The sequence below is a fragment of the Onychomys torridus genome, chromosome 5 (genome assembly GCF_903995425.1).
Source record: "Onychomys torridus chromosome 5, mOncTor1.1, whole genome shotgun sequence".
Lineage (NCBI taxonomy): Eukaryota > Metazoa > Chordata > Mammalia > Rodentia > Cricetidae > Onychomys > Onychomys torridus.
The window spans coordinates 104,325,414-104,469,592 of NC_050447.1; the positions used below are offsets into that span (position 1 = coordinate 104,325,414).

Genomic DNA, 144,179 nt, shown 5'->3' on the forward strand with positions numbered 1-144,179 from the left:
ACTTCCCTTCTCTGCACTAAGCTCAGATGACTGAAGAAGTCTAATGCATGTCCCAGTCACTGCTGCTCCAGCAAAGAGTACACAAGGTGAGTGGGGAGAGGAGGGAGCTGAGGGTAGCTCTCTTCCTCTTTTGACCTTATTCAGGCAGTGGCTAGAGCAGCCCTTATTCCATAGAATCACTACAATGCCACTGTGCACACCAAGAGGTATCAATCCAGAGAAATAGTGGTATCTTGAGCCTGGACTGCCCCCCACAAAGACACATGAAAGGCCCATAGTGCCATTGGAAGGTGGCAGGATTTTTAGGAAGGTTCTAGTAGGAAGTCTTCAAGTCACTAGGGGTGTCCTCAAAGGACACTGTGGGAATCCAGCCCCAATGCTTCCTCCTCTCCCTCCTCCTCCTCCCCACTTCTCTGCCACCATAAGCTTCTTCTTATCTTACATACCCCCTGCTATGTGCTGTGTCGCCAATAGTGCCAAGCAACCATGAACTGAACCCCTGGGCCAAATTAAACATTTCTGTTATTTCAGGTCTTCTGTCCCGGTGATAAAAAGCTGACTAGCAGAAGTACAGACGGCATTAGACAAGGCTTAATACCAATAATAACAGCAGCAACAAAAACGCTAAAAGTAAGGAGCCTAGTGGGGCTTTGTCTTTCCCGTCATTTTGGTTTTCAAGTTCATGCTTTATGAGGTATGCATGGTAAACAAGCATGGCTTCAGCTTCTCATACAAGGAAGCTGAGAGGTAAATTACCTTTTCCTTCCTTCCTTCTTTTTTCCTTTTCTTTCTTTTCTTCCCTTCTTTCCTTCTTTCTTTCTTTCTTTTCTTTCTTTTCTTTCTTTTTTTTTTTTTTTGAGACAGGGTTTCTCTATGTAACCTTGGCTGTCTTGAAAATTGCTCTGTAGACCAAGCTGGCCTCAAACTCAGAGATCCATGTGCCTCTGAATCCCAACTGCTGGGATCAAAAGCATTTGCTACCACCACTTGGCTGGTAAATTACTTTCTTAAAGTTAAGTGGTGCCATATAGAGCTGAACATTGACCCATGAGGAATGGCTCTGCAGTCTGTGTTGCCCTAATAGAAAGGCTTGGAAGGGAAAGTTGAGTCTTGAACTCACTGTATGCAGTGAATAGGTTGTTCTTATGTAAGTTCTCTTAGGACCACACTATCAGCTGCTAGAAGATGCATTAATTCTTTTGGACTTTGCCTCTGCTCTTTTTGATGACACTGGAGTTGGACCCAGGGTCTCAAGTGTTTAGAAAATGTGTGGCCACTGAGCTCTACCTCTACCAGTCTAGGAATCTTCATTAATGATGGTAACAAGAAAAACAGTGCCTGTAGCAATAGCAAAAATATGGAATCAGGCTAGATGGCTGTCAACAGAAGAACAGATAAAGAAAATGGGCATTACATACAATACAATTTCAATCAATTATAAAGAATAAAATCATACCATTAGCAAGAAAATACATGGAATTAGAAATGATCACGCAAACAAAATAATTCAACTCAGAAGACAAACATTATATCTCTCATATGTGGAATCTTAACATATATGTACACATGTGTGTATATATATATATTATACTATATATATAATATTATATATCAACACACACACACACACACACACACACACACACACACTTACTTTGTGGAGAGCAAAGAACCAACAAGATGAGGGTAAGTGTCCTATGTCTTGTGAATATTAGCAAAACACTAATAAGCGTCCATAAATGTTATAACAAAAACCATTATTTTGTATACCAATTAAGAATGTTTGAAAAGAAAGTGCCTGTTGTAAACTGTAGGGTTCCCTGGAGAGAGACATGTGTATCTATGGAGGGGAGAAAAGGGGATGGAGGTAAGGATGATCTCTCCCCTGCTGACACAGGCAGAGTCCGAGCACTGGAAATTTGTTGCTTGGCCCAAAGCACTTCCGTCTCTTTTCCCTCGCCTTTCCTGTTTCTGTGGAGCTGAAACCTTTGCCATGGATAGTGAGTGCCTGCATAGAAGCAAGAAGGTGAAGAGCTTGGATCAGCCTGGGAGCCGGGCCACACTACCCAAGTCCCCAGCTAAGTCTGAAAATAATAGCCCCCCCACCCCCAGCACAAACCTTTGATAAGTGAACACAAATATCTTCCCGTTCAGAAAGAAAAATTAAGAGAAAGAAAAGAGTTTAGAAACTTTCCTAGAATGAATTGGTTTCCCTCCAGCAGCTCCCTGTCTCCTCTCTCAGTGACCTCTCGCTCTCACCCTCTCACTCTCTCCAGCTCTTTGTTTCTCTTTCTGTCTGTCTCAGGCAGGGCCTGTCTCTCTTTGTCTCCTTGTGGATGCCATCTGTCTCTGTCTCTGAGCCTCATTTCTCGGTTTTTTTCCCCCCTGACATCAAAGGGCAGAAAGGAAACTTACCTTCTGTAAACTGACCAAGAAGACAGGGCACCCACCCACACATTGACAAGTGTGAAGAGGTGTGGTTAGTCACTTTACAGAAAGAACTTCCTACTGGGGAGAACGGACAGTGAGAGGTCAAATTATCCATAAATCTAATCCAACAAGAGATGAGTGGGGTCTACAAAGCCAGGTTAGAAAATAAAATCGTTGAAGGATAAGCACAGGGCCAACTTCACCAATCCAGATTTTTGCCATCATGGCGCATTCACACCACGTCCTGGGAAACATGGGTGGTAGGGAATCCAATCCACAGTAGGAAGAAGAGTGTTCTGGAAAGAACTGTTAGAGTCACATGGAAGCTTTGTTTCTGCCTCAGAAGCCACGTGGACAGAAAGTGCAACTGTCTGGCTCTCCTGAGGGTGGAGCTGGCTTTGTTTGGTCTGAATGTTGTTTTCTCCTCATGGCATAGACTCGCGGTCCATCTTCATACCCACTCCCCATTTCAAGGCTGTGCTCATGCCCAAGAGGCAAGCTCATTTCAGACCTACTGGTTCTGATGGGGCACAAGAAGCCTGTTTGCTGCTGGTTCCGTGCGAGCACCCACACAAAGCCCAAGGAATTGCTGGCCTGTCATCCCAGATCCACCACTCTTACGCTTTTCTTTCTTGGTAATTTTCTAGACCCTTAGCTAATCCGTCCCCATTCCTATTATCATTGGACTACAAATCACCCAGACTCTAGGCATAACTGTTCAAGGTAGCAAATCACATGTTCCTGTGACACTTTGGTGCTTCTAGAAACTTCTAGAAGATTACTGGCTTGATTTCTGCATTATTTTTTTATGCGTCTAGACCCAATGTTTCAGCATCTTGTGTAACAGTGTCCTCTGATATTGAAAATTCCCATCCTGCAGAGAAGCTCTTTCAGCACCAGGTAAACAACTCAAAATAGTTTCTGAGAGTCCCTGAAACTGACTAGATTCATCAGGCTCACATGTGCCAGAGGAAGCAGTAAAAGGATGAGAGTACACAACCTGCGAAGAAGACTCTGAGACCAGACCAACGCCTGGAAGAAACAGAGATCAGCTGAGTTGCCCGGAAGAGACTCTGACTTTAAGACCAGAGTCATCCCCAACCTGTTGAACTGACTGCAGACTATGCACTGGACTCCAGGCCCCCAGGTTTCCCCATGCTGGGGTGGGCTTTTGTGATGCAACTGTCTTTGAGTCATTTCTGCTCCTGTATTCCTGTACCCCTCCCCATATTCCTGTAAATAACCCCAATACAGCCCATTGGTTCACCAAGTTGGACTTTTTTGGTGTGTGTACTTTGGTCTGCATTTCCTATCAGGGGTGAGTAGACTTGTGTGTTGCATCTTCACAGGAAAAGTTTTGACACACAATACAACCCTAAACTGGGCTTTCAGCATAGAACAAAATAAAAATACCATTTCTTTTGAACACAGTGTTTGATAAACACCTATCCTAATTGCCACTATGAACATGCTGCAGTGTGTTCCTGCCCATCCCATCCTCATTTCTAACAGGAGGACTTGGGATGATACACTGTTCTTGTGATGGGTGATTTGATGGTCAACAAAAAAAATCTTAATGCTTGAACATCTATCAATCCTACTAGGAAGAATTTTAGCCTTCATTTTAACATTAGATATGTACCTTAAGTGCTTAAATAGCATACAATTTAAATTTGATACCTTATAAAAAGTTGTAAAGTATCTTACAGCTTTCCAAACACCAGAGAAACTATGCAGCTGCTAGATTTTATTGCAAGTTTATTCACTGCTTGAAAAATGTTAATGATATGTTGATAGTGCGTGAGATAATATTCTATTGAATTGTCTTGTAAAGACATAATTTATATGTAAATAGAAAAATTAAGAGTCCAAACTGAAATGTTAATAATACTTTCTCCAGATTATAGTCAATTTAAGTATATTGTTTTCATAAAGTGTTCTCTATATTTTCCATATCTTTATTATTTGTTTGTTTGTTGAGTCACTGTGTTGTCCTGGCTAACCTGGGACTTGCTATGTAGACCAGGCTGTCCTCAAATTCACAGAGATCTTCCTGTTTCTGCCTCCTGAGTGCTAGAATTAAAAGTGTATGCCACCACAAAATTAGAATTTTTTTAAAGAATTATTTATTTATTATGTGCACAGTATTCTGCCTGCATGTGTCCCTACAGGCCAGAAGAGGGCACCAGATCTCATTACAAGTGGTTGTGAGCCACCATGTGGTTGCTGGGAATTGAACTCAGGACCTCTGGAAGAATGGTCAGTGCTATTAACCACTGAGCCATCTCTCCAGCCCTAGAATTTTTTTTTTAAATAAATGTGCTGGATGGCCAGAGGTACTACTAATTTTTTAAATGTTTTGCTATTTTCATCAAAATGTTTTTAAAGGGATTAGTATTGGCTCCAGAGCCCCAAGACCAAATTCTCAGTGCAAAGGAGATTTATTTGCCCCAGAGGAACAAAGGGTAGGAAGAGGATGAAGGAGAGGGGGAAAGGAACAAGGGAGAGGGGGCAGGGATATCTGTCCCAGAGGGGAATAAAGGAGTGCCTTGGATAGAGAGGAGACAGATGAGACCCATAGGCAAATGGCGGTTCACAAAAGCAAAAGGAGAAATTCCATGGTAGGATGAGATGTTCATTTTTAATTGGAATTGTCAATTAGGTGAGCCAAAGGGGGCTTTTGATGATAGCTGGACCTTGGTAGTCAGCCTCAGGAGGAGGAAGTGGCCTAATGAGTTAACAGACCTTGGTGGCTGGCTTTAGGAATGTAATGTAATAGTTTCTAGCAAGGCAGTGGGAATGGGGGAGAAGGGAAAGCCCACCAGAATCATGCCTGCCATGCTCAGGCCGGCTAGAGTCCCTTCAGTTTTCCTAGTTTCTTGTTGTCTTAACACAAACTGAGTCACCTGAAAAGAGAGAACTTTAATTAATTAATTAATTAATTAATTTAGGTTTTCCGAGACAGGGTTTCTCTGTGTAGCCTTGCACCTTTCCTGGATCTCACTCTGTAGACCAGGCTGGCCTTGAACTCACAAAGATCCGCCTGCCTCTGCCTCCCAAGTGCTGGGATTAAAGGCGTGTGCCACCAATGCCCTGCTAGAGGGAACTTTAATCAAGGAATTGCCTTCAACAGATGGGTCTATGGGGCATTTTCTTGATTAATTATTGATGTGGAAGGGCCCAGCCCACTGTGGGTGGTACCATCCCTGAGCAAGTGGTCCAGTGGGGTGATATTTTATTTCTGCTGAAATTTGATATTTTATTTGTATGTTAATAAATAAAGTTGCCTGGAGATTGGAGGTCAAAGTGAGACATAAGCAGAGTCAGGCGGTGGTAGCATACACCCTTAATCCAATCGCAGGCAGGCAGAGTCTCTGTGTAGTCAAGGACACAGCCAAGCATGGTGACATGAGCCTTTAATCCCAGTACCAACCATAGAGACCTGGAGGTCTGTATAGACAGGAAGTGATGCAGAAGTCATGTGGCTGGGCTTATAGCCAATGTAAAGCCAGAATCCTGTTCTTCCTAGGCAATAAAAACATGGGTTAGATGGGAAGAAGCTCTCTTTGTGGAAGCTACTGCTTGTGGTAAGCTAAAGGTAGTCATGGCTATTGCTCTAATCTCTTTGGGTATTACCTTTATATTTGGCTCTGTGTTTTTATTTAATAAGACCATTTAGAAATTCATCTACAGTCCTGGATTCTATAACAAAGCAGGTTGAGCAAACTATGGAAATCAAACCAGTAAGCAGCACTCCTCCACAGCTCAATGCCTGCTTGCAGATTCTTAAGCTAAAATAAACCCTTTCCTACTCAAAGAGGGCTCAATGCCTGCTTGCAGATTTTTAAGCTAAAATAAACCCTTTCCTACTCAAGGTGGTTTGGGTCAGTGTTTTATCATAGCAATAAAAATGTATCTAGAACAAATATGTTCATTAAAAAATTTAATTAAATGAAAGGTACATAGGAATGTTTTTAATTTTAAGACTAAATTATCCTTCAATGAGGAAAGCTGTGTGGGGAAAACATGTGGTCACCATTATGAGAGATAATAAAGAGTGACATGAGAACTCCAAGTGCTTTAGTATTTCTAGGCCCTAGAACTCACATTTCATCAGATATAGCCAGAGCATCCTTACTGTGAAACTACCAAGAGAAGTGGCCATTGTATTCATCTTGCTTGTCTGGTGCCTGGAGAACTCAGATGAAGATTAGTTCTTGACCACTCTGGGGCCTTGGCCCTTATCCTTCTGAGAGGAATAGAGATAGTATGTCATAGTTTTCTCTGTATTGTTGGTGGTGGTGGAGGACACCGACAGTGGGCCAATAGAGAACTGTTATTTTTGCAGAAGCAGGTAGTAACTACAATTTCTATGCAAATCCTCAGGATGAACTGATATTAGCAATGTTAAGTACTCTTTCTTACTGTCTCAGTCAACTTTTGACAGCCTTGCATGTCAACCAGTCAGACAGACAGACATAAAGCAACTTCGGGGTTGTGAGACAGCAGCTATGGGTTATTATTTTATGACTCCTATGCTGTTTTCTACTAAACTAAAATGTTTATTTCACACCTCTCATGGTTTCAATTTTAACTGAATACAATTTTCTCTGTGTTCTTGCCTTATAAATATGGCCCTTTGGGTAACCCCTTAGCCCTTGAGTATGACCCTTTTATCAGCCCTTGCCAGAATCCTTCCCAAAGCCTTAGAGAATTTCCTTATACTTGTATCCAACATGTGAAAGAAAACTTTAAAAACTTTGTAAAATCATTTTATAATTCCTAATTCCCTCCATACATATGTAGAGTTCTTAGAGTTCTTCACTGAGTTGATTATAATAGCTACTTTTCCTTTTCAAAGAGAATGAAAAAAAATCTCTCTCCCTACCTGCTCACTAATGTATCTAGCAGCACTGTTAGGAAGGCTGCTAAGTTAGAAAACACGTAACACTTTACCTTGCCTTGCATGCCATACCAACCTGCTAGGCAAGAAGGGCCCACTGCTACAAAAGTGGCATAACTCTTATGAGGCTAACCAGCCACTCTGTGATTCGATTTGAACTCTATTGCTTAGGAGAGAATGAATACCTAGAATTGTAAACCTGAACAGCTTTTTCAAGTATGGTTGAGAAAGTGTCACCCAGATACCTAGGAGATTAAGGTTAACACTGAAGATCACTGACCTCCATTTATTAACAGTAGCATGCCAACTAAGCATTTCCATTCTCACAACCCTATTCAAGCTGGAGTAGTACCTACTTCTTAGGAGTGGCTCTGTGGAACATTTTTTGGCCTCCTGAAATTCATTTAGCCCCCTTTGAAGGTACCTTAAAATTTGTGAGCCTGGATGTAGTCATTATGAGACCATTAGTTCTGTTCTTGTGAGCTGCTTGTTTTTCTTTATGGTTCTTAGTTGTTCTTTTGCAGATCTGCCAGCTTAAGTCATGCTGGGATCAAGAATAATGGGCTTAAACTGTTTGTGTTCCTGGAGTTGCATCCATGCCAATGGATACCCACATGCTCCAGAAGAGAATTTGACCTCACTGCTGCCGTTGTTGCTGTTATAACAGCGGCGACCACTGCTACTACTGTTTCTGGGATTGCCATTTCATAATTGGTTACTACAGATAGCACAGTGGAGACCCTGGCAGCAAAAGTAGCTACCACAGTTAATTAATCTTTCATTCTATTGGGCATGACAAATTGAAATCAATAGTTATATATATTTCAATTGGCTTTGAAAGTTATAAATTTACAAACTCAAGTTCCATTTGCTCTTGGGATACCATCTTACAAGGTCTCCAATTTGCAGTAAGGCTCGTTGAGGAAGGGAATGGCTCAGTTGCCTTTAACCTACTGGCTATGTGTGGGTTAAACTTCTGTTGGTCTTTTCTGTGTCGAACACACAGATTGCAAGCCCAGTGCCACTTAGAGATCTTTGGCAACAGTAAACTCTGCAGCTCTCACACAATTGAGTCTGTATGTTAATGAGTATTCAGAGATGGGTAATACCTGGGGGGCGCTCACCAACCTAAGACAGAACACCTGTGTGGCCTGGACAGGTGTCTCCATGACAGGTAAGGTGACCTGCTGATGTCCCATGCAACCTAAGTCAGAAGCTCATTTTTTAGTAAAAGTGGAGGAGGACCTGTAGGGTCCTGACCCCCATTTTGGGTAACTGTTGCATTGCTTGCCAACCTTGACCTTGATATCCTCCCTATGCTAATTCCCTGTGAGATTCCACCATCCTGAATGCTTAAGGGAAGCTCCTTGTCTATGTATCCAGCATATTGGGCATTAACAGCTTAGATGCAAGATTGTAAAACATCAGAAGCAGGGTTGAAGACTTAGCTCAGTGGTAGAGCACTTGCCTAGCAAGCACAAGGCCCAGGGTTTGATCTTCAGCTCAAAAAAAAAAAAAAAAAAAAAAAAAAAACAGAAACAAACTTCTGCTATCTGGGGTTCTCCCATTGTGCTGTAAGCCTGTATTTAAGGCCTCCTCCCTCCTTCAATAAACAGCATTAAGCATTAAAAAAAAAAAAAAACCAAGAAGAAGAAGAAGAGGGGATCAAGATCATGATGGGGAAACCCACAGAGACAGCTGACTGGTCCTAGTTGGAGCTCACTGACTCTGGACTGACAGCTCGGGAACCTGCATGGGACCGAACTAGGCCCACTGAATGTGGGTTACAGTTGTGTGGCTTGATCTGTTTCTGGGATCCCTGGCAGTAGGGCCAGGACTTATCCCAGGTGCATGAACTGGCTTTTTAGAGCCCATCCCCTGTGGTGGGATACCTTGCTCAGCCTTGATACAATGGGAAGGGGATTGCTCTCCTTCAACTTGGTATGCCAGACTTTGTTGACTACCATGGGAGGCCTTACCCACTCTAAGGAGAGGATGGGGGTAGAGTGAAAGGGAGGTGAGGAGGCGGGAGAAGGGGAGGGAAGGGGAACTGGGGTTGGTATAAAAATGGAAAATTTTTTACTAAATAAATATATTTTTTAAAAAAAGAATTGTAAACCTGGTCAAAAGCTATGGCTGAAGCGATTATCGGCTGTAGGAGAGAACTTAATACTGTTACTTTGCTAAGGTGACATGGTGTCACATCATCTTTTAAACATTCATGTTTATACTCATAGGCAAGTGATACTCTCAGCCTTGATCAGATAATCTTTCCTTCATAATGAATGGAAGTGAATGAATGCAGACACTCATGGTTGCTCAAAATGCTGAGAATAAGTTACGGTTAAATGTGCAGCCCTAGAGAGGATTATTTATACCACCCTTTCTAAGGCTTGGGGAACATCTCAGAAGATGCAGCAGAAAAAATATAATGCCCAGATGGTTGGGAGAAAAGCTGTAAAATGCTATTTTCTGGACATGACATTACAGTTGTAACACTCATAGCAGCTCTGGTTGCTAGCACTGGGCCTGCAGAAGGCTAGTTCATTGTCTTCAACTGTGTGCCTGCTGGTGATCTCACCATTCTCCAGTGGATACTTCCACACTCATCGTCAGGTGGATGCCCCCAGTTAAGTCTAGTAGATCACAAAACAAAACAAAATGACATGAATGTTAGAAAGGGACTTGTGTGTGGGGGTGAGTGAGGGAAGTGATGGTGGTGGAGGGAGATAAGAGAAAATGGGGTGAGAGCAATCAGAATGTGTTACGTCGATCTGTGACATTGTCAAATGCTGAGGATATCTGTATGCTGTGAATGTGTTGCTCTGATTGGTTAATAAATAAAGTGTTGATTGGCCAGTAGCCAGGCAGGAAGTATGGGCAGGACAAAGAGAGAGGAGAATTCTGGGAACAAGAAGGCTGAGTCAGGAGACACCAGCCTGCCGTCCAGGGAGCAGCATGTAAAGGCAACAGATAAAGCCATGTAGCATGTGGATACATACAGATTAACAGAAATGGGCTGAGTTTAAGTGTAAGAGCTAGTCAGTGGTAGGACTGAGCTAATGGCCAAGCAGTTTTAAATAATATTAGCCTGTGTGTATTTATTTGGGTCTGAGTGGCTGCAGGCCCAGGCAGGACTGGAGATAACTCCAGCTACAGTCAAATAATAGATTTAACTTAAAAATATAATGTGTGCTCATTATATATTTATACAAGAGTTTTATTTTACAGATATTTTTTAGATGGGAGTCTCACTGTATAACCAAGACTGTCATCAAATTCACGATCCTTCTGCCTCAGCCTCCCAAGGGCTGGAATTGCAGGTATGTGTACCATGTTACCATATGTGACTTTATTTTTACCCCTTTTTAAAATGTATGTAAAAGAAAATCATTATTTAAACCATTTTATCACTACTCATAACTCTTCCCTTTTTCACAGCTTTGTTACTTTCTGAGATTGTGAGAAATCTAAAACAGCCCTAGAAATCACATGCCTGTGACTGGCTGAGACAATCTGACAGTAGAAAAGTATACCAAAGGACAAATGTTCTACCATGAGCAGATTCACTGTGAGAAATGTGGAAATCTAACTTCTTGGGTACTTATTTGGAATTATCAAATTTTCAGACTCACCTCATGCAAACTTTTAGATTGTGTAGGGCTTTTGAATTGAGCCATATGAAAATATTTTCTAAGTTAAAGTGGACAAATATCAACAAATCTAAATGATTCAATCTAGTATACACACACACACACACACACACACACACACACATATATATATATATATATATATATTCAATTTAGAATATATGTATATAATGCCTATGTGCTAAATACATATACACACATACAAATTCATATACACATTTACACTGAGCAAAACCTTAAATGATTAAAGAGTTCTATGGGTTACTTGGCAATGAGCAGAAAGTCATACAGACTTTATGCTTTATTTATTTTCTGTTTCTTTAAGCTCTCCTTTCTAAGAGCTTTGTGAAATGTCATGAGGGGAGGTGATTCAGTGTTCTTGGCATTTGTAAGCTCAGGAACTGGGAGAGCATAAACCCAACTGTTGCTCTGAAATGCAGTCACCCCATTAGGAGAGAATATCTCCGTCAGTTTTTTGCTTGTTTGTTTGTTTTTTTTGTTTTGTTTTGTTTTTTTGTTTTGTTTTGTTTTTTCATTTTGAGAGGTCTTACATGTTCCATTCATGATTTGAAATGAATATGAGATGGTTGAGTTGCAGCTTAAAGTTCTGTCTTACTTCTGGCTGCTTTGCTTCAGGCTTTGAATAAAAATACTTTCAAGAGAGGAATTTCGTTTCCCTTTCTTTTTAAGAATCTGAACAATCTCTTCCTACCAAAATGGAAAAGTAGAGAAAATATGGCTGTGATTCTTCTTCTGGGGGTTCCAGAGCTTTTGAGTTTGGCTCTCTCTTACATTTCACACCCTCACCCCCAACCACATAGCAACCCACGCTCTCCCACATCCACCACAGTTTAGGATGACACCGGCTTAGGGGGGGGTGATATTTATGCTGCTCTTCCCACTTGTGTTGAGTCATCTTCACATTCTTGTCTTTGAATGTCACTCTGCCATGTGTGTGACATTCAGGCACACGTTCTGGTCCTTGAAAGCCTGTTAGCCCATTAGGACCTGTCAAGGAGGAGGGGCAAGCACCGCTTAGCAGGGACAAGGTTTGTGACGTTTACTACTGAGTAGAGAGGAACTTGAGTTTCCTCCAACTATTAGGAATAAAAACTTGAGGGAGGAGGAAGAGGAAGAGGAGGAGGAGAAAAGGCTCCTTAATGGAGTAGTCATTATGGAACATGGAATAATTCACGAAATTCACATTTAAGGTCCAGCATGATAGAGAAGCAAAACAGAAAGAGGACAGACATTTTATTCAATAATTTAGAGACATTATTTGCATACCATAAATCACCTTTTGAAAGCATGAAACTCGGTGGTTATCATACGCAAATTGTTGTGTAGCTCCCATCACTGCCTAGTGTAGGCTACTTTATTTTAATCCCTTAGTACATCTCATATCAATTACCACTCAGCCCCTAATTTCTCCCCCTTCCAGTCACTGACGATTAGTCATGTATTTTCTGTATCTCTGGATTTGCTTTTTCTAAACATCTTCCGTACATGTTTTATATAATATGTGACCTTTTATGTCTGATTTTCTTCACTCAGCACAGTCTTCAGAGTTCACCATGTTTAGCATATTATTAGACCATTATTTTGTTTATGACTGAATAGTACTCTATTATGTGAATCTACCACATTTTATCCATTCCCTCAGTTGATGGACATTTGGATAAGCCTCTGTTCTATTATGAAAGATGTTATTAATATTCATGTACATTTTATATGAACATACCTTTTCATTTCTTTCAGACATATGCCTAAGAATTTCTTTTTAATTTAAAATATTTTTTTGATTCTTTGAGAAATCCATACACTGTATTTTGATCATATTCATGCGAACTCCTCCTGTCAACTCCTCCCTGGTCCACCCCAAGTCCCTACCACCCCCAACTTTATATCCATTTTTAAAAACATAATGTATTGGCTCTAATTTTGTGCTGTTCATGTACTCATAGGTGTGGGGGTGTGGGACCTTCCACTGGAAAGTGGTCAGCCTTGCAGGAGCCACACCCATAGAGAAAACTGACACTCCTTCAGCAGTCATCAGCTACCCACAGCTCTGCAATGAGGGATAAGTTCCTGGCTACTCCACCATAGACTGTCGACGGGCTCCATCTTTGTGGCTCTTGGGCAAGCAACCACAGGAGATCTTGAGCGCAGTTCTGCGTTAACCATTGTCCACTGAACAAAGAAACTTCTCTGATGATGTTTGAGAGCTTCACATTTCTGGGCCTGTATCTTGAAGGGAACCCCTTATTCTTTCTTCTGGAAGCTTCTGAATTTCCAGTCTAATCTATCTACGTGGAGTTGATTAATGTCCATTTTTCCCAACACCATTTGTTAAAGATGCTGTCTTTTCTCCAACACGTTTTTGTTTTTTTTTTTTGTTTTTTGTTTGTTTGTTTGTTTGTTTGTTTTGCATCTTTGTCAAAACTTAGCTGTACCTAGGAAGTTCTAAGTCAGGAGAATACTGCTTGATATTGTGAGCTTCTACCCAAAGTGGATTCACCATTTCACATTGCCACAAAAAATCAAGAGTGTCCAGTATTTCTACATGCTTCCTGAAGCTTGTCATTATCTGTCTTATTGTTTACAGCTATCCTAAGAGGTAGGAAGTAGTATGTCTTTGGGGGTTTTCATTTCTCTTAATGGCTCATGACTTTTTTCATTTATTTGTCAGCTAGTTATACATTATCTTTGGGAAAATATCTGAAAATGTTATTGCCTGTTTTTTTTTTTGTTGTTGTTAAAATGGTTTCTCTCTTTAATATTGAGTTGTGTTTTATATTTACTCTGAATGCAAGTCATGCTGAAACCTTTGGTTTATAAACATTTTGAAATCTCATTCTATAGCTTTTTTCACCTTATTAATTGATTTTTCAATTGCAAAATAATTTCATATGCTTTAGGAAATTCCTCTTGAATTAAAACTTTTTTTATTCCATTAGACTCAGTAACTTGTTGCAGGCTTTTGTATCTGTATTGACAATGGGTGAGGTCTTTGCAGAACAACCTCTCAATTTTAGCCAGGCATGGTCACACACCTACAAAGTCATGTCAAGAGAACTGTGAGTCTGAGACCAGTCTGGGTCAATTCATTTTCAGTTCTGGCCAAACATGATTAAGTTTGTTCTTTTATCCCTTATGTTTATGAATCTTACCTAATGTATGTATGTGTATCTATCTATCTATCCATCTATCTATCTATCCATCTATCTATCTATCTATCCATCCATCCATCCATTTATCCATCGATAGATAGATAGATAGATAGATAGATAGATAGATAGATAGATAGACAGATAGTTATCCGAGGCTGGAAAAAGGCTCAGTGGTTTAGAGCACTTGCTGCTCTTGCAGAGGACACAGCTTTGATTCAGGTGAATTCAGGTGCACATACATACCTTCATGGCCATAAAATAAATAAATAAAACGCTCATTTTATGTCTCCTAAGATTGTATAGTTTCAGCTCATATGACAATGTTTATGACTATAAGTTAATTCTTACACAAAAAGGAAGTCTAATTTCATTTATTGTTACTTGGCAGTCAGTTATTCCAGACTATTTATTAAAGATTTTCCCCCTTGAGTCATCTTGGAAACCATGCCAAAATCAATTGACCACAAATGAGAGTTTATTTATGAGCTCTCCATTCTTTTCTACATTTACATCCTTAGCTGCATGCTAGTACCACACTCCATTGCTCACTGTAACTTCTGACAGGCTTTGAAACCAGGATGTGTGAGTCCTCCAACTTTATTTCTCAAGAGTGCTCTGGATTTTCTATATCTTTTGAATTTTCTTATTTTTTTTTTTATTTTTTTGAGGTCAGCTTCTCAACGTATATGAAATGTATACCAGAGCTCTGAAAAGGCTTGTATTGAATCTGCAGGTAAAATTGAGGTGTGTTGTCATCTTAACAACTATTAAGTATTTCCTTCTGTGATAATGGGGTGGCTTTCCATTGACTTAAATCTTTGCTACATCTTTAGTGTTCTTTTACACTTTATATTTTGGTCTAAACACCTTGTGTTGTTGTTGTTAAAAGTATACCTCAAGTATCCTGTTCTTTTTAACAATACTGTAACTGGGGTTCTTAATTTTATTTTTAGGTTGTTCGTTGATAGTATATAGAGCAGATTTGTTTCTGTGTATTGATCATGTACTATGTAATTAATTTGTTAATTATAATGGTTTATTTTGTAGATTTCTCAGGATTCTACCTATAAGACCAATCTTCTACAAATAGAGATAGTTTTACTATTTTCCATTCGATGGTTTTTTCCTCTTTTTTTTTTTTTTTTTAAAGTCTATCCTTGTTTGATCCTTCAGTACACTGTGGGATTAAACATTCTTGTCTTGTCATGTTCCTGATCGTACAGACACTCTGTGTTGGGGTGTTTGAGAAAGCATCCTTCCTTTCTTAGTTTTTTTTTTGGGGGGGGCAGTTATTGGGAAAGTTATTAGATTTTGTAAATGCCCCATCTCTAGAAGGACACAGGGTTTTGTTGTTCTATAACCCCTATTCTATTAACTGATTTTTTTCAATAGCAAAATAATTTCATATTTCATCAAAATTCCTCTTAAATTAACACTTTTTATCTTGTGACAAAAGAAACTGAATTTTTAAATTGAAATTCTTTTTGTGCTTTTTTTTTTTTTTTTTGGTTTTTTCGAGACGGGTTTTCTCTGTGTAGCTTTGCACCTTTCCTGGAACTCGTTTTGGAGACCAGGGTGCCCTCAAACTCACACAGATCTGCCTGGGTCTGCTTCCCGAGTGCTGGGATTAAAGGCATGCACCACCACTGCCCAGCTTCTTTTTGTGCTTATTTTTGAAATTGTATTTTAATTACAACATTTCTCTTTTCCCTTTCCTCCCTCCAAATGCTCCCATGTGCCCCTCCCTACTCTCCTTCAAATTCACGGCCTCTTTTTTTATTAATTGTTATGCATGCATATATGTATTTGTATATATATGACATTATATGGACTCAACAGCTTATATTTAGGAATATATATGTGTATATATGCATATATAAACATACATGTATATACATATATATAATTATATACACACATATATAATTCCGTATGATGTTACTTGTATGTGTGATGCATGTATGTTTTCAAGGATGACCATTCGGCAGTGGACAAACAATTGGTGTGCTCCTCCTCCCTGGGAAGGACATGTCTCCCAACTTTACTCAGTTTGCCCGCAATTCTTTGAAATGAATATCTTTTTGTTTGTTTGTTTTTGTTTTTGCTTTGAGATAGGGTTTCTCTGTGTAGTTTTGGTGCCTGTCCTGGATCTTGCTCTGTAGAATAGGCTGGCCTTGAACTCACAGATATCTGCCTGCTTCTGCCTCTCAAGTGCTGGGATTAAAGGCGTGCGCCACCACTGCCCAGCCGAAATGAATACCTTTTCCTATGCTACTTGACTCAGTAGTTCATTGAGGACTTGTGTGTCTATATTCACAATGGATATGGGTTTGTATTTTTCTTTCCTGTGGTATGTGGCCTGGTGTTGATGTCTGTAACACTGGCTTCCTGGAACCAGTTGGGAAGTACTCCCTAATGTTCCCTTTTTTGAAAGAGTTTATGAGAGGTTCTTGTTAGTCTATTTGAAATATTAAGAATTTGCTAGCGAAGTCACTTGAATCTGATCTTTTGGGGGGGCACAGGAAGGGGGGTTTTCTTTTTGTAACTTATTCAGCCTTCAGACTTCTATTTCTTCCATCAGTTTTGGCAGCTTATATCCAACACACGTATTAAAATCAAAAAGCTTATTTGAATTTCCTTTTCTCCCTGTCATTCACTCATTTTCTTTATTAGTTACGCTCTTGTCTTGTGAACAGTGACAAAAGGGGAAAGCAAAACTCTCCCATATTACAGATCTGTTTAGGGTAGTTTATCATGGCTTCCTTCCACATACCCGACCTCTTGAATCCTTTCTGAAATTCCACTATGAAGAAACAGAAATGAAAGGAGAGATATTATTCTGCTGAGATGTGAATCCACTTTGCAAGGTCTCATGGGTAAAAGAAAAGAAGCATCAAATGTCACCAATTGCCCTGGCTCAGGAGAACACTGGAAAGCACTCCTAAAATACAATGTAATTGTTAGCAAAGCTGTGATGATTCATAACTTCAACAGAATTGAGACCATGAAGTTCCACACTTCCTTCCTCATTAGAATTGTTCATAAGAGAAATGCTACTTCTTTGCTGAAAGCTAATTGCAAGTTTCTTTCCTCTCTTTTTGAATAAAATGTTTCATATGTTGATGGAGAACCACTTTCACAGAGAACAAAGTCAAGATCGCACATCTTTTCATTCAGAGTTACTGAACAGATACAGATTCATCTTTTTATTCTTGCAAGAGAGGTCTCAATTCTGTTATTTAAAGGAGGATACAATAGTTACTTTTCTTCTGCTGTGGTAAAACTCCATGACCAAGGCACCTTATAGAAGGAAGGGTTCCCTTGCAGCTCCAGAGGGATGAGCATGGCAGACACCAGCAGGTATGGCAGCTGAAGCGGAAACTGATGGTTCACATCTTGAACGGCAAGCATGAAGCAGAGTGAACTTGAAATGGAGCAATTCTGTAAACTCTCAAATCCTGCCTCCAGTCTCCAGTGACACACCTCTTCCAACAATGTCTCACTTGCTAAGCCTCTCCATACATCATCACCAACTAGGGGCCAAGCATTCACATGCCCCCAGTCTATGGGGGACATTGTCATTCAAACTACCACAGGGGATAAATCATTCACTCTAATGTACCTTTAAAAAATCACCACCAGGACAGGTACCAAAACTACATAGAGAAATCCTGTCTTGAAAACAGAAAAAAAAAAAAAAAAGAAAGAAAAAGAAATGGCCTTTAAAATTGAAAATGCTCAAAATGAAGTACTGATGATGTAATGTATAAAGCAGATAAATATGAATTTTTAGTACACTGAATGAGAAAAATGAATAATGTTTAGATCTCATTCAGAATTTAAATATGTTCTAAAAGCTATTCTACATATCCAGGTGAGCATACCAAGTTGCCTAGGAAAATAGAATAATTATAAAAATTAATTGCTCAAAGAGGCATAGTAAGTCCTCGCCCTGTAAACCAGACTGGCCTCAAACTCAGAGCGATCTCCGTGGCTCTGCCTCCCGAGTGCTGGGATTAAAGGCATGCACCACCACCGCCTGGCTTAAAGGCTTTTTTATACTGATAAATATATATTAAAATATGTATATAATTTTACATTTAATCAATAAAAAACTGACTTAATAACTGTCCTTTGTTAAAAAAGACCATAATTTATTTTGATATATAATAATGTGCAACACAGTAGAAAAGAATCATGTCAGGAAAGAGCAGCAGTAGGTCATCACAAGTAACAGTTTGGATGTGAGAGATTTTGAGAATTCGGCAGGCTTACATGATGACTTCATTCCCTAATGCACTGTAAACTATCACAATCAGTTCAAGGACAGCTCTGCCTTGATTCTCAGAATCGCTTCAGAGCCAATAACATAATAAAATCTGAATGTGACTTCTAAGTTATTTATTGCCATGGTTCATTTCAATGGACAAGGTGTTGACATTTTTCTATCACCTAATACGAATGAGTCATCATAGCAAAATTGTTTTTGAAACCCGAAGGTAACATTTGAGCTCTCTAATACACAATTAGTTACCAAGTATTATCCAGTTTCTATGTATCACTTATTATGCTAAGTACTTTACAGATATTTGGCTGATAGTTACAAATAACTTCCGAGGGCATTTTGTCATCCCTGTTCTACACTGATGAACACCAAGGCTTAAAGTGGAAAAGCAATCTTGCTAGGCCTGCCAGGTATGCATTGCAGTCTCATCCCAGGTTACTTATGCTTCACTCTGTCCTCTTCCCCATTCTGTTATCCTGTCTTGCTACTTAGCTAGCCTACCCAGTAGAAAATCCACTTACGGTAATGAGAGTTAAGCCATCTCTAAAATAGTAGCAGAAATAGTACAGATTTGCTTTAATCCTCAACTGAATATATTTCAGGGATTGGGAAGGGGAATCATGCATAGAAGCAGGTTTATTACTTTGTTTGATACCAGGTAGATATCAGGGATAATAGAATATTATCTCAAGTACAAAGTGTGGCTCACTGTAATACATGTTGTTTGACAATCATAACTTATCAGATTTCCAATAATCTCTGTATTGTTTATATTTTTGAGGAAGTGGTAAATAGCAATACTTTTAATCATATTATTATTTGAAATTACCCCAAACTAATGTCGAATTAAAATTTGTGAAACCACAAAAAAAATAAAAAAAATCACCAACAACAACAAATGTACTTTGCTAACTTGTATTCAAACTGAAGTGAGAAAATCTAACCCTCTCAAATGAACTGCCCCGTTTGCTCCCTGAGCATGACAATGCTTGTCATAACATTTCACCTCAATTATTACTTATACCTTGTTATACCAAAATGATTTCAGACTTATACAAAAGCTTCAAAACTAGCATCTATTGTCCCCACATCCCCATCACCTAAAGTTCCCATACTCCCTTTACCTAGAGCCCCCAAATGTTAATTTCTTGCCAGATTCACCTTGTGTGCATTAATATTTTTAAGCAAGCTGTGATCTCTAGGGTGGATTGAGGAATGTGGGTTCTTATTTCACCATACAGTAAGTATCATCCAGCTCTTAAATGTACAACTCTAACAGGCAGATCTGTTGCTGTTCAGACCTCACCTCTTGCTTTCCAATCCTGTTTCAGAACATCTTAGACACATTATCTCCTTATACTAATAAAAACATTGAAGGGGCTGAAAAGCCTGTTTTTAATTATTTCATAACTGAAACTAAAGCAATTTGAGCATATCAGTCTAGTACTGTAAGCCACACACAGGAAGCCCAAGTTTAGTGCGGAGTCTAGTTTTAGAATGGTAAGCCAGGTATTGTTGCTCTCTATAAATCAAGGCTGTGACTCATGAATTTGCATCAGTAGCTTAACTCAGATATGAAGCAAATTAAGGACAGTTCATTTCTACCTGTGGCAAAGTGACTGTCTCAACATGTCACATATTAACAAAACCCACAAAGACGTAGAATGCCATGAAATAATTAATTGTTAGCTTAAGAGAAATTATAAAGATATCATATGGACACTATAATTATCTTTTCTTTGCCTAGTTCTTTTTATCCATAGGCTTCAGTTGCACAAAATTGGATTACTCATTTTCTTTGGTCCATAACTGGTTTTCACTGTGGATCCATACATGACCCATTTTCATTAATTGTTCTCATTTACTTATTTCTAATAACATAAAAAGACCCATAAACCCTCCCACCAACATACAAGCCAGGGCTACAATAACTGAATGCTAGTTTACTGGCCTACTTTCTTAATCCCTGCTTCTCCTCATCCGACATTTAGAATGGTCAGTCTTACCCTGGACCCTTTGCTCATCGTCATGTTGTTTCTTCTGTTTGAGTCTGGGTGTTTTGCTTATTGGCTTGTTGTTATTTTTGAGACATAGTCTCATTGTGTAGCCCATGCTGACCTCAAACCCACCATCCTTGCTCCTTGGCCTTCCTAGTACTGCGGTTATAAACACCATACATATTGGTTTGGTTTTTTCTCCTCATTTCAATATTGGGAATCAAACCCAGGACTTTGTGTACACTAGGCAACTACTCCATCACTGAGCCTCATCCTCAGCCCACATCTTTTTTTTTTTTTTAACTTTCACTGTGCATCTTTTGATTAGAAAGTTAATTGCCTTATTGACTTCAAGTCTCCCGCAGGTCCTACCAGGTTGTGCCTTACAGCCTTGCATTGGAGGGAACGCTTTTGCTCATCAGTTTGGGCATGACTCACTCTACATTTATCCATATGACTAGAAAAGTCAGAAACTAATCTCGTTTCAATCATTAATAAAACCAATTGACATTTCTATGGATCAGCTTGGTAACGTCACACTGGGACCTCCATGACATGGTAGCTCTAGATACTGTTTCTGAACGATATCCAGGTCTGGCAGAGGCCAGTTGGAGGCAGTAGGGGGGCCCACAGAGACTCCATAGTTAGGCCTTATTCCATCTTGACTCAGAGTCAGGGAGTCTGAGTTTGCTTTGCCCCGCAAGACTGAGTAATAGGATGTTTTGCCCAAAGGTGTGGTTACCAGGTGTTTTATACTGCAAGGCCTAATTACAAGATGCTTTGCCATAAGGCATGGTTACCAAGTGTTTTGAAAATTAAGGAAGGGTCTATACTTGTTTGTACTTTGTACCTTGACCTTAAAAGGAGGAGGTCTTTTGCCTCTCCCGTTGCTGGTGTATAAAAAGCCTTATTAGGATTAAACTAGAGGTGACTGTGGTATTGACCCAGAGCCCTCCCAAAGCTATCCTGTGTCTTTGTCTTTTTCTTCATCTACATCTCTATTTGTCCTATCTATTCTTTCTTAATCCTTACTCCTCCTTTCAAGGACTTTTTGACAGGTCGGGCTGGTCCCCAACAAAGCAGCACCATGAGATGTCCTGAGTGGCAGCCAAATTGAAAATCTGTACAGAGTAAGGAGGCTGAGTAGGGACACCCTGGTTCCAGGAGGCTGTGGGTGCTGATTTTGAGGCAGCAGGTATCCCAGGCCAGGCTGAAATACAGTGGTAGATTAAAGACACTAAGTGTACTTTCAGTTCTGCCATGAACTAGCTGTGTGACCTTGCAGACAGTTTTTACTCCTCTGGGCCTCAAGTTCCTCTTCTGGGGAATAAATACTTCAAAGTTCTTTTAAAGGTCCTTCTAGTTGAGGAACCTAGGGAAAGAGCGGTGAAGAACCTGTCCAAGGCCCCGCCGTTCCTCCTTCACCAACTTGGTCACAGGATCAACATCCATTCCACAGAGCTCTCCCTGTGCCTCACCACACCATGAAATATTTCAGTGTTCTTTTCCATCTTACTTACTACTGACTTGCCTGCATGGGGGCAAGGACGTGCTTTGATTGTGAACACCAAAGGCATGTACTGGAACTAACTTTAGCCAAGGTAAGGACTTGCGAGACACAGGGGCAACAAGTAGCTCATAAAGTCATTGGCAACAGTCCCACTGGGACTCAGCACAGTACCACGCCTCAGCTGGAGTGTGGAGGAAAACCAGAAATGTGTTCACCCATCTCACTGGCCAAGGGAGGGTTCAGAGAAGAGGATAAGGAGGAGAAGGAAGGCGGGAGAGGGAAGGAGGGAAGAGGAGGAGGGAGGGAGGGAGGAAGAGGTAAAGGAAGGGAGGGGAAGAAGCCATTTCACTCCAGTTGTCTCCTTTCTTCATTCTCTACTTCTGCTCAATTCGCTGCTTGAGAAAACATTTTATATGGGAAGAGATGCCTCCTTTCACTCTCTATTCTAAATTCCTAAGACGGGTAAATGACCAATTTTGTGCCTGTTCCCTTTGCCTCTGTCCTAATCCACTGACTAAAGTGGAGGTTGAGGAGGCCTCTGGCCCATCGACTCACAAGATTGGGATGGGAGAGACTCCTCCTGCCTAGGAGAGATCTGGCCTCCAACTCTGTCAGGGCCCATGACTAGTGCTGGTTTACTCCAATCTCTGAGCCCTGAATGAGCACTCATTACATGCGTTCTGAGTCAATGCACAAATGATGATAACCAACTAAAAGTGAAATTTCTGGGAAAGAGAGGTTCACCAAGTGAACCCTACCTTCTTTAAAAAGAAACTAAAAGGATATTAACTGCAGAACATAATGAAATGAGGTTCCTAGAAGGCAGTGAAACTTGGCACTAAACACTGACCCCACCACTGTGTTAGCAGCATGCAATAGACCGACAGAAGGCACGCTCCTGCTGGGGGCCTGCATTTTCTCCAGAGCAGACGAGAGGGAACTGACAATGGGATGACATTGTTTTTGACTTTTCAGTGACTTTTAGGGGTTCTTACAGAGTCTCACATCCCTTTAAAAGTTCTGACATCAGTCAGGAACAGACAGACCCCACAAAAAGGATGCTTTAGAGTTTTCTTCCTCCTGGTTACAACCTTAAAGTCTGAAGAAAGTATCTCATGGAAAACGGTGACATTTAAGAGCTCAAATGAGCCTAATCCAGCAATCAGCCCTTCCTCATTTTAAAAGAGGCTCAACAACTCTCTATCAACTGGAGGCAGGGGACCCCCAACTTCCTGTTCTGGGGATTATCAATCTTCAGTCGTCACTAATGTTGCATGTGTACAGTGCCTAAGGGTTCACATTTTTTCAGAGCTTAGAGTTGGACCCAAACCCAGTTTATATTAGGATCATTCATGGTTTAGTCACCCAGGTGCTGGTTTTGACCTAGTCTGCAGTTGGGCCTGGTGTTCACATGTCAAATCATCGTATTTACACTGCTCTTGGGTAGTGATTGTTGGACTTGATTCGTGCTGGTAGCTCTGGTTTGGCGAATGAGTGCTGTATTGGAACTGATGTTTGCAGTCTGACTCTTCAGTGGACGCCCGATAGAGAAGACAGATGTTCATTTGTTCAGACAGCCATGTGGGCAGCACAAGAAGGCATAGCGGAAGGAGAGCCGTGACATGCTGTGTTAAATTATTCACACTTACTAGATATTTACAGAAATATTTGTATCACATTTGTATGAATGTATCATATTTAGTGTCACGTTATATTTAATATTATAAAACACAAACTGACAAATGTTCATTTTCCCTAGATTTCATCTTGTTCAAGTCTTTTTTGTTTTTGTTTTTGTTGTTGTTGTTTTTTGAGACAGGGTTTCTCTCTGTAGCTTTGGAGCCTGTCCTGGAACTTGCTTTGTAGACCAGGCTGGCCTTGAACTCACAGAGATCCACCTGCCTCTGCCTCCCGAGTGCTGGGATTACAGGCGTGAGCCACCACCGTGCGGCTTGTTCAAGTCTTATGATGCCTTCTAAAAGGAAGAAGTCATTGATGTTGTCTTCTTTAAAATTTAAGGTAATCATCTTTTAAAGGAAAATTGTCAGTAAAATATATTTATATATTTGTTGTTGATAAAATATATTTAATCCTGAAAGTGTAAATCTAATTTGGAGCTCCATAACATCCTTCCTGAGTGCATATTTTCACTGTATAGAGAAGTCCATTGAGTTGTACAGACTTTGGAGTCTATAATTTTGGTGTGTGATGTTTTTAACTTATTTTCAAGTTTTTTAAAGTAAAGTTTACTTTAAAATTAAAATAAGTAAAACAAAATTCCTCGTGGATAAAGGCTTTGGGGAAATTTTTCAGCATCCAAATTCCACCCGTGTTACTGTAGCACACCTATTAGGAAAGTCAACACATTTTTTTCCCTCTAAAGCATTGGAGGTATTCTAGAAAAAAAAAATCATACTTCCTTAAACAGTTCCCTTTTAAAAATTAACTTGATCTTCCTCTGACTGCTTTTGGTTGACTAATTATAAGAAATCTCCCCATGATGAAATAGTTCCAATTTTGATTTTATCATAATGAGGAAAAGGAAACTTCCAATTTTTGGCCCTTAAGAAGCTACCAGTACTTTACACAGACAGCCTTTCCTTGAAAGAATATATTTCCCAAGATACAGAATTGTTTACATTTAGACAATTACTTATTCAGCTGTTTAAATTATAAAGGTATTTCTAAAACTGATAAAGTGGACATGATTGAAAGACTAATCTTATAAGTTAAATGCTAGCAAGAAAAATACTGGAATAGAACTAAATGTTGCTGCTATAAAATTATTCCTTATTTTTAAAAAAATATACATCCAGGGGTTTGGAGGATGGGTTCTGGGATGGACCTCTAAGAGACTCTTTGTGTGAGCATATGGGGTGAACAAGTCCTTTAGAAATGGTCCTAGAAATGCCCTTCTAGCTGGTCAGAGATGTATGTGTTAGTGTACCCACAAGAAATCTCTAACCCCAAGCACTGTGTACTTCACTGCACATAAGCTAGGCTTCAACAGAAGAGCCTGTGTAAGCAAGTGGCATAGCATGGCTGTCCAGGCTTCCCATCAGCCTCTGCTCTTGTTTCTGGCTCTAAACTCACCAAGCATTCAGTTCAGTGTGGTGGTATTGTGTTCTCTAAAATATTGTGCACCCTAATAAATTTATCTGGGGTCAGAGAACAGAACAGCCACTAGACAGACACAGAGGCCAGAAAATGGTGGCACTCACACCTTTAATCCTAGCATTCCAGAGACAGAAATTTGTCTGGATCTCTGTGAGTTCAAGGCCACAAGGATACAGCCAAGCACAGTGACACATGCCTTTAATCCCAGAAAGTGAGCCTTTAATCCCAGGGAGTGACGGCAGAAAGAGAAAGATATATAAGGCGTGATGACCAGAAACTAGAAGCATTTGTCTGGTTAAGCATTCAGGCTTTTGAGCAGCAGTTCAGCTGAGAGCCATTGGGATGAGGACACAGAAGCTTCCAGTCTGAGCAAACAGGATCAGCTAAGGAATTGGCAAGATGAGGTAGCTGTGGCTTGTTCTGCTTCTCTGATCTTCCAGCATTCACCCCAGTACCTGGCTCTGAGTTTGATCTTATTAATAAGACTCCTTAAGATTTGTGCTACAGTCATCTTCTTCACAAGTTTCCTGAGGATGGTTGGCATATCTCCACATATGTCTTTGTCCACTCCTGACATTCTCTGCCAAGAGGAGGACTGTCTGTTAGTGGACTATGCAGGGTGCTCATATACATTCCATCCCAGCCCCTCACCTGATTAACTTGGAGAAACCTAAATATATAGCTGTCCCTCTTCCTTCATCTTAGTCTCATGAACAAGATACCCATTGGAAGCCTTAGTTCAGTAGAAAGTCTTGTCTGGTCAGATCTCCTCTGAGCTCTATCAATTACCAGTTCTAGAAACAGCTTTGGATTAGTTTTGGATGTGGTTTGTCACTACCAAGACTCAAGTAGAAACTGGTCGCTCATGAGGCAGTACTGGACGGTGAGGCCTGTAAGAGGTGATTAAGTCCTTTGTTAAGAGTGATTAATGCCATTCTCATATGACTGGATCAATCCTCGCAGGAACAAAATAGTTATCTCAAGAGTGTATTGTTACAAATAACCTCCCCTTGTATGTGTCCATTTGTGCTTCCATTGTGAGTTACAACAGCATGGGGCCCTCACTAGAAACCAAGCAGGCATACATTCTGAACCTCCAGAAACCTCCAGAACTGTGAGCAAAATGAACCTCTTTTTTTTGTAAATGACCCAATCCCAGATAAGGATGCTGTGACATTGCCCAAGATGAAGTGGAAAGGCCATGCTTTTGTGGGAAAGCCTGTGCTTGTCTGTAAAAGTGTTACACCTTTATCACTACTCAGGAACTCATCAGTCTTACCTCTTACATAGTTCCGGGTAGCAATTAGGCTCCTACAGACCCCAGCATTGGAAAGAATCAGTAAAAATATCTTTTTTCTCTAAAACTAAACCTGCCATACCTGATTTATTTCAGCCAGGGGAAAGCTCGTTACAGAAAGATATAGACTGGTTTTCTATTTGTTTACTTTTAAATATCTTCCATTCTTAAGGAACATCAATCCCACTGTTGTGGTTTGGGTTTGAGAATGCGAATTCATCATCTCCCTTTCCTGTAGAGGCTTTATAAATTAGTTGAAAAACAAATGCAAAAATCAGATACAATGAATCAAACTCTTGACTTGGATATAGGGTCCAAAAGATCTTAAGGGAATTCACCCAAAGCTACTCTTCACAGGCAAGACAGCTGTAGCCTCCCACAGCAAGGACAGCACCTGGCTCCTTGCTCTTACGTACACCACAGAGGGGGAGGACAGGTGCTTCCTGTTTAAAAAATGACTAGAGAGAGGAGGGTGGGAGAGACAGAGAAGAGGGAGTGCACACCAAAGCGGAAGGAGAGCAGTGACCTTACAGAGCAGCCCTGTCCCCTAGTGAGCAGCAGAATTAGCCACATGTACTGAGGGGGTGGGTACAGTGGAAAAGACAAAAGTTCCCTTTACAACTTCACAAAGTGAAGAGTGTCTTCTCCTGGATGGAGCAGAAGCAGAGGGACAGGGTAGTTACAGGTCCTGTAGAACGTTGTGACAAGGTCAAAGCTGTAATCTGACTTGACTACTGAGGTTTTGTCCTAGGGCACTAAAATCTGAAATCCAAGAAATATTAGATGCAGATTTGTGAAAGTCACTTAATCTCACCTCAGTAAGTACAATGCCACCAGGCCAGGGTGGGCATTAGCAGTGTTGAGTGACACTAGAGACCGAGGGCCTCTGTAGACAGGCAGCTTCCTCCTTTACTTCCTCCCCTTTTCTGCTTGTAGACACTAGGACCTCTCTTGATTTTTGGTGTTTGCATGTTCCTTGTCCAAATGTCTCCTTAGGCGGAGAGGAAACAGAAGGTGCACTTTATCAAAATATATCGTATGTATGTGTGAAATTTTCAATCATTAAAAAAGCAAGAGAGAGAGAGAGAGAGAGAGAGAGAGAGAGAGAGAGAGAGGAGAGAAGAGAAGAGAAGAGAGAAGAGAAGAAAAAAGAAAAGAGAAAGGAAAGACACTGAAAGCCAAAGGATTTTATTTATTTGTTAGAATTATTTCAATGGGGGTACTGGTGAGGGGGAACTAGGGACATATCTCACTTGGTAGGATGCTTGACTAGCATGCACAAGGTCATGAGTTTAATACCCAGAAGCAGGTAAAAACCAGGCATGATAGCACATACCTATAATCCCAACATTCAGAGACAGAGGTGGGAAGATCACGGGCTCAAGGTCATCCTCAGCTATGATCTACCAGTATGAGACCAGTCTGGACCATATGAGACCTTGTCTCAGAACAAAATAAAACACATCACAAATCTCTCAACATTTTCAGTGTGCTATATGCTATTCTAGGATTCTTGTAAGGAAGACTGAACAAAACTGAGCTCACATTCTGATGAGAGCTGTGGTGACCATGGGATTTATCTTTAGAAAGAATTTTGCCTACTCACATTTGCTGTTCAAGCTTTCATGTAAACCAGAATGTCAGTAAGCCGGCTACAGCCACTTGGAAGGTAGCGAGACAATTGTTCCAAGGGATAATTGCTGTAGAGGAGGCAAGAGATGTAGATAAGATGTTGACACAGCAGATTTATACAAGTGACTTGCCAGGCTTGAGAGTAGCCTTTTTTTCTCCTCACTATATGAGTGAATCTGCCTCTGCCTCTGCCTCTGCCTCTGCCTCTGCCTCTGCCTCTGCCTCTGCCTCTGCCTCTGCCTCTGCCTCCTTGAAGCGGGGATTGCAGGCATGTGTTTCATTCTAATGCAGGAAACACAGCACAACCACAAATTAACTACTTTTTTAGTGATGAAAAAAAGAAGCATTGAACTCACATCTTTGCTTTGTTTTAATCGGGTAGCCAAAAGGCAGTAGCAAAGGATTTTTAAATATTGTTTGTTTGCTTGCTTGTTTTTTGAGACAGGGTACACTTTATAGGCTGGCTTAGAAATTACATTGCTCTTGTCTTGATTGTTTGGATTATAGGAATTGTACAACCAGATTTGAGGAAAAATGTTGAGATTTATATATTTTATTATTTTATGAGTATGAGTGTTTTTTGCCTGCATGTATGTATATGCACCATGTACATACTTGGTGCCTGCAGAGGTCCTGGGACTGGAGTTACAGATGGTCATAAACTGCCATGAGTACTGGGAATTGAACCCATGTCATTAGGAAGAACAGCAAGTGCTCTTTACTGCTGAGCCAGCTCTCCAGCCCCAGATTTAAATTTCTATTGCTGTAAAATACTCAGGATATAAAATCTGCCGCCATAAGCACTGGTAAGAGTAAAGGTTGGCAGCATTAGTTACATTCACAGAGTTGTACTGCTACTGTCACCATCATCCAATGCCAGGCTTTCCCAGCTTCTTGAACTAAAATCCTGTACCCACTAACACAAACTCCTCTTTCCCTCCATATTCCGGCCCCTGGAAAGCACAATTCTACTTCTGACTCTACTAATTTTCACACTCTAGGTAAACACTGACATGTTTAAACTCATAAGGGGCTTTCTTTGTTTAGAAAACTCCCAAGATTCATTCATATTGCAGCATGTATCAGAGTTCATGTGGAAGACTGAAAAATGTTCCATTGTATTGCTAGACCGGGTTTTGTCTATTTTTTGGCTGAGGGACATGAGATTTATTATAGGGCTTATAATAAACACTGGGATCTGAATGTCTGACCCAATGTTTTCAGTTCTTTGTGGTCCGTGTCTAGAAACTGAATTGCCAAATTGTAGGATAATTGTACATTTAACCTTGTAGGAACATCACACTTTTTCCACTATAGTTGCAGCATTTTAAATTCTCATCAGCAATGTATATAGATCCAGGATTACCCATGTCCTCACCAGCACTCATTTATTACAGCTTTGATTAGCATGTCCCTAGTGATTAGTGGTGTAAATGTTAGTGACTCATGACCTTATTGCCCATTTATATATCATCTTTTGAGAAACATCCTTTGCCTTTTTTTCTCCTTTTTTTATTTATTATATTTGTGTTTTAATTTTACACATCAGCCATGGTTTCCCCTGTCCTCCCCCCTCCTGCCCCCACCCCCACCTTCCCCCCAGCCCCTCTCCTCCAGGACCAAGACTCCCCTGGGGATTCAATTCAACCTGGTGGATTCAGTACAGGCAGGTCCAGTCCCCTCCTTCCAGGCTGAGCAAAGTGTCCCTGTGTAAGCCCAAGGTTCCAAACAGCCAGCTCATGCACTAAGGAGAGGTCCGGGTGCCACTGCCTGGGTGCCTCCCAAACAGTTCAAGCTATTCAATTGACTCACTTATCCAGAGGGCCTGATCCAGCTGGGGGCTCCACAGCTTTTGGTTCATAGTTCATGTGTTTCCATTAGTTTGGCTATTTGTCCCTGTGCTTTTCCAATCTTGGTCTCAACAATTCACATTCTTACAGCCGGTTGTGGTGGCTCATGCCGGTAGGATTTGCTGAAGGAGGAGGATGCAGGAGGATCACGAGTCCTTTGCCTTTAAAAAAAAAAAAAAAAAAAAAAACAACTCACTGGACTTTTTGCCTTTCTCTTTCTGACAAAAATAAATACTTGAGTTCTAGGAGTTTTTATTTCAAGACTTATTTTTATTTTCTTTGATATTTTAAAAGATTTATTTATCTATATTTTATGTGCCTGAGGTTTTGCCTTTATGTATATGTGTATACTATGTATCTTGTGCCCTGTGCCCAAGGTGGCCAAAAGATAGTGTCAGGTGCCCTAGAACTGGAGTTACAGACAATTGTGAGCTGCCAACTAGTATTGGGAATTGCACCCAGGTCTTCTGCAAGTACAAAAAGCATTCTTAACCACTGAGCCATCTCTCCAGCTCACTATTCTCCTACTTCTCCTTCAAAGTTTTAGGTTCACAGGAAAATTTAGAGGAAGGTAAAAGATTTTCCATATGTTCCCAGAGTCCACCATTATCAAAATCCTTGCACAGGTGATGCACACAGTTTATGAAAGGTAAAAGATTTTCCATATATTCCCAGGTCCACCATTATCAAAATCCTTCCACAGGTGATGCACACAGTTTATAAAAGGTAAAAGATTTTCCATATATTCCCAGAGTCCACCATTATCAAAATCCTTGCACAGGTGATGCACACAATTTATGAAAGGTAAAAGATTTTCCATATATTCCCAGAGTCCACCATTATCAAAATCCTTCCATAAGTGGTGCACACAGTTTATAAAAGGTAAAAGATTTTCCATATATTCCCAGAGTCCACCATTATCAAAATCCTTGCACAGGTGGTGCACACAGTTTATGAAAGGTAAAAGATTTTCCATATATTCCCAGGTCCACCATTATCAAAATCCTTCCACAGGTAGTGCACACAGTTTATGGACTCACATGGGACATCATAATTAGTAGTCCATAATGTAATTTTGGTATTGTGACTTCTACAGGATCTGCCATTTCATCTATTTTCAATTCCATAAAACACCTCAGTGTTTCTAAGAGTTCAGTGGTTGGGGCTCTTCATTCAGTTTGTCCGTCCATCGCAGTCAAGTTGGATGCACAGGAACCAGAATCTAAGTTCTTTTCCTTGTTGCAGTCGTCCTGGCATCTTTGTGAAAGAAAGTATTTTCCTCCCATTGAGTGAAACTGGCACCTGTGTCAAAAGCAATTGGCCATAGATGGTGGATTTAACTTGGGATCCTCACTTCTCCTCTGTAAGTCCACGTGTTTATCCCTATGTCAATTCAACCTTGTTCTGCTTATTGCATCTTTGATGGAAGTTTTACGTAGGAAGTATGAGTCCTCTGTTATGGTTTGAATGTGAAATGTCCCTCACAGGCTCATGTGTTGGAATACTTAATCCCCAGGTGGCAGTGCTGTTTTAGAAAGTCATAGGACCTTTAAGATAGGAGATATGACTGGTACTGGCATAGATGGGCCATGCTGATGAGCCTTTGAAGGCAGCACCCACTTTTGCTTCCTGCCCAAGCTCTCTGTGTCTTGGTCCTTGACATTAGTTTCTATGGCTCTGTGGGCTGAGCCCATGTCAAGGAGGACTTGCAGTTCCTCAAACCAAGAGATAAAATACATGTTTCTTCCTTCAAGTTAAGATAGGTTTTTCTTTTCCAAGATTATTTTGGATACGGTGGGCCACTTGAAATTCTCTGTAAATCTCATTATCAGCTTCTCCATGTTCTCAGTGGATGCTGTTGGAATAAAGAAAAGAATGGCATAAACTTGTGTGGGTATTAACGTCTTAGCAATATTACATTTTCTAACCCATGAGCACAAGATGTCTTTGTACTTTTTCAAAAAAGAATGTTTGTAGTTTTCATACAAGTCTCCTTGGTTAAATTTATTGGCAGGCAATTGTATTGTAATAATATGTTTGTAAACTGGATTTGTTAATGTGGTGGTTTTGATTTTTCTTTGCTAGAATGTAGAAACATACCTCATTTTTGTGTATTGATCTTATAAACTCCAACTATGCCTCCATTGAGGACATGAGAAAGATGATACTGAATTATAGAGAATTTCAAGTGGTCCACAGTAGCCACAATAACCTTGAAAAAGAAAACTTGTGATCTAGTAGATTCTTCCAAACTTTAGCTGCGTGTGTCTCCTGTCTGGCAATGGTTTACTTCTTCCTTCTGATTTCCTTGTTTTCTTTTGCTTGATTTCTCTGACTAGAATCTGTGATGCGAAATACAGAGGTGAAAGCAGACGTCCTGTCTTGAAGAGAAACAGGAAAATCTGGAAGGGAAAGCCTTTTCAGTCTTCCACTATTGAACTGGACTCATCTGCATTTTCCACATATGCCTCTTAACATACTCAAGAAGTTCTATACAAACTCAGTTTGCTGAGTTGTTTTTAATCTTGAAACCATGTTCAATTTTACCGAATTTCCATTTGCACCAAATGAGATGATCGTGTGTTCTTTTTTCTTTGTCTCATTAATTTTAGTTTTTTAGTGGGCATACAAAGTGATGGTCATATATACATCTCATTAAGTTGTTCCTGTTCCTCACACTGCCTGTCTCCTCCACCACCTCCTCCATGTTCTACTAACTTAATAAATTTAATATAGTGATTACTTTAACTATTCTTCAACCACTTTTGCCCTCTGATTCAATGTGTATTCCTTCTAATATGTCATATGATTTCATTTATTAGCATTAGGTTGTTGCATCTGCATTTTTGAAAGATAGCTGTCTGTAATTACCTTGTGTTTTCTAGTTTTACTATGTAATGCTGAATTTCTACTGTAAGTTAAGATGGGTTTCCTCCTCCTCTGCTGTCTCCTCCCCCTTGACCTCCTCCTCTTTCTCTTTCTCCTCTTCCCTTCCTCCTTATTTTGTAGCAGTTTGTAAAGAATTGGTATTGATTATGTAATAGAATTCACTAGTGAAGCTGTGTGGTCTTGGACACTTTATTGAGAGGTTTTTCACTGTTGATTCAATCTCTGGTGACAAATTTGTAGCAATTTTCTATTTCTTTGTATGTCAGTTTGGATAATTTTTGTTTCTAGGAATGTGTCCATTTCATTTAATTAACTTATCTGATTTAGTGGCACACACTGTTCCTAGTATTCGTGTATAATATTTAATTTCTGCAAAACTGGTACTAATTTCTCTACTCTCATTTCTGACTTCATTAATTTGTGTTTCTATTTTCCCTTTTTCTGTCTCAATACACACTAATTTTGCTGAAAAGTCAACAAACTGTGGAGTTTATTGACTCTGTTTTTCTGTTCTCAGTTTCACTTATCGCCACTCTAATCTTTGCTAGTTCCTTCCTCCCTCTAGCTCTGCAGACACAAGCTTAGTTTATTCTTCTCATGGTGTATATCCTCAAGATGTAAAGGTGCTTTGTTCATTGATGTTTTAACAGGCACTTGGAGCTATAGAATTGCCTGTAGGCTATACCTTTGCTGTGTTCTTAAATTTGATGGGCTGTTTCCGTTTTCAACCACTTCTGATTATTTACCCATTTCCCTTCTGATTTCTTCTTTGACTCTGTTGTAATATAAAAGCAGGTGATTAATTTTCACACACTTGTGAATTTTTCCATCATTCCACCCTGCTCTGGTTTTCTAGCTTCATTCCACTGTGGTTGGAGTAGACATGGTCTGTCTTGGAGAATGTCCCATGTACACTTGAGAAGAAAGGCATATTCTGGATTTGCTGGGTGCTTTGTATGACTGTTGGATTTAGTTGGCTTTTCATGTCATTCAAGCCCTCCGTCTGCAAAGTCACCTTCTGTCTGATTGGTGCATCCATCATTTTATGAGATATTGAAATCTACAACTCCTGAATATTTCTTCCTTCAATTTATTAATTTACTTCATATATATATATATATATATATATATATATATATATATATATATAATTGCTTTTGAACCAACTCATATGTTTGAGCCAACACAAAAGTCACTATTAAATTTTCCATCTGTCCCAATATTCTTGAAGATCACTCATTGTGAAACTATAGATTAAATATTTTTCTTCTCTCTAAGCTCTCTGCTCATCTCCTTAGCTTATTTTTCTGCTGTTTTTAAATTGTTACTTTGCATGACCTCTCAGGAGTCACCCGAGGATGGGAATTGGGCAGGGGGCAGCAGGAAGGGAGGGATTTAAAGCATAGCATACTGGACTGGAGAAATGGCTCAGCAGTTAAGAGCACTTGCTGCTTTTACAGAGTACTCAGGATTTATTTCCCTGTGCCCACATGACAGATTACAACCATCTGTAACTCCAGTTCCAGAAAATCAAATGCCCTTTTCTGATCTCCATTGGCACCAGGAACACACATGGGAACATAGATACAAGCAAAACATATGCATAAAATAAAATAAATATATTAATAAAATAAAATGTAGCATGCTGAGGCTTGAAAAAAATGTCTCAGTGTTTAAGAGTGCATATGGCTCTTGCAGAAGATCTGAGTTCTGTTCCCAGTACCCACATTATATAGTCCACAGTCATTTGCAACTCCAGCTTCATGGGATCCAATGATCTCTCCAGTTCTGTGGGCACATATACTTATATGTGTATATACCCATTCCTGAATTGATATACACATAATTAAAAATAAAATAAATCTTTAAAAAGAAGTTCTATGATAAAAGTTGGAGAGTATGTACATATTTATTCATTTCCAGGGCTGTAGAGATGGCTTTAAGACTATACACATGCTTACACACATAGATGTAGACATATGTCAAAATGGAAAATTATACCTTTCAAGTATCTACAGGTTATTGTGTATCAGCTATACCTATTTCTGAGAAGTTGTTACTAATACACTGAGGAATAGCCTTTTAAAATAGACATACTAGTGAGCATTCTGCAATGGGGGAAGTTGTGGAAACCTCTGACAGAAAGCTGATGCTCATGGTGCTGTTTTGATGGCATCTTAAAATTAAATGTAAAGTCAAATGCATGAAACTGATATTGGGGGAATTTCAAAGTGATATCTCCCTGTAGACTAGTGTGAACTATGTAATGTGGCTATGAGTTGGAGACACCAGTGTGAACTTATATGTTCAGCTAAGAACACATGGATAGATATAGAAATGATTATAGGTATTCACATATGTCATGACTCTGAAAGGGGGTGCAATTGAACAGAAGTGACTGCGCTCCATGCTGCCATGATTTCTAAACACTCTTCAACAACAAAAAAAGAGAAGGGGTAAAGGAGGGGAGGAGAGAAAGGAGAAAAAAGAAAATATAACCAAATGTTTAATACCAAACGACTACAAATAATTCACCCTGTGAATCCAATACAATCACAAGTAAATATCAGAGAAACCCAAATCAGGGAACAATCTACAAATACCTGATAAATTTGTCTCACAATTATCAAGGTTGCCATAAATAAAATCTGAACATCTTTCATAGATGCTTTGTCTTCTGGGACATGTGATTGTATTCCATTCTTTCTACTCCTTTGCTCCTAATAAGTAGCATTTAGGGAAAAGGAGGGACAATATTACTATGGGGAAACTGGAAAACACTGGTCTGTGTGGTTGCCAAGGTCAACATCATCAGTGATGAGTCATGTTGAAAGAAAGTAATCCCAGGATGATACAATGAGAATGACACTTCACCCCATGTTCTACTCTTCAGATCTGTCAACCCAATATAACCACAAGTAAATATCAGAGAAATCCAAAATGAGGAACAGTGTACAAAATACCTGACCAATGGGTCTCCCAGTTGTCAAGGTTATCAAAACAAAGTCTGAAATTGTCTTACAGACCAGAAGAATCGGCTAAAAGTGATGATGGTATTGTTCATATGATCCTGGAACAAAGACAAGACATTCATGAAAAACCTAATAAAATCTAAATAAAGTATACCATTCAGTTAGAAGTGAAGGACCAATGATAGGTTTTAAGTTTTGGATGCATAACATTATATTAGTTATTTGTTTCATTGCTAAAATCATATGTCTGATAAACAACTTAAAGGAGAGGATGGACTTACTTTGGGTCACAGTTTGAGAGTGTATTCCATTATGAGGATAAAGGCACAGAGGCAGGAGTAGTTCTCAGCTATGGTGTCAGGATTTGAGGCTTACATCTGGGTGAATCAGTAAGCAGAAACCAGAAAAGAAATATGGTAGAGATGTAGACTCCAAAGCCACCCAGTAATCCAGTTCTTCCAAGACAGCACTACAATCCAAAGGCTCCAAAACTCAAAGCAACATTACTAACTGGGCACCACAGTCCACATGGTGGGAAAGGCTTGGCAGCAGGAAAGTGAAGTGCCTGGTCACACTGGCCTGCAGTCAGGAAGCAGAGAGACTGGAATGCTGGAGCTCAACTTGCTTTCTCCTTTGCATTCAGTCTGGCACCACAGCCCACAGAACGGTACCACCCACGTTGAAGGTAGGTCTTCCCAACTAATCCAACTGCAAAACTTCCTCACAGACATGCCCAGATGTTTGTCTCCTATATCCTTTCAAGTTGACAATCAGTATTAACTATGTTATTGATTAATATTTTGTAGGCGGTTAATATTCTTTACCTCCTATGAGATTTCATTTTAGGTCTCCCAGTTCTATTTCATGGGCAGATGTGTCTATGTCCCTGTTGTTTTTTGTTTGCTCTTGACTGATAACTGATACAGGAGGGCCCAGCCAACTGCAAGTGGTACCGCTCCTAGGCAAAGATGGTCCTGGGTTGTATGAGAAAGTAGCCTGAGCAATCCAGTAAGCAGCATTTCCCCATGGCTTCTGCTCCAGTTCCTGCCTCCAGGATTCTGCCTTGAGTTCCTTCCATGACTTCCCTCAGTGATGGACCACCTAGTGTGAGATGAAATAAAAAGTTTCCTCCCCAAGTTTCTTTTGGGCATGGTGCTTTATTACAGCATTAGAAACCCTAACTAATATGCTCTATCTTTATGAAATTAGGAAACATTGGACCTCCAACTTTTTATTTCTTTTCCAAGATCTTTTGGCTCTCTTGGGATCCTCACAATGTTGCATGAATTTTAGGATGTAGCTTCATATTTCTGGAAAAAAATTAAATTTTGTAGGAGTGACATTAAATCTGTGGATCAAGTTGGGTAACACTGATATTTGTGTAAGCCAGTCATTTGTATCTATAACAAAATACCTGAAACCAACAATAACAAGAAAAACCTAAAGGAGGGAAGATTTATTTTGGCCCGTGGTTCCAGAGATTTTAATCCATGGTCCAGCTATTTTAGGCCTGTCATGAGAGCATGGGCAGAACAAATATGCTCATCTTATATGTCCAGGAAGCAGAGAGAGACAGAAAGAAGAAGGAATTGGTGACACGAGACACATTGAAAGGTAGGGCCCAGTGACCTACTTCCTCGAGCCAAGTCTATGCCCTAACAATGAACTCACCGACAGATTAACTCATTGATGGATAAAGCTATCACCTTCAGAATACAATCAGCTCTCAGCAGCACCACCAGCTGGTGCTTAAGGCTTTAGCATAGGCCTTTTGGAGTGACAAAATATATCATAACAATATTAAGTCATAGTCCATAAACATGGAGTGTCTTTATACACACACACACACACACACACACACACACACACACACACACACACACACACGTAAACTTCAACAGTGTTTTGTAATTTTATTTACAAGTCTTTAATCTCCTTGGTTAAGTTACTGATTATTTTTTTATACCTTTCAATATTATCAATAATGAATTTATTCACTTGATTTCTATTTTAGGTTGCTTATTTTAGTGTATAATCTTTGTATGTTTACTTTTTTTAAAATGCGTGAGTGCACCATGTGCATATCTGCTGTCTAAGGAAGAAGGTATTGGGTCCTCTGGAACTGGAGTTATGGGTGATTGTGAGCACTGTGTGGGTGCTGGGAACCAAACCCAGGCTATCTGTAAGAGCATCAAGTGCTCTTAACTATCGAGCAATCTCTCCAGACTCTGTATGTTGACCTTTATATATTGTTGTCTATATGGTAGTTGTAACTCTTTTAGATCCTATTTGGTCATGTTGTGCTATTAAATTTGTTTCTATAGAACTTTGCTAAGACTATTCATATCTGTCTTTATAATAGCTATTATATAGTTTTCTTATAGTGTTGTTGTCTGGCTTTGGAATTCATAAAATAGTAGCATCTTGAAATGAATTAGTATCCTTTTCCAATGTTCTTGAGGGGTCAAAGGATGATTGGTGGTATTTCTTTAAATATTTGGTAGAATATGTCAATGAAGCCACCCTAGGCTTTTCTTCAATGGGAGGTATTTGAATGCTGGTTCAATCTTATCACATTATAGAGTTTCTTCATGATTCATTCTTGGAAGGCTTTGTGTCTGTGGGTGTTTGTCCATTCATCTAGGTTATCCAACCTATTGATGTCTTGTTCATACTTCTCTTTTATAATCTTTTATCTTTCTGCAGAATTGGCAGTAGTGACCCTGCTGTCATTTCTGATTTTAGTAATCTGAGTCTACATTCTTTTGTTCTTAGTCAATCTAGTTAAAGTTTTATTGGTTTTTGTTGATCTTTTTGAAGAGCCAACTTTTGGCTTCCCTGATTTTCTCTATTGTTTTTCTATTCTCTATTTTGTTTATCTCTACTGTAATCTTTATTATTTCCTTCCTGCTGCTGGCTTTGGGGTTAGTTTGTTCTTCTTTTTCTAGTTCCCTAAAGTATAAATTTAGGTTGTTGATTTGAGATCTTTCTTAATGTAAGCATTTATAGCTATAAATTTCTGTTCAGCAGTATTTTCACTACATCCTGTAAACTTCAATGTTATATTCTAACTGCTCTTGTCATTTCTTCCCTGATTCATTGTTTTTTTCAGAGTGTGCAGTTTAATTTCCACATACTTGTGAAGTTTTCAGTTTTCCTTTTGTTTTTGATGGAGTGAGGAACAGTGCTTGGGGTCAAACCAGGGCCTCTCATAAAGTAGGCAAGAATGGTGCTGGAGCTAGACCCTCAGCATTCTTTTTATTGATTTCTAACCTCTAGTGTGTCCAGAGGAGACATTTTGCTGGATACAAATATTCTTAAATATATAGAAATGATTTTGATGACATAACATACAGTCTACCTTAGAAAACATCTCACATGCTTTTGAGAAAAATATGTACTCTACTGTTGTGAGGTGAAGTATTTTATATCTCAGCTTTTGGATCTACTGGATTCACAATGATGTTTGAACCTTCTGTCTGAATGTCTCATCTTTATCATTGAAGTGTGTTATTACTGTAGAATTATGATCTCTCCCTCACAGAAGCTCATGTTTGCATCACGTATTTGGAGACCCTGGAAATGTTTAAGATTGTTGCCATGTACAAACTGTTATTAATATGAAATTCTCTTTTGGCCTCATACATTTTTATAATCTTTTTTGTGTGTTATCAGTATATTTCTTCCAGACCTCTTTGGTTAATACTTACATGGCACATGTTTCACTATTTTATTATCAGTATTTTTCATTTATTTGAATCTAAAGTGTAGATAGCATATAATTGGATCCTACTTAAAATTCTACTACTGCCTGTCTTGGCATTCAAGAAATAAGTTCATTACATTAAAGAATTTTCTAAACAAAGACTTACTTTAGCCTTTTTTCTATTATTTTCTATGGGGCTTATGGGGTTTGATTCTTGCCTTCTTTTTGGTTATTGGGTATTTTTGTGTTTATTTTGTACATAAATGCTCTAGTTGTATTTTGGGGCTACCATGGATCTTACACTCAGTGACTCAGCTTTCTAACGGTTGGATTTAGATTTGCACCTGTTTAAGCTCTAAAGCACACAAAATTCTGTTTCTGTACAACTGTGGCTCCACCTTTAAGTTGCTGATGTTACAAAGTGTGCATACTCAAGAACAAGTCCACACAATGTTTTTCTGTGTGCTTGCCTATTGGGCTGAACAGAAAATGGAAAGGGGAGTTAAAAGAGCAAAATTAACTTATACCTGCTTTTACAATTTTTCATATAAATGAATTCTAGCAGAGAGATTTATTTCCTCTACTGGCCTCAAATTCTGCCTAGCATTCTTACATTTTTCTTAAAGGACTTCAGTTAGCGTTTCCTGCCAGGGACACACAGTAACAGATCTTCTGGCTTTTGTTTCTCACAAAGCCTTTGTCTCACCTTCTGTTCTTTAAGAATGGTTTTGTCAAATGCAGACTTCTCAGTCAACTTTTTTCTTCCTTTCCAGTGGTTGGAATATCAATGCCTCATGCTATACAGGATTTTGGAAGAATGTACACAGAAATTCCTAGTGAGGATCCCTTGCCTGTGTTTGGTGATGTCTACAGTTTTCAACATTTTCTTCCTCTTGACTCTCAATAGTTTGTCATAGGTCTCTTTGAATTCCTCCTAATAAGATTTATTTGGTGTTGTGGGATGGTCTTTCTGCATACTATAAATATGTGTTGCTACCATTGGTTAATGAAGAAGCCACTCTGGCCTATGGTAAGACAGGTTATAGCCAGGTGGGAAATCCAAGAGAGAGACAGTGAGAAGAAAGGTGGAGTCAGGGCAGGTGCTATCCAGCCACTCAAGAAACAAGATACCAGTAGACTGGTAATACCACAGCCACGTGGCAAAATATAAATTAATAGAAATGGGTTAATTTAAGATGTACTAGCTAGCTAGCAATAAGCCTGAGCCATAGACCAAACAAACAGTTTGTAACTAATATTAAGCCCCTGACTGGTTATTTGGGTACTGGCAGGCAGGGAAAAAAGCTTCCAGTTACAATTTTGGGCTTGTATATTCATATCTTTCTTATATTTGGGGGCTTCTTAGCTACTGATCCTTTAAGTAACTCTCTCCCATTTTCCTCCTGGGTTTCCATGATGTGCATGCTGGTCTGCACAGAGATGTCCATCCAAATCCTGGCTCTCAAGCTTCTTCTCCAGTGTTTCTCTTTCAATTCCTGACTCGGTAATTACAATTATCCTATCTTCAAGTTCACATTTGCTTTTGACCCTTTGTTGTGACTTTTCAACTCCAGTACTTAAAAAAATAATAATAATCTTTTTTCAATTAAGAAATTTTTTATTGATTTTATATACCAACCACAGATTCCCCTCTGTTCCCTTCCCCTGCCCCTCAGCCTACTCCCCTCAGCCCACCCCCCATTCCCTCCTCCAACAAGGTAAGACCTCCCATGGGGAGTCAGCAGAGCCTAGTACATTCAGTTGAGGCAGGACCAAGCTCCTCCCCCTGCATCAAGGCAGTGCAAGGTGTTCCACCATAGCTAATGGGTTCCAAAAAGCCATCTCATGCACCAGGGAAAGATCTTGATTCCACTGACATGCATACACCTGTTCACAACCACACAAACACATGTTAATAATTAAATGTAATAAAATATTTTAAAAGTAAAAGCTAAATGAGCTATATATCTTCTCTTGAGCCTATTAGAGACCTGAGTACACAGAAATACCTTGTGCAAAGACAGAAAGGACCTTCTGAGAATGGTGCATCAAATGCATTCTCGACTTCTGATATTCCCCATTTATGGTGGATATATTGGGATATGACCTCCTTACAATTCTAGGATCATCTTTAACTTAGGACACTTCAGATTTATTTCTCTACAAGTAGAACATTTCAATGATGATGTAAAAACAGATCTTCAAGTTTGTGCATGAGAATCTTTTTAAATTGATCTTGCAAAGTTCATAGGTTTCTCTCATATAGTTCATAAAATATGTATTATTCTGTAAATATATATTGGGGACTTTTTTGACCAATAAAATACCCAGACAGATGTTACTGTGAGGTAATTTGGGGAGTATTGGGAGCCATCTCTCAAAGAAGCTGTGTCTCCCAAAGACTGTCTTATAGGCATGGTTAGGATAATCAGAACTATCACATATCCAAATTAAGATGGATTGTTCCAAGTTAAGATATTATAAGCCCATTCTCAGGTCATTTATTCATCATACATGGGTATCATCAAACTCTTTTCAAAATATGGCATCATATGCTTTACTTTCTCAATATTTACTATTGTTTTGAGCTTACAATATTCAAACATTAGGCAAAGAGGAAGCCTCCTGTGTGACATGATAATATGCTATACAGTGGCACTTGGGAACTTTGCCTTCAAGCAGGTCTCATCACATCAGGGCTCAGTTGGGGACATTGGAAAGCACCGTGTCTGCACAGATTCTTCATTCAGCACTTTATCTTCTCTGCCACCATATGCTAATGTTGGGACGCCAGCATTGAGGTAATGATGACCATCACATTCACATTTTTCTCTGACCTGCTTATTTCCCAACACTTGTGTCAATACTCTATAAAGTTTAGAATGTTAATCATGTGTTTAAAAATGAGGAAAACAACATGCTGTGACCTAGCCATGGTGGTATGTACTCATTGCCCACACCTACAGGACAAAATAATCACTTGGTGGGCATTCAAAACATAATGATTTTACTACAAGCTACTCAACGAAGGAAGTTGCCGTTGAATTTAATGGTTTTTTTTTTTTTTTTACTTTTGGTTTTGGTTTTGGTTTTGTTTTGTTTTGTTTGCTTAGAACACGTCTACATTTTTCACTTGGAGTTAACCCAGAGGCATCCATTATTTTTCAACAGAACCTGTTTTCTGTCTTTGGGCATGGGCCCTATCCATGCAGTTTCCCCAAGCTAGGAACCCAGAGTCACCATTGGCTTCTTCTCACTCACTTCCGACTTACAATTAGTCTCCGGACCTCGTGAGTCAGCTGCCTTATCTTCTTCAGCCCCTGCTTTTCTCCCCCACCCCTGCTGTCCATCTTTTTTAATTTTATAATTTAATTTAATTTTACATATCAGCCACGAATTCCCTTGTCCTCCCTCCCCCCAACCTCTCCCCAAACCACCCCCCATTCCCATCTCTTCCAGGGCAAGGACTCCTCTGGGAATTCAGCTCAGCCTGATGGACAGCAGGAAGAGGGGACGGGACCTGCTGTCCATCTCGATTGAAGGCCTTCCTGACTTTTCTGTACTGGTTTTCTCACTGATACTTTCCCTTCAGAACCAATGTCCTACCTTGGTCTCAAGGTGTTCGTCCTATAATCCAAATCTTTGCAAGGTTTCTGGCATTGAGTTTGGGAGCACTGAGGACATGTCCAGGCCTCCCTTCCATCCCTCTCCTGCCTCCATTATTGATACTTAGACCCCAGAGGCACAGAATCTCTCTTGTGAGCAGGCTTTTGTAGAGATGTTATTCCTTTTGGAACTGTCCTTTTCTCAGGCTTCCTTACCTAGTTAGTGACTGGCCCTCATGGGTTGCAATCTTGACTGGTCGCTCTTAGGTAGACAGGCCTGTGTATGAATGCTCCCTTGGTCATTTGCTTGGCTTCCTAGATCTTAATTTTCATATTCATTAATAGGAGAAAATAACAGCAACCTTATGAGACTGTTAGGAACTAAAAGAATAGTAACTATAAAGGACCTGGTAGTTTAAAATACAACACTATGAGACCTTGAAGATACAGAGAGGAAAATGCCATGTTGTATCAAGTCCCACCCAATGACTTTGTTTTACCTTAACTGCCTAGATAAAAGCTTTGACTCTGAATTCAGTCTCAAATGTTAGCAAATTCTTAGGTCCTAGTTTAGAATTTCAACACATGAATTCAAAGGCACACATCAGCTCAACATTATTCCTCAACTCCAGTTCCTACTGGGTGCCAATCCATCCATGCTAACCCATCCATTCTTTCTCTTGTCCCCATGGGCTTGGACAATCAGTAACCACCGCTGGTTTGTCCTTTGTCTGCTTAGGTTCTATCAAGCCTAGCCCACCAGTCATTAAGTAAATCCTCTCTAAAGTTCCCCAGTCTCTCTGGGAGAGTTCACTTTCCTGCCTGGATGCTGGAGCATGCCTTTCCCACTCTACTCCAGCACTTAGTGATACAACTGACTTCTCCTCTATGTTCCTTGTGGGGTGAAAAGTTCTTTAGAAGTATAAACTGTGATGTTTACCTTTGTATCTTTAGGTCGAGCCATATCTGCCGTATGCAGATAATCAACATTTGTGGAATGATTTCTGCACTAACTACCTCTTCATACTAGCCTGGCACTCTCCTCCTCACTGACAAAACTACAGAAGCTGAGTTTAGAGTCTGATGACTCTCCAGTGTGTCAGACATGGACCCTTTGGTTGCTATAAAATCAGAAGTGGGAGAATTTCTGAGGAGGGGCCAGGGATAGAGTGAGAACCTGGGACAGCAAACATTTCAATTTCTCCTTACTTTGTGTGGCCTGAAAAAAAGTCACTTCATACTTCAATAGCCAACCGGTTTAGACTAGACTGTGATGATCTGTAGAGACCTTCTAGTTCTATGATTTGATTTCTGTTAATGTCTGCAAAGACAAATTTGGTGATTTAGATGATTATTCCTAATCAGGTCCTAAAGCTGGGTTTTCCTCCATACATGTAGGATAAAAGGTTTCTCTTCAAAAGGCTGAGCACTGCCAACTTGCACCTTTATAATAAACTGCTTTTACTATCTAAATGTGTGACTTCTCTAAAGTCCAAAGGTTTTTCTTAGCGATGTACCTCTGAGAATCCCATGAAAGGGAAGGTAAATGAGTGAGGATGGGAACACACAACCCCGCCCCTCAAACAAAGAGCACATTTTATACAGCGCTTATTCTTCTGGGCATAAGACACCTGCCTCACTCCCTTCGTTATAGTCCCTTTGGAAAAGATCATTTATGGACTAAGATCTCCAGAACACAACATGAGGATGTGTCAATCTTATATTTCTGACCATAAATCACCAAAGTTGTTGAACTTGAAACACATATGGGAGTGTATGTTTGAAAATTTCTTGCATAGAAAAAAATCAGGGCCATGGATACAGCTTTAAAGCGTGGCCAACTCAAGATACATCAGATTATATAGAAATTAATTGTGTACATATCCTTCTTTCCAGTAGACTTATCAATGGATGTGTACTAAGCATGGGAGAAGTTTTGTTTTTATTTTTGTATCTCCAAATTCTGACACAAAGCCCAGAACATTAAATATTGGTTGGTTGAATGACTATAAAAGATCCTCAGGTGCTTGGAATGGGCACCGTGCCTGGTGCATTTGACACCAAGTCAGTGAGTGAGCTGTGGGCAGCAGACAGCAAAGGGATTTCAGTAAAGATGACTAATTGAGGCATTTGTGTGCTAACCCACCACACTGTGGCACTCTGAAAGCCTGTAGGAGCCTGTTAGTTTTCTTTTCAAGCTGTCGTTTTAAGCACCATAGCCTCAATTTGACATCATCAGGCTCCTGGGCTCTCTCATGCTGATTCAGTGGATGGTTTCTAAAGAAAACACTCACATGGAAGCAGACATGAATGTTGGCTTACTTTGACAGAGATCAAAATACATTTCTCCCCATCAACAAATACTGATAGCCACTTTCCTAAGCCAGCCAATATTTCCTTTCTGGAAAGCAGAAGGGTTCTCAGCACGTGTTCCAGGCCAGTGTTGCCAGTGATGTTCAGTGATTGCAGACAGCCATTCTCTCCCCACATTTTACAGGTAAGATTTCCTTAAATGAAAAGGAAAGTGCTTAAATGATTGTTTTGTTTCTCATTTAAAGATAATCCCCATTTCACCAAAATGCACCATAGATATAAGGAAACCAGCTGCCCTGTATTGCTCAGGACCAAAGTGGTTCCTGGGACACTAGATTTTCTGTTTGAAAATCAGGAAAATGTTTACCAAGCAAGAACAAATAAGTCACCTCACATGACAGACACCCTCTATCAAGTCAAAGAGTCTGATAAACCAGACTTCAAGAAATATTACTAAGTTTAAAATAATAGGGGGTAATCTTACAAACAAAACCCACATTTACATATATTACAAATATCTATATAAAGCAATGTATTATATATCTTTAAAGAAATACAAAAAAAGTGGTAAGGGATTACTTATGCAGAACTTCTACATTTAATAACTAACTAGATGGCAGGTGTCCCGTTTAAAATGTTAGCTCTGCACACCACTTCATTAGACACTTGCTTCTGTTGCTCTATGGTGTTCAGATACACAACTGCAGACTTTGAAGTCAACACTTCTACATGCCCTAAAGTGCTAGAGTTGCTATCAATCAAGAGAGAACTAAACTTCCTTTTGCTGCAAGAAGTAGCTGCCTGCCACGGTGTGGGGAAAATATCAGCAATGCCGAGAGCCTGCAGCTGTTTGCTTAGTAGTTATGGACACTACAAAACAGCAAGAGTTCTTCTTAAATTATGCTCATCTGTAAAAACACTGTGATGAGGAAAGATGCCGCATACCACCCAAGTTATGTACCAGGCCATCTTCCGGATACCCACTCTATACCTGCATATCACCTGCCATTGGGCTGCCATTCAACCCCTTGGAAATCATGAAGGGGAACTGCTACTTCAAAGTCGCAGGTTTTGTGTCTGGAGAGACAGAGATCTTACATCACCTTGGAGACAGGATGTAACTTCATTTGAGAAAAATCACAACCAGAGACCCTTTAGTGACATACAAGAGGAAGAAAATATTCTCTTGGACGTTTGAGTGAAGTAGAAGAGGAGTTGAGGCTATTACAAACCAAATATGAATGTTCTAGTCTGTTCAGTGACACAAGATGTGCGAGACAAATAGGAGGTCATTGCCACAGTCCTCTCGGGGCCTTGTGGAAGTCTAAGAAAAATCAATACTAATTGTGTGTGACTCAGGAATACCGCAGACCCCCCTTGCTTAATTCTCTGGGCACCAGCTTTCGTTGTGCTGGTTGGTAATCTGGATAAAGGTTATGGAGGTGTGACAAAGCTATGAAAAGTCCAGAGCAACTAGAACTTTAGTGATGGGAGGTCATTTCCAGGAAACACGAATTACTGGTGCTATGTGGTTGCTCTGGGTGAGATTGTGTCTTTTGGGCCCTATCCTTGAAGTTAGGCAATGCTCTGTTAAAAAAAAAAATTCTTTTTTTAAAGATGTATTTATTTATTATGTACACAGAAGAAGGCGCCAGATCTCATTACAGATGGGTGTGAGCCACCATGTGATTGCTGGGAATTGAACACAGGACCTCTGGAAGAGCAGTCAGTGCTCTTAACCTCTGAGCCATCTCTCCAGCCCTAAAAAAAATTTCTAAGGGTAGCATAGTGGTTAATGGATTTTTGGCCCATCATCAACCTGAGGTATGTTCACTGTGTGATGAGTTTCTTAAACTTATAGGACTTCAATGATGACTGACTAGTCAAAACAATGATAACTATTAACAAAGGTAAAACCCAAGACAGAATGTTCAATAGCAACAGTGTTATTTCATGCTAAATGGACTTCCCCATCACAGTGAGTGAAATTTCTCTTGGGACATTCCATTATCTCAGGAAAGCCCCTCCTCCCTCTAGCCCCATCCAGGCTGTGTATATGCCTTCATTTCCAATTCAATTTTGGTTTCATATAGCACAAATTTTTTTTTTATAAATGAGCAAAACAAAGCTCGAGCCCTTCTTTTGGGAGGAGTTCCAAAATGACATCCAGTAGACAAGTGCAAGATGGGTAAGGCAGCCAGAACCACTTCGCAGAACCACCCTGAGCCAAGGCACCCCTTGCTGCCTGTACTGCTAGGCTAGCCTCTGGCCCCTTTGGGCATGTGAAGAAGCAGAAGTGAGCCTCAGAGAGGTGGCTGCCTGTGCAGGTGCAACATGTGCCAAGGATGGAGTCCTCTGACCAGGAACACTTAGGGGGTATCCCACTCTCCCCCACATTGCAGCATCTATGGTCAGTTTGAATAGGGTTTGATGAAGGTCTAGAGACCGTGCCTAGTGTGCTGAAGAGAGGCAGAGTTGATAAGCCTCCTGGTTGTGTCTAAAGCCCAAGGGAGTTGGAGTGGTAGCAGATGGGTGGGTGGGTGGTAAAGCAAGGTTCAAGTTGGACCTTATGTCAGTTCTGACCTGCCAAATACCAACATCAAGTCAAATATTCTACAGGGACTAAGAAGACATCAGTGGTTCAGATATTGCTAGTTGTTTGGGCATAGTTACCAGCCATAAGAAGGTTTTGTTTACACATTATACATTTCAAAGAAACAAGTTCATTGTTGCAGAAACTTTCTGGGCAGGCATGGAGAAGGAGTTGGGTCAAACCATTGGGAAACCAACCACAAACAATATCTAAGATGGAAGCAACAAGGCCAGACAAAGTTTCTCATCCAAAGCTCAGACAACAGACTATCAAGGAGTGGAGCTTCAGAAAACCGTGGGGTCTGACACATCAGCAATGCACCAAAGAGTGGAGCCCAGCAGTGTGGGAAAGCACCCTTGCAAAATTAGCAGTCTCCTCCTCAGTCGGCCCTCTCCTCTTCTCTCTCCCCTCCCTTTCTACTGCCTTTCCCTGCTCTCCTCCTTGCTAACTCTCTCCCTTTCTATACTAAAGTCACATTGTATCTGTCTTTTTAAAATGCAAGTCTATAGGAGTTTGGTCACTACCAGATCATACAGCTATCACTCTATGGTTCTAGGGAACTGATATTGCTGTGGGGTCGGGGGAAGGCAGAGTTGAGTGTCCTCCACTTGGGAGACATCCTCCCAGCACTTGGGAGGCAGAGGCAGGAAAATTACGAATTTGAAGAGAGCCTTGGCTATAGAGAAACTTGGAGGTTAGCTTGGACTACACAAACTTTCTCCAATCTTGGGCTATCTCAGACAAAAAGAAAGTAAAAAAGGAAGAGGAAAGGGAAGGTAGGAAGCAGAAAGAGGAAGACAGGGAGCTTCAGGGTTGACAGAGTGTCTGGTGTATAAATGCATGAATGATTAGTGAAACTCATGCCTGAGACAATTGAACAGATTCCTGACTATGCTTCTTTCCTTAGCCAATGGAAATTTCCCCAGACTGGAGTTTTGAATAAGAAAGGCCCCCATAGGCACATATGTTTGGATTCTTGGTTCCCAATTGGCGGAACTGGTCAGGAAGGAGGTGTGTTATTGGGGGTAGGCTTTGGGTTTAAAAACACCAGGCCATTCCAATTAGTCTACTCTGCCTTGCACTGTGGATCAAGATGTAAGCTTCCGGCTACTGCTCCCATGCCACACCTTCTTGCCTGCTGCCTTGCTCCCAGCCTACCATGAGGTCATAGACGCTACCCTGGAACAGTGAGCCCCAAATTAAACACTTTCTTTTATAAGTTGTGTTGGTCATGGTGTCTTATCACAGCAATAGACAAGTATCTAAGACAGAAATTTAACATCATCCTGGCTGTGTTCCTTTCCTTATCTAACAAATTTTCTCCGATTAGGAACCTATTTTGTGTGCTGGATGCCAAGTTCCACAACAACTTTTCCTGGGAATGGCAGTATAACTCAGTGGTAGATTACATCTGAGGCCCTGGCTTCAATCATCAACACCAAAACCAGTAAGTAAATAAACAACTGGCCTCTGCCTTCAAGAAACTACAGTTTTGGCAATGGTTGGTTGTGCTGACAGTACCAGACATATAGTCTATGACTGTGTATTAAAAGAAAAGCATCGTTTTTCCACCCACTATTAGGAACTAGTGTTCTGTATTTGCAGGACATTGATTCATAATCTGCTCACAGTTTCATTCCTTCCAGGTTTTGCCAATATTCCTGGACTTTACAGGTCAATAGGCTTTATTAACACTCAGAGAAACGCCTGACAGAACCTCCCTAGATCCCAAGCCCTTCTCACTGCTCCACCCAGGCACCTGGGAACCAGGCCTCTTAACCCTCTCCTATGAATCACAGTGCACATACCTAAAGTTCTGAGATCTGAGCTCTGTAAGCCTCTTGTCAGAAAGAAGGAAACTACATTCAGAAGGATGACTGAGGGCTGGAAACAGGTGGCCTTCTGAAGGATGATGCCGTCCTCTATAGAGGCCAACCCTGTGGCTAGGCTATCATGTAGGCTCAGAGGCCTCAAGTGGCCATCTGAGCATCTCTCCTCTGGACAGAGCTGCAGTAACAGGGAAAACAATCTGTGCTTTTGCTTCGGGAGTTCTGGGCTCTGCCTTATTTCTTCTTTCCACACTAATTAGTATCTGTCTGCCTTTCTTTTCCTTTTAGTGCTTGGGCCAAGGCATATTGCACAACTACTCACTTGAGTAGAGGTTTCTCTGAATTCTCTGAAATTATTAGCATACCTAATGATCTGACTTGCTGTCTTGAACTTCTGCTTGTGGACTTTTATACATCATGACAAATATGGGCTGGTCACAAGACATTTATTGTGTCATGAATACTTCACACATCTGTGATGCTGGCAATGCTGAGGGCAGGGGAAATGGTAGGAAGAAAGGTTATGGACGTAATCCTTTTATGAAGCGGAAATCCACTTGGCTCTGGCCTTCACAGCTTTTGTGAATGAGTGAAAACTCAAGTGAGCAAACACATTCCACACTGGATATGAAGTACACTAGGTTGGTTTAGATTTCCCTCCTTTTCATAGTCAGAAGCTACAGAGAAAAAAACTCATAGAACTGCAAGAATTCAAAACCAGACACTAATCATACTGTGATGCAGGGAGGGAGGATTAGGTTCTAGAATGAACGTAGGAGATGAAGAGAGACAGAAACTCTTGTAAGGGATCTCTCTCTGACTCTCTCTCTCTCTCTCTCTCTCTCTCTCTCTCTCTCTCTCACACACACACACACACACACACACACACACACACACAACCACATTCTATTGACTTCTGATGTTAATCATCCTCTTCTCAAAAATGAAATTTAAGGATTTGAGATGAGTTCTGGGCATGTGAGTATTCTAGAAAGACCCAAGGCAAATGCAGGCAAGTGCTAACTCTGTCAAGAGGCAGGTGAGCTCATGCTCTAAGCTATAGTCCTAGTAATATTAATAACAACAATAAAAGCATAGGCACACAAAGAAGTATTCCAAATGGATGGCAGAAGAAAAAAAAACATGTTTTGTGTTTGTCACTTATGTGTGTGTACCAAGTTGTGAACTAATTGTGCTTCGAGAAGCCTGCCTTTCTACTGGAAACAATGGTCAGCGGAGAGTGAAGGAGACTAAGCAATTGTCTGCTTGTCTTTGTAAACTCAGATTCTAGTGGACCCATTTTAAGGAGGAAAATGCTGAGAAAGTGCATCATCTTGCCCAAGGTATTCCTAAGGGTTGGGGATAGACGGTGGTCATGTGGTTCCCCTAGTAGAGTCCATTGCCTATGCTGCCCCCGAGCAGCAGGAGTGATGGCATGATGGCAGGATGGTGCAGGGGGAAAGAGGGCAGGCTGCCCAGGGAGCAGGAGGAAGACATGAGGGGGACAGGACGGAACAGTCCCATAACAAGGAGCAGAAGCAGGCCACAGTCTCCCCCTGTGGGCAGCGACAGTGTGAGTGCACATTAGGGAGGTAATGCCTCTTATTGCCCAGGACACAAGACTGAGCCAACGAGCGCTTCCCTCAAGTTTTTAGCACTCTTTAGGAACTCTTAAAATATTTTTGTATATGTTTGCCTATTTGTGTGTGTGTGTGTGTGTGTGTGTGTGTGTGTGTGTGTGTGTGTATGTGTGTGTGTATACTCACAGGTGTGGTCAAAGGACAACTTACAGAACTTGGTTCTCTCTTTCCACCATGTGGTTTCCAGCGACTGAATTCAGATAATCTGATTTGGTAGCAAGAACCTTTACCAGCTGGGCCAGCTCAACAGAATTTCTTTTTTCCTGGTTTTTGTTTGTTGGTTTTTTAGAACCTCTCCACTGGTTTCTCAGCCAAGAGTCCCTTAATCAATTTAACAAATGTTTACTCTATTTTGTGCTTTTTGCTATCCCGGGCCATCTGGCAAAGTAGTGAATAAGACAGAAAGGCCCTTTTCAGGAAGTTGCTGTCTTATGAGATAGGTCAATATTAAGCAATTAATAATTTCTGATCATAGCGCTATGAAAAAAATAAGATGCAGTCATGTTATAGCTACCTGAAGTATCCCGTATAAATTTGGTGGTTTAGTGGAAAGAAGAGTCTCTAAGACGACCTTTGTTCTGAGACCTCAAAAGAAGGTATGCAAAGACTTGGAGATTGAGATGTCAGTAGCACAGGACCCTGGGCAAGATCAAGCTAGGAAGCCGAAGAAAGAGCAGAGCAGCCTCTGAGGCTGGTCCCAAGTGGACAGAGGGGTAAATGATACAGGGCCAGCAAAACCAGACTGTCACATCAGCTTGAAGCATGACATGTCTTCATTCAACAAGTACTGAGTATCTACTGAGTGCAGGGCATTGTCAAGAACACAAAATGAAAACGAGAAACTTCTAGCTCAGTGGTTCTCAATCTTCCTAATGCTCTAACCCTTTAATACAGTTTCTCATGTTCTGGTGACCCACCCCCACCATAAAATAACTGTAATCTTGCTAGTTATGAATCCGAATGTAAATATCTGTGTTTTCTGATGGTCCTAGGCAACCGCTGTGAAAGGGTCGTTCAGTCGCCAGGTTGAGAACCACTGCTCTAGCTGAAGGCTTTTCGCATCTGTAAAAGGAAATTTAAAATTTAGGATGGATGATTGATGGACCTCAAATAATTTTATTACATGCTAGAATGCAACCTACTCTAGACAAAATCGCAAAACAAGTGTGTGGGGTAGGAGACTTTCTGGGAGCAGTCATTTCACTCAACACATTTCCCCGAAGGAGACCCTCAACCATTTACATCCTCCAGCGGCCTTCCTCTCCTAGACCAGCCAGGGTCCTATCTTGCAGAGGTGAGTCACCTAGCCCACCTTTCCCAGAGCGTGCTCCTTCTCGGTCTGGGTTGGGTGGGGCAGGGCCACAGGAATCCCCCGCCTAAAACTGTTGGCTCAGAAAACCCAGACAGGGGAGCCCCAAACCCAGGCTCTGTTTAGCACCTGATTCACCCAGGGAGTCAAGGCCCTAGACACTGCCGGTAACTGGCATCAGGGAGCCCCAGGGGAAAACGCCTTTGGGGACTTGGGTACCCCCTACCGCGGCGACCGCCTCCACCCGCGGCGCGCTTGCGCGAACTTGCGGGCTTAGGTGCGCGTGCGCGCTTCGCGGGCGTCCGGCCGCGGGGGCCAGGGCCGCTGTCCCCGACGTGCGCAGGGCCGGCCGCCATGCCGTGTCTCCGGCGGAGCGCGCTGCGAGCGCCGCCCTGGCGCCGCCTCCCGCCGCCCCGCCCGCTCGCCCATGCACGCGCCGGCTCCTCCCGCGAGCACGGAGCGGAGAGCGCGGCACGGCCATGGGGAGTGGGATGAGCCAGGTAACGTCCGGGCCCGGCCGCCCCTTCCCTCTGCGGCTTCCGCCGCCGGGCCCGGCCCGCACAGTCTGCCCTTTGAGAGCCAGGACCCGGGGCTGGATGTGGTCTGTCCCCCTCCCTTGAGACCGGGCCCCTTGACGCCTGCCACCCACAGCATTGGTGAACCCGGGCCAGATGGGCGGTTTCTGTAATTTCCTCTTCTCTTCCCCAGATTTGTGTGCGCGTGCACAGATAAGCCGCTCTAGTGGGGAAGTTCACGGAAACCCTAGAACTGACCCGGCTTTTGGTGTCTGGAGCTCGTTGACCCTAGGTTATGGGGCTTCCGTAGGCTGGCTACCTGTTGGCTGGCTGTTGTATGCACTAGGCCTTTTGGAGGATCTTTCCTTGCCCCTGATGTGGTGCTAACCCCCTGGGCCAGTTTCTTCACCCCCCACCCTCTAGGCTGAGGATGGTCTGGCGGTGACAGACAGTCCTCTGGGGTCTAGTTGCGTCAGCCTCAAGATTAAGGAACTTACTGGTTTAAAGGGAAATCTTACTATGGGTCTAGATACCTGGGACTAGGACAAGTACTTCTGTACAAGTATTTTTTAAATATTCTTGTGTTTGGTGAGCTTCTGGCCTTGTGTCCCCACCCACCCACCCACCTCATCTCCGTATACATTCGCTGTTTATGGGCTATAGTGGTGTGGCTTGCTTTCTCTGTTCTCTTCCCTCCTCTTCACCCTTCACATTGGTCACTGCTTTGGGGTGAGGGCACCGCAGAGGTTTAGTCATTTCCATGAGAATGAATGTCGTGGCAGCGATCCAAAGTAGGGGGCTGAACGTGTCCCTAGTGGACTGGTGCGTGCTCCTTAACTCTTTCCACAGTCCCCACGCGTTTGCCTGTTGTGAACCAGTATTCTCACTGAGGTATTTTGGTGACTAGGATTTAAGTCACTGCACATTTCATGTGCCAGTGATCAGAAACTCCCTCTCTTGGATGTGTGCTTGCATTGTGTCCCCATTAGTGCGGGGATCCATCAGCACTATGACCAGTGCAGACCTCAGTCTGGGGTTGGGGGCTCGGTTGCTTTTTCACTGACTGTGGCTGTGCCTTCACTTTGCTTTGGCATTTCTAGTTTGTTCCAGTGGTCACTGCCCCTTTCTGCACTTGGTTTCTAGTATTTTATATTATAATTGAAAGAGTAGATTTAGGTATGCAAATGATTGCCCAAGGAATATTAATTTCACACTTCATAGCAAAAGTGGTAGTATTCATATTCACATTGTGCTATTTACCTTTCAAAGTAATAGATTTCTTGGCTATTTTATTATCATAACTATCTTGTGCAGAAGCAATTTCCAGTGTAGAAATGAAAAACTATAGGTACAGAGAGATTTATATGCTTCAGTGGTTCAACACATACTGTGTACTGAATGTGGGCCAGGTGTTGTCCTTTTGGGGACAGAGGGAGGAAGCCAGTGCAGATGACAGAGAAGTCCTTCACAGACCTTCTTAGTAGGCCATTGCTGGTCTAGTAGAAATATGACATGAACCACATCATTTAAAATTTTCTAGTAAAATTTCTTTGAAATTTAGAACAGGTGATCATCTTACAAATATTTATTAAACTGAGTTTATTTAAAGCATTTAAATATGTAACCAATAAGTAAAATTATTCTGCAGTCTTAAATTCTCATTAGGTACTTGGTACATTTTCAATGCTCAGGAACCACTGGCTGATGGCCAGTGCACAACAGAGATTACTGTGTCTCTGTACCTGTCTGTGCATGTGTGGTGGTGGTGGGGTGCCCACCTGGAAGACTAAAGGCCCTACAGATAATTTCCAGAGTGTGGGGAAAGTAGATATCATTCTAAAAGGTGGATCCCTACTAGAGTAAACATGCTCAATCTGAAGTCAGAGGGAATTACCTGAATTACAAGTCAAGGCAGTGACGAAGTAAGTTGTTGGAATCAGGTGACCCAGAGCTTTAACCAGAGTTCTTCTGTGTATTGCTGTGTAACTTTAAATGGGGTTCCCTTTAAAAGAAAGAAAAGAACAGTTTGTTTAGAGATTCAGCAGAAGGTGCTAATGTTGGAGATGTGATTCTAAGAATATAAATAAAATGGGTGATGCCTTAGAATTTAAGAGTGTCACTTAGAAGGTGTTTATATGAGGTTCTTGGGGCAAAATCTCTCACCCTATACAAATTGGTCATCTTTGGCAAAGAATTACGGACTAAGCAATGTCTCTCCACTCTGACTCTTTGAGGGACTAGCAGTTTTTAGGCCTCATGGTAGATCTTTGTCCCAGTGTCCTCTCTGTTATTCAGAGGACAAACGGGAAATGGCCTATGTATTCTGTCCAGTTAAAGATGAGAGAAAATAGCAACAGAGAGCAAGCATCTTTGAGCTTCATGTTATGTACTTGTAACACGCTCTGAGGAAGCCATATTCCTCTTTGTGCAGACTGGGAAAGGAGATTTGAGGAGTCTAGATAAGACAACTACATCCTGATGCAAGAGGTGGTGGAACTGGGTTTGGATCCCAGTTCCCATTGATTAGAGGAGGGTAGATCTCTTTCCTTTGACCAGGGCTGCCAGTTTGTCTCAAGTAGATCCTAAAAATATCTAAAAATAACCAGAACAGACCACCACAGATTAAGATTCATTGTAAAACAAAGTCACTCTCTTCCTTCATGTTTGACTTTGATAAAGGGGGTGTTAAAGGCAGATATCTCCAACTGTCTTTGTGTAAGTCCCAAGTAGACATTCTGAGCTGACCAGAATTGCAGTTGCCAGTGAGTCTATGGTACCTGGGCCCTTTAGTAGTACTTTGTTGCCCTGGAGTAACTTGCTTGTTCTTCACCAGCTCCGTGAAGAAGTGCTGTTCATTCCATACCTATTTTGCACACGAGGCACATGAAGCTTAAGGAAGCAGGGGCAGGAGCTGAGAATCTGAGTTTGCTTCTCAGCATCTGTGCCAAAAGCCAGACATGGTAGCATGTGCTTAGAACCCCAGCCCTGGAAAGGGGGAAATAGCATGATCTCTGGGGCTTGCTGGTCAGCCAATCTAGCGAAATTGAGACCTTGTCTCAAAAAATAGGTGTAGAGTAATTCATGATTAAATTAAAATTAGCCACTTCTGCCCTGCATATCTACACATGTTCACATACCCCCATACATGTATAAGTATATATGTTCATGCACACAAATACAAATACATGTACACACGAGATGCTGGCCAAGTTACCCACCCGATGAGTGAGTGGCAGAGCCTGGACTCAGAGCCAGTTGGTCTGGCTCACAACCAGGAAGCAGATAGCCTCATGGTATGACTGAGGGGCCAGCCTAGTAAATGCTTCTGCTAATCAGCACACTGTTGCATGTCTTTTTTGTGTGGAGTCTCTGAAGCCAACTGACCCAAAGTTTTCTCAAGAGTTTGGACCAACACATTTTATTGTCTCTTATTAGTCTTAAATACTGCAATACATCATTAAAAACAAAGAAAGGGGGTCGGTGGTGGCACACACCTTTAATCCCAACACTCAGGAGGCAGAGCCAGGCGGATCTCTGTGAGTTCGAGGCCAGCCCGGTCTACAGAGTGAGATCCAGGACAGGCTCCAAAGCTATAGAGAAACCCTGTCTCAAAAAAAAAAAAAAAAAAAAAAAAAAAAAACCAAAGCCACAAAAACACTCTCTTTATTAGGCATGATATCAGGAGCGCTGCCCCTCTCCCCCATGCTTCTGTGCATCCTTTGATCAGCCTATGACAATGACAGGTGGGCAGAAGCTGTGCTGTTGTAGGTCAGGAAAGGAGGACCTTCTGCCTCTGACATCTGTCCTCCAGTGACTACCAGTATTGTTTAACTCATGAACATTCACCTGACTGGTCTGGTGGCCTCTTCCTCCTCCTGTGCCTTGCCTGCTGGGCAAGGATATTGTCCTGACATTTTGTGGGAATCCTGCTATGGCATCAGTTGGTATTTTGCATGAGAAGCCTTCAGTTGCTAAGAGGGCAGAAGTGTCAAAAGGCCTGATTTTTCTCTCCCTGGATTTATAGATACTTAAAACTAAAAGGCCTTGATGGTTGGCATAATCCAGTCTCTGTTTTCTCTAAAATGGGTAGAACAATGCCTCTCCAGTTACCACTCACACTCTTGGGAGAAGCAACAGGGAATTTGGGGGGGGGGGGGCATTTTTACAAACTGTAAAGCATGAGCTCTGTGATTGATTAGTGTTCTTGGATTTGTCCACTGATGAGTACAGGGATGTGTCAGGCTTGGGTATGACTGACATCTGTTTTAGAATGACTTTCTCTGTGAGAAGATAAAGGAGTGAAGGAAGAATTACCATTCCAAGGAGATATGTGCCCCCAGTGTAGAGAAGACTTCCTCAGCAACTGCCCAGTTTACACTGGGCTTTTATTTGTTTGCCATGCAAGCCTCTGTCACTCAGAATGAGCTAAATGGCTTTCCAGGCCTCTACCCAATGGATGGCATTCTCATCCTCCCCTACACTGGGACAGCCCCAAATCTCCAGTCCCTGATGTTTCTCCTGGGGGCAAACTTGTTTTTTCCAGTTACCAACCTCTGACCTAGTGTTTTCTGTTTTAGAATTACCGACTCATTTGACCTGGGACTGGGTAGTTATCAGGAGTGGACTTAAACCTGTGGGAAGTTCTGTTTCAATGTAAGAAGGGGCTGGAAGTCACACACCTTTGTCCTGTTACAGTGTTTCCATCGTACCTGGGCTGTGTTTGTTATTCATGCATCCATCCATTCACTGTTGAAGTTGTACTACTCCACACCTGCTGCTGGCAGGCCTAAGTGCTGGTGCCTGTAATGGGGTAAAGGTACCGAAACAGGAAGATGCTCCCCATAGGCATTGGTTCCAGTCCTGGGGGACACCAGTTTAGCAAGTGGTTGGATTAAATTAAACAGTAATGTTTTCCTATAACCCCTGGATCTTGTCTTTACTTATTTTTTTTCAAATCTTTTTTATTTTGGTTTTTCGAGACAGGGTTTCTCTGTGTAGTTTTGGTGTCTGTCCTGGATCTCGCTCTGTAGAACAGGCTGGCTTTGAACTCAGAGATTTGCCTGGTTTTGCCTCCCCAGTGCTGGGATTAAAGGCATGTGCCACTGCTGCCCAGCCTTTTTAAATCTCTTGTACTGGGGATTGAATTTAGGTCCTCGCATATCCTAGGCAAGTGCTCTACCACTGAGCTTCATCTCCAATCATTTTTTTATTTATTTTGATTCAGGGCCTTGCCATTATGGTCCAGGCTGGCCTTGAACTGGTGGTCCTCCTGCCCTGGCCTCCCAGGTAGCTGGGATCAGAGGCATGTACTACTCTTTTCTGCTTTCCCATTACATTTTTATTTCACATTTCACAGAATGGATGCTTAAGTGAGTGTTGTAATACTACACAGGCCACGAGAAGTCTATGATATCTCACTATTCACAGAATCCACCAGTTTTTCAGAAGTCCTTGGGTTTGGAACTTTGACCTTGGAAGAATCCAGATACCACACCCACTCGAAATTCTGCTTTGTGCCAGCTGCTTTGATCAGGAGTTTCTCTCTTACATCTTTTAGCATGGAGTGTTCAGATTTTGTGGCATCCTGAAATACTAAGAAATATTTAAAAATAAATTCCAAACATTTCCTGCCTCTGAAGCAGAATTCATTTGCATATAAGTATGTTTTGAGGCAAAGTATTTGAGATTTTTGCCCCTTTGTGAGGCTGATATTAGAGCTGAGTAATGTATGGGTGTGAAGATACTGATCAAGAGGAGCTCCGAACCCCTGGGATCGTGTGATCCCAAAGTGCTTCTGCCATTTAGGGTTCTGCTTTTGTTACATTGTATGTTGTCTGGTGACAGACAGGCATCTTCTGACCAGGGGCTTCCAGAGAGTCAGTTCCTCTGTGGTTTGTATTGTTGTCTCGCCCATTCCCTATTAAAGTCCCCATGGTGGAAAGGGTATGCCCTGCCTTGGTTTGAACATGGTTTGTGGCTTACAGAAGTGTATGTCAAATCCTGGTCCTCAATGTATCAGTGTAGAGAGGTGGTGGGTCCTTTAGGAGGCGTTTGAGACACAAAGCAGAGCTCTTACCAGTGGATTGGGCTTTCTTCCCAGGAGTGGAATTCAGTCTCTCTTCCACATGCACCAGCTTGCCTTCCCACCACAAGCCCTGAAGCTGGACAAGGTGCTGGGGTCATGCTCTGGGATTCCAGAACACCGAGGCAGAATAAACCTCTTCCCTCTGTAAACTGCTCAGTCTTTGGTGCTCTGCTGTAGCAACAGAAACAGAGCAGACTCCTGCCTGGCTCTTCAAGATCAGTCCAAAAGTAAAGAAATAGAAGCTCTGGGTACTGATAGCTGTGGTAAAGAAAACAGACAAGACAATAGGAGAGTGTGTGTGCTGAGGAGTTTGGGACCAGAAGAGACCTCTCTGGAAGGACTCCTGGGTAGATGATAGGGGAAGGCCACCCAGCAGCGAAAGACTGATGACTCCAAAGGACAAAGATGATCAGGACCAAGGCTGTACTTACTCTTCTAAGGAAGTAAAACATCCAGGTCACGTGATAGACTTTTTTTCCAACTTGTCTTTGCTGCCAACCAGGTAATGATGTCTGTCCTTACTCCCTGTTTGTGTTCGCACTGGTCTTCTGTGTTGTCCTGTGCTCTGTGGGCTCCTCTACAAGCCATCTTTCTGCTGGAAGGTCATTCCAGTTGATTGACTTCTTTCTTTCTCTGTGCTCAAGGGTTACCGACCATAGCAGTATCAGCCAGGTAGGTGAGTCAGACTTAGTGAGTGTCATGTTTAAATTAAAAAGCTGTCTGCTTGAGAAGTTTGCCCAAGTACTTTTTAATCTGTCGGGAGCCAGTCTTCCTTGCTTTTGTTTTGTAATTGTATGTGGGAGAGAGCCAGAATCCAGCTGCAGTAATGGGTGGGGCCTATCTAGTGCAGCTCAACAAAGTCTAGCTCATCGTCCTTTCTGGAAAACAAAGTAAAACAGCGACAGACACATTCTGTTCTTTCCTTACAGTTTAGAAATGCATGTCAAATCCTCATCTTCCATTATGTTCAGTAAACAGCATCTTTATCTACTCCTTCTCATACTCTGCTTTACCTCTTCTCTGGTCCCCTGCTGTCTTCCAGGCTGGCCTAGAGCTACAGATGCTCTTGTCACTATCCTCTGCATGGAAGAGAGCAGGGGCCCAGAGATCACTGGCTGAGCCTGCTTTCAGCTTTGCCACCTGTGACTTTTATGCCCCTCTTTCCTTGTTTACTTCTTCCCACCTTATTGATGTTTGTTTATTCACTGAAGACATCTTTACTTGTCTACTTGTGGCAGAAACAATCGGATTTAGGAAACATGTAGTCAGTCAGCCCTTGGTATCTGGTTCAACATCCATAGAGTAAATTAAATCAACCTTGGACTTTTTTTTTAGATTCTCTATTTTTATTAAGGTTGATAGTTTTTCTGTCAACATTTTAAACATTAAACTATAATTACATTAATTTCCCCCTTCGTTTCTTCCCTCCCTCCAACTCCTCCCATATGCTTCCTCCCTTATTCTGTCTCAAATTCATGGCCTCCTTTTCTTTAGTTGTTACTGTTGCATGAGTGTATGTGTGTGTGGACACACACCTAAATATGTAAATACTACCTGCTCAGTCCTTCTAGTATTATATATACATATGAACTAATGATTTGACAACAACTGAACAAAATTTCCAAAATCCAAAATTTGTATTTATTGTGCCAGCCTCTTTACAGCCTGTTTAACCTCACAAAGCTTTCGGCAAGAAATGTAAATCTCTCCCTGGCAGAAAGAACTATCAGGATTAAGTTCCTCCATGTCTTAACCCTCAGCCCCATACTGATGGGTACCTTCTCCAGTCTCATCCACTTCCTAGATGCTGACTGTGATGTACCTGTTAATACAGCTGCAAGGACATGCAGCCTGAGTCCACTAACACAATCATAGCCTACCATTTTACAGATCGTGGGTATTTTCGGAGCATTTGTTGCTTAAGCACCATTCACCTGTGTCTTATTCCTACACTATACAGTTAGGCCTGTGATGGTTGCTTTATCCCGAAGATGGATAACTTTCTTCTCAGCGTTGATTGTAAATATCTCTACTTCTATATTGTTAAATTGTGATGGACTGCAGCCATTTATTGGTCCAGTATCACAGGATGTGTATCTCAGCCAAAAAGCTATGTTCTGCAGGTGGCCTTTAGTATTTGTTGTCCCATCCTAATAAAGATGGGAGACCCAAGGGATGGGAGATGAAGGTGGAAAGGCTCCAGGCAGCCAAAAGCTGCCAGGGAACCTCAGCTTGCTGCATCTCTGAGGTGAACATGCATTATTATATTGTTTTACAACAGGAATGCCATGGTACCTTGTAGTCAAAAGTTTTCTCCAGTCCCACCCGGCCCTGTGGCCCCACAGCCACTTATAAAATAATCACGCAGAGGCTTATGTTAATTACAGACTGTATGGCCAATGGCTTAAGTTTCTTGCTAGCTAGCTCTATCATCTTAGATTAACCCATTTCTGTTAATGTATATTTTGCCATGTGTTCCATGGCATCACCAATCTGCTGGCATGTTGCTTCTTGGTGGTGAGCTGGTGTCTCTCCCGCCTCTGCCTTTCTTCCTGTCTCTCTTGGATTTCCTGCCTAGCTATAACCTGACTTGCCATAGGCCAGAGCATCTTCTTTATTAACCAGTCATAGCAACATATATTCACAGCATACAGAAAGACTATCCTCTAGCAAGTACCTATTCCCCTCTGCTTCATAAAAATAGGGACCTTGAGAGGCTGGCCCTGAGGAGGCAGGGGGCAGGAGGACTGTGTGGCTACACCATCTACTCATGTGCAGAACCAGCAATCCAAGAGTAACTAGATGGACATAATTTTATTTTCCAGAGCATTTTTGTAATTGGATTTTACTGTCTTTGCAAAAGACTGAGAAGGATTTGCTTGGTACTTTGAAAATCATTGGGTGTTTGTGAAAAATACCATCTCTATATAGCATCTTACCCCTTTGAAGTCTTTCATGGGGGGGGGGATGGGGAATTTTCTAGTCCAGCAGAGAGGCAGGGCTGCCATAGCATCACTGAATGGGGTCACAGAACACTGTGGTGCTTAGTGGCAGTTGGCAGTGGACACTGTGTACAAAGATCTTGGCATTGAGGGTGTATTTGCCAAGGCAGTAAGGGAAGTGTATTGAGAAGGGTGATGTTCTCTGTGAATGCCCAGAGCACCATGCCACCCTGGCCCTAAGCTCAGGGAGCTGAAGGGAGTTGAAAGGTTACAGTCTAACCCTTTGAGTCAATTTCCTTAGTAGCTGTGCTCAAGGAAGTGCTGGGAATTGGGTCTGGTAGGTGAGGCCTGGGCCTGGGAACCCTGGGAGCCTCACCTGTTGAGGCTGCAGCACTGTCCACTGGCACCCTGTGACAGTCATGCCTGTTTCTCTCTTCCAGATCCTGCCTGGCCTGTACATTGGCAACTTCAAAGGTGAGTGACAGCTCTGGTATGGGGGTTTTGTTTGGTTGGTTTTTGGTTTTTATGGTGGTAAATACATATCTATCACAAAATTTACCATTGTGACCATCTCTATACAGACCATCTCCAAAAGCTCTGGAGTTTTTTCACGTGCTTGTGTAACTATCATCCACCATCCATTTCCAGAACTTTCCTCTCTTCCCAGATTGAAAATCTGAGCCCCTGGCCCTCCAGAGCTCAGTGGGTTGCGAATATTTGACTGGTTTGTGACATGTCTGACACTACCTAGGTGATACCTTTTTGAAGGAACCCAGGAAGATTTCAAACTTACAGGATTTTATGGCTAGTGAGCTACTGTGCACACATGCACAGCTCACTGCCACAGTGACTATGGTTGTGAGGTTCCATTTAGAATGCCCAGTGATTTGAGGTCAGTAAGTACCAAAGGTCCACTGTCCTCTTCCAACAAAACTGATGAAGGATTTTGGGCATGCTCGCGTCCATGGCTCAGCTTCATGAGAGAGAGTGATCCCAGAGTAGTAGCCATGCTGGCACACTCTGATGCAGCAGACAGGGGCATGTGTGGCAGCAGCACTGGCCAACCTTGTTTCCTTGCCTTCAGGGACCCACTAGCCCATCAGGTCATGTGTGGTAGAGTGGGCCTCTTAATTCACAGATTTACAGTTTCATCACCAAACCACAATTTGAAATGGTAAGCTCTTAATAAAATATATGTCATGGGTAATGAAAAATAAATTATGGTCATAGTTGCACAATTCTAAATGTACTAAAAACCACTGACATATATGTTTCCTCTTAAAAGGGTGAGTCTTGTAGAGTGTGAGTCATACTTTTACTTGACCATAGCCAAAAGGCTGAGACACCATTGTGTATTACAGTACAATAAAGCTAAATCACAGTTTAAAACAGACCATTAAGTATATTGTCCTTCAGTATCTTCTAGGGGCTGGCTCCAGGACCCCTCACAGAAACTAAAACCCCAAATCAAATCCTTTATTTAAAGTGATGCAGGACCCTCGTAGAACCACAGTTTCAAGATGGGGACTAGCTAGCCACAGGGCAGCCAGGGTCTTCAAGGCCCTGGCTGGCTGGAAGAAATCTGCACCCCACCTGATACAGTTCTGCTAAGGTGGAATCTAGCAAGCAGGCTAGACCCTGGCTTGTGGGAAGACTTCCATGGGCTACTTGTGTCTTGTGGCACTGGGTAAGTGGGCCGCATTATAATGAGCAAATATTCAGTGGAGAAATGGGAGAGGAAGAGAAGTGGAATAGTCATGTGCTGTGGAGAGAGACAGAAAGGAAGAGATAAAGATGATGAGGGACAGGCTGATGTTGAAGGCCTATGTGCCACCTGGGGCCATGGTGAAGGCAGTGAAGAGTAGGCTGATGGGAAGGTCTGCTTGCCACCCAGGGCCATGGTGATGTCTGGGCTGGGCTGCTGCCAAGGGCCACATCTGGGTCCGTGGTCCTACAGCAGCCAGGGTCTGTGTTGTCCATGGCTCCTGTTGCCATTGAGGACTATTCTGATTCCAGTGGTCTGGGCCACAGCCTGGGGCTGTGTTGGGGTTCAGGGGCCAAAGTGTGCCAGTCTGGGTGGCCTTTCCTGCCACTTTGGGACCATGGTGACAATCAGACCCTGGCTGATGATGAGGACCATGTCTGGGTCTGTGTTCCTGCAGTGGCTAGGGTCTGTGCCTTTTAGCCTAACAACTGTTTGGTCACTGTAATTACATCTTTTTTAAAATAATAATAATAATAATAATAATAATAATAATAATAATAATAATAATAATGAGCCCTGTTGTCCTCTCTATACGTAAACCATCTCTAGATGGTTCCCTAACACAGGACAGGTGCTGTGTGAGAGTTGGACTGTATTGCCCAGGGAACAGTGATGAGAACAAGTGTCTGTATATGTTCAGTCCAAATGGAAGTTTTTCAAACATCTTTGGTCCAAGTTTGGTTGAACCTGTGGATATATTTCTCATGACTACAGGGAGGCAACTTTGTGTGAAGTCAAACAATGATTGCTAAAATTGAAATCTTGTAGTGGGAGATTCTCGTGTTTAGTGAAATAGCCAGACTCAGAAAACCAAGTGTATCCTCTCATAGAGAAATGGGTTGAAAGTGGAGGGGTTAGTACAGAGACGGGAGATGAAGGCCGGGACAGGAGTGGGGAGTGGGCTGCACATGATTGAAATACTGCATGTGCATACATCAGATGTCGGAGATTGCAGATTACTTTCTGCAAATGATATCTGCCAGTAAGTTTTTCTTAAAATTTAAATCCTGATGAACTTAGACTCTAGAGGATCCCTGAGAAACAGAAGTATCTGCCAGTAAGTTTTTCTTAAAATTTAAATCCTGGTGAACTTGGACTCCGGAGGATCCCTGAGAAACAGCAGTGTCATGAACCTGCTCCATTGCAGTCTGTGGACCCCAGAGGCTACAGCTTATCTGCTTGTCTAAGCTGTGTGTGTGTGCAGGAGGAAAGTAGAGAAGCTCAACCTTGATGTGAATGTATGGGTGGGTGACTGGGGATTCCTGAACCATTCCTTTTGTTTTTAGCCTTACTTATTATTAGTGTATTTGAGGTGTGTGTGTGTGTGTGTGTGTGTGTGTGTGTGTGTGTGTGTGTGTATGCTCATGCTACGGCACTAGTGTAGAGGTGGAAGATCAACTTTGCAGTTCAATTTTCTCCTCCCTTTACACGGGTTCGAGGGATTAAACTCAGGCTGCCACGCCTTCCAAGCAAGTGCCTTTATCCTCTGAGCCACTTAGCCAGCCCTTCTAAACAGTTCTTCCTCCTGCTTGTGTTGGTCAGCTTTTTGTTTCTGTAACAAACACCCAGAGTAATCAACTTAAAAAAAGGAAAGGTTCACTTTGCTTTATGCTGAGGAGGTTTCCATCCATAGTCAGTTGATCTGTTGCTTTTGGAACTGTGGCAGCATGTCATGTTGGGAATGTGGGGAACAAGTTGCTTTTTACCTCATGGCAGCGGGGAAGTAAAAGAGACAAAGGAAGAGACTAATGTCCTCTTATCTTCTTCAAGGCCATGGCCTATATGACTTAAAAATCACCCCTTGAAGGACCCATCACCTTCCAGTAGCACTAAACTGAGATCAAGCCATTAACACATGAGCCTTTGGAAGGCATTCTATACTAGATTCTGTAGGATGACATGATTCTAAGCTGTGTTACCCGACTTATGATAGTGGTGCTGGGCTGTGGCTGAGATCACTGAAGTAGAAAGCTGTAGCTGGAGTTCTCCTGGTCCTGCCTGGCCCAGTCAGGACAAATCTCTCTCAGCTACCAGTGCCACAGCCGCTCAGACCCAACCAAGTAAACACACAGAGACTTATATTGCTTACAAACTGTGTGGCCGTGGCAGGCTTCTTGTTATCTACTTCTTCTATCTTAAATTAACTCATTTCTATTAATCTATACTTTGCCACATGGCTTGTGGCTTACCTGTACCTTACATCTCGCTGGTCATGGTGGCGGCTGGCAGTGTCTCTCTGCCTCAGCCTTCCACTTCCCAGAATTCTCTTCTCTGCTTGTCCCGCCTATACTTCCTGCCTGGCTACTGGCCAGTCAGTGTTTTCTTTATTAACCAATCAGAGCAACACATTTGACATACAGACCATCCCACAGCAGAAAGCTGCTTTGCACACTGGGATTTAAAGCTCAAGGTGGTTGAATCAATGAGGAGAATCTTCAAATTAAAAACAAACATTTTAATATTACATTTAAAGACCTTTTTCCCAACATTGCCAAATGTTTAGAGAATTTAGTGCTTAGTTTTTGCTCTATCCCAGGGCTTGTTGGGAATGTAAATGACTTAGTTTGACTGTAGACCTGGAACTAGACTGGAACCCAGAACTAATCTTTCTGATGTGCTGCCTAGAGAGATTGTGAATGATAAACCCTTAGATGCACATGCACGTGCACTATAGAGAAGAGACACTCATTACTCCACATCTTAGTCAGTGTGATTACTACTTGCCCCACAAATGCATTTCTGGTTGTACATGTTTGTACAAACTGAGTTTCTAGTGTACTTAAATTTGGTACCTCCATTGTCCCCTTGCCCAACAGGCCCTGGGCGTTTTCCCATGTCACCAGACATTCTCGAGGACCACCATCATCGAATACCTGCTTTTTGGTTCTTTTTCTCTTGTATCCCTTTGAAGAGCTTGGCTTAGGTAGGCCAAGGACTCAGAAGAGTGGGCCTTCTTCTTTCTTGCTGGACTGTTGTAGATTAGCCAAGATTTCTAACTCAGAGTATCCCCAAATTAGTCTTCCTCCTACAGCTGGAAGTACGAGGTGTCTCAGTTCCTGAGGAAGGTGACTTAGTAGCCAGTTGGGAATTCTGTGTGGGAAGTCTGGATTCTTGTTTGTTTGTTTGTTTGTTTGTTTTTGCTGTAATGAGGATATGGATATTGTAAATCATAGTCCTATCTCAAGCTTTACTCCTGTCAGGGTAAGAACTGTCCAGTGTGTTCTTCTGTCTCCTATAGCAACTGGGTCCTTGGATTTTACTTTCCACTTAAGTTATTATTCTCAGTATGTTTTTTAAAACATACTTATTATATGTGTCTCATGTAAAAACATACTAGTGTACTATATTATAAGGTCTTGCATTTCCTTCTTTTAACAGCTTCCCAATTACGATATTTTTTAATCTGAGTACTATACTTGAGCTCAAAAGTTGTATCATTCAGAAGTAAATTAAGGCAAAATACATAAAAGCAGTAGACCTAAATTTGTTAATCTGGAGTATTCTGGATATGGTCAGTTATGAAGTATTAAGAAAAAAACTGCAAGCCATGTGCTATTTTCTGCGTAGACTTTAAAAGTGATGAACTCATAGAGACTATTAAAATGTCTGTCTCTCATCTTTGATGGCAGATGCAAGAGATGCAGAACAATTGAGCAGGAACAAGGTGACACACATTCTTTCTGTGCACGACAGTGCCAGGCCCATGGTGGAGGTAAGAACTGTGTGTGTGTGTGTGTGTGTGTGTGTGTGTGTGTGTGTGTGTGTGTACACTCTGTAGATGTGTACATGACATTAGTAAAAGCAGCTGTATTATGGCACTGGTATGTTCCTGTGGTCACTGGCTGGATTACATTTGTACTCAAGTTAAATTTACTCCTGTGCCCACTTGAGGACACCCTGTGGCCTGATGGAGAAGGGGGCCTTGTTGTACCCCTGCTGTATTGCTTGCTTGGCTTTTTTTCTAAATGCCAGAAACTAAACTGATATTCCATTTCCTGTTGAATATGAAGGATATTTAAAACATAATTTATGGTGGTTCATACCTATACTCCCAGCACTCAGGAAAGAAGATGGTTTTGAGTTCAAGGCCAACCTGGGTTACACAGTGAATTCCAGCCTGGCTTAGGCTATAGAGTGAGACCCTGTGTCAAAAAATAAAGTAAAATTCAGGCTGAGGGTGTCTTGGTGGTAGTGTAGCCTAGCACACACCAAGATCTAGGTTCCATCGCTGGAACTACAGGTAAACAGATAAGTAAGACGTATTGCTGCTTTCAAAATGATTTCTGTCTTAGTTGGATGCTAATGAATTCAAGTTGCTCATTTCCTGATGCTTTCCAAAAAGTTCTACTACCATTTGTGTTAGGTAAAGGACAAAGGAAGGCAAACCATCCCTGGGATTCTCCCAGGCCTGGTCTAAATGGTATAGAGCTATTGTTTTTAGGTTTAGGGTTAAACAGGGTGTGTCTGATTGCACACTAATTCCAAAAACATCTTCAATTTTACCCTGATGGACGGTTTGAACTGTTGCTCAGGACAAAAATCTATTTCTGTTTCTGTTGTGACACAGCCCAGGTTCACCTCTTTTTAGAAAACAATGCCTGTGTGGTTGTGACACACGTTTTTTCTACTTTAGGGTGGGGTATTGGGAAGGGAGGGGTGCTTGTTCTGAAAGGAAGTATCCTGGTTTAAGCTGCTTTCATTGAAAGTCATATCATGCAAGAATAGGTAGTATTTATTTATTTCCTCAGCTTTTGGAGCATCCAGATTTTAGCCAGTACAAATCAGTCTAAAGTAGATATATAGAGGAGAATGGAAGCCGAGAAGTAGTTCTGAAGCATGACTGCAGCAGCTGATCACTGCTGCCCAGATCCCTCCCACTGCATCTTCCCAGTCGGAAGCTCACACTTCCTTCCACTGTTTCTATGTGTGTTTGTTCAATGAGGATGACATAACACTTTTTTTTTTTTTTATTTTCAAGTCTGGCATTTACTTTGAAAATAGTTATTCCATTTTTTAATCTGTTAATGATAGTTTGTGTTTAAAATGTAGAAAAGTTAAAATGCTGAGTGGTCATGGCTGACTTCCTCTTAAATCACAAGATGAGGCTTGAGGTTTCCTTTATTTTAATAAATTGCATAGCCGTCCTTCCCACCCTCACCCACCTTGCTATTGTCTACTCATTTTAATGGAATACATTGCCATATGAACATTGCTCTAAATCTTTTAGCTTCCGTCCACATACAAGGTCTTGAAGTGATAAATGTAAGACAAACTCCAGCCTTTCTGTCAAAATCCACTCCCTTCTACACACAGAAACTGTGGCTGGACTGGAAAGCAAGGCAGGTGGGATTGTAACCCAGGTATAAAGAAGACACTGTTTGCATGAAACCTCAGAGTTCGAGGCAGCTGTGGGCCTCCATTCGTAACACACTCCATGTCCATTTCATTCTGTGTGTTTTGTCTGTAGGGACAGCTTTTGCCTTTACACAGAGAAGAGGGAAATGAAGGGAGAGAGGGAGGTCAGTGTGCTCCTTTGTTAGTTTTCATTGTTTCCCCAAAGCATCATCATCTTACACCCACAGTTTGCCAGCCTGTGATTGCAGAATCCTCAGAATATTCTGCCATAGTCATTGGATACTATTATTACCTCAGCTTGGTGCTAAGTGCTCCTGTGGGTTTTCATGTTTGATTTTTTTCGTTGTTTATGTCATAGGTGATCCCTTAATAAACTGTTCAATAGCCTCTGCAGCTGCATGTGTGGGGAGTTATGTGGTGTGATGTGTACACACTAATGAAGTTACTGGAATTCCAGATGTTTGGGCACTTTGTTTAGCCATCTTCTCTCTGAAATTCCAAGCTCAGCTCGAGAATCCATGGCCTAACCTATCTGGAGAAGAGGCTAGGAAGTTATTGGTGTGTGGTCTTCCATAGCTCTGTGTTCTGCTGGCCCTGATCCTTGAAGGGAAGTGGGGCAGGAATGAAATAGGGGTGGGAGTGTGTACAGGGTTACATAAGTGGGCTGAGCAGATCCTCTGCTTAGGGACAAGTCCTACCTGAGGGTAGAAGAAGGGTGGGAGAAAAAAAGAGGCAAGACTGCATTTCCTGAGAACTTCAAAATCAGGCATATTTATGAAATCCCCTAGCCTACTCTGGGCAGCCTTTCTCTGGGGTGGACAGGAAGTAAGGAGGTGGTCTCTTCCCGAAATCAAGAGATTTTAGTCCCACAACATGTAGGCAGGATTTTCAGAAGCATGGCTGCCAGGGAGCCATAGATGGGACTCTATAGTGTGGGCACTTCTTGGGTCATCTCAATAAATACCTCAAGAGTTTTAAAGCATTGAAGCTATTATCATCAAGGACTTTAGTCTTTAGACCAGCTTTTAATTGCAAGAGAGGACAAGTGAGAGCATGTGGTCCCATCACTGAACATGCTTCAAGTATTGATGAGGGAATCTGAGAATTCTCTGAGGATAAACTGCTGTGGGTATGGAGTGTGATGCTTTGGGGAAACAAGTTTAGGAAATTCAGTATGCCAGAGGCTCCTGTGAAAATCCTGGTTAGGTGGAGAGGATAAACATTCACAAGTTGCAATGTAGACACATGCTTTCATTCTCTCTGAGCAAAGATCTTGAATGTATGCATGTTGATGTAACACGTGGCCTGCTCCAGTCTCGTGTAACTATATGATCAGAGTGGCCAAAGAGTGCTCAAGCATCTGCCACGCTAAGGCCAGAGAAACAGTGCCCAGACCCTGCCAGCTGAGGCTGCCTTTGTACAGATTGCACCTCTCCACACTGCTCTCCTTCTGTGGCTGTGAGATCTGCTGCCGGTAGAAAGGAAGGCTCTGTAGTTCTAGTACCTGTTGAGCATAGCTTCTCTCTGAATGGAGCTGTCTGTTTTCTGTCATAATTTCTAACTAGTACCGTGTCCTCCTAGACTACATCCACCACAGGTCAGATGAAAACCTGCTTAGTCATGATGCATTATAGATTTTATTTTCCAACCAAATAAGGAGCTTGTGTTTTTTATTTTAGCTTGACTACATATAACTTGTCATTATTTGGTTAATTTTGGAGAAAGTTCCCAGAATAACACTTGAAGTATCTAACATTCCTATCAGAGTGCCTGAAGGGAAAGACAGGAAGCCACTGATCTCAGGCCTCCAAAGTGGCTGAGCCACTGTCTGGTCATCAGTGGAAGCAGATGATTCTGCTGAGACAAGGTTTGTGTAGCCACTGGTGCATGGAATAAGATAGTCCAGGAAAAGAAACCTGGAACTCCAATTATGCCCCTCAGAAGAGTTTCTGAGCAGGCCTTAAAAGAATGAAGACACTTTGCTTGCTTACTTATTGAAACTCAAGAACTATCCCAGTTCAGGAAAGCTACAAATCTCAGTAACTGCCTGGAGGAGGAAAATCGAAGAGAGAAGGAAAAAAGTCATGCTGTTGTGCTGGAATGGAAGTCAGATACAAGGCAGACAAGCAACCACAGCTTTAGAGAAGGAAGCCCAGTGTCAGGGAAAGCAGCTTTGAACACAGAAAGAAGACAAGGAGAAGTTGGTCTTCCTTAGTAATTCAAGAAGCTGCACAGAGCTGTACAGCTGTAGCCCTGTAAGCTACTGTGCTGTGGACAGGAATTCTGGGAAGGACAGTCTCTCATTAAAGGACTGATTCTTCTGCCTGTTTCTAAGGTGAGCATGCCTTCCTAAGACTGGTCCCTTGGCCAAGGAATTGGCCAAGACCAACTGGACTGTTAGGTCTCTACCCAGGCCAGAGATTCTGTTCTCTTTACCAGAAGTTTTCCCTTAATGGGCCTTTGTTGCTACTTAACCCCCACCCCTGTGCCCCGTCTCTGAAGAGGTAACCCTGAAATCACTTTGGAACCAGGTCAGGCTCAGAGCAGAATGGAGACCCTCAACAACATCATAGAAGGGACTGAGGAGATGGCTGGGTCAGCACAGTGCTTGCTTTGCAAGCATGAAGACTTGAATTTAGATCCTGCAGTGTCCACCTAAAGAATACCAGATCCAGCATTGCATCCACTGGAAAGTTAGAGACAGGAGGATATCTGGAACAGGATATCTGGAGCAGGAGCTCCAGGTTCACTAGAAACTTTGTCTCAAAAAAGAAGGTGAAGAGTTATAGGGACATCTGACATTGACCTCTGGGCTCTGCTTGCACACACATATACATGCACAAACATGGACACACATTTCACACACACACATTAAAAATAAAGCAGCACATAGACTTATGGACATTACTTACTAGAGTAACCCCAACTTCCTCTGGGATTCTAAAGAGCTAGAATTCCCTTTCTGTTCCTACTGCCCACCCACCCCCACCCTTGCTGTGTGTGTGTGTGTGTGTGTGTCTGTGTGTATGTGTGTGTGTGTGTGTGTGTGTGTGTGTGTGTGTGTGTGTTGCTGGAATTCAAATTCATGCTAGGCAAGTGCTGTAACACTGAGCCACACCCCAAGCCTAGCTACTGCTTTTTGTCTGACAAATCCCAGCAGAACTGGGTTGGATCCTACAGATGATCTCTCCTGACTTCATCATTGGAAAAATAAAAAGCCTGAAGTCATCTGAGCCCAATGCCTGGTTTTGGTAGTTTGATGAGAAGCTAGTCTTTCTGTCCTAGGCTAGAGACTTTTTCCTGGCATGCTCCCTGTCTCAGTCCTTTGCTGCCATGGCGGTTGCTTCCAGTGGCAGTGTTCAGAGGTATTTCCACATCCGGGAAGTGTGTACCTGTCAAGCTCTCACTAGCAGTGTGTGAATGTGCCATTTCCCAGCAACAGCACAGTTTTATTGTCTAAGCATGTGTTAATTGTACAGACTAAGGGATTTCACCGTGATAGTCCCATGCTGGATTGTAATATACTTTAACAGTAGTCATGACCCTCTTGTGTTCTTTTATCCTTTTCATTTAGCAAAATTTCTGTTTTGTTTTATTTTTTTGGCCAAAGTCTTATTCCTTACAAGACCCCTCTTCCTCTCGAAGGCTGGGAGTCAATGGCATATTTGCTCCTTGAGCGTCTAGCATGTGCCAGGCCAGGGACAGGCACTGAAGATACTGAAAGTGGGACCCCCCTCCCCCATCTGCCTTGGCAGTACCTTTAATGCACAGACAAGATTCTGTTCTGATTATTTTGTAAGTATTCACAGTGACTACAGCCTAGTGAGAGAAGAGCTGTGGCTCTAGGTAGGTGACAAATCAGATAGACAGTAGACCTGAAGACCCAAGGGTGAGTTCTGTCCTCCATCCATAAATCTGCACTTACTGCACTGAGCATGCGTTTGAATGACTCTAAGCAATGACTAGGTGTTGTTTGAATCTTAGATGGTCTTTTAATAAAAAAACCCAGAGCCAGATATCAGGGTAAAACCTGAAAGACCAGAGAAGCAGAAGAGCCAGCCGCTAGTTCTTACCTCTACAAAATCCTCAGCCTAAAGAGAATTAGTTCCTGTTTTCTCATGCTTTATATACTTTTCTCTGCCCTGCCATATCATTTCCTGGGATTAAAGGCATGTGTGCTTTGCAAGCAAAGGCATGAGATCTCAAGTGCTGGGATTAAAGGTGTGTGCCACCACTGCCTGGCTCTTTGTCTAATCTAGTGGTGGGCTCTGTCCTCTGATCCTCAAGCAAGTTTATTAGGGTACACAGTCTATCACCACAGCTAGAATTTGTATGATCTGTTTATGGTGTTATGGCCAGAAGAAAGCTGGTAGAGAAAACCAGAATGTAAGCCCTTCTGCATGGCTCAGATACCTCCCTGGTATCTTTTTGATCCTCCAAGACTTGCAAGCCTAGCAAGCAAGCTGCACATTCCTTACTTGTTATGATGTGACTTATCTGGGTGACTGTCAGAAAATGGACCCTGACCACGGTTAGACTCTGAGATCTTCTCTCTATACAAGCAAGGGTCTTTCTCCTGGACACAATCATTTAAGACTGTGTTTTGGTGTCAGTCATTGAAGTACATGTTACTAATGCGTTTATAGGCAGAAACCATCAACATATAGATTGATTTTGAATAAAAAAAAAATCGAGATCTGTATTTACGATATTTAGGGTATAAAAATTCTTGATCTGACTCTGTGCTTGGGCAGTGGCTGGGAATTGCCTGCACTTATTGTTTCCTTATTGGGTTGCAGTGATAGTGTTTGTAGTCAATAAAATGCTTGCAGAAGGAATTGAGTTTTATCCCCCGAACTGATGCTAAAACCAGGCATGGTGGTACCTATGTGTAATCCCAGCACTAGGGTGGCAGACAGATCCCTGGAGCACACTGGCCAGCTAGCCTGGTCTTGTTGGCAAGCTCCAGGCTAAAGAGAGACCTTGTCTCAAAAAAATGGTGGACATAACCTGAGGAACAATACCTGAGGTTGTCCTCTGACCTCCACTTATGATATGCTCAGACATGTGCACCAGCGCGCGCGCACACGCACACACACACACACACACACACACACACACACACACACACACAAAAGAAGTGTTTCATTATTTGAGAGACTAGCATGAGCTTGGTGTCTTCAGAACCTAAAGATTGCTTCAGCATTGAGGAGAGGTGAAAAATAGTAATTTTTTTTCCCATCAGAAACTCAATATTGTTTGTAGATGCTGAGGAAGTAATATTGAGCAATGAAAGGTTTCTTCCTTCCCCTGAGAAAAGAAACACAACCCTGTCTTTCTGATTTAAAAATTTCAGAGTTTGTTTCATTTTTCGTTCTATGTATTTGACAAAGCACCTGCAGGAAACAACTACTTTTCACTATTAATAGAAACGCTTTACAAGTGCTCTCATCCCCTCACACAGCTTCTGCACAGCGAAGATTTTAATTTTGCATTGATGAACTCAGTAAAGAAACAAAATCTACATACATGTATGTTACATGTTTGACAGGTAGATTATATGAGCTGGAGTTGGTTTGAATGTTTTTGGTTTAAAGCTTGAGTTTTGTATTTTTGAACCCTTTTCATATGTATGCATTAAATAATAACCATCATGCTTTCATAGGTAGGCATTCCTTCCTTCCTTCCTTCCTTCCTTCCTTCCTTCCTTCCTTCCTTCCTTCCTTCTTCCCCTCCCTCCCTCCCTCCCTCTCTCCCTCCTTCCTTCCTTCCTTCATTCATTGTGTGATAGGTTCTCACTATGAATCCTAGGCTGGCTTAAATTCCTTATTCTGCCTCAGTCTCCTAAGTGCAGGGATTCCAGGCATGTGCCACCATGCCCACCCAGATTTATTCTTAATGGTTCTGTTTTTATTTACTTTAACACTAAAGGTACTTTTGAGCTATCCTTACCCAGCATCTAATTTGGTGGTTTTGCTTTACTTGACTACTTGTGTTTATTCTGGTATATTGTTATCTACATGACTCTACACTGTCTGCATTGACACGCCTCTTTATGAGGACATACTCACCAGGGTGAGGTGCTGCCACTGTTTGGACAGGCCTGTCTTTTGACTGTGGGGCTAGACTCCATGGCTGATAGGTCCTCTGGCCCTATGTCCCTCAGAATTACTCTTAAGAAGGCATTTTGTTGGTTTCTGAAATATGAAGCAAGCCAGAACCAGTGTTAAATGGTGTTAAATTAAGGGAAAGTAATGCTTCTGTTGCTCCTCTTCTTGCCAGTATGGTTCAAAATGATAATGCATGAATGGAGTGAATGCTGATACAGTCCAACCTCTTCTCCCAGCCTCCAGTAATCACCACCATATGCTCACTTCCCTGTACAAGAGAAAGAGATCACATGGTACTTCTCTGTCTTTGTCTGTTCTCCTGTCCTTCTAAATCCCCATCTTAGGCTTCCTTCCATTTCTGTAGTGTCTCCTGTGTGTCCTTGGTTGGGACATGAAACTTGCCTGTCCATGACAACATGTGCTTGATGGTCAAAGATCATGCATCTTCATAGCAGTCAGTCCACAGAAGCTTTGCCATGTTCAAGGTGGGCACATGAGGTTGAAGGAGATGGTCTCAAACTTTGTGGAGCCTCCAGTGAAGTCATAGTAACTGAGTTACATTCAGGGCAGCAGCAGTGGGTGTTCTGGATGAGAAGCTACCCAAGCATCTACTCAGGTGTTACCTCCTCCTCTGCCTCTCTTGCCTTGTGACTACTGCACTTCTCTGTGTTTAGGACATAGAGACCGAACAGGCAGAGCGTATGTGAGTGTGCAGGCCTATGGCAAGTTGTGGAAACTGTAAGTCACATTTCTCCAAGCACGAGGAGAAGAGACTCCCAAAACCATTCCTTTTAAACACACAGTGGTGTGCAGATGTTTGGGTGCACTGAAATTCATGGACACTGTTGGTAATGGTAGAGCAGTGGAGCCAGTCTCAGCCCATGCATATGCAAAAAATACTTGAAGCCAATTCCAAAAGAGGGGATGTCTGTATATATAAAAAGAGCTCATTAAGAAACAGAAACAAATAGTAGCAAAGATCTATAATATGATCTCATCTGTATAAAATTCAAAATTAGCATTATATTTCTATTACATAGGGTCTGAAAGGATCATACGAGACTCCCAGGAATGGAATATTGTTTTCTTTATGTTCTCTTACTCCTTAATTTATTTGTTGCAATAAGAGCAGTGGTTCTCAACCTTCTTAATGCTGCGACCCATTAATACAGTTTCTCATGTTGTGGTGACCCCAACCAAAGGATTATTTCATTGCTACTTCATACCTTTAGTTTGCTACTATTATCAATTGTAATGTAAATATCTGATGTGCAGGTGGTCTTAGGCGACCTGTGATGGGAAGGAAGGTTAGTAAGCCATGCTCTTAGTGCCTGTGATAATAAGCTTATGCAGGCTTAGCTTGAAAAGATTGTGCACTTTTATCACTGTGTGCCATGGACTCATGTGTGATATGGGGCATCAAACATCCTTTGTGGCCTGTGGTCAGCAGATACAAAGAAAGTATATCATCCACTTCAAGTTGTCTGAGTTTTCAAAGGCAGAAGCTAGCCCAGGACATGTTTGTAATGATGGAGCCTTTATTTTGAACATTGAAACAGTGTGTTTCTACTGGATTGAGTGGACATAAGAATACATTGGTGCTCTTCTTTCAGGATTCACAGATTTGCCAAGTGCTGCAGCTCAAAGCGCTGGCCCAGGGTTCCTCTTTAGATGGCCCCTGTCTCCACCAACTTGGGTGATTTTGTTTCTTGTTAGCATTGCACACAAGCACCAAAGTACCTACTGGTAGTGAAGTCCTTTGGGAACAAGCCCCTGTTTGCCCTACATTATTTTCTGGTTGATGGTTATTTCTAGAAACCTTAGCTGCTTCTCACTTCTCTAGGAGAATTTCAAGATGTCATCTAAGAATCAGTGGTACCTATTCTGCTCAGAGATTACAGTGCCTTTCGTGTGTTAAAGCAAATTTGTTTGAAGTCAACTCCAGACTTAAATAGATATGACTCAAATAGAAATAATTACTGTAAGGATCGAAAACTGTCTAGTAATTGCTCTTTCTTGAATCCAGCTGTCTGGGTTTCTTATTCAGGGGCAGCCAAGTAGAGAAGACATTGACTCCTTTCTGCTACTTATCTCCTGCTAGCAGCTTACTTGCAAATGGAACACTAGTATGATAAGGCTGAATGGGGCAGAAGGAAGACTGGAGCCCCAAATATCAGACTGACTCTCGGTGGGAAAAGTTATTTAAACATCCAAAATGAGGAGATTTGTGTTTGTCTCCTGGCAGTGTAGCCAGGATTTCTACAAGCACCTTGTCCCTCTCCTTCAGACTTCTCTGTAATACTCCTGCTCACTAACCTGCCATGTATAGGGAATGCAGATACAAAGAGAAATAAGAAGGGGTCCCACATTGATGCAGGCTCATAAATCTTCACAGTGTTACTGAGTTGCAAGAATGTAGCAGATGTAAGGGGCCCCTAGACACCCAGGAGGATTTGGCAGTGGGCAAGATTGTACCAACCAAAAGGTAACAATTTTGTTTGGTCCTAAAAGATAATCAGTTTGCTAGGTAGTGATGGTGAGGATGGTTGGTTGAGTTCAGATGTGATTCCTAGTAAAGAACAGTGCACATAGTGACATGGACATGCAGAGGCAGGGTGTGTCCAGGCCCACATGAAAGGTTCAACAGAGCAGATTGCAAGGGTGGACAGGCTGGAAAAGCAACCTCAGAGTAGATCAGTTGCTCATCAGGCTTAAGAGTTGTGTGGGAATTAAAGACTTGCCCAAGATTTGTGCACCAAGTCGAGTGACTCAGACAGACTGCTTTTCCAGTAGTGTCAATGCAGAAATAGAATGGAAGGAAGGAGATAGATGTCCTAGAGACCCTTGGAAGCTCTTGCCTTATTCCTACTTAGAAATAAGGGTTGGTTTGAGCTGGAATGCTAGGGAGTCATAATTGTTTTCTAGAAATAACAGATCAAATTGGATCTGGGACTCTCCCACAAAATGATACAGCAGTGTTGAAAATGAAAGAGTGGGGAAAGATTCTGAAGCAAAATGACCTAAAAGAAGGAGGGACTAACAGTAGTAGTCTTATTAGACATACACATGATATGTATAAAAGCAAAGAGGTCAGCTACATAAAGAGCAGAAGGAATAATCCATCAGAAAGTTTTAACAACCATTAACCTATAGCCACCTCATAAGCAATTTCAAAAACTAGAAAGTCATTTCTCAGGTAGAGTGGGAAGGAATTATCTAGTGTTTAGTTATGGGGTGGGGCAAGGGAGGTGTCAGGGTAGCTTACATAATAGCTTCTTGGGGCAGACACTTGGGCCACTGATGAATATGCACACCCTAGAGCTCTGGGTAATGTGCTCCTGCTTTATTCCAGCGTTGTTAGAAATGTAGGTCCGTCCATTCCTCCAGAGAGAGTGGAGGTTGGACACACATATTTGAGCATCTTCTCTGTAAAACTATGTAGCCACTGCATTGGTTCTGAATCAAATCACATAAGAAAATACCAAGACACATGACTGGGAAATCATGTTTGTTATACTATGGTTTTTGACGCATAGGAGAGGATGTCATCAGTCCCCAAATTCACGCTGTGAGGTAGCTGTGTGTGTGTGTGTGTGTGTGTGTGTGTGTGTGTGTGTGTGTGTCGTTCCTATTAATCCCTTGTACATTCTGGTTTACCTCCATTCTTCTGGTTAGTCTTTGGGGTTCTCTGCAGGTACACCACAGGGTACTCTCACCTGGACCAGATGTAGGATTTACATTTTGTTTCACCTCAGGCTAAGAATCTCTAGTTCCTTTGTAATGGACCTCACCTTAGGAGACCCTTTTCCATCTGGCTATTACAGCAACCGAAAGAGAGGAGTTATGTTCCATATAAAGCAGATGGGCAGGATTTAGTGGGCATGTGATGTCTGTTAAGGTGTTCAAAGGGGAACTGGCTCAGTTTGGCGGAAGTAACCAAATAGCATCTACAGAGGGACGTGTGTCTCTGGCCCTGGGTCAGGACAGTCCAGTGTATGGCTGGCAGACACCAGGCCCCCGAGCACTGTGATGAGCAGGCCATAGTCTATCCCAAGGGCTCCATGTATTGCAGGCTCTTTAGGAGGAGGCCTCAGAATGTACATTCAGAAGTTTGAGTGGCAAGTGGAAACTCTAAAGTGGTGAAATGCAAAATCGGCGCTCAAGGTTACTATGAACACCATATTGTTCATCACCATAGGTGATTGTTTAAGTGGTCCAGGTTTACTTAAGAGTAGTTTAAGCAAATCTGCTGTTTTGGGGTTCTCTTAATTCATTGCTAGGTAGTGACACAGGTGGATCAGTGTCTGCCCACACCTGCAAGGGAAGTGATGCAATGTTATTTGAAATTCTGAGTCTGAAGCAATAGTGCCTACTGGTTCCTCAGTGCAGGCCAGGCAAACAAGCTGTGTCCAGATGCTTTTGAAATGTGCTCCCCTCCCTGTAGCCTGACTCCCTGAGATGTTCTGGGGACTTGTGGGGGAGTTGGGGGGGGGAAGGAAGGCATTCAGGCCGGGATATGCATTGAGACATTGCTGGTCTCCTTCCGGTTGTTACCACAACTACAGCAGATATCAGTTTCCAGCCTTGATCATAAACCAGGCAAACTGTTGGCCACCTCTTGGCCTCTTTATGGGAAAGTAAGCAGTGCAGGGTCAAAGTTATAGAAAGCCAAACTAGATGGTTCACAGTGTGCCCAGTATCTTAAAACCTCTCTTTTTTTCTCTTCCTCTTTCTCTCCTTCCCTTCATCCCTTCCGTCCAATTTTCTTCTTTTGTCTTACTAAGGATTTAACCTAGGACTTCTGCAAACTAGGCAAGCACTCCCCCACTAAATTACTTATCCAAACCCTTTTCAGGCACAGTCTCATTAAGTAGCCCAGGCTAGACTTGAATTCATTCTAGTCCAGTCAGGCCTTGAACTTATGATCCTGCCTCAGCCTTGCAAGTAGCTGGAGTTACAGGACTGCACCACCAAGTCCAGCTTGGAACTTCCTTTTCTTCCCCCAGACTCTCTTGAGGTTGAAGTGAGATGAGCCACAGTGCACTTTGTTCTTTTGACAAGAACTGTGGCCAGTGCCAGATCTAGGAAGACATAGGTGAGGACCAGGTATCTTCCTTGTTACTCGGTAATGCTAGGGTGAGGTAGTTTGGGTGAACAGAACCAAGCCCAGACATTGAGACTCCCACTCTTAGGAACTTGCTAGCATGATGTGGCAAATATAACCTAATTTTCATAAATCAGAGCTCCCTTTCCAAGGAGCCAGCTTTGTGGTCCCAGGGAAAGGCAATTAGTTACTTACAAAGGATGGTGAACTTCAGCTGCATTGTGTTGTGAATTTTACCCTCAAGAAGACTGTCTCATGGCTAACCCAGTATGAACAGGTCTCTTGAACATCTCTTTTTGTTTTGTTACTCTTTATATTTGAGATTCCCTGTCTCTTCTGATGAAACTGATCTTCCTGCTTCTGCATGAACAATGATGTTACAACCAATGTCTCTAACTGGTCATTCTAAGATCCTGGTGACCCTCTGCCTCTTCAGTGGCCACACTGCTATCTGCCCTGGGGCTTTCCCAATGTGAGCTCTGCCCAAGGCGGCCTGGGGCTTCTGTCTGTGTCCAGTGCTAGAGCATACAGCTGTTGAAATAAAAATAGCCTATCACTGCTCACAGTGGAAGAGGGGAGGGGTGTGGTAAAGCACTGCCCCAGCAAAGGGAGGCCCTAGGATTCTGTGCCTAAGCTAAAAGACGAGGTGCCCTTCCAGGTGCACCTAGCAGTTGTAAACCTCAGGCAGTACCATGACAACCATGGCAGCATTCACATTTAACCACATTGCAGAAGGGTGCTGCTCTTTATGTGGAGTAGAAATGATAGAATGCCACCCCAACCTTACTTCTCCATAATTGCCCAGCTCCTGAATCCTTTTCTAGTCTGAAAGCGTCTTGCCCTGTTCATGTGGTTGCTAAATTTGGCCTCTACTTTTGGGAGGCTGAACCCCACCTTCAAGGAATTGGCTAGCCCTTAAGAGCAATACCCAATTCGAGTCAATGTTTACCTCCTGAAACATGTCCAAGGTGTGGCCCAGAGAAGGAACAGAGAGCCAGACTAGAGTGTATTGGATGCTGTTTAAAACGGGCTTTGACTGCACTGTACACATCCATTCCTGAAAGCAGGGGTAGTGATACAGCCGGTAACTCCGACCATCGCTGACTGCACAGCCTTCACAGGCAAGGCCCTCTAAGAACTCACTGGCTGTTCCACACTGTGGCCTGTGCCCTCTGAACACTTGTGCTTAAGGGACAGCCATGTCTCACCAAGAGAGTGAGGCTGGCTGGGCAGGTAACCCTCCTGGGAACACAGCTGCTGGTTCACTTCCTAGTCTGTGTACAGGTGCTGTTTGCTGATAGCTGAGCAGATAAGTAGGACAGCCATCAGTGAGAGCCACTAATGACACACCTGGTGTCAGCCATGTTTTCAGCGTCTACTGTGTACTGGCCTTTGGGGTCTTTCACATTTGATCCCATTTCCTCATGTTATAACCCCCCTCCCACTGAGTAGCAGAATAAGGAAGAGAACGGAGCGTAGCTATTGTTTAAGAAGGGTGCAGTTCTAAAACAACAGTATGCTGAGTCAGATACTATGAAATTAGAAAAGAAAGTGAGCCAGGAAAATGAGCTTCATGTCATCTGAATGGGTGTGTGAAAAGGGTCTGCCTAGACCAGGGCTCAGTGCATGTTTGTCTGTCAAGACCAGGAGAGTAAGGATTTGGGGTTTGGAGGTTCTGTTAAAGCGTCTCAACTCTGCTGTGAGCATGGAAGCATAGGTTGTATATAAAGAAGAGTTTGACTACCTAGGCAAACACAGGCCTCAGTTTGCCCTCCTTGCCTTTACTGTCAGTGCCTCAGAGGAGTGGGCATGGCATGACTCCAGAGGCCAGCTGGCATGGAGCTTGAATGGCTTCTGAGAATGTATGAATGAATGGATTTGCATTATACTGATGTTGCAATTTTCCATTCTTTTTGAAGTTAAAATATAATTACATCATTTTCTCCTTCCCTTTTCTCTCTCCAATCCTTCTATAATCCTCCCTTTAAAATTCATGGCCTCTATTTCTTTAATTGTTGTGTTTTGTATACACATACATATATATGTTTGTATCCACATGTGTATATTCATATTCCTTAATATATAAGTACAACCTGTTCAGTCTGTATAATGTATATTATTTCAGGGCTGACTACTTGGTATTGGATAACCAATTTGAAGGCTCTTTCCTAGAGAAACCCATTTCTCCTGCTCTCATCATTCCTTAGTTGCCTGTAACTCTTTGTCTAGAGTTGATGCCCCAGAGATTGCCCCCTTCCATGTTATCATGTCTGTTGGTGGCATCCTGTTCGTATCTTCTCTTGGAAACCATTGCAACAAATGGCGACCATTACCGAGAACCACAGCCCATCAAAATGTAGAGAACAAGTGACCATGTGGTACTCAGCCCCAACTGATACATTGGCAACACATCTGCACCTGAAGCTTGGGGATCATAGCAGAGAAGAGGTGGCAAGATTATAAGAGCCAAAGAAACAGGACATTTCTGTGGAATTTTGTTTCATAGAAATTTCAGAAAACCTAGATCCATGAAGTCTCATTATAATGGCTGCCTAAATATTCCATTCTTTTTTGTTTTGTTTTGTTTGTTTGTTTTCAAGATAGGGTTTCTCCGTGTAGTTTTGGTGCCTGGCCTGGATCTCGCTCTGTAGACCAGGCTGGCCTCTAACTCATAGAGATCTGCCTGGCTCTGCCTCCTGAGCACTGGGATTAAAGGCGTGTGCCATCACCGCCTGGCAATATTTCATTCTTAATGAGCATGTTCACCGTATGTCCTGTTGAGACCATTAATTAGCATCAGGCAGTGAAAGTTGAGGTTCAGGCCTTCTAAGATGAAGGTATCAGTGTGGCTGCATGGAACCATTGTTTCTAAAGCCAACTCCAAGTTTCATAGCCAGTTTAGGGACTGTGCCTTTAGGACATGGAGGTTTAAAATTTTAAAGATGCATCTACCTTTTGAAGCATCCTTTTCTTCACTTAAAGACCTTTGTTGCTGATTTTCAAGGAGGAAGAGCTAAGAGACTGAGAAAGCAGTGACCACTGTGAGAGTTTGGGATAAAGCCACCCAAGCCTGGCATGCTGGGCTAAGGCTTCTACATTCTGGGGTCTTGGAGACACTCAGAACACAGAGCTGGAGTCTTTGTAAGTCGTCAACACTGTGTTGAAGTTCTGCTGAGGAAAGGCCATTGGGAGAAGCCTGTGGAAAAGGAATCATAGAGACTATAAACCACAGAGTTCAAGGGAGGAGAACAGGGACTCATGCAATCCAGTGGCCCTGAGCAGGCCAAGCTGGGGGTGGAGAGAGCAGATTTCGATAGGCTGGGGCTGTGGACACTACTGTTCTTGAAGTTGGATCTTCTTTACTTTTCAGATTCAGAGATGCTACTGAGTATTTTTTAGGCAAACATGGTCAGATAAAAATGTATCTTTTACAAAAATAATGTTTTCCTCAATGATTTTCTCCTACTCGTTTCTTAGCAGCCATTCACAATCACTTTTTGATGTGATCGGATGGCGCTACCCTTCACAAAGGTACACTGCAGGATACCTGGGTTTGGAGCACATGTTAAACTGGCCCCAGATTTTCTGAGTCACCGCTGGTCCATCAACTAACCCTCCCACTATAGCAGACCTGGAAGAGATGGGGAGGTGGGGCAGCCTGGATCTCCCTCATTGCCTTCCTATAATCAATCCCATGTGGGCCAGAGGAAACCCCTTGTAACTGAGGCCTCTTTGGTCTTTCTTTGAAATACCTTGAACAAAAATAAACATCAGAATCCTCTTCTGTCACTCTGACAAGTCAAATGTGTGTCGTTATTTGACTAACCTGAAAACAGCAGCAGGTGTAGAGGCTTCTGATTTGCATCTTGGCTCACAAACCGAGCCCAAGGCTAAATCTTACCTCTCCACTCTGACCTTCCCACTCCCCCAAACCCCACTGAGGACCACAGTGTTCTTGGAAGTTGTTATTTGTAGTATATTGCCTAAATTTAGCATGCAGGAAGAATCAGTGGCAAATGGGTACTTTCAGAAAATGTCTTTTCAGTTCAGAATCTAGACTGAAGGCATGCATTATGGAGTGTTACTACAAGGCCCTGTTTATCTCCAGTGATGGTTTTCTTTAGTAATTCCATTGACATTTTGCCGTGATACTAAAAATTTAAAAAGGAAGTGACCAAGAATCTAGACCTTACCTATTCTTTATTTTCTATACTGATTTCTAATTGCTTGTCAAATGACACTTAGAGTGTTCTTAGATTATTCTTCCTGGGGATATAACCTTGACTTATACTTTTCCTTTTAATACAAAGTAATTTTTTCAGCTGTTATGGGCTATGTGTAAATTCTTAGATTGAAGAAAGACATCAATCCAAACTCATGGACCAGACACTGCATTTGGCTTGCATACATACTTGGCGCGATAGAGGTGCCAGTTCCCAGTGCCTCTCTGGAACAGATGCCCTTGCAAGGAGGAGGCCTTATGAAGGAAACCAAAGTGGCCTCACCCGGAATGTGCATCTCGTGGAAGTTTCCAGTCAGCAGTTGTCATCTCTTGGGTCTGTGGCCTCCAAGAATCCAGTTTTCAAAGGTTTTCTTACCTTTCGGTTTAGATGAAATGCAGAAGTACTCAGATCCAGAGACAGAGGTGAGAATGGTCATCTGCAGGGGGAATAAATAGAGAAGGAAAAAGAGTTGGTATTTATGGGAACCAAATCTGATTTGGGAAGAAGAGGAAGCTCCAGATATAGATGATGGTGACGATCTACAACTATGAAGATGTTCACTTGGGAAAGATCAGTGTGGTCCCTGGTACAATGGCTGTGTCTGTTGTCATGGGTATTTAGAAGATGAGACAGGGGCTTCCCTTAAATGCACAAGTAAAGGCCAGCCTGGGTAGCATAGAGAATCCCTACTACAAACAAACCAACCAAACCTGGTGGCACAGGCCTATAACTACAGCTACTCTGGAGGCTGCAGCAGAAGGATAAAGTTCAAGGCCAATCTTGGCAACTTAGTAGGACCCTGTTTCAAAATAGGAAATAAAAAGAGGGCTAGGAATAATGATTAGGTAGTAGAGCATTAGCCTAGCATGTAAAAGGCCTTGCCTCAATATCCAGTTTTGGCAAAATAATAATAATAATAATAATAATAATAATAATAATAATAATAATAAATTTAAGGTCGTAAATTTGCATTATGTATGTTTAATTTTGTGGTGCTGATACTGATAGTCAGTATGCGTCTTGAGTGTTTCCAGGCTTCTAATCCAAAGGATTAAAAGTGAGTGCTTACACAGATTTGTAAAAGTATCAAGGAAATTATTTAGAACAAAACAGCAGAAAAGATCAGAATACAGTGAAAGAGAGCAGGGCCATGAGGGTACAGATACTCAAGGGCCCCTATTATTGTTCAGGGCTTCCTTTTATGGACTCAAGAGAAGAACTTTGGTTCCTGGTGGGTATAGTTTGCATGGTTCTCTACTGAGTGATAGATTATCTGTTTTTCTACTGTGCATGTCCCCATATGCATCTGATTTTAATTATATGCATGCCCAATTTTGCATAGGCATAAGATGGTAAGTAGAGGATTCTCCCTGGAAGTATACTTGAGCATACACAGTTTTTTCCTTCATACTAAATACATTAGGAATATACTTGAATAGAAACTGTCGAAATTTTATTGTATTAGGGGTAGAGTAATTTATACTGTTGTTCAAAAGAGGAAATGTACATGTAGTCCAGTGCAGGTGGGGATCCAGTGTTGCTAGATGCTTTATTTAGAGAGGACTATGTGTACATAATACATAGAGGTAATGGATCTAGGCTGCCCAGTGCATTCCTAGAGAGAGCAGGTGTGTATAACCCAAACCAAGTAGGGTCAGATTACTAAACTATTTCCTTTCCTGCCTCAGTTCTGTGGGTTGCTGTTACCTGTGGAACACACTTTTGCTATGTGATTTGGGAGTTTTGATTGTTTCTGTTTTGAGACGGTCTCGTGTAGCTCAGGCTAGCCTCATACCAGCTAGATAGCTGAAAATGGCCTTGAACTCTGGTCCTTCTGCTTCTGTCCACTAAATACTTGCTTGTTTGGGAAAGACCTGCTTACCAGGCCTCCTGGGAATCTGAATGGGCTTGTTTATCAAAGAAAATATGCCATATTTGTAGGAGGGAGACCCTTGGATCACCCATCCTGTCTCTGGTACTGAATTCTAATAGTGACATCTTTTATTGGCAGCTAAAATAACTTTTCCATTGTGTGGATTTCTAGCCCCTTCCAGAACTTATTCTCTTTCATTTGTTTTTAATACTTCTACAAGGATTCAGTTGTGTTCTTTGTTTTTTAGACAGGTACAGAGTATTTGTACATATTTTGCCACATGTATATAATGTGCAGTAATCAAATCAGCCACATGTGGCACCTCCATCCTCTCTGCTGCGATCTTTACTTCCCTGCCTTGTTCTGGAGTCATTGTCTCCAACATCCCCTTTGCTGTTACCAGGCTTCTCCACACCCCCTCCCCTGCCTAATATCCACTAGGCCCCTCGTATGAGAAGAACAGCTTTAGCTCCTGTGTGTAAGGGAGATCCTCTGTGGGTCTGTAATGCCCTCAGGGCCCAGCCATGTTGCTGTCCAGGTAAGATGGGGTTCTGTTTGTAAGTGCTTCCTTTAGCTTCCTTGTGAGAAAGAGAATGACTGTGCACAGCTGGATCTTTTGAAAAGCAGGTCACCTGGATTCTCAGCAGACACTTACTCTGGGTGTGTGTTTGGGGGGGGGGGTAGTTTTAGAAATTGTACTTGAAACAAGCAAGAGTTTGGCCTCTTTCCTGGTTTTGTGATCAGAAGCTTGGCCCTGCTTCTCAGGTATGTGCCTGTCTGTCATTTTAAGTGTAATTTTTAGTTTCAGTCCAAAGAAAGGCAAAAACCTACCTTTTAGTGGTTATTCTACTTGCTGAAACAGAAAACTGAAAAATGGTGGAACTTTTGAGACAATGACAGTTTTGGCTTATTCAGATCAAGCCTCTGATATACTTTCTGAACTTTCTTCTTCCTCAGTGATGTCTGTTGATGTAATTTCTCTCTGAACTTTCTTCTTCCCCAGGGTTGTCTATTGACGTAATTTCAAAACCCAAATACAAGAATTTCAGCAGGAAGCTTCTCAGGGTAGATCCCTCAGAACTCTCTTACTCCTCCTGTCCTGAGTTTTTTGGCTTTTGTACCATGTGGTTCCTGGGGTGATAAATATACAGCCTGTGTCGTCTCCTACTGTGGGCACCGAGTGCTGGCACCTTCCCTTGTCTCTGGATTATGGTGCCTGCCTCACCAGTATTGCTGCTGTTCCTGGTTATGTTGGGCCACTCAGAAGGCCACACAGGACAAAGAAATGAGCTCTTCCTATGTTCCTATGGGAACTGTGGCTCCTAAAGCACAGGCAGCTCACTAACAATTCTTGTGTTTCAGTGCAACACAAAACTAACTGCTCTGGGGTTTGAAAAGTTGTGACAATGATGTTCAGTAGCTCCATGAATGTTAACTGGCTTCCCACTAGCCACTATTGAAACACTATAGAAAGTGCTCAATTTTTATTTTTCTTTATTTTGTAAGAATTTTATTTCAAGGAACAGAAAACCAATTTTATTTTTATGTGTTTCAAAATTTTAGAGGGAACATGAAGCAGAAAATATGTAACAAACACTATACTCCTGGAAATGCTGTTGCTATTTTTACTATTTGTAGATTTTTTTTAGATTGTTGATGTTTTTTAAGGTTTTTTTTTTTTTTAACCTGATTTTTGCTGTCCTTTCCATAATGTAAGTAAACGCATCCTACCTTTTATCTGTCTCTCTGCAAAGCTCTCCAGAGCACAATCCTCTATATAGATCATAGAGAGGGAATGTCTGTTCCGCTTAGTAGTACAGGGTGATTTTAAGTCAGCCCAGCTTTCTGGTGGCGCAGGGGTCTCAGTGCTGCTTTCTGAATTAGTAACTAACTGTTAAAAGCTGTGCACATGTGCAGGCATCTGACGCCCTTTGGGTAGCTGTAGTTCTGCCTTCTGTGGCCTCAAAGATATCTGTGCTTTGTTAATGACTAAGTCACGATAAATAGATGCTCTTGGGGGCCAGCAGCTAAACCTTTGTGACGGTTTTGACTCCTTCCATGACTAGATTTGCATATTTCTTATTGTAGGTCATAGTGAAGTGGTTTGTGTTCTGTTTGAGTATCACTAGAGCATATGTAGACAACGTGCCCTTTGCATGGCCTAAAACCTAGCTCTCCTCCTTCCCTGATGGCACTTACCAGCACATGCACACCCTGCATTCTTCTCCTGTCGTGATCTCTATGGAGCTGATTAGCACTTATCCTCAGCATGCAGACTTGGAGTGAATGCCTCCCACAGCCCAGACATCAATCATTCCAGGAATTTAGCTGTTCTTGTGGTTATACACACAGTCTTTGATGCTGTAGCATCTTGTCCTTTTTTCTCTGTCTTGCTTTAACAGCACAGGGTACTCAAATGTGATTGAGAGCCACACGTTCGTCTTTACAAGTTAGTGAGGAGGAAGCCAAAGCTGCCACCTGCCCATCTCAGCCATGAGGGCCAGGAGCCTAGAGTGACAGACAGCATGTCACTTCATTATCCTGGGGCTCACACAGAGAGAATGCCTTCCACCTGCTTCCTATGGCTGGTAGATTTTCCTGAATACTGGGCAGGTTCTACTTTGTGGGCCCAAGCGTATTTCCTTATGTGCGTCAGGTAGCACAGAGGTAAATGTGGCCCTATCTGGCATAGCATACAGGAAGCAGAATGATTCCCACTTACCTGATAACAAGTGTTCAAGGCATATGCTTTAGTAGGCAGAATGCTCCTGGCCTAAACTCTGACCATTCTCTTCATTGTCTCTGTTTTTGTTTATCATCTCAGTACATAGATTCTACTAGAATGTTGTGGCTATTCATCACCATGAGGGAGAAGTAGGCATTTCTGTGCTGTCCTGGAGGGGCCACTTAGCCCTTTGCCTGACTGGAGTTGCCAGGCTGAGGTTGCTGTAGTACACTTGAGAATCCTGTGCTCTGGAAGTATGGTCTGCCATGGGGATGGAGGGAGTATGTGGGAAGAAGAAATTCACAAGCTTTGGGCCTGACCACCTAACTGCCAGATCTCTCACTCAAGAGCAAAAAAAGAATGAGGCACTCCCATTTAGCTGTAGGAAGCAATGGGTGTGTGTATTCGACAACAGGCTTGTTCATCTCAGTGGAAGAGAGTACAAAATGACTTTTTTTTGGCAGAAGTACTTTCTTTTCTAGTGTCTTACCCATCAAATGACGCCATGATATGCCCCTAGGTTTGGAAGAGTGTTAAGTGTTTAAAATAACTGGTCAGCGTTCCTAGCATAGCACGGCTTCAGGAGCCCAGGAAACCTGAAGAGAGGCAAAATAGGCTGGAGGGCTGGCAAGTGGACATACAAAGGAGAGCCCATTGCCTCCCTTCCCTGTCCTGTCAGCAGATCTTCCACACTCGGCAAAGCCCGTTTGCTCTCAGGTGGGATGCTCCTATGAATAATCAGAGGTAGACTTCATCTTCTCCAGGACTCAGAAGCCTGTACAGAAAGATGCAATAACTGCTGTTTATAATGATTTTCTTTCAAATAATGATTAAATAAGTTGATTCTTTTTTCAAAAGTTGCACAGAAGTGATGAAGGAAAATTGATTTTTATTTTGAGTTTTTTCTCATGCTACCCCCAACCAATAATAGCAGATGGGAAGGGAGGGGGTTGTACCATTCAGGTATTTATTTGCTGACAACATATCACACTCTGAGCCAGTTTCAGCAGAAAAGGGCAAATTAATAGGCAGTTGGAGGCTCATAGTTTGTTCATAAGAGCTAGAGAAATGGGTTCTATGCTAAAGTCCCAGAACCAGCTCATCTTTCCCATTATACAACTGTCGGATGTGCTCTGCCTCCACCTGTACCAGCAAAGCATGAGCTGCCATGCTCTGTCCCTTCTGCTAGCTCAGAACTTGCCTTTTTGTAAGCTTCCCAAAACTAGAGGGCCTGGTGCTGAGTCTGCACCAAGCATAAGGATGGGTCGGCAAGATGCCTATACTGTAGTTGTCTAGTTACAGCTCTAGTGACCCTCCCGGGTGACCAGATCAACACTAAAAATTACAGAAAGACTTGAAGTAAATCTAAAAAGCAGGTTGTTTTATAACTTCCACTCCCTAGGAACTTGGCTGCATTTGTATCATTATTGTGCATCATGCTGACCTCTCACACTAATTAGTTCTTCTCTCTGGCTGTCCAAGACAAAGTGACAAGATTCTGTGACATTTGGCAGATATAAGAGAAAGTTCACGAATGGTTCATCTATCCTTTACCATATTTATTGGTAAAATTATTAAGGCCACTCCACGTAGTTAAAAGGGAGGTTTATTTTGTGGGGTAACGTACAAATGAAGGGATAGGATTTAGGGTCTGGCAAAGGTATGGCACAGTCTGGTAGTGTTCTCTGGAGAACTCTGCTCGGTCTACCTCCTGCATCCAGCATCCCAGAACCAAGAGAGAGCCCACCTCTCGATCCTGGGTCTTCTGCTTCCTCCTCCTCCACCCTGCCTTGTGGGCGTGACCATTACCAAAAGCCTCAATGGGGGTTGGAACTTCCAGGCCAATGCTGGGATGGCTATCCACTACATCTCCCCCTTTTGTCTAAATAAGAAAGTTCTAACCTAATACAAGACTATATACAAAGAGATGGTTATCAAATATTGTCCAGGAGTAATGAGGGATAATGACCTAGATAAGTTGGAATTACAATAAGTGCAAACAATATCAAGCAAAAAACACATAGTAAAATCCAGGGAAGTCTAGAGCATGGGTAGGTGGCATGTTACAAAGATCATTCCAAAAGGTGTCCTATCCTAAAGAACCTGAGTCTAATACTTAATATATTCTATCTAAGATATTATATATGTATATATACTAAGTTGTAACTATAACTGCTAATCTTCAACCTCATCAAAGACCTGAGAAGGAATATAATAATACCTGAGAAATGGGAGAAGGATGCAAGCAACTTTTGGGAGTCTTGCAAGAGTAGACAGAGATACCTGGCAGCTTGGACAGTCACCTAATGTTTCTCAGCATCATTGGTGCATTCAAATTGGCTACAGGCCTAGAGTATCTGACAGACCATTTTCAGAAGCAGGAATTCTGAAAGACCATCTTACCCTGTCTTGGCAAAGTATAGTGGTCGCTTTCCTTGTGTCCCGCTTGTCCAGAAAGGACAGCATTTGTACTGTCAGCAGTTGAGGCAAGGGCAGTTCTTTGCCCAGTAGGCCATTTTGTGCCAAGAAGACAAACTTCCAAATGGAAATGTCTTAGAAGCCCAACATTCTCTCAGGATTAAATTGGTGCTGCCAGAAGCAATTGTGTCTCACGTCAACAGAATTCTAAGTTATTTAAATGCCATATTCTCTAGGTCCATGAAGTGTTTGAAGATTACCTGTCCATCTGACCTATGTATTTATAAATCTGGATAAACTAACTAACATAAATTATAGAGATGACAAGCATAGGTGACAATAACTCTATAAGTCTTATCTACGTAAACAACCTCCTTGCTGGCTTGCCAGCCCGGCTAGCTCAGTCGGTAGAGCATGAGACCCTTAATCTCAGGGTCATGGGTTCGTGCCCCACGTTGGGCACCAAATATTAGTGAAATTATTAAGGCCACTCCATGTAGTTAAAAGGGAGGTTTATTTTGTGGGGTAACTTACAAATGAAGGGATAGGTTGTAGGGTCTGGCAAAGGTATGGTGCAGTCTGGTGGTGTTCTCTGGAGAACTCTGCTCAGTCTACCTCCTGCGTCCAGAGTCCCAGAACCAAGAGAGAGACCTCCTCTCAATCCTGGGTCTTCCACTTCCTCCTCCGCCCTGCCTCGTGGGCGTGACCATTACCGAAGCCTCAATGGGGGTTGGAACTTCCAGGCCAATGCTGGGATGGCTACCAACTACACATATTCCATTCCAAGGTTGCTGTTGACATTGAAGATTTTAGAATGACAATGTCCATCTTTCCTGCAGAGAAGTAAACCAGTTCTGTTTCTCTTTATATACCTTGGGTATAAAAATCATCCCCTCAAATTAGGGGGAAATAAATATGTTAGCTTACCACACGAGCTTGTAGTATTGTTCTGCAAAGCAAGCAACATTGTTTCCAGGATTTAAAGGCCTAGTAGTAGAATTGTAATGCTTATAATACTAAAATTGACATAGGAAGCTATGGCATCGCATCATAGTTGTCAGCTCTTTTGAAGGTGCTGACTAACAGTGCCTCCTTCTGAGAATCCTAAAGTAACATAGACAATATGAGAACAAGTGTTAGGATGAGTTGTGAACTTTAACACTGAAGTGCTCAAAGCCTGTTTTTAATCCCTCAAGTTTTGTCTAAATTTGTGATATTTGCTGCTTATAGACCAAAGTGTGAATATTGACATGCCATGGAAAAGAATCAGGAACCTGAATTAAAGAGTGTTTCCTTGGTTCCTTGGCAACAAAAGATGAATAAAAACTTCTCCTTTTTATTTTCTTGTTTTTTGACCTAAGTAAATGGTTCCTTTTAATACTTTACTCCACAGTGTAGTATTTTTTTAGTTTATTTATATATATATTTTTTTATCTTTCTACAGGGAGTTCAATACCTGTGTATTCCAGCAGCAGATTCACCATCTCAAAACCTGTAAGTTTTTTCTGTATTATTTGGAGAAATGAAAAATAAGTACAGTGTGTGGTTTCATGAATATTGGGCTGACTGAAAAGCCAACAGAGGATTCTGAAGACAAATAAGTAAACACTTGTATGAGTCTGTGGAGTTGCTAGTGTCCCTGCATAGCCACTGCCCTGAGGAGGGGATGAGTCAGCAGAAATCAAAACTTTCTCTGGGCCAGGGTGAACTGAGGCGGAGGTACCTTGTTATTTTTCAGTCTTAGTGTGGAATCCAAAGGCTGAGTGTCCACAGGAAGGCTCTTTTTCAAAAGACCTGAAGTCTCATGAGATGGCCCAGTCAATAAAGTGCCTGCTGTACAAGCTTGAGGACCAGAGTTCAGGACCCCAGCACCCATGGAAAACCCAGCACAGGCATGTATTTATAACCCCAGTGCTAGGGGCCTAGAGATAGATTGATCCTCAGAGCTCATTGCTCAGCTAGTCTAGCCAAATTATTGAGCCCCAGATTGAGGGAAAGACTTTGTCTCAAAAAAAATAGGTGGGGGATGATAGAGGAAACATTGGTCATCAACCTCTGGCCCCCACATACTTGTAGCTCTGTGCATGCATAGGCACACATAGATACACAAAGAACACCTAGAGTACAGAGAAGGTGCCTTAGCCAGTAAAGGGTTTGCCTTGCAAGCTTGAGGACCTCAGTGCTGATCCCCAGAGCCTATGGAAAATGCGAGGTGTTGGCGAATCTCTGGAAACTCATAGGAGAGATTGGCATGCATGGTGAGATCCTAAGCCAACGAGAGACTCTGTCTTAAACAAGAAGTGCAGGTACTTGAGGACCAACCAATACCCAAGGAAAGAAACCAGCAGCATTAATTCTAATATTTTATTAACCTAATATCTAAAATATGGCTATTATATTTAAAAATATACATGTTAAATCTAAAAATTCTAAAGCTACTTCATACCCATGCCTCCATCCTGTAACAGCAGTCTGGTGTGTATTTTCTGCCCTGAGAGCTCTTCTCTGTTTGGACAACTGCAGTGTAGGCGATCTGTGCTCACATGTAGTTTATGTGCTTCCCCTGTTAGATAGTACAGACCTCAAGCCTGACTGACAGTGACCTCCTCTTTCTTGTTTACCCAAGGCCAGACTATTGTGTTTTCATAACCGAATAAATCTCTGACATCATTTTAGTCCTGCTTATTGTTTTTTCCCTCCAAAATATGCCTATGCTTTATGTGTGTGTGTGTGTGTGTGTGTGTGTGTGTGTGTGCGCGCGCGCGCGCGCGCATGCGCGCGCACGCGCGCGCGCATGAGTGGGGGCATGTGTGTGCCATGCTGTATACTTGGGAGGTCAAAGGATAACTTCCAGGAGTCTTTCTTCTTTCATTCTGGGTCCAGGGATCTAATTTAGGTTTCAGGCTTGTGCAAAAGCATCTTTATCCACCAACCTGTCTCACAGGGTCTTCTCTGTCATTTTAACCATTTAAGAGGGATTCACAAATGTAGCTCACCACATTGAGCAATGGTGCAGCCTTGATAGGATGGGATGGAGCATTGGAGATCTGGTTATAAGTACAACAAGCACCCTTGGTCCCAAATTAGGCCTAGCAGGGATAGGTCATAGTTTCCTCCTCAGGTCTACATTTGACCATTGCAGGCTGAGATGCTAGGAACTCGATCACTTTACACATCCCACTGAAACTGGCCTCTGATTCTCTGGCTGTCCTGACCCGGATATCGGGGGCCAGCATGACAGCCCTCCTGGAACTAGTTGCTATTGTTTTACCAAAAGTGCCCCAGATTCAAATGGTATTTTTGAGTCTGAAAGGCCGCAGGGTTCATCTTCCATTGTACACAAGTGCTGGTGCATACAAATCTATGTCAGGGACAGACTACATACATACTTGTGTTTTCTGTTCCAACTGACAGGCTTCTCTAAAAGATGCCGGAATGTCAGCTATCCTTAAGTCTCCACTGCCAGAGGACAGAGAAATCATAGGTCAGGCTGTAACTTTATAAGACCTACCTATTGCAGGAGGGGCAAGGGCAGGTCTACAGTTCAATGGGTAGCTGGACAGGGGACAGGGAATAGAGTGAGAAGAAAGCACTGAGAAAGTGGGAAGTTGGAACAGACATATTCTGCCCAGGCCAGGGGTTATGTCTACCCTGACCCTTGATGTTTCAAAGAGAGGTGAGGCTTTCATACTGAGAGAGGGGGAGGCAAGATTTACCAGGAAAACAAAGTAGTAGCCTACCCTGGAAGGAGAAGCAGTAACTTTAGAGAACTTCCTTGGTTACCAGTCGTGTCAAGAAACAGAAGTGGTTGGAAGGGCATGGTCCCTGCGGAAGGAAGTGAGGCGCTGCCTTTCTCCGAAGACCACAGCAATCTTCTGCCCTTGTTTTGGTGACTATTTTTGGAATGACTGCTTCACTCTCCTCTCTAACCACGTTCAACAATGCTGTTGAATGTGTCAATACCTGATTGGCAGGAATCAAACTGGAACCTATCCTAGGTATGTGCTGTCAAGGCACATGGCCCCTGGTCTTTGAGCAGCTGTAAGATTTTAACTTTTCTAGGAGCTAAGTGCCGTCTTTGACTTCCACAACAGTGGTCTAATACCAGTACTGACAGTCCTGTACTATAGACAAGTGTCAGAAAGTCCTGCATACTGTGGGCAAGTCATTTGAACTAGTCTACACTTAAATTCTCTCATCTGAAAATGTCCCTCTCTAGGATTTGGGGAGGCAAAAATCATACGTACATGAGCATATCTCTGAACTCCAAGCACTCTGAAAGTATGGATCTATTCACTTACTACACAGTAAGTGTCTTCAGCATTACAGGAATGACAGTTGAAATAGGTGAAGTTTTGTTTATCTGCTGCCAGTGAAGGTGGTTGAGTGTCTTCATCTCTTTTCTGTTCCTATAACAGAACATCGGAGACTGGGTAATTCATACAGAAAACAAGTAAGTTTTATCTCACAGTTCAGGAGCTTGAAGTCCAAGATTGAGTGGCCACATCTGTTGAGAGACTTGAACTACTTCCTAATATTGTGGTGGAAAGACGAAAGGAGTGAGCGAGTGTGTAGGGAGATAGAAGCCTCCTTGAGTGGCAAGTGCTTAAGACATTCATAAAGGCTCTACGTAGGCCCGTGACCCAGATACTTGATACCTGGCCTGTCTCCCAGAACTGCAAGATTTAGGAATGAAGGGTCCAGTAAACACATGAGGGGGAGAGGCATTCAGACTATAACAGTGAGTGTGATTCCATGATAGAAGCAGTTGGAATGCTTGCCTCAGGATGATCTAACTCATTTAGGGTTTCCTGTCTTTACTACTCACTAAATAAATTTGAGGAGTTCACAATGAACCTTCCCTTTCTACATCACCAACTAATATGGATGGATCAGTATCTTTTTTATTTAAATTTATTTATTTTTAACATAGATCTTTTTTAGAAAAGTTTTATTTATTTTAATATTATATGTATGGGTATTTTGCCTGTTTGTATGTCTGTATACCAGGTACATGCAGTGCCCACAGGCTAGAAAGATGGTTTTGAATCCCATGGAACTAGAGTTGTTAGCTGTCTTGTAGGCACTGGAAATTGAACCCTGGTCTTTTAGAAGATAAGCCGGTCCTCTAACCACTGAGCAATCTCTCCAACCACTAGATGAATATTCTTAATGTTTTGGGTAAACAAAAAAGCAAGAGAAAACTTGAGTGGTTTGTAAAACTTGCTATTGGTAACTCAGACACTTATTAACAGGCAGTCTTCCATCTGACCACATTAGCTCTGATGCTTGTCCCGTCTTCAGTGACAGACCAAGTCCTGGAAGTCTGTACTACTCACTCTTTGAAACTTAGATGCCAGTTTTTAAAATGATTCTCGACTTTGGATGAAATGCTTTATGTCCTAAATCTTGGACTGGGGACACACTCTGTGGTAGAATGCTTACCCCCAGCCGGTAAGATAAAGATGAAATATTTCTTTCTCTGCAAAGCCCTGAACAGCAGGAATTCCGGCTGGCTCTGCTTAGTAAGAAGTGTGTGACCTTTGACACTTCAGTCACCTGATAGTTGCTGTGAACTGCAGGAAAGTTGGTTTTCTGTCTTGGCCTTAATCCTGGAGAATCTCCCCCATCTGACCTTCCATGAACTTAAAATGCAGAAACCTGGTTTGAGATAACATTAGCTCAAAATTTTAGCTCAGTTCCCCCAGCCACCTAGCCTGCCCAAGTCAGGAAATATAAAAGTTCAAGTTCTTCGTGTCCCAATAACCTCACAACCCTAGTGTGGTATGTTTTGCATGATGTTGTCGTAATAGAGATATGCTAGAGTGGGTGTTGAGTGCACACTGTGCATGTGTGTGTCAAGTGGCCCATGCTGGGGCTTAGTACATACAGGTTTGGAAGCCCGTTTGCGTTTGTTTTCTCTATGGGTTCTCTAAAGCAAGTCATTTTAACCTCATTTAATAATCTGTCCATCTCCTTGGAGACTTAGAGTATTGAAATGATTATGAAATTGGGTATTTTGTTAATTCTTTAGTGTTTGTAAAATAAGGTTGTATTCTCTCTGTATTCAAGTAAGGAATGCTAATGCATTTTGAAAGTAGATGCTTAGATATGTATTCACTTGCATTTGCTTATTCTGTTTTTTATTACACATTAAGTTGGTAGTTGTAATCAGACAGCACTGAATTGATAATTCTTCCCTCCTTTTCTGTGAAGTCTGAAGGAATTCTGACATAGGCTCTGGACCCCATAGCATTACATCATTACAGCAGTCTCTAGTGTTCATGGCTTCAGAGCCAAGCAGGTGTCTGTGTTTCTTGAGGGCTTTGGAGAGGTGAGCATGAGCACTACACAGCTCTGTAGGGCATCAGGGAACACCCTGGTCTTAGCTCGCTTCCTTGTCATTTTGTCCATGTATAGCTGATACTGTCTGTGTTCCCATTTTTCTTCCATTTGCTTTTTTTCTACTTCTATTGCTAATGGACAGTTCTTCAAGATCAGAAGTAAGTGAGCCTTTGCACCACTGTAGCTGTGCTTCCAGATGGTTCTTGAGGTCTTTGCATTCCTTAGTGATCCTCTCCTGCTCCTAGGATAGATGGAGAACTCTAGAAAGGTATAATCACTGTTTGCTGCAATATCCATTGTTCTACTCAAGCAAGAGTCTTCTGGTCTGAGACTGTCCTTGTTACTCTTGAGTTAAACTGGTGTGTGTGTGTGTGTGTGTGTGTGTGTGTGTGTGTGTGTGTGTGTGTGAGAGAGAGAGAGAGAGAGAGAGAGAGAGAGAGAGAGAGAGAGAGAGAGAGAAATGATGCCATGTTAAAGGGTAAAGAGATGTTTTTGTTTTCTTGGGGGGGTGGTTTTTTTTGGTTGGTTGGTTGATTGGTTGGTTTGTTTTTGTTTGTTTTGTTTTTGTTTTTGTTTTTGTTTTTGTTTTTTTGAGACAGGGTTTCTCTGTGTAGCTTTGTGCCTTTCCTGGATCTCGCTCTGTAGACCAGGCTGGCCTCGAACTCACAAAGATCCGCCTGCCTCTGCCTCCCACTGCCCAGCTCTTGGTTTTTTCGTTTTTTGTTTTTGTTTTTGTTTTTGTTTTTTGGCCAGAGCTGAGGACCAAACCCAGGGCCTGCTAAATCCCCAACTCCCCTCTTGTTTGTTTTTTAAACTATCTTTTTAAATTAATATATTTAGCAAAATGAAAAGTATGGTATACACATCCTCCAGCTCTTATTTAATGGGGACAGTTCCTGAGGCATAAAGTTTGGGAGTCACTGTTTGAAGTGTGAGTTGTCTGTGTTTAATGCTGGGGGGGGGGGTGCCTTCATAGTTCTAGCTGAGAGATGAGCAGGGGAGCCTGGGGTATCTGGACCAATTTGGCCCCAGGAAGAATATCCCAGCATGGAGTGCTCAACCCCTTTGCTTTAAAAAGGAGGGGGGACCATAGGGTGCTTGACTTTGCTGGGATTTTCTCTACACACACTTGGATTCAATTGAAGAGGAGAAACATCATATATGTCTGTGGCCTTTGCTGGCAGCACAACCTCATTTGATAGCACTGGCCTTGAAGTAAGACCCACCACCATTCCAGGTGGCCAGGTCACTGAACTCCAACTCCAGTAACCAAGTGCTGAACCTAAGTACTGTGTCACATCACACTAGTGACCATGCATCTAAGATCATGGGTCTTAGAGCAGCAAGAAGTCTCCACATCAGAGTGTCATGTGGTATGGCTTACAAGCTCCATCCACCATCTTTTATTGAATTCTCAGAAGTTCAGCAAGGCCCATCCGGTCACTCAGCCTCTGAAATGGAGAGGAGTGGTTGAGGTACTGGTCAGTGAGAAGTAAGAGCACGATTTGTACTCACTAGGCTCCCTGCTTAATCCACATGAAGAACATCTCTCCACCAGAGCTTCCCACAGCCCCTGCAGTGTTCTCTTAGGGCTATTGGCCCTGTTGGGTGAGTCTCCTACACCTGTAGGCATGCTTCCTTCTGCATGTAACACAGACAAGCCTGTAACAAACCTCTGTATGGAAGTAAAGGTTCACTGCCAACCAGATGAAGAGCACAAAGAGGGAACTGTGTTCATGGAAACAGCATGTGGTGGGATGGTACTACAGAGCTGGGCTTCTGCCTCAGACTGCAGTTGAAATTCAAGAACCCAGACTGTGGGTATTTCCCACTGTGGAGGAGGGTGTTTAAAGACCAGAGCTTGGATTTATGTCATTTTTCCCTGGAAATAACCCACACACACACCTCTGTCTGCCTCACCCAGTTTTAAACCAGAGCAGCATTGGGCCAGCCCACCTCCTGGTCTTTCTTGTAAAAGGCATTTCTAGGAATATCTGCCTGGCTTGGCTTTGTGCCTGATTTTTGTATCTGAGTCAAGTCTCATGGTGGAGTTCTACATCATTTCTCTGGGCATCATTGTGCACTTAGACTGAGACAGTTGGTGTCTCCATTACAGATGCCTGCCCTGGAGCTCTATAGTCCTTACCCCCAGCATAGTGGTGGCCATTAACAGAGCATCCTGTATGCCATCTTTGATTTAGCACCTATCACATGCAGACATGCAAACCAAAGGAGGGAAAGGCTATTTGGGGGAATAGGTGGTGCCACCTCCCAAGGCCTTTCAAGGCTCCTTTACACTATTGTGGGCTTGGTTACATGTTTGAGTATTGCTCAGCCCAAGTGTAGCAAGGTTGACTCTTGAATCAAAGTTCTACCTCACAGTACATAGGAAGCCTGACTTCATAATGCATGAGTTTGTGACCTGCAGGTGTGAGAAAAAAATTTAAGAAGTTGCTCCCAGGGAGGTCTCAGTAGAGGAATTGGCCTGCCCTCTTAGCAAGATCTTAATGAGGCTGTAGACTAACCGCTTCCTGAGGAATTCGAGTCCTGTGTGCACTCAGAGGATCTCTGCTGGCTTTGCACCACTGTGCTCACTGTAGAACATTCTGAGGGAATCTGTGGCTTCTTCCTTCATCTGGGTGGCACTCATTCATTGCTTTCTGGTTTTTCTTTTGTGGCTCTATTCCTGCTTGTAGACCAGTGAATCCCAATCAGAAAGGAGCCCACCAAAAGGTAGGACCTGTAGCTGGGAGATGGACTCCTGCACATTCCTGACAACTACAGTGTGAACAGCCCGATGGACAAAGGAATGTGTGTTGTTTTTACTCTTTTGCAGGGGCCTGCCACCCAGCTCCCAAAGAAATCACACAGGGGCTTATTCTTAATTATGAATGCCCTGCCTTAGCTTGACTTGTTTCTTGCCAGCTTTTCTTAACTTAAATTAGCCCATCTACCTTTTACCTCTGGGCTAATCCCAATTTCTTACTTCTGTAAATCTTACCCTTACTCTGTTGCTTGTTGTGTATCTGGGTGGCTGGCCCCTGATGTCCTCCTCCTTCTCTGGCTACTCCTCCCTTCTTTCCCAGATTTCTCCTTCTGTTTGTCTTCTCTGCCTGCCAGCCCCACTCATTTCTCTTTCCTGCCTCACTCTTGGCCTTTCAGCTCTTTATTAAACCAACAGATGTTTTAGACAGGCACAGTAACACAGCTTCACAGAGCTAAACAAAAGTAACACACCTTAAAATAATATTCTACAACAAATGTGCCATCTGGCCATCCCCTGATGTTCAGGTGGTCTGAAGGACTTTAGAGTCTGGATAGCCTGTCAAGTCTGAGGTCTGGAATCCATATCCTGTTGACTGAAAGGAGGATGGACACCTCTGTATAAGCCATGAGGCAGATTGCAGCTTAGTAGCTTGGATCTTTGCCTTGGTTGGGATTTTATTGCTGTAATAAAATACCATGACCAGAAGCAACTCGGGGAGGAAAGGGTTGATGTCATCTTACAGCTTGTACATCATCCTGGGAAGTCAGGCCAGAACTGATGCAGAGGTCATGGAGGAACATAGCTTACTGTCTTGTTCCTCATGGCTTGCTCAGCCTACTTTTGTATAACACACAGGACTACCTGCCCAGAGGTGGCACTGGCCAATCTGGTGAGGACATTGTCTCATTTGAGGTTCCCTTTTCCAAAATGATTCTAGCCTGTGTCAAGTTGGCATAAAACTAGCCATCACAGGACACTTCTGACCTAAGTGAGGTGGCTTGGGCCTTTTTAATTCCTGAATTAGACTCTGATATGAGAGTCCATTTGGCTGTAAGTAGACTGTCTCTGATGGTGTCTCAGGGGAGGTGATGTGGAGAAACCTGAGTGTGGTACTCCTAGGGCTGCCAGCAAAGCTCTGATAGCCTGTGAGAACCTGGCTTCCCATTCTGCACTTGACCCTGGAGTTCTATGCTTCTACTACAGATCTTAGCATGACTTTTGTAGCTCTCTGGTTGGAGGTTAGACAGAGCACATTTCTTTGCTCAGAAAGAGAGACTTTTGCAGAAATCCTCTCCCTTGGCTTTCTTGTTCTTTCTCTGGCCACAGCTGGTAGAAACAGAGTATCCTCAGAACCTGAGCACTTTGCTGTTCAGAACTAAATCAGTGTACCTAATCTGTTTTGTTATGGTGTCAGAGCTGTGTCAGGGATGTCCTGGTCAGCTCCAGGTACCTGATTTGGCTTGTAGCTTGGGAGGCTCTACCCTTCTGTTCAGCCCTCCAACACATGCACCATGCCTAAAGACACCTTTCCCACCAGCTGTCAGATTGCTCCTCCACCTGCCCTTCCCACCTGATCATGCACTGGACTTCTGAGCACTAATGTTGCTGGGTGTACGGTTTTAGCAAGGACATATTTGTGCCTGCTTTGGGCTGTTTGAGAACAATGCTGCAGTTCTCTGAGCCCTGTGTTTATATCTAGGAGTCTTTTCCCTGGGAAATTATCAGAAACTGGTCTGCTATGCCATGCCATGCCATGCCAGAGACTTCTATGGCAGTCTGGTGTCCTTAGGTTGGTATACTTGGAATCTCCACTGCTGTGACTCATGTAGTTATTGGCAGGCATAGGTATGTGCATTGTATGTACATTCATCTCATTAAAAATGTTTCTTGTCTTTCTAAATTGCTGCTTCTGAAAATGGTCTGGCAGATTTTCCAGGCCTGTAGCCAAAATGGATGCCAGGGGTGCTGAGAAACATTAGGTGACTGTCCAGACTGCTGGCTGTCTCTGTCAGTTCTTGCAAATTTTCAGAAGTTGCATACTTGCGCTTCTTGTTTACTCAGGTAATATTATTTCCCAGGTCCTGATGGGGTTGAAGACTAGGTAGTTACAGTTATAATCCTCTTGTATCTAACTAAGAACATTTAGAGTTAGAATCGCCAGGATAGGACACTATTGGAGTAATCTCTGTAGTTTGCCATTTACGAATGGTCTGGATATTTCTGGACATTTATTATATGTTTCTTGTTTGATGTTGTTCTTTTTGGTTGTATTTCTATTTTTGTTGATGTTATTACCTTTCCCCTCTCCTGGACAATACTTGATAATCAGTCCTATTGTATATAGTTTTGTATTAGGTTAGGACTTCCTTATTTAGACAAAAGGGGAGATTTAGTGGGTACCTGTTCCATTTATGACCTTAAGGTACCAGCCCTAGGGTGTGGCCTCAGGCCTAGCTTAAGACCTGGGGGCACATACACCTCACTCTCTTCTCTCCCTCGTGGGCTTGGACAGTGCAGTGTAGATTGACTCAGGCAGCAGGAGCAGCATGGGACTGGCCATCAGCCTTTCAGGACTCTGTAGTGATTTTGCTTTATCCTGTTTAGTGAGTTGTTCTTCCCAATTGATATCCTAATAAAGTCCCTAATACTCCTACTTGTCTTAGGGTTTCTGTTGCTGTGAAGAGACACTGTGACCACAATAACGCTTATAAAGGAAAATATTTAATTAGGTTGGCTTACAGTTCAGAGGTTTAGTCCATTATCATCATGGCGTGAAGCATGGTGGCATTCAGGCAGACTTGGTGCGGGAGAAGAGAAGGAGCTGAGAGTTCTACATCTTAATCTGCAGGCAACAGGAAGTGAACTCTCACAGTGGACATGGCTTGAGCATATATGAGTCCTTAAAGCCTACATCCACAGTGACACACTTCCTCCAACAAGGGCACACCTCCTAGTGCCACTCCCTATGGGCCAAGCATTCAAACACGTGAGTCTATGGGGGACATACCCATTCAAACTACTATGTTCCACTTCCTGGCCCCCATAGGCTTATAGCAATAACATAATGCAAAATGCATTTAGTTCAACTTCAAAACTCCTCATAGTCTGTAACAGTCTCAAATGTGTTTAAAGTCCAAAGTCTCTTCTGAGACTCATGTAATCTCTTAACTGTAGTCCTTTGAAAATAAAAATAAAAAACAGATCACACTTCTAACATATGATGGCCTAGAATTTACATTACTGTTCCATAATGGAGGAAAGGGAGGATAGTACAGAAATACTGGACCAAAGAAAGACCGAAAACCAGCTGGGCAAACTCCAAACTCTGCATCTCCATGTCTGATGTCAAAGCACTCTTCTGATCTCCAACTCCTTTCAGCTTTGTTGACTGAAACACACTTCTTTCTCCTAGGCTAGATCTACTCCCTGTTAGTAGCTCTCCTTGGCAAGTATCCCATGATTCTGGCATCTCCAACATTTTGAGGTCTCCAAAGCATTCCAGGCTTCACTTTCACAGCTTCACACAATGGCCTCTCTGGGCCTCCATGTAGGGAAACCCCTGCCACATTCCTGGCCTCAGCAGCTTTCCTTAGTTTTGGAGGGAGATTCCATAAACCCTTTCTTCTGTTCTTGACTTTAAAGCTTGCCAAGTTCTGCTGTTTCCTAGGGCTGGAACATGGTCTCCTTGTTCAATTACATCTTCATCAGCTTTCCTTTTTCAGTGGTTTCCTTCACTGCCTAAACTTGGCTGTTCTGCAACTTGCTCTGTGGACAGGCTGGACTGAAAACCGTAAGTCTGTATGCCTCTGTCTCCCGAGTGCTGGAGTTGCAGGCACACACCGCCGTGCCTGCACCTGAGCTGTTCTTTAGTTCCTTTTCACACATCGGACGCTTAGCTGGGTGTGATCTTGCCCTGAGGTCTCCACTCTCTTTATCCCATTTAACATCAGGTTTTCCTTAAATCTGTTTATTTCCATGAACACAGGATTTAACTTCATCCTACTTTCTGGCACTCCTTTTCTCCTCAAATTGTACATTTTATATTTTTTTCCTTTCTCAGCTTGTTCCTTTTCATTATAGATCTTCATAAGAGTGAATGCTAATAACTGTACAGTGGAGTCATTACTAGGCTGTTTTGAGATTTTTCTCTGCCAATGGAATTAATCCAAAACTATTTAACCTCAAGCAGACTTTTCAGACAATGGCAAACAGTAGCCATATACTTCACTAAAATATCACAAGATGGGTCTCTAGGCCATTTACTAAAATTCTGATCCTCTGAAACCTCTTGAGCCAGGTCCCCACAGTTCAAGTCACCCTCAGCACCACTGTCTTCCATTCTTCTTCTAGTATGTCCCATTAGGCCCTACTTAAATTATTCAACTGTTTTTCTAATCCAAACTCCCAAAGTCCACATACTTCAAAACAAAAACACCATCTGGCCTATCACAGCAATACCCCAATCCCTGGTTCTAACTTCTGTCTTGTTTGGGTTTCTATTGCTGTGAAGAGACACCATGACCATAACAACTCATGAAACATAACAAGTGTTTCATAAAGGAAAACATTTAATTGGGGTGGCTTACAGTTTCAGAGGTTTAGTCCATTATCATCATGGTGAGAAGCATGGTGGCATACAAGCAGACTTGGTGCTGGAGATGGAGCTGAGAGTTCTACATCTTAATCTGCAGGTAACAAGAAGTAAACTCTGCACTGGGTGTGGCTTGAGTATATATGAGCCCTCAAAACTTGCTTCCACAATGACATATTTCCTCCAACCAGGCCATACCTATTCCAACAAGGGCACACCTCCTAAATAGTACCATTCCTTATGGGCCAAAGCATTCAACACATGAATCTATAGGCCCGTTCCCGTTCAAACAACCACACTACCTCTTGCCAGCATAACCCCCTGAGTTCTTCTGTAGCAGTAGCCAAATTTCATTTGCCCCATCATTCTGTAAGGAGAATTATTCCTTACAGTTGTCTCGCACCCTGTCATAATCCCTGGAAAATGGCCAGTACTCAGTGTTTATAGAGAAATGAATTGGGCACATAGGCAGCTTTGGGTATTTCAGTGCTTTAGAAACCACCTAAAGGTAAAATACACCTGGTGAAAGGTTCTGGGCCTACACCTCGCAACCTTTACTTGGCCCATGCTCCAGTGCAGATCTTTGTCCATATGGTTCAAGACAGGCATACTGCCCGGGAACCTGATGGTGGATCTCCTGAATAGTTTTATGCTGAATAAATGCCCAGAAAAGAAGTGACCCAAAAGGTAGGGTTAGAAGAACGAACTATATTTGCCATCATTGCAAACTGCAGAGTTTGCAAAGCTTATTGATATCTTAACCATATCTCCTCTGTGAGCCATCATCCTTGCTTTCTAAGTCATGCTTCTAAGGCCACACAGAGTGGCAGAACAGTTGAAACTAAACTCTCCTTTCCCCCAGCTCCAGTGACAAGAATAACCAGGGAGGTCTCTGGAGAGATGATTACAGACAGTGCCTCCAAGCTCTCCAGGGTGTCAGAAATAAGCCAGCTTCTAGGACTTGGGAAGACCGCATAACAGAGATACCTTCCTCATCTGAGCTCTGAGGCTGTATAGTGTCCACAGCCAGTGTGAGGGGCAGGATGAATATAAGAGCTTAAGCAAGAACTCCGTGTATCAGTCAGTAGCAACCCCATATGATTCAGGGGTGACTTGTATATAAATTCTGGAAAATTCTGGTGATTGGAGGCCTTCTAATCCTTAGTATGCCTGTGATCAACTACGGCTGAAGCAGCACTGGTCCCAGTATGGTCTGGCTCTAGATGGGGCAGACTCAACTGTGGATCACAGACCCTTTGTGGTCGAAAGACCCTCGCACAGGGGTCACCTAAGACCATCAGAAAACATAGATATTTACATTATAATTCATAACAGTAGCAGAATTACAGTTATGAAGTAGCATGAAAATAATTTTGTGGTTGGTGGTCACCACAACATGAGGAACTCTTTAAAGGGTCTGCGTTAGGAAAGTTGACAATCATTGTTCTAAGACATCTTAGTAAATCCCAGAAGATGTTTCTTTTCATCAGATGTTAAATAGTAAATGTCACTTCTCACTTTTTTTCTGCATAGGACAAGACATTTTAAAGAAAGTATTAAATTCATTCATGAGTGCCGACTCCAGGGTGAGGGCTGTCTTGTGCACTGGTAGGTATGACTCTTTCTTCATAATGTTGTCATAAGTTTGATTAATAATTGGTGTCTTTTTAACTTAGTTGCTTTTCTAATGCTGTAATAAAATACCATGACCAATGCAACTTACAAAATAAAGCATTTAACTGGGGACTTATGGTTCCAGAAAGTTAAGAGTTCATGACCATCCTGGCAAGGAGCATGGCAGCAGGCTGGCAGGTATACTGCTGGAGCAATAGCTGGAAACTTCTAACTGGATCCACAAGCCTGAGGCAGAGAACTAACTCGAATGGCCTGGGCTTTTGAAACTTTAGAGACCAGACAGAGTCATTGTCATCCCCAGTGACACCTCCACCAACAAGGCCATACTTCCTAATCCTTCTCAAACTGTTCCCAACTGGGGACCAAGAATTTCAATATATGAGCCTATGAGGGCCTTTCTCTATTGGTTGATTAGTTCATGTCCTAACAGCACTGTAGATTCTGCCTCTCCAATGCATACTGTGCTGCTGCCCTGCTCTGTAGTAGTCCTCATTCCTTGTCCTGAAAGAAAACTGACTGGTTTTGCTTTAGGATTTCTAGAGGTTGTTGTCAAGATTAGTAGACACAAAACACTGCCATTACTAGTTTGACATTTTATTAAAACAGTATCTATGTGTCAGCTGGTCCTGTTAGACTCACACAAGACCCCAAGGTGGCCATTCCAAAGCTCTGCTTCCTCCTACCAACTCTGGTAGCAACTGTGGCTGTATAGAGATACATTTCTGTAACACCAAAATAATTCCTTTCCACTTTGAGGTTGGGGCTTTTGTTGTATGTGTTATCCTCTAGTTCTTTAAACTGATCCAAGCAGACTTAGAATTAAATATTTTATTACAGGGACCCACCTTCAGTCTGTTGTCCTTTGTATCATAAATGGAAAGTCAGTGCTCCATATCCATTGGTTCCAAATCCGTGATTTCAACCATGACTCTAAATATCCAGGAAAAGTGTGTCTATACGAAACATGCACGAGTTTTTCTTATCCTTATTTCCTAAACAATATGTGACAACAGCAGCAGCTGTTGAGCTGGCACTTGCATTGTCGTGTGCTTAGTGTCACCTAGAGATGCCTGAAAATGTTTGGGAGTAAATACACAGACAGCCCCAAGTACCCTGCCCTTTATGAGACCTTGAACACCATGGATTCTGGTATCCACAGTGAGCCCTGAGACCAGTGCCCCAGGATCAGAAAGGTCATGTGAACATGCATGCAAACACACACACTGAAAAGAAAGGCAAGCCAGCATACTTAAATGTAGTGTTTGCACCATGCTCTGATTTTCACCTGGTGAGTTCTGGGTATTACCATTGATGTGATAATAATAGCTTGCAACATTTAGAGCCGTGGCTCTGCATAGTTAAAGTGGAGATTGATCATATCTCCTCATCTTGAATGATGTGTGATATTAATTAACTGAAAGTGTAAGTCTTTTGACTGAATAGAAGCAGGTCCTCCCCCTCCAACCCCCACAGCACAAGCAGTGTGAAGTGGTAACTCTTGGTGCTTACGCTGGTGGTGGGCCTGCCAGAATACAGTAGACAGAGAAGCCACATCCAAAAGCTGTGAGCCAGTAGTCCACAAAGCAGAAAAGGACATGAGATGTTTCAGTAGCTTTAAGAATGGTGTTTTGCAGATTTACACAGATTTATGTTTCTATATTAAATAATGTGCAGTATTTTGTTGTTGTTGTTGCTATACTGTTTTAGAAAGCAGGTAGCATAGCCAATACAAGTGGTAATTGTTTCAACCTTCCATTACATTTGGGTTAAAGTGCCTTGGGAGTGCAATTGGAGGCAGTTGATGGAGATTCTGAAACCCCAGAGACTCTCCAGGCTTCTCTTGAATCCATATCAAGAATTGTAGCCTAAGAGGTCATGTTTGTTTAAAATTCCCTTGTAGTTCCTAATAAAAAAGCCTGATGATGAGCTAGTGCTTAAGAAGAGGGTTTATTATTATTGTTAGACTATTCTAGGCCTGATAGTCTAAGTTTAATATATTTGTGTATATCTGAAATTTTTCAGAAAACAAGAACATTCTCTAAGCTTCCCTATGTTTATAGTCATTGATAGAACATTCTGAAGAAGCCCAGTCTTGTGTGTTAATTTATATATGCATTTAAAATTAACCGCTTGACAGGGCCAACCAACCAACCAACCAACCACTGGTGCTTGCAAGTACCCTGGCGATTGCTTTGGAGCATGGAGTGTTCAGTCTGCCCGCCATAATGCTCTGCTTGGTTAGATCAAAACAAATCTAGAAGCCAAGGTTTGGAAAAGGCTTCTGTAGTCCTTTTTGAAGATGGGTACCCAGACCTTGAGGATGCTAGCCAAGTGATCTACCATTGAGCTGCATTCCCAGCCCTTTCATAAGCTTTGAAAGTCATAGACTTGCCCTTTATATATGGTAGCTAATAAAGCCATGAAGCCTTCAGGTTTTGAGTGGAATTGTTGCATAGGGTTGGAAGCCCTAAGCCACTCACTGCGCTGCAATTACATTATTGCCAAGGAAATAGAAAATATCCAGGCTATATCCTATAGAAAAGCTATAGAATATCGGGCTAAAATGCCTCTAGAATGGTTACACTCCAGTAGAGCTGGAGTAGCACAGAGTTCTTGGTATAGTAAGTCCTTGCCTGCTTCCATGAAAACCTCAAGGAAGACAGACTTTCTAGAATGAGGTCCTTTGGATGGGTGGAGTGCTGGGTCTGTAGTTCTCAGACTGTCCTTGTACTATGTAGCTGTCTTGGTTCTGCAGCCTGGCTGGGGTCTCCAGGAGTGTGACCCTGGTGATTGCATACATCATGACTGTCACCGACTTTGGTTGGGAAGATGCCTTGCACACCGTTCGAGCAGGGAGGTCCTGTGCCAACCCCAACCTGGGCTTCCAAAGGCAGCTGCAAGAATTTGAGAAATATGAAGTGCACCAGGTGAGTGGTCTTTAGGGAATTTTTCAGATGTAGACAGACACCCCGGGTATTATGGCGCTTGGAACTAAAAGGCCCACAGAAGTTATCAGGTCCAAGGTTTACCCTCCATCCCTGAGAGTCTTCCTGCGTGTTTGTGCTCCTGTGCGGCAGCTTTGCCGTTGTGCGATGCCTGGTTCTCCATACCAGCGGGTTGCTCTCCCTCTGGGTGTAGTGACCATTTCCTGGTTTGGCCTACTTTCTTCTTATTTTTCTTTTTCACTTTGACTTCACCTCAGCCTTTAAGCTATTAAAGTTATGGTCAACCAGGTGAGAGTGGAAGGGGTATTTCCCATACTAATTATGGGAACTTGAGTATTAGGTTCTTGGCTGGAGTAAACAGGCTCACCTTTCTATGAGATGGTTCTGAATTGCGAACCTTAACTCTTCCTGTTTTCTCCCTGGACTCTTCATCAGTCCTGGCTGTCACAGGCAGATGGCACAAGAACACACTTTTTTCTTGCATCCATTTTAGATTCCTTAGCAGCAGACAGTAACTGACCCAAGTCTGCTAAGTAGATGGATAGTTCAACAGTTTTTCAAGTGTTGAACCCAGATCGTTGAAGAAACAGCTGTTTATCTTGCCTGCCATTGGCTGTCAACTGCAAAGCTGTGGTTGCCTGATGCCCTTGATTCCCATGCTTCCACGTGAAACCTTCACCATTGCTCAAGAAGTGAAAGTCACTGTGAATTCATGTGTGCGTGCGTGTGACATTGGAGATTTGTTTCCAATTTTCCCAGTATCGGCAGTGGCTGAAAGAAGAATATGGAGAAAACCCTTTGCGGGATGCAGAAGAAGCCAAAAGTATTCTGGGTAAATATAAAGAGCAAGGGCGCATGGAGCCCCGGCCTAGCACCAGGCGGTGGAGCAGCTTTTCAGCCCTGTCTCCTCTGACCTACAATAACTACACGACAGAGACCTAACAGAGATCTGGTGTTCTCCTTCCTGCTGAGGGTCTTCTGGGCTGCCTACAGGCTGGTGTGCCTGGTGTGCTGGCTACTGCCTCTGAGGACTACAAAAGGAGATCACAGCAAGGTGGACCACTCAGGGCTCCTTCCCCAGCAACCCTCCCCTGCCCTGCTCAAGGCCTTTTCACTCTGCCCATCTTCACCCAATCTTGGCCTCACCTGAGCTTGCTGTGCCTGGGATGCTGCTGGGCTGCAGTGTATTAACTGTTTGTGTGTAAGAGTGTGCCTATGTGCCTACAAATGTATGCATTATGAAAGAGTATGCATGTGAATGTGTCTCGGCATGTGAGGACTGAATGTTTGTGGTACTGCAAGTTATAAATCCCCTGCTGACAGAATTGGGATGGCCACATTTTTTGTTCAATTCCACGTGGAAGTCATTTGAACTTAGCTTTGCAAAGCTACTCACCAGGTAACAGCCTACACCTGTGATCAGTGAGCACTCAGGGTGTGAGCAGCTGGAAGCAGTGGTGTTTCAGAACCTGAGATAATGCAGAGGAGGGAGAGACAGGGCCCTCCAGAGGAAAGGTGACATAATCCCTACCAAAAATTATGTATGTAGGGACAGGGGAGGGGACTTCTGAGAATTGCCTTGGGCTTGCTAGGTATATCAGACCCTAGCCTCTCTGCTGTCTCAAGACATACTCCACTTGCCAGCCAGTCAGAGCCCTGAGTTCCACTTGGTGCCTGCTTTGTGTGGGACCAGCATCATTTGAGTTCCATGGGGACAAGAAGGACCTGAGCCACAGTAGCCCTACAGCAGAGGTCTAGCCTGCTTCCTGTTTGCTTTTACACACTTCAGCCTCTGGATGGCCTCATGTTGCAGGGACTAAATCTCAGGTTTGTATGTACCTGCAGGAAATGGAAAGAAATAACAGTTATTAAACACCATAGCAGTTTGTGTTTAAAAATGCCTGAGCATTTACTGAGCTCATTGGTGTAGGCTGTGGACTTGATCTTTGACCTCAGCTACCTCATTAGATTGATTTCTCTCTTTCTTATTTAGGCTAGTGGGTTTTTTTTGTTTTGTTTTGTTTTGTTTTGTTTTGTTATCCTTGTCAATTCTGCTTCATAGTTGAAAATGTTAATCATGTTGCTTTTGATTTTGAAACCAAAGAAAAAGACATTTATGTCATTGAGCTATTTAAAATCTTCAGTTTGGGCTTCCATGAGGTTTTCCAGTGGGTCAAACCCCAGATTCTGGCCATGAGAACTCCTCAGCTTGAAGTGTGTGGCAGCAGGCACCTCCAGTCCTTCATGCCAACTCACATTTCTTAAGCCATATGAATGAAAAATATACTCAGCCTCTCCCTAAAAAGATGCTGCAACCAGGTTTTTCTTAATTCCATCACAAAAAGAGCCCCTGGATAAGAAGGGCAATCTTCCTGTGTGTGTAGAGCATGTCAAATTTGAGCCCTTTGGGGCCCAGTGAAAGTGAGATTGCCAATTCTCCACATATGGAGGCCCTGTGTGTGTGTAGTGAGAAAGGTGTCCATGAACTCACATCTCAGCTATAATAGCCTGCCTTTAAAAAGGAGCATAACTGTGCTGGCTGGAGAAGCAGGCAGGAGGCTGCTAGCGTGCTACAGAGCTGAGTGAGGCCCTGGCACCTGAGAGAAAGAGGAAAACAAAGCAGTAGGGCAGTGAAGGAAGCCTGAATGTGTGTGCACACGTGGGAACAGCTCCTTAGATTCCCAACTGTCTTAACTTTTGTTGCCAGTAACGTTCTTTCTCCACAGCCGCCCCGGGAATTCTGAAGTACTGGGCCTTTCTCAGAAGACTGTAATGTACCTGAAGTTTCTGAAATAATGCAAAGTTCAGTCTGGTGCTGCCTAAAAGAAAAGTGGCATGGTGTTTATTTTTAAGTGTCCAGTAGTAATTTGTAAACTTGTTTGCCTTTTAAATTGAATGCATGTATAATCATGTTGGAATACATTAAGAACTATGGAGATTCTGAAGCAAGAGAAAATATCTTTGCCTTAACTCCACTGCTGTGGTTGTTCCTTCGACCCAATGGATGCTTGCAGAATAATCTCAAGAGCTCTATCACACTACTTGTTCTGTTTTGTAATAGTAACTACTTGTTATGAACACTACCCAAGGAGGAAAGCTGGCACCTAGGAAGTGTGTAGTGTGAACTCTACCCTCCCGTTAAGTTCTCCAGCCCAAGATACATCTCTCAGTGTGTGTGTTTTACCCATGGTTCTTGTTCTCCATGGTAGAATTACCAAAAGCTACTCACATTCATTAATAAAGAGCAAGTCAACCAAGTCTAACATCATGTGCAATGTATTCTTACGTGACATGTGAAGGTCATGTCTGTTTCTCTGTGAAGGATCACAGTGCACCTGGTCTTCGCCCAGAAGACATATTTCCCTCCAGAAGGCAGATAGCACATGTTAAGAAGGGCACATAAAGCTGGGCGGTGGTGGCACATGCCTTTAATTCCATCACTTGGGAGGCAGAACCAGGCAGATCTCTGTGAGTTCAAGGCTAGCCTGATCTACAGAGTGAGATCCAGGACAGGCTCCAAAGCTACACAGAGAAACTCTGTCTCAAAAAAGGGGGTGTGGGGGCATGTAACACACTGATGACTAAAAGATAAATGTCTTAGGGTTGGTGGGGCTGGAGGTGTAGCTCAGAGTAAAGCCCTTACCTTCTGTCTTTTATCTCCAGCACCAAAAAGAAAGCCTCATCATTTGTGAGTGTGAATCTTCAGAATGAAGATTGAGTTTTGGTCCTCTGGGCTTAGTGTATGTACCACAGGGATACACTGTTCAGGCAGTCCACAAACTCATTACAAATCCATTTTCACTTTTTAAAATGAAGGAACTTAAAACTCGCTTACAGAGAAATTTAAGGCCAGCCACTAAATTCTCCTTGTCTAAATCTGGTGAGGGTTAGCTTAGAGGAAAGGCAGATGATATGGAGAGCCTTGGACTTGTCTCCCAAACCAGCTGTGAGACTAGGGGACACTGAGGCAGCAGAAGCCAGGCCCCATCACCATCTCATGAGAACTGTTGTGCCTACATAGGGTAAGAAAGCACCGCAGGAAAACAAATTCTTTGGCCACAAACTCAGTCCACCTGAGCCAATACCACTTGTAGCCTGATGTCCCTTCCTGCCTATTTCTCACCATGTAACCACATCTGATGCTCACACCCACCACTCCTACACTTTCTAAACTTAGAAAAGGAAACATTTCACTCGCTGAAGGCTCAGACCTGAAGCCTGCACCCACCCAGGTAAGTTCCTGGGTAGCGGTTATCTTTTGTCTGTAAGCTCCCTGTTTAGGATGGCATTGATGTGGTTAGACTATAGGCCCAAGCACCTTCTCTTCCTGACCAAACCAAGTACTTGTAGGTCGTACAAGATAGTGAAGATGAGACCTGGGATCTGCACACAGACTGGGGACTTTGACTTGTAAGATTAGGTGGCTCGTGGTCCAGTGCAGTTCTCCGGCTAGTTTTCTGCAAACACAGATCTATTGCAGCCTGTAACTTAGCTTAGCATCACTATCCACAAGGGGAAACATGTGGCTGAAGTTTTCTCCGGTCCTGCACAGCCCCACAGACCCCACAGCTGCTTATAAAATAATCATTCAGAAGCTTATATTAATTAAAACTACTTAGATATTAGCTCAGGCCTACCACTGACCAGCTCTTACATCTAAACTCAGCTCATTTCTGTTAATCTCTATGTTGCCACATGTTCCGGCTTTACCTGTGTGCCATTACATGCTGCTCCCTGGACGGTGGGCTGACATCTCCTGACTCAGCCTTTCTTTTCCCAGAATTCTCCTTGTCTGCTTATCCTACCTATACCTCCTGCCTTGCTACTGGCCAATCAGCATTTTATTAAACCAGTCTACAAAAGCATTATTCCACAGCATTTCCTCTTTTCTGTTTAATTAAAAAGGAAAGTTTTAACTTTAACATAATAAAATTATATATAACCAAAAGTTATCAAGCAAGAATTAGTTACAATATCTAGTCTATATTTGGCAAATTCAAAGAAAATATCCTATATTTGTGAGTCTAATGTTTCATATCTAACTTATCTTTTATCATAACCAAGGAAAATTATAACTATCTAGTCTTTACGTCAAAAACCCCAGAAGAATATAATATTACCTAAGTAAACAGGAAGAACGGTGTAAGCAACTTCCAAAAATCTAGAATGACAGAGATAGCTGTCTGCCTGGACAGTAATCCAAAGTTCCTCTGCAGCATTGGGGCATCCATCTTCAGCCCCTAAGCCGAGTCTCTCAGTCACTTTTCTTTGTGTCCTGTAGAATGTCTGGCAGTTTCCTATGCAAAGCACGACTTAAGCTGGCAGCTCTGCAAAAGAACAACTAAAAACCATAAAGAACAGGCAGCTCACAAGGAGCAGAACTAATGGTCTCATACTGGCTACATTCAGACACACAAATTTTAAGGTATCAAAGGGAGCTAAATGAATTTCAGGAGGCCAAAAAATGTTGCACAGAGCCACTCCTGAGAAGTAGGTACTGCTCCAGCTTGAATAGGATTGTGAGAATGAAAATGCTTAGCTGGCATGCTACTGTTAATAAATGGAGGTCAGTGATGTTCAGTGTTAACCTTAATCTCCTAGGTGTCTGGGTGACAAGTTCTCAAACATACTTGAAAAAACAGTTACCTCTCTTTCTCTTCCTTCACTCTTGTTCCCAGGGACTGGTCTCTGCTCTCTTCTATGCCCCTTCTTTGCCCCTTCTCTCCCATCCCCTCAATAAAATAAATCCCACGTGGGCCCTGTTGTATGGTGTGAATCCTTCCCTGCTGGTTTAAAAATACATTTGGTGCCGAGATTTAGATTCAGTCTCTGAAGGACGATTTTACCTTGCAAAGTTTAGTGGTCACCTTTCTATGGGTCCTGCGTGTCCAGTAAATGCAACATTTTGTCAAGCAGTCCAGGCAAAAACAGTTTCTTGCCCAAATGACTATTTTTGCCAATAATAAGATAAACTCCATGTGGAGTGTCTTAAACACCCATCTCTCTCTGAAGTAAATTGGTGCTGCCAGGAGCAGATGTATCTTATTGTCCAGAAAAGTCTAAGTCTTCTAAGGTATTTTAAATGACATATTCTGTAAGTCTTTGAAGTGTTTGAAGATTACCTACCTAACTGAATTATATCTATGTATACCTAGAAATCTTAACATACTGTAAGTTTGACTATCATAGACGACTAATTATTAATCTATATTTCTTAATTATCCATTACAATTTTAAATGAGTTGTATAAACATAATATCTTAAACAAGAGTAAAAATATACATACAGTATAACAAAATTAACTTTAAATTGTATCAATAAACTAAAACCATAGCAATGTAAAACAAGTTGTTACTCTTTTAAAAGTAGGTTCAACAATCTACCTTTTTACCCTATCATATTTATAATATCCTATATTCCCATATCATGTCCCCCTTTCTTCCTTTGGAAAGGTATTGACTATGACCAATAACAATTTGTAACCAACAACCTAAACAAAGACAAACATCCATAATCCATTTTTGGGGAATGTGGGTGTAGTATTCTAGGCTACTTCCTGCTGATAAAGGGCACTGTATTCTTATGAGGATCCTGAGAAAATTAAGAATTATAGTCAAGCCCTGACTGAAATAGCCTGTGAGGCCGCATTGTTTGAGCCAGTTGCCTTGAAACTGTTCTAGATGTTGGATCATATGAGTCATGTTGTCATTGGAGACCTTTCAGGGGGTCTTGGCTAGTCAAATCTGATCCATTTTAACCTGGAACAAATCCATAGCCTCTGGCTTTCTGAAGAAACAAAAGCAGAGCCTCCTTTCCAAAGCAGCATATTCTTACATTCAAATTTTGAAGTCCAGATACCTTTAAAATGTACATATTGGTTTAAATGAGCAGCCTTTACAATCAAATGCCTTTGTGCAGTAAAAAAATCCCAAAGAGAATATAATCCAGACTCTCTGTGTGATTTCCATCTTTATGTGGCTTATTTTTTTTAATTACTTTTACTGTTCCTTTAAAGACCTTATTATTTAAAATTTTCTATTTCTTTATATAACTGTCTATGTTCCTTTTCCTGTCTCTTCCAAGCCTACGTACATTTTTACACGCATCATAAACCATTTAACGTCTTATTCCATCTGAATCTGTCTTATTGTGAATCTATTGCTTTAAACTGCAGTGGCTAGGATTGAAGCAGAAGCCTTGACTGCTGACACTGCCCAACTCAGCTTCCCAACATGGCAGAACTAAGTTTACCCAGCTCTGGGGGAACCGTGCTCACCATGCTCACCACTGACTTTGGGAAGCAGCGAGTCCATGCCTCCATCCAGCAACGTGTAGCCTAGAAACCTTTCTTCTCCTTCTTCTCCTTCTTCCTTCTTCCTTCTTCTTCTTCTTCTTCTTCTTCTTCTTCTTCTTCTTCTTCTTCTTCTTCTTCTTCTTCTTCCTCCTCCTCCTCCTCCTCCTTCTCCTCCTCCTTCTTCCTCCTCCTCCCTCCTCCTCCTCCTCCTCCTCCTCTTCTTTTGTACTAGCAAAAGCCAAATTGTGTGCTATGCAGCTTAGAGACGCCTCTGTGTACCAAGGTGGGAATCCACCGTGCTGCGGGTCAAGCCTGCACACCATGAACCTGCCATCCCGCAGTCTGCAGCTGGCCTGAGAGACACACTAGGAAGCTGTTTTTAGCTCTGTTTTAGAATCTTTTTTTTTCTTTTAAGTTTTCTCAGGTTTTTGGTGGAAACCCTTGCCAGCCACCATGTGCGGGTGCCATTTGTAGATGAAGTTTTATTTGGTCCTGCCCAGCCCCACAGACCCCACATCTGCTTATAAAATAATCACTCAGAAGCTTATATTAATTAAAACTGCCCGGCCATTAGCTCAGGTCTACCACTGACTAGCTCTTACATTTAAACTCAGCCCATTTCTGTTAATCTATATTTTGCCATGTATTCCATGGCTTTACCTGTGCCATTACATGCTGCTCCCTGGATGGTGGACTGGCATCTCCTGACTCAGCCTTCCTCTTTCCAGAATTCTCCTTGTCTGCTTATCCCACCTATACTTCCTGCCTTGCTACTGGCCAATCAGCATTTTATTAAGCCAGTCTACAAAAGCATTATTCCACAGCAGAAACAGAATTCACCTCATTCCTTGATTGACCTGATGCACCTATCTTCATCACAGATGTGCCCCAGGACAGTAGGCTGGGGTAGTGGTGACCAAGTAGTGTAATCAGACTTTCTTATCACCACCGCTGGCTCCCAAATAATGACATGAAGACTTACTATTAATTATAAAAACTCAGCCTGTTTATATTATATTGTAATATCTTAAGCTTGTTACTAACTAGCTCTTACAACTTAAATTAACCCATTTTTATCCATCTACTTTTTAGTCTTGTGGCTTTATTACCTTTACTGTGTACTGTCCATGTTCTGTCTGGCTGGTGACTCCCTCCTTCTTCCCAGCATCCTGTGTGCCTGAAAATCCTGCCCAGCTATTGGCTGTTCAGCTCTTTATTAAGCCAATCAGAATGACCCTTCTACAAAAAGATTATTTCACAACAGGGTGGACCCACTGCAGCTGCCTCTGGTGCCATGCAGAAGTAGAAACACTAATCCCATTTTAGGGGACAGAATTATTAAGGGGGAGGGAGCACCTTAAAAATAGAGAGGCCTCATTGGAGACCTGACATCTAAGTCATAGTGTCAGTGTGATGTGAAGAAAGGAGAGCCCAGGCTGGGACTGCACATATGAGTAAACCTGAAGGTGTGAGAAGTCAGTATTGGGAGCCACAAGCCACCCCCAGTGACTAGAGAGCAGCAGAGCAAAGGCAGTGTTGAGGAACTGTACACCAGGCTGTGAAAGGCCTGGCCTGGCCAGTCCAGCGCTGGTGTAGGCTCACATCCCTTACCTGAAATGCCAGGGACTGGACCTGGTTTGGATTTGGGATGGTTTACTGAGTAGAACATTTTCATGAGCATCATGAGCTATCATAGGGACAGGGCCCTCCATAAACCTAAAATAATATGCTTCATATGTACCTTGAGCACAGAGACATGACGTGCAGAGTCTGGAGCAAATTTCTTTATACATTATTGTCAGCACATCTGTATTTTGATGTTGCTTTTTGCTTGAGATATCAAGTACAGGATTTTCCATTTGTGGAAAATACCAGTGCTCAACAAAGTTGGATCTGGGGCCATTGGGTTTTACGTGTTTTAGGTGAAAAGCAGTCAGCCTGTAGTGGCAGCCAGTTGCCCCTCTGTCCCCACACTTCTCACTGGCCTTTTCTCACCATCTGTGGCTTAGTCCTGAGCTGAGAGCATCACAAGGAGCTAAGGGCTGGAGATTAATTCCCTGGACACTGCAAGAACTCATAGAATGGTGCTAAATAAGCAGGTGTGTGATCTGTGTGCATGTGGAAGGCTCTCTAGTGTCCACACAACAAAAAAAGCTTTTGCCTCACACAAATGAAATGTGAAATAGTCTATTGTCCGTGGCTCAAGAACAGGTTCAGGTTGTCCTGAATGACATGTTCCACCATGAAGTCAGTTACCTTAGTGATTTTTTATAATTAAAAAGTGAAAGCCAAATTAGGGCAGATACCAAACCCATTAGCAACACCAGATGTGCAGGTTTCAGTAAAGTGGGGAGATCACTGCTGTAGGTCTCAAATGGTATCTGATGATATTCTTAGCTTTGAGTTTGATAGAAGCTACTGATCTGCTAAATCATTTAATCCAGATGTTTCGGCCTGATAGAATGATGTCAGATATAGAGGTGGGTGATAAATGGCTACTATGGGGACTAAAGAGAGCCCAAGATGATTTCGGCTCTGGGTTTATAGCATTCCATCTGTCTGCCATCCGTCACTCAGTCTAGAGAATTTCATTTCATACTCGGGTGTTGTTGAGAATGGATTGAAGGCCCATGAGGAGGCAGCTGTGATCACCATCCAGGTGAGAGAAGGTGGCACCCTGAGCCAGGTCATGCTAATGGTGATGAGCACCACCAAGCAAGCAAGTAGACTGGAGTTGAGAGGCAAGAATTGAGTGACTGTGTGGGGAAGTGAGAACTTAGTGGCCTGTCTACTCCCGAGGAGCTTGCTGCCACCATTGGTATTTTAGTATGTCTGCATGGTGTGCGCCTCTGTTGTGTTAAGGTTAGCTGTAGGGGAGATGCCAAAGAAGAAACTGACAGATCTCCAAGGAGGCTCATCTCTGTGTGCAAACAGCTTTGCACACTAAATACTTAAGCTTGTCTACCCTCCCAGAACACAGTCCCAGGAATCAGACTCATTCACCTTCATGTACATGTCAGTCTGCAGGTTCCTAATTATTGAGAAGGAAGTACTGGCTTTCTAAAGATTGAATTTGTCTCCTGGCCAAGCTATCTCCCGTTGTCAGAACTCCTGGGAGATCAACTTAGTCCTTGGGCCACTGTGCTAGTTACTTTTTGTCAGTGTCACACAAGATGACGTCATCTGGGAAGAAAGTTTGAGAAAACTCCTCCACCAGAATATCCCATAAGTAATTCTCTGGGGCATTTCCTGATTAATGTGGGAGGGCCCAGCTCACTATGGGTGATGCAAGCCCTGGACACATAGTCCTGGGTGTATAAGAGTAAACTGAGCAAGCCATGGAGAGCAAGCCAGTGAGCAAGGAACATTCCTTGGTTGCTTCAGTTCCTGCCCCCTGATACCTACCTCGAGTTCCTGTCCTGACTTCCCAGGATGTTGGACAACAAGCTGTAAGATGACATCAACCCTCTCCTCCCCAAGCTGCTTTTGGTCGTGGTGTTTATCGCAGGAAATAGGAAACAAATTAGGACAGGCTTGTGCAGTAAGAATGGAGAGTCGGAATGTGAGCTTGAGAGCTGGGGCCCTTGCCCTGACCTGGCTGACCTGGCTGTATACCCTGGCAAGAGTGTTGTTGCTATAGCCAATACTGTAAGTTGGTTGGAGAAGAGAAGACCTGCAATTTACTGAATGCTCCATCTTCCCTTGCCAGACAAGGCTGCTTGTTCCAGCAAGACATCTCTGATAGGTTGCAGGCAGATCACCAAGTTCATGCCGCACACTCTACCCAAGCTGTCGCCAGTCCGTCCTTTCTCAGTCCCAACCTGAAACGTTGGCATTTGCACTTTTCCCCCGAGGAAAAGCTCCTGATAGTGGCTTTTTAGTTTACTGAGCAATGATTCTTTCTCATTTCTGTCTTGGCAGGAAACCTATTATTTATCCACAGATGAATTCGGTTGATGGGGTTGGGGGGCACACATGCATGCTTTCAAGGTATTTGTTTTTAATTGGTGCTTTTTTGTTGTTGTTGTTCATTTATTCATTTCAAAGAAATCCTTAACCTCTAGGGGAGTAACATGTGCCATGTTTAGGATATGCCAAGCTCAAATACCTGGACATTCAGGCCCTCAATTGGTTGGTACCTGTCAATGGCCTAGGAATCTTGTGAGCCCAGATCCTATAGCCAGAGCTGGTCACCAACTGTCACTTTGCATGCCAACCTCTGAGGGTCATAGAAATAGGGAACACACAGAGAGTCACACCCTTGCCATCCCACATCAGCTGGCTCCTCCTATCCTGAGCTTGAGTTATTAATAATTTTATTAAGAATGTGCTTTCAACACTCTGGTATTTATATACGTACTTAACAAGAAATCACCAAGACTGCAAAGGGTAGTTCCGCTTCCCTTATTGCTAGAGAAAGGGAGAAACAAGAAATGTGCCCTTGACTCCTTACTTGGAAACTTCTTTCCCTTCTTCCATTCAGTGGCATCTCCTGATTCTCACATGCATCAGAACACAACCAAGGGCATGGGCAGTGTTATACATGGGTACCATCTCATGTCCTGAGGGCTGGTCACTTTGCTTTTTTGACTCCCTGTCATAGCTCAAGACCTTGAGACTGGTGATGCCAAGTAACAGGGTGAGAGTATTTCAGTGGCACTGTTGCCAGTGACACTGAATCACCAGTTGGTGTTGTCTCTTTTTGTAGCTCAGATTCAGGGGACTGCAGGAAACATCTGATAGTGCTCTGAGTGCTGAGCACTGAGCCCACATCTTTCCATCATGGGAAAGACCTACCAGCACATGTTTGAACATCTGCAAGTTGAGGTTTATTTTGGCTCCAGGTCTCTATGCAAACTATTGATCATAAGAGTTAGTAGCTCATAGTTAATTTTCCTGAAGCTTTTAGTTCCATATTAGAATCTGGTCACCAAAAGAACTATTTTAGCAGGTGTCTGAAAGTATAGGCTGTTCAATATTCTAATTGTAAGAGAAGTTGGCTGTTGACTTACAGGCTGGGTTGCTGCAAGAGGTGTTTGGAGTGGACCATTCTTGGACATACCCATGTGCAAAAGTCTGTTTTTAAAGATGGTGTCAGGGCCTGGGGAAGGGTCTTACTGGGACAGTTCCTTCAAGAAATAATGCCCTTTGGGCCATTCTGGGGACCATGCTAACTGACCCAAAGAACAAAAAAAAAAAAAGAATGTACAAGGGCCGCTACTTGCCGCTCAGCACACACCTTAATTATAAACTCCATGTGCATGGAACATCAGAAACAGGACATCTGACTGTCTCACCTCTCAGAATCCTCTAGCATCGTGTGCCCTGCTCTCAGCCCCAGCTCTTACCCCCAAGAGCTGCTAAGACAGTCTAAACAGGAACCAGACTTTCTGCTGAGATGCTTTGTCCTGAGGAAACCCAGAACACCAGTTGGAAGCCATGTTGGAAAATGGAAAATGAAAATCAGAAAGCTTTATATGTGCATCAGAGAAATGCTACTTTCTGCTTTGCAAAGGGCGTGTCCTTCATGGCTCCAAGCCCAAAAGGTACACATTTCCCTCAGACCTCAAGTTTAGAAAGAACCCTGTCATGTGCCTGGGCCCCAAGGTTAGGGTCCTCCTTGGTCTTGTGTGAAGCCATACTGAGGTGGTGGCAGAGAGAAGACAAAGGTGTGAGGAGAGGGGAAGTCTGCTGAGCTGTGGGTGTTGGTTGTTTGCAGATTCAGCTCTGTCTGACATTGTGGTGTGGGGTGGCCTGAAATGGCCTCATAGCTTTCTAGCCACTACCGTCCTACAGAATGCCCTGTTCTGTGCATTTGGAGGCCCCTCCAGTCATCTTCTACCTGCCCAGGAGTGAGAGGCATCAGTCCAGGCCATGATAGAGCATAGTGAAAATGCTTCCCTAGCAGATGGACTGAGGCTCTTGGGGTTGACCAGATAGGCCTGGGAATCACAGGCCAGGAAGGCTTGGCTGAGGCCCAGTTTGATCCAGTTCTCTGGAACACTTGGGGGAGTCCCAGAGGAGTCCACCCATCCATGTGAGGAACTTCTACCATAGCCCTGCTGCAACAGAAATTCCCAGAGAGAAGAGAGGGTCTGGATGATGCCCTGACTACTGGAACAATGATGTGGTCAGAACCAGCTTCCTAGGTATCATTTGCATTTGTGAATTTTCTCATCCCCAGACACCTCCCCTCTAGAGGGCAGGAAAGTCACTGAATAATGGCCAGCTATCATTGAGCATTAAATGTGTACCCTCTGAGCCTTTTCTTTTGAAATATCGTCATCGTGGTCTTGTGAGACAGGCCTTACTGTTATCCTCATTTAACAAATGAAATAATTCTAGTGTCACAGCTAGAAAACAGTGAAGTCGGGACTAGAATGTAAGCAGTGAGACTTGCTGGTTAGAGGTGCCCCAAATCCAGTGGTCCTCAACCTGTGGATCATAGCCCTTTGGGGGTCAAACAACCCTTTCACGGGGGTCACATATCAGGCATCCTACACATCAGACATTCACATTACGATTCATAATAGTAGCAAGATTACAGTTGTGAAGTAGCAATGAAATAATTATATGGTTGAGGGTCATCACAACAATGAGGAACTATATTAAAGGGTTGCTTCATTAGGAAGGTTGAGAACCACTGGTCTAGTCCATTTAAGATGCCAACACCATCTAGGGGGAGAAGCTGACTCTTGCTAGCAATGTCCAGCTGCAAAGAATGCCTCCTGCTGTGTGTGTGTGTGTGTGTGTGTGTGTGTGTGTGTGTGTGTGTGTGTGTGCGCTCGTGCGTGTAGGGAGAGAGGGCTTGCTTGGCTCCAGACGACCAAGCTTTCTGCAACCCACGCTCCATGGTTACTGCAAGGTAAGGAACGGATTGTAGAAATTTGGACACTTAGCAGGAAACAGCTCCCCTCAGAGAACTCACATGAAGGGATGGTTACCAAGGACAGAGCCAAAGGAAGCAAGGGCTGCTGCAGCTAGAACCTACCTGCAGCTAGAACCTTCCACCCCTGCAGCCAAGGGGAAGAGCTAGGAGACGGTGTCCCCAGAACCTGGTAAGCTCTGGCCCCCATGGAGAGGCGTCCACAGGATGCCCCCTGAGAAGTGCAGTGAGGGGCAAGGGCTGGGTGGATAGAAGTTCACTGTCTGGTGCCCTCCTGTCTGCTTGGTCTGGGTGGGATTAGCAGTTACATGGATGGAGTCAGGGATTTGATAACAGTCTTGATTGCTGCCAGCTTCCAAGAAACACCTTGGAGTCGAAAAACTAACAGTTAAAAGTGATCTGGGGTGGGGTTCTGGTCTGCTACACATTTGCTCCAGAACATACTAATTGGAGCTTTCCTGTAACTGCTTTCATCATCAGAAAGCATTTCAGAAGCATTCTTGTCTTAGGTCCCTTCAACCTATGCTTTTTCTTGTAGCCTATCTGCAGTGGTGACACTCTCCAGGGGGAGTTCATGGGGTAAGCAGTGTCAGGACATCTGCTGTGAACCAGACTGCATCTTCCCAGGAAGTCCTCTCCTCCACAGAGTAGGGGATAGGGCAGTCCACTGTCTCAGTCATCCCTCCAAGTCACGCCAGGTGCAGTCTGCCACAAGGGAGACAGACTTTTTGATTGGTCTGACTGAAGAGTATTTCATGAGGATACACTAAGCTCAGGATGTAAGGCCTCCCGGGCCTGTCTTGGGACATGTACTGAGCATGGAGGTGGGGAACTTGGAAGAAGGGCCGAGGACATCCTGAGAGTGGACCTCATGCAAAGGGAGAGCCCAACATCTTGGGCACTGCCTTTGGGCCTGTCCGGAAGTGACTGTAACCCACAGGCAAGAAGGGAGACAACATAGGGCTAGGGCCACCTGTGAATTGGGGGCATTTCTTTTGTGTCCTTTATCATGTGTTTCACTTGTGATCACTGATAACATACAGCAGGATGTCAGATGTACCTGCCAGACCTCTCCTCACAGGCTCCTTCATGAAAAACAAAAGAGACTTCGCGTGCGTATATGTATTACTTTCCTGTTAACCCCCTTTCATGGGCAGCCAGCTACTTAGGGACTTTCTGGAATGGCCATCTCCCTGTTTTCTTTTGCTTTTATTAGACCTCTCAGATACCTAGAACTTGACCATCCGGTTCCATTACATTGTTTCTACAGAGAGAAATGAAAATCCTCTGGCTCTTCACATGCCCCTTCATTTTCCTGACCCTTCCTCAGAGACAACTGAACATTACCTTGGTTATTATGGAGACCTTGGTGAGAAAGCTGCTGTTGCCCTGTGCAGGGCTCCTGTGCCCTCCCCTCCATGAAGAGAGCAGGCATAGGGACGTCTAGGTCTCACAGGAAGGAAGGCTGGCCCTTGGCCCTTTCTCTTTGTCAAAGAATTCCTATTGAGGTGGCTTAAAATGTCTATATTCCCTTGAACATTGCAGGGTCACATTTAGAATCATTCTGTGAGGATATAATTTACGAAGACTATCACTCCCGCCACAGAAATCGCTGAGTTCCTGAGTCTGGAATTGCCATCTAAGGAATTACATCTGTGGTGTAGGACACTAGCCTTCCCAAGGCCTTCATGCCTTTGAGGGAGGACTTGGCTCTTGGCCATTACTTAGAATGGCCAGCCACTTGAGAGGACCTTGAGCGGGAATCCCAGGGCTCCGCGCCCCACCTCCCTTTACCTATGGTCAGTTAGGGTGAATGGCGCCCTGCTGTGCACTGATCCCAGCCTGCCCCCCACCCAAGCAGCTTTTCCTTTAGGAACGCCCTGAGTTCTGCTCTGTTGGGGAACTGAAGACAACCACACTGGCTCCTGAAGTGCCTGGTCACACTGCAGGGTCAGAGGCCCCCCACAGACAGCTGTGCACAGTGTATTTCACCCAGGGGTCTTTGGGAGAAAGCCTGAATTCTGAGTTTTCTGCCATGAACGTCTTTCTGAGACTCTAATTTTTTTTTTTAATTTTCTAAAATAAAAGAATTCCATTTTGAGACTGAGAAAAAGTAATTTCATTTGGTGCATTCTGTATGATCTGTTAACTTTTCCATTTATGGAGCACATTCATGTGTATTGATTGGTCCTTTTCTCCAACAAGCCTGTGAGCACCACACAGTTACACCTATGATCTCCAAGTCAAGAAACACACACAGTAGATGAAGCCACCAATCACTCATGCAGAGTGTGGGTGAGATCCAAGGCCGAGGAGCTACTCAGACAGGGAAGATGAAATGTGACTTGGGTCAGACAGTAGCCCCAGCTACAGAATGCCTGAACTACCGCCACAGTGTCAGAGAGAGCAATGCCCTGACTGTGCTCTCAGGAATGAAAGCTATCCTATCTAGTGCAAAGCCATCAAACTTAACTGAAAATAATTGTAAAACCGCCGTGAATGTCCTCCAGCCTCAGAGGTGACATTGTTTTGCTCAAAACAAAAACCTCAAATCCCTGAAAAAGAATGACTTTTTTAGAGAAATTCTTGGGTAAGAAAAGGAGCAGTGTCTCAAAGTGAGTTATGACATCCACAGTTTTAAAGAGGAAACAACTAAGAATGGAGAACCTACCTCCGACACTTCTCTGGGATGCCCCCCCCCCCTGCTTATGTTATGCCAGTGCCTGAGCACCCAGCATGCATCTCTGCCCTCTGTAGGTGTCCACTCAGGGCAGAAGGCAGGAATCCATAAAGGGAATGTGGCACTGGATAACTGTCCTTGTGAAACTCTTCCCAATGTGACCTCTAAAGTTTAAAGTTATGAATCTGATGATGTTTCTATGTTTTATGAGATCTTTGTTTCTAAACCATTTGAATCCTGCCCAAGAAACAGCCATCAGCAGGAAATCGAGGTACCCATTTTCAGGCAATGCATGGGAGAAGCCCTGCTGTGTGGAAATCATAGTGATAAGTCTTTGCGTCCTGAAGGCCTCTCCACTAATGCAGCAATTCAAATTAAACCAAATCAGACTGAATTGGAAAAGCATGCCCGGTGATTCCCTGGCCCCTCAGAGAGGAGACGAGGACGAAGAACCACTTGTCTGTTTTCTGGGATGCAGCTTATGTACCCTGTGGGAGTTGTCTTGAGCCTCTCTGGGGGAGGAGCTGTGTTTGGCAGACTTTGAAGGGGTGGGTTTGGGGAAAGAGATATGGGAGGGAGTTGAGGCTGATCTTCCACCAGAACACATAGCAGCTGCTGATCAATGAAAATAAAAAAGAACACCTTCATGGCATTTTCCCAGGAAGCTGATGGGATCTGGTGACTCAGCCAATGTCCTCCTCTAACTCAAGATTTCCTAAATCAGGCCTAATCAGAAATGTCTCTTACTGCACTACCTTTTTCTGAAGTGGTGCAGGCACTAGGTAGGCTCTGTGCCTCTGACTGCCTCCTCCTCCTCAAACAGAGCCAGAGCTGTGGGCCTCAGTTTGCAGAGCCAAGGAATGGAGCCCGCCTTCCTCAGTTTTAGTAACATATCAGATAGACAACAAAAGAAGAAAGTGTCTTTCTTTGCGTCACTGTCAGAGCTTCCACAATAGCTCCCAACTAGAGGGATGAAATGAATTTTCCTTGGTTACCTTTTTTTTTTTTTAAACCTTAAAAGTTTACCAAAATGAGGTCTTGGGGGGAAAAAACCCTAACCCCAATTGCTAACTCATTTCTCACTTTGTTTAGGGATCAGGCCAAATATGCTAAAAATACTTAGTGTTCCCTCTTACGGGGAACTTCCCTCTTATGTGTCTTCAATCAAGTTAGCGTCTATAAGGAGGCTAGGAGAAGGCCTCCCAGGAGAAACACACACACACACACACACACACACACACACACACACACACACACACACACACACACTCCACTAGCATCCCAGCTATCACTCACCCACCTTTAATGGTTTTATAATAATTTTGACAACAGCTAACATTCCCCAAGAAGACCTGTGCTGCACCGTTTATAGGGAGAGTCCCCAGAGTTTCTTTGAATAATGACAGCAGCTGCCATTTAAACCAAAGGACAGAGAAAGAGAAAACAACCATCTTTGGGGTTTGGTTTTGGTTTTGTCTGGCTATGGCGAGGTTTGAATGGACAATGGGGAATTCTGCATGGCTTCGAACCCTTTCTCCTCTTCAGATAGCATGTCAGACCAGATAGACTGGATCACTGGTTTGAGTTCATTCATATCCTAACAGAAAATACAGGTTGCCTGTAAGACACACCCATGCTGCTTGCTTACCACCTTCCTGGCTGTGTTGAACATGAGTGGCCATGCATACACACTGTTTTCCATAGAAAGATGCAGGCCAGTGCTAATTAAACAGCCCGTTGGGTTGCATCAGGTGCTAACAGACTGCAGCTGTCTGACCAGCCAAAATATTGTGAGCTTCTTTTAACCGTCTTTGGGGCTGACAGAAACACAGGGAATCTGACCCCTGGTTCACAGAGACAGTTCATCATGAAGGATGGCCCTGTTTTGACCCTCTCCTTCTGCTATCAACCTCCTGGTTTTCTTACTTAAAAGAGAAAAACTGTTTAGCAGGATTTTGAATACCAGAAACCTCACCCATTAAAAGTGTAAATTCAGTGACTGCAAAAAGTCCGCCAAGGTGCTTGGCCATCTTCAGAGTCTTCTTTCCGAACGCCATCCACCCAGTGAGACTGGCCTGTCCCCTTGCACTTTATTCCCAATCCTTCTGCCATGCCAGCCAAACTCCAGCTCTGTCCCTGTGGAGTTGCCTTTAAAGGACATTGCACTGCCATGGAATCACACAGCACATGGTGTGCAGTGTCCCTGACTGGCGTCCAGTCTCCTGTGTGAGGTTGCTGAGATTTTCCCTGCTGTGGCCTGTAGCCGCAGGCCTTTCCTTTGCCTTGACTAGTCTGCTTGTTTTTTACTTGACTCAAGATTCATGATGAGTGGGTGGGACCAGTAACTCCCTGCTGGGGCTGATCATGCCCCCTGGGGGGACATGTGGCATTTGCTTGTCACATCAGGGCTAGGGGATGCTCCTGGCATCTGATACAGAGGCCAGGTTGATGCTGATTTCAGAAGCACAAAGAACAGCCGAATGTGACCGGCACTGAGAACTCCCTGGCCAAATGTGAGCAGCACTGGGTTCGGAGATCCTCCCCTGGATTCCCAGTCCTCATTAGGGCTACTTCTATAAAGGAGAGGGACGGGACGTGGTGCTAACCTTCCCGTTGAGTGGATTTGTGTGTCATTGCACTGATGTTCTGTCCTATTTTGATGTGCGTCTAAAACACAGATGATTGGGAAATGGATCTCTTTAAGCCATTTGGGTAAGTTCTAGAATCCCCTGACATATTATTCTATTGTATATACTCTTCACCAGAGAGGGAAATGAGGGAAGGGATGAATAATTCCTGTCTTCTGGTTGAGATCTTAATATTAAACTGTTAAAAATAAAATATAAAAATATTAAAAACAGCAAGTGTTGGTTGGTACAGATAAAACCCCAAGATGACATGGAGCAGTGAGAATTCTGGATGCATGTTATTCTCAATGAGAAAAGGATAAAGTCTGCACAGGGGTGGAGCTGGAAAGAAAACAGAACTAAAGCTCTTATCACCAAGCATTTGGCAGAGCATAAAACCCTCTGCGAGCAAGAAGCAATCAGCCAGAATTAAAGTATTTCTTTTATCTGAGACCAGGGACTTGCTGGCTTCTTCAATCTTCTCTCTAGGGTGACTGAGATGCCAAGAGGTGGAATTCTATCTCGCAGTTCTTTGTGGCTTTATGCAATGGTGAATTAGCAACAAAGTACTCTGTTTGGAGCTCATTAACGTAACAGGAGGCTGATGTGAGTGAGTAAGAACACTGCCCCCGCCCGGCACAGGGACCTTTGGGAATCTGACCCGTAAACAGCAGCCTTTCAGCTACCCTGGGCAGCTTCTCCCCGCTTTGACCCCTCTCTTGCTCCAGTGGGCAGCTCTACCTCAGCCCTGTGAGGCTCAGTGGTGACTAGAAAACGCAGGCAGCCCGGGCGGACGTAAATGTGCCGAGGAGAAGCAAGAGCGCATGGATCAAGATGACCTTTATCCCCGTCTCCTGTCCACAGCAATAATAAGCCATGTCAGAAGCAAATGCTGGAAATAGGGTCTAACTCAATGGTGACCATTTACTTAATGTATACAAGGCCCTGAGTTTTAACCCCATCACCACAAAGAGGGGAAAAAAGAAAAAGAAAACATATCCTGAAAATAAACTGAGGGCAATTCTCTGTCTCTGTCTGTCTGTCTGTCTGTCTCTGTCTCTTTCTCTCTCTGTCACTCTGTCTCTGTCTCTCTCTCTGTCTCTGTCTCTCTCTCTCTCTCTCTCTCTCTCTCTCTCTCTCTCTCTCTCTCTCTCTTACACACACACACACACACACACACACACACACACACACACACACACACACACTGCATCTGTGTTCTGTTGAGAAAGCTTTCTCTAGCTACTTAAACAGCCTGAAGACACAGTCTGAACTGAAACCATGTTTCAATAAATCCAAACTCCAAAGGCAGAAGCAATACAAAAGAAACTCTTGATTTTACAACGATGTGCGGGGTTGAGGGAAGGAAACCTGCAGTGGGTATGTATTGTATGAGAAGAATAAATAAAAAGAAAAGGGGGGGCTTCACTAAAATGTAAGATTTTAAAACAACAACTAAAAAAGCAGTATTCTTATTAAAAAGTGCATTTGACATACATGTAAAACATATTGAATCATAAGTACATCCCCATAGACCAGGCTGAAAAATAAAATTATCCATATCATTAAAAGTCAGAGAAAAAGGAGATGTAACTCTGGCCTGGAGATACGACTCTGTGGATAAAAGCAGAGGACCTGAATTTTGTTCCCAACACCCATGTCAGGTGGCTCACAACTGCCTGTAACTCCAGCTCAAGAGGATTTGAGGGCACCTATACTAGTGTACCTACACACACACACACACACACACACACACACACACACACACACAATTTAAAATATATAATTCTATCAAACATAGAAAATCATTCCAGCTGTGGTTTCAGGAACCTTCAGGCCTCCTTGGGCTGGCTGCACAGTGGGCAGGAGGGTGCTGACCTAATCCTCCATCTTCAAATCAGCACCTCTTCTAAATCTAAAAATAGCAGGTGTGTATTATCTGAGGAGCATGTGTGCAAATGAAACATAAGGAGAAAGTAAGCACTTTCTCCATCCTTCCTGAGAGAGAAGCAACCTCCACATCTCGTCAGCCTCCCCCCAGCAGCTTACCAAGCAGTGCAGGTGTATACAGGATATTATCAGTGGACACTGTGCTATGGCAGGCTGTTCTAACTCACCAGTGCACACTGGCATTCTGTGTCATTTAATGGCATTCTGTGTCATTTAATGGTTGTGTGGATTCATAACCAGTATCTGCTCCATATGTACTCTCTTTGAGGTCGGAGCCATTGTTCTAGCATCACGGATTCTTCCAGCAGGTATTGGCTGTAGCATGGATTCTTCTTCAGATTGAGGGTGGGCCAGCTGGTCCCTGACCTGGTACCTGCATTCGAGTGGAAAGAGAGAGGAGATGTACCACAACACAGGAAGTAAGAGTCAAGGAGGGACTGTTGTTTGGGTGGGCACCGGCCCGTAACCTTCTTGGGAAAATAGCACTTTCTTCTTCAGGTAATTTTCCAGACAGGAGCTGCACATTTAACTGTCCTCCAGAAACATGGAGGACGAGACTGTGATGAGTGTGGGACAACAGAGCCAACAGGCTTGTGCCCTCCCTCTCCTCCCCATGCTTTCTCACTCCCATCTAGCCTCCCACTGAAAAACAGAAATGCAAGTCTGCTCCCTCCTCCCTCCTTTCTTCTATACTTTTGCTAGGAATCTGCGTTTTGATTTGAAAGGACAGGGCCAGGTGTTGGTGGGCGGGGCCATCCGAGAATCCTCAGCGCCTCTCTTCTCCCTCCAGAGTCTGCTGGTGGGTGAATCTGAGAGGCCCATGAAGGAGCCCCTCTTCTCTGCAGTTATTCTAGTCCCTCAAGAACTCCGTCCCTCTGTGACTGATAGGGGCAGCCTGGCTCCTTGGAAGCCTTTACTGCCAATGGAGACTAAACGGATCTCTGAGCAGGAACCCACCTCAGCCCTATAGGAAGTCTTTTACCTTTAACCCCTCCCCCCAAAGCCTGGTTCCTGTCCCCTGACCTCACCAGAATTCATAGATGAAGCCAGTCATACGTTCCACTCCCTAACCTTCCTTCCAGGGTGCCTCTCTTCTCTGGAGACATTTGATTTTGTAGATAAGAGGCTTTGGGTTACTATTACTTTTAAGTGCGACTCTAGCACTCAGGAAATGTTTTTCCCAGCTTTGGAAGAGGCCTACATTGACCTAAAGTACAACTGGGGGGGGGGGTGGGGGAGTGGGCAGGCATCATTTAAAATTGGCAAACTCCCATCTGGCTCCAGACCTTGGCTGAAGCTGGTTCCCAAGCTGCCAAGCAAGAGGATACACTGTCCTGTGTTTATAAACATATCTCTCCTGCTGAAGAGCACAGCACACTTTAGCCTATGATTTCATTTGTTTGTTTGTTTTTAATTTGACCAAAATATTGTGTTTGAGATGTTTTGAAATATGTACACACCACGGAGTTCAAGAGATTGATCACATATCATAGGAAGAAGGTGAGGTGCCATGTATGCTAATTAGCTGGAGTGACCACCACACAGAGCATTCAGAGGGCAGTTTTTGAACTCTTGTCCCTGTCCTGGGAGATTCCCTTATCTCTGGAAAGGGAAAGAGACTGGTCTCCTTTTCATCTCATCAAAAGGCGGGCATGACTGCAGAGGAAGACAGTGCCTCTTCCCACTTCTTCCTGCCCACTGCAGGCTGAGGACTTTGGACCTTAAATCATCCAGTCTGGTTTTCCAGCTATTTCTCCTCTCCATCCATTGGGAAACCTGCTCAGGGCCATTTAGTTAAAAATGACAGAGTGAGGACTCTATCAGAGCCTTGATGCAGAAGCTGCCCATGAGATCCTGCATCACAGCACAGGCATTTGTGAATCACCTGCCAATGGAAGGGGCCCCAGAACATCTCAGAGGAGTAGCTGAGGAGTTCTGTGTGCTGTCTTGTATCCAGAAAGTCAATAGAGCCACTGGGGGCCCACACTGTCTGCCATCTGGGTTCTCAAGCTCTACTGGACTTTTTCAAAAATGGGTAGAGTATTTTGCCTCCATGTGTGAATGTATACCACTGTATACCTGGTTCCCTTAGGGAGCAGCAGAGGGAATCAGATCCCCTGAGATTGGAATGATGGACAGCTCGAGCCTTCATGTGTGTGTTGGGAACTAAACCCATATCCTCTGTAAGAACAGCCAGTACTCTGAACCACTGAGCCATCCATGATGAAAGGAAATATAAAATCTGTAATGTATACTATTACAGTCAGGATCCTACTTTAATCACTGATCATATTTTGTCATATTTGCTCTTTTTGTAAAAGTAAATGTGTATCATATATAAGTACACTTACTGTCAATTTCAAATATATTCTCTATAACCTTTCTTGTTCATGTTTGGTATTTTGTGTTGTGTTTTGAGATAAGCCTCACTTTATAGCTATGGCTGGCTTCAAGATCAGGGTCCCCCTACCATGGCCCCTGAGTGCTGGCATTATAGACATGTACCACCAAGCCCAGCGAATGTCCATAGACTCTTCAAAACAAGGAAAAGAAAGCCATATCTAGTTTATAAGTGCACATATAAAGGTGCACCTACATAGGAGGTGTAGATCAAAGCCACTAGAGTGGTGGGGTCTCTTGGGAGGCCAGAGCAAGGCCTGGGGTAGGTTAAAGCAGGAATGAGCCTTCATGCCACTGCCCCTTTATGAGGCCTGGCTCGACAGTGCAGAATGTCGGGTCCCTGTGAGATTCAGTTACAAACCCCAAAGTCCACAGGTAATTGTCTACCTAAATGAGTTGGCTTGTGCTTTGAGTCTCTTGACACAGGCTGTTAGGACAGGACAACAGGCTGCATTGTGGCCTGATGGAGCAGTGCCTGGAGCCCGCCCTTGGTCTGGAGTCCTGTTTCATAGGAAGCCTACTGGCTCCCTCTTCTCCAGGCCTGAGCTTTTCAGAACTCTCTCTCATGCCCAGATGAATGGAACTCTTCTTGTATGGCATATTACCATGCTGAGGGGGGCAGAACTCAGGAGTGGAAGGTAGGGATGGTGTCTTCCTTATCAGTGCCAACCGCCTGAAAGATGCCTATTGTAAATGCTGTTGAACAAATCATTCATGCTGTGAATGTGGGGCTTTCATAAATCCATGGGCTCTGAACCTCTGCAGACAGCAGACTGTGTGTGTGTGTGTGTGTGTGTGTGTGTGTGTGTGCGTGTGTGTGCATGTATGCATGTGTGTGTATGTGTGCATGTGTCTGTGTACATGTATGTATGTGTGTATGTGTGCATGTGTGTATGTGGCAAGTTAAGCTCCCACACTCATCTTGTGAGACAGAGTCAATATCAAACAGCCATTTTGAGTATTTCAAACAAACAGATTGATTTCTCTTGGCTTGAATAATTCATCTGGGGATTGTTTGCTTAAAACTGGACCTCAAGCCCCACTGAAGGAGGATACTTACAGTGAGCCATTTTTGTCCCTGGGGAAGACTCCACAACCACCTGCAGGCCTGTAGAGGCCATCACCCTGTAGAACCTCCTCATGGGACACATGGTACCTCACAGGCGCCCATGTGAGGCCACTGTCTCTGTCTAGGCTAAGGATTAATTCAGTTTACATTTTAATACTTAACATTACAACAGGACAGATGTGCAGATATTGAGACACCTCTGCTCACTCAGATGCAAGCTCCGAGGGGCTGGTCCTAGCATGACACTGATATTTGGCACCTGCTTGCTGAGGAAGTGAAGACTTAGGGCAGAAACCAACTTTCCATGAAGCCCAGGCTGATGTGCGGGAGGTAACAAAGGCTTATATGGAGTCACCGCCCTCTAGTCACTCGAGGCCTCCAAAGTGGGGCTTCCTAAGGCCAGGAGACAAGGTCCCCTTACCTGGGTCAAAGCACCTTCCCTGTAAATTTCCGGCAGAGTTAAGGGGTGTCTAGGATCTAGTCTTCAGACATGCAGAAGAATCCCAGGTAGAGGACTTTTCTTACAGTTTCTTGAGTAGAGATTAGAGGACAGAGAACTGGTGGGCAGTGGCCATTGCCTCAGAGGGCAGCCTCAGGAATGCCAGTGACAGACAGCAACCAGTGGCGGGAGAGAGCAGCATTAGTCTACTGGCAGAGGCAGCAGAAGCAGAGGTGACAGTGGTGGGCAGGTACAGCAGCTGCTGCGGCAGTGAGGAAGGCAGCATCCCTCTCTCAACACCTCCGGCATGGCTGTGGCCGCACCACCACTAGATTATCACCTTTATGTCCTAAACCAGCCAGTTCCAAAGCCCGCGCAGGCTTCCACTCCCTTGAAGGGCATCTGAGTGCCTTCCCTTGCCCCAGCCTCTTTCAGCAGTACCCACTGAGCCACACCTCCTCAGCACTTGCCCACCGGCACAGCCTGCGACTCTTTCGGTTCCTCAAAGGCAACACCCTCACCCCTCTGCAACTCTTCTCCACCCCACAAACCTCTCTCCCTCCCCTGCGGGCCTTTCCCATCCGTCCCCTTAGGTCAAGCTTGACAAGTCCCTGCTTCTCTGGCTGTAGAGAAGGTGTGCTCACTGAAGGTTAAGAGCTGGCCAGTCAGAGCTCCCACTGGCAAGAACCAGGCCAAGCAAAAGTGGTATCATCGGGCAGTGTAGAAGTTCCTCAAGATCACGTTGCTTTGGAAACAAATGGGCTGGGGTGTGGCTCAGTGGGAGAGCACTTGCCTAGCATTCACAAGAAAAAGTGCAAAGCCCGTTCAGGCAGAGGGAGAGGAGTTTCATCTGTCTGACTGGCTGCTTCTTATGGTGTCTCCACTTAATAAAGGAGTATGTGGCAGAATTGTGTTAGCATCATGCTAAACAGATGAGGATGGAGGAAACACAGTGGACAGCAGAGCAGGCTGCACCTTCGAAGCCCGATTTCCCATAAGCTTCCAGAGGTAACCCCCCCGATTTCCCATAGGCTTCCAGAGGTAACCCCCTGATTTCCTATAAGCTTCTAAAGGTAAACCCCTGATTTCCCACAAGCTTCCAAAGGTAACCCGGAGTCTCCATGGGCTCCTGAGTTCTTGTACTCTAGAGTGACTTGGAGGATCATTGGATGATTTTATAAAATCCTGAAACCTATGGCTTTTTCTCATATATGTGTGTGTGTGTGTGTGTGTACATACATATCATAAATATAAATTTATTCACACTTTGCTGTGCCACACTTCAGGAATTTTTGTGATTCCAGCAGAACATCTAGTGTCTGCAAACAGTAATCGCAATCAAAGAGAAGGGTTCAGACCAATCTGAGAAAAGCACACTCACCTGCTTAGAGTGTTTTGCCAAACAATAAAACACGAGATGCTGTTTTCAGGTGCCTAGCTTAAACACGCAGCCAGCCGGCTCCAGCATTAATTGTCCCCAGTCTGCTGAGTGCTTCGCTATCTGAACCTCAGTTATTTGTGCATGTATTTGGTAAATACATGCTGACAAGTTCTTACACATTTGTGTCCACTAGTGCCACTGCTGAGATGGATGTCCTGTCTTCTGGCTCCCTGCACTGCACTCAGCTGTGTGAGTGGCTTGCAGTTGTCCTGGATCCTGTTTCCTTAAGAGCTAATTTTAGAAAACAAGGACAGAGGTCTGACTCCTACCTCCAGGCTCCACAGGCTGGCAGGAGCTGGAATTGCCTCAGGGTCCTTCCCTGCCATTCTCCAGAACTTCTTGCTGAGTGATCAAAAGGCACTAAAGGAGCTAGGAGTGGCTGATCTTATTAAGCATTTTGGGAGCTGCTAGGCTGTGTGGGAGCTGCCCTAGGTGGTGTGTGGATTGTGGCTGGGTCCCAACAGCCAAGTCCTTGCCCTTTGGTGGTCAGCAGTTCCTACAGAAGGTAATGACAGAAACCAATAATGATGTTAAAAAAAGCTCCAACACAGGATGGTTTTCAGGGAGGAGTGGTTGATGCTAGGGCTTGAAAGGGAGAGAATATGTGATGAGCCTGAGACTTTTTTTTTTTTTTTTTTCCAGCCAGGGAATCAGGAAGGGCTTCAGAAAGAAAGGGCCCTGTCAAGAGGCTGCAGAGCCAATCAGGGTCAAACTGGTGAATTTGAACAACAAACTATTAGGGCACTATTGTCTAACCCAGGGAGTAAAATAAATGGCCAACTGACATGCAATTGAATGAATAAGCAAGTAGGAATGAAGCATTCCTGCTTGTGGCAGTACAAAGGAGAAAAGGACAAAATCACCATTGCATGTGACAGTAGTAACTCTAGGCAGACCACCCACAGTCACTGAATCACTAGGCACACAGCATGAGGGAAAGACTTATTTGCATAGTCTGGACTTATCTCTCCCAAGAGAGAGACCAATTAGAAAGAAAAACCCATCACTGATCAGTGGGGAAACCCTTCAGTTATAACCCTAATTGGACTCTGAAGGTCGACAGTGACACTAATGACCCCGTTGCTGTCACATGTCTATTGCTGGATGCACTGAGAACACAGCATCCCTTCTGTGGGATTTTGGTCAAAGGGAACCAGAACAAACATCAGGCAATGGAGAGGCATTCTGCAAAATCGCTGACTAGTGCTGTCCAAAGCTTTTGCTGCACAGATGACAAAAATCCGCCACAGGGACCGGCCGATCAAAAAACATTCTACTGCTCTGCTCCCCTCAAAACCAAAATGAGAGCCATGCAGAGTGGTCCTCAAAAGGCTGAGGCAGAAAGATTACCATGAGTTCAATGAGGCCAGCCTGGGCTACATATCAAAACCTCGTCACACACCACACACACACACACACACACACACACACACACACACACACAATTAAAGTCATCAAAATAATAGAGTTTGGGATGTTCTGAAGTCCTGGAAGAAGCTAAGCATCACCTAAACGTCTGGATTGGTGTCGGAGTAAAGAAGAAAAAGAGAAGGTACCGGAGTGGAGCCACTGTATTACAATGAAACCAAAAGAACATATTAAAATTAGCCTTGTTCACCCACAGGGCTACAGCCACTTGACCTTCAAAACAGCGCCAAAAAACGTGGGTTGGAGAAAAGACAGCCTCTTCCTTCAACAAACTGTGCTAAAGAGAATGAGCGAGCCACACGTATAAGAATGAAGTACATCTGCTGTCTCTGTACCAACAGTAATGATAATAATAGTAACAACGATATAATAAAACAGTTCAAAGATCTTAAGGTAGACCTGAACATTTTTTAGAGGGAAACACTTTAGACAGAGGCACAGGCAAGGATTTTTTCCAAAAAGGACTCGGGTTGCACAGGAAATATGCCCAAGGATTGATAAATGGGCTTGAATTAAAAGCTCCCCCCACAGCAAAGGGAAGAATAGAGTGAAGAGGCTGCCACAGAGCAACAGGACATCTCTGTCAACATCTAACACAGATTAGTATCTAGAATCTGTAAAGAACTCCAAACAACAAACACCAAAGGAGAAAAGATCAAGAAGAAACAAACTATCCATTTGATGAGTGGGCAATGGATTGAAGGCTGGTTCTCAAAGAAGAGCAGAGGACTGGGAGGTGCATCTTCCACAGCTTTAGCCATCTTGTAAACGCAAAATCAAGCTCCACTGGGAGTCTCTCACCCCATAGTAGCTGTCATCAAGAAAACACGACCAGACAGTGCTAAGGCTGTGAGGAGAGAGAAACCGCTATACATTGCTGGTAGACACGCAAACTGGAACTGACACTGTAGAAATGAGTATGCAGTTCTGACAAAGGAAAATGTAACCATTATATAACATAGCTGTTCTACCCCGGGTACACACCTGAAGAAGTCTAAGTCACCATACCATAACAATACTTCACATTCATGTTTCTTTGCTGCATTATTCTTAACAACTATAGTGTGGAACCAGCCTTGAAGCTTGTCAGCAAGACACAATGGGGTTTCATTCAGCCATAATCAAAAACCAAATACATTATTTGCAGGAAAATGAATGAAACTAGAGATCATTTCTTAAGCAAAATAGAAGACTCAGAAAGACAAATAATGCATATTTTCTCTCATATGTAGAATCTAGATTTCTTTCATACACACACACACACACACACACACACACATGCGTGCACACACACACGGAAGGAGGACAATTAGTGGGATGAGGTGTGAGGAACAAAAGAGGTCATGGTGAGTGAATGGTGTGGGGGTACATTGATTTACATGCATGAAGATGTTATAATGAAACCCATTATTTTGAATGCCAATTAAAAATACAATAAAGCAGAATTTTTAAAACTGGCTTTATTTTTTAAATGCTCCACAACTTTCTACCTTTTTTTTTCCCTTTTTTTGGCAAGTAGTTTTCTCTGTGCATGATACTATTTTAAGTCTGCTTTTAAAAAAAAGAAATAAAAAGTATGGTCCTTGCTCTTGGAAGTTCCTGGGGGTTGGGATTAGATATAGCAAGAGAAATACGCAGATTAAAGATTTAAAAGAATTCCTGGGGCTGGAGTGAACCCTCAGTGGTTAGGAGCACTGGCTGCACCTGCAGAAAACCGGGGTGGATGGTCCCAGCATCCACCCTATACTTACAACCACCTGTAACTGTAGTTCCAGAAGATCTGACACCCTCTTCTGGCCTCTATAGGCCACCAGGGATGTACATGGTTCACATGATACATGCCAGCAAACACTCACATGCATAAAATATAAATAAAGAAATTTTTCAGAAAATAAAAAGAATGCCCACAGGAGGAAAAGACCCCCTGGCCCACTGATGGTGGGAAGTTAAGTTAGTATAAACACTATAGGACCTAGGGTGGAAATTCCTCAAAAAAATAAAAAACTAAAGTATGTAAGAGTCAACAATCTTGTTACTTAATATATATCCAAAAATGAAATAAGCATGACAGACAGATAAGTGCACTCCTACATCTGTTTTCAGCATGCACAATAGCCAAGATATCGAGTCAATTATGTGTCCACCAATCGAGGACTGGATGAGGAACATAGTGAACATACATGATAGAATAATATATAACCTTCAAAGGGAAAGAAATCTGGCCATGTGTGATGATGTGGATGAATCTGGGGGACATGATGTTAAAACAAATGCCTAAGGATAGACAGATAAATTTCACACTCTTAGAAACAGATGGTGGATACAAAGATTCAGGGGAGAAGGAAATGTAGGCCAATGGATACAGAATTTCAGTTACACGGAAAAAAAAGGATTTCTATGGGGAAAAAAGGATTTTTATGTCCTATTGCACAGTGTGATAAATATGGTTAATACTCTGCAAAGCAAGTCTTACAAGGCGGGCTCACAGGAGAATGAAATCCTGCTGTTTGTAACAGCAGGGATGGATGTGGACGTCATCGTGTTGTGCAATAGACCAGGCACAGAAGGGTAACACCGCAGAATTACATTATATGCAGAATACAAAGACATCCAAGTCAGAAGCAAAGGGTAGAAGAGTGGTTACCAGAGCCTGGGGCCGTGGTGGGGAGGAATTGGGGAGATGTTAGTTAAAGGGCACAAAATGTCAGTCAGAAAAGAAGAGCAAACTCATGGGAGCTACATGGTGACTACAGTTAAAGACAATGAATTACATACTTGAAAATTGCTGAAGAGTAGATAGGTGTTCTTGCTAAGTAAACGAGTGAGGAAATGTGGATGAGCCAGTTTACTTCAGCAGCTCCACAGTACATGTGCACAGCAGAGCACACTGCTGTGCACCATAAATGCTGTGGTTTGGAATGTCTCCCAAAGCCCACGTGTAAAGGCTTGGTCGCCAGCTATTGGAAGGTAGCAGGACCTTAGCAGATGGGATCTAGAGGAGGGAAGTTGGGCCACTTATAGTTACAACCACTTGAAGGGGCTATTGACACAGAAGTCTTCATCTCTTTGCTTCCCAGCTGCCGCGATAGGGCAGCCTTCTCCCTACAGAACTCTGACATGGCATGCTTTGCTATCTTACAACCAAAGAAACAGGGCCAGGAGCTATGAACTGACTCAGGATCCAAAACAAATTTTTCCTCCTTAGAAGTTAATTATATCATACGTTTGTCAAAGAAATGGAAAGGGGGTTGGGGATTTAGCTCAGTAGTAGAGCACTTGCCTAGCAAGCGCAAGGCCCTGGGTTCGATCCTCAGCTCAAAAAAATAAAAATTAAAAATTAAAAAAAAGGAAAGAAATGGAAAGGTTATCAAACAATAATAAATATGTACAATTTTGCCAGGAGGTGGTGGCACACACCTTTAATCATATATATATATATATATATATATATATATATATATATATATATATATACATACACACACACACACACACACACACACATATATATATATATATATATATATATATATATATATATATGGAGAGAGAGAGAGAGAGAGAGAGAGAGAAAGAGAGAGAATTTTATCCAGCCAGAAAGGAGAATGAAATTCTGTCATTTGCTGGAAAGTGAGTGGAGCTGTAAAGTATCACGTTAAGCAAACTAAGCCAGACTCAGAAAGAGAGATAGCGTAAATTTCTCTCATAGGCTCAATCTAGGTAATATTAATAACTATATATGGATAGAAGTAGAAGGGATACTGTGAGAAGGTGGAAGAAGCCTTAAGGGAGCGAACAGGAGAGGTTGATTAGAGAAAGAAGGAAGACAATATAGCATGTGCTTTTAAATCATTTGCAAGATACACAAATGAGCAAACATATGTATGATCACATGAAAACAGAAGGGAGGGAAGATGGGGAATGGGAAGAGGGTAGTGGACTGGCTAGGTTTTATATATATATATATATAAATCTATAATGGAATCCATTACTCTATACAATAAATTTTCAAAAGAAAAAATTTCATTTTGGCTAGCAAATATTTTTCAGAGTGCCCATAGATATGATATGTTCTATACATGTTTAACTTCAGGTGACCCTTAAGGTGAGTGGGCTAGGCAGCACCATCCAGAAAAGGGAAGCTGTGATAGGGCATGAGCTGGGTGGAGAGAGGCCCGCCTTGTGCTCTGTGGAGACCATTGACTCTCCAGGAGGTGGAAGGGCTGGGGGCAAGAGGCAGAAGTGAGGTTCTGTGGGGCAATGAAGAGCAGCGAAGGCCCACAGACATGAGTGAGGACAGCATGGTGGAGATGCAATGCTTCAGGTACTGACTCAGCTCACTGGGACCAACTGGACTACCTGGTGAGGCCCAGAGGTTCGAGAAGGAGGAGAGGATGTGTGGTGCTTGGTGGATCATGACGTGAGCTCAAGGAGGGTGCAAAACACCCCAGTGACCACAGTGGAGAGATGTCACAAGGGGATGACCACCTTGGCAGAAGCGCTGAGAGGCCTAAAGGCCTAGAAAAGGGATGAGGCCACTGGAATTTTGCCAGAAGAATGTCACTGGTGGTTTTGGTCAATATAGTTCCTCCAAGGTAAAGAGCAGAAGAACCGCTCCTCTGAGAGTACGCTCCGGACAGGAACCATGCTCTACTCTGTCTGTGTTTCCCCAGCACCTAGCACAGAGCAGGACATAGGTTAAGCCCAAGTCAGAGTTCAAGAAATCCAGAAAAGGACACTCATATGAAGATAGAAGCATGGCATCTTGACATGTTTTAGGGATCAACTAGCCATCAAAAAGGACGAGAAATGAGTTGCCATAGAAGAGGGCACTGTTAAAACAAAGGTAGAGAAGCTGCTCTTGGGCTTACTGCAAATCAGCCAGATTAGTTAAGCTTGCTGAGAACTAATTTTCTGATCTTAAGAAATATCTTTATAGGTTTAATGACATTGTGTGCTTATCCTCAAAGAGCGTTAAACTGGGGGGGGGGGGCAAAAAAATTTATATAAATACTGTGTGATCCCCAACCATGTCGGTAACATGTTGGGGATTTCCCTAACTGCCATATCTTTTTCTCAGACTTAAGATCACATCATGCATGCAATTTTGCATCTGCTGTCTTCCCTTAACCTCGAATCATAAGCTTTTCCCCAAAAGTAACAAAAATTTTCATAAGTATAAGTTTCCAGCTTGTGCAGATGTGCCAATGCATATTTAGTTGTCCCCCTGTGATTCAGTATTTAAAGTATCTCTTGGTGTCACCTCAGCCAGTGCTGGGATGAGTGTCTTTGAAGACACTGAAAGAAAAATGTCCCCTTCAGCCACATGGTTACTATTGGCTCTCATATTAATGCATGTGAATTTGCTGTCTCTTTTCAATGACCAGTCACTTGTTCATTCATTCAGAAAACAGCCCTTCCACATCTCCACACTTGAGGTGACTCCAGAGCACAAGACAATCAAAGACCCCTGTGTTCTGGTCAGAGGAAGTGACTGCAGAGCCTGCTTAGAGTGAGGCAGAATGGGACTAGCAACCAGGGTGTCTGTGGATAAAGCAGTTCATGAGCACTGGGAACCCCTAAAGACTCCTTTGGAAGTGGCCTTTGAGTAAAGGTCTGAAGGAAGGCAGGGGGCAGGCAGCATTCCAAAGACGTTATTGATAATGAGAGTGGGTGAGTTTTTCTTTATTGTTCATATGGGGAATTTCTCAATGAGGCATATGGCTGGCAGAGGCTGCCCTCACTCCCCAGATGGTTCTTTTGACATTGGAGAGCTTGACCAACCCCCCTTCACCTCACTGGACTCTCTAGGATGGAATTAAAATGTTCAGTTACATGAGAAATCACTGCGGTTCAGTGAAGAAAGC

At 42.9% G+C, this 144,179-nt stretch overlaps 1 protein-coding gene across 2 annotated transcripts; it reads left to right on the forward strand.

Moving 5' to 3' along the window:
• The first annotated feature begins 53,025 nt into the window (after nt 1–53,025).
• On the forward strand, nt 53,026–113,358 carry Dusp22 (dual specificity phosphatase 22). 2 transcript variants are annotated; one of them, XM_036187818.1, is made up of 8 exons: nt 53,026–53,200; nt 62,683–62,716; nt 67,637–67,719; nt 93,260–93,309; nt 107,052–107,126; nt 109,909–110,080; nt 110,858–110,930; nt 112,825–113,358. In XM_036187818.1, the coding sequence occupies exons 1-8, from the start codon at nt 53,180–53,182 to the stop codon at nt 112,869–112,871; spliced, it is 555 nt and encodes a 184-aa protein (XP_036043711.1). In that variant the 5' UTR covers nt 53,026–53,179; the 3' UTR covers nt 112,872–113,358. The 2 variants fall into 2 exon arrangements, with proteins under 2 accessions (XP_036043711.1, XP_036043710.1); XM_036187817.1 differs by having other exon boundaries at nt 110,858–112,891.
• The last annotated feature ends 30,821 nt before the right edge of the window (nt 113,359–144,179 follow it).

What these genes read in the sequence shown, in the direction of transcription:
- Dusp22 (XM_036187817.1), top strand. Translation starts at nt 53,180, where the DNA reads ATGGGGAGTGGGATGAGCCAG. An exon ending in TGGGGAGTGGGATGAGCCAG is followed by an intron (nt 53,201 to 62,682) that starts GTAACGTCCGGG and finishes TCTCTCTTCCAG; the next exon opens with ATCCTGCCTGGCCTGTACAT. An exon ending in GATTCACCATCTCAAAACCT is followed by an intron (nt 93,310 to 107,051) that starts GTAAGTTTTTTC and finishes TTTTCTGCATAG; the next exon opens with GACAAGACATTTTAAAGAAA.